This window comes from Wyeomyia smithii, chromosome 2 (genome assembly GCF_029784165.1).
Source record: "Wyeomyia smithii strain HCP4-BCI-WySm-NY-G18 chromosome 2, ASM2978416v1, whole genome shotgun sequence".
NCBI classification, from domain to species: domain Eukaryota; kingdom Metazoa; phylum Arthropoda; class Insecta; order Diptera; family Culicidae; genus Wyeomyia; species Wyeomyia smithii.
In genome coordinates, this window is record NC_073695.1 from 268117942 (window position 1) to 268238101 (window position 120160).

At 40.0% G+C, this 120160-nt stretch overlaps 4 protein-coding genes and 1 long non-coding RNA gene across 10 annotated transcripts; 2 read left to right on the top strand and 3 right to left on the bottom strand.

Moving 5' to 3' along the window:
- Nucleotides 1-1406: 1406 nt before the first annotated feature.
- LOC129721261 (dual specificity protein phosphatase Mpk3) lies at nt 1407-62113 on the bottom strand. Of its 6 annotated transcripts, none has more exons than XR_008727376.1 (7): nt 58323-59834; nt 16426-16534; nt 4865-4951; nt 4169-4361; nt 3969-4104; nt 2891-3621; nt 1407-2837 (listed from the first exon to the last, which is right to left on the bottom strand). XR_008727376.1 is itself a non-coding variant. In XM_055673616.1 (7 exons), the coding sequence occupies exons 2-7, from the start codon at nt 58711-58713 to the stop codon at nt 3077-3079; spliced, it is 1461 nt and encodes a 486-aa protein (XP_055529591.1). In that variant the 5' UTR covers nt 58714-59061; nt 61972-62113; the 3' UTR covers nt 1407-3076. The 6 variants fall into 6 exon arrangements, 5 of the variants coding, with proteins under 5 accessions (XP_055529591.1, XP_055529590.1, XP_055529592.1 ...); XM_055673616.1 differs by adding an exon at nt 61972-62113 and having other exon boundaries at nt 1407-3621; nt 58323-59061; XM_055673615.1 differs by adding an exon at nt 61972-62102 and having other exon boundaries at nt 1407-3621; nt 58323-59064.
- Nucleotides 62114-76569: 14456 nt separating this feature from the next.
- LOC129722030 (uncharacterized) lies at nt 76570-76881 on the bottom strand. The gene is made up of 2 exons (XR_008727543.1): nt 76805-76881; nt 76570-76714 (listed from the first exon to the last, which is right to left on the bottom strand). It is a non-coding gene; the product is annotated as an uncharacterized LOC129722030 (long non-coding RNA).
- Nucleotides 76882-90311: 13430 nt separating this feature from the next.
- LOC129720592 (uncharacterized) lies at nt 90312-93809 on the top strand. The gene has a single exon (XM_055672081.1). It carries the CDS (start codon nt 90312-90314, stop codon nt 93807-93809), a length of 3498 nt encoding a protein of 1165 aa, XP_055528056.1.
- Nucleotides 93810-94326: 517 nt separating this feature from the next.
- On the top strand, nt 94327-95232 carry LOC129720593 (uncharacterized). Its single transcript, XM_055672082.1, has one exon. It carries the CDS (start codon nt 94327-94329, stop codon nt 95230-95232), a length of 906 nt encoding a protein of 301 aa, XP_055528057.1.
- Nucleotides 95233-106044: 10812 nt separating this feature from the next.
- On the bottom strand, nt 106045-109940 carry LOC129724053 (uncharacterized protein DDB_G0271670-like). The gene is made up of 3 exons (XM_055678651.1): nt 109065-109940; nt 108721-109008; nt 106045-108041 (listed from the first exon to the last, which is right to left on the bottom strand). The coding sequence occupies exons 1-3, from the start codon at nt 109102-109104 to the stop codon at nt 107431-107433; spliced, it is 939 nt and encodes a 312-aa protein (XP_055534626.1). The 5' UTR covers nt 109105-109940; the 3' UTR covers nt 106045-107430.
- Between the last annotated feature and the right edge of the window lie 10220 nt (nt 109941-120160).

Consider the following 120160-nt stretch of genomic DNA (forward strand, 5'->3'; position numbering starts at 1 on the left):
CCACTCACAACCAACCCAACTGGTCTAGATTCAATCCTAGCCGACACCGGGAGATTTTCTGAGGCGAAAAATCTCTGGGATCACGCCTTCCATCGCATGAGGAAGTAAAGCCGTTGGCGCCGGTCCGTTAATAAACGGGTCGTGAGTTAGGGTCCTGGGTGTGGAGTCGCCTCCCTGGGCGTCGGTGATTGGCCACAACAGTGGCGGAACTAGACCGACGGAAAATAAACGAGAATAAAAAAAAAAGGCCGTCATAATACCTTTTAGATATAAAGTCGTGACCATGGCAGAGAATTCTCAAAGCTTTGTCACAACCAATTTTGCTTTCAAGAAGCCGTGTTGTGCAGTTGAGACACGGTCTAAAGTTGGTTCGAAAAGATGGGAGTCATTACGTCGAGAATTCTGTTGTTTTTACGTCTGCTGTTTACAAATATCCAGAACAATTGGGGGTTTTTCTTTACTCCGTTCTGCATTCCAGCAAATGTATATCTCACAGGCTTCTGTGTGCAACACCTTCAAAGTTCGAAGAAATTCTTTGTAGTCCACAACATTCGTCTGCAGTTCGATTCCGATGCATTCTTTTTAAAACTCTGCATTTTTCGTATAGAAATTGTCCCGAATCGAGCAATCCTCAGTCAAAGGTGCAAACCTTGTGAAGATGGTAAAAATAGTGAAGTAAAACGACAAGACGTTAAAACCTAGGACGGTCTTCATAATTGCTGAACGTTCAATTCCAAAATTGATAACATCAACAGAGTTGTGAAGTTCCAACATGTCGCATACTACTGATAATTACCCTCTGTAAGTTCATAAATAGGAGATGAAAATATTACTCCACGAAACATCCGTTCATGCTGCTTTCATGGACACCACATCCAATAATTCAAGGTTTAGGTGCTATTTGGACATCCTAACTCCCAATTCGCAGCGAGTTCGTAATCCATGATTGATTTGAAAAAAATCCTGCAAGAAATTTTAGTTAGATTACTAATCTCTTTACGAATGTGCTGTTCAACGTCTAAGTACGTAGTCCAAGTCCAAATTTTACGGTGCGTCAGTTAAGGTTTAAAAAAAATTCTGCTCTGCTTTTAACTCTCTACACACGTGGATGGTCACCGCTGGGCCCTTATTTTACGAATTGATGCATCTCGTGTTGAACAAAACCAATGCAACGTGAACATTGTTTTATAGCAAGGTATACTCGACATGCCGTCTTACTAGTTCAGATAGGACGCCTCTGATCAAACGCTGTCGTACGCCGCCTATTATGCGAATCCGGGAATTTTGACGGTTAAAATATAACGAACATCCTTGAATAGGGTAACACTCAGAATGTGCACCCATACGGCCAAAGCCTTTTATATGAAAATCGGATATGCACTTTATTCCACTTGAAAGTCGCATAGTTTAGTACTGACATAAATATCATGAATATATTTCTACAACGTTTTCTTTCAATATTAATTCATTTAGCGTCGATTCATGTTTTTGTTTGTTTGTTTGTTTACTGAGAAAAAAATATCGCGAATATGCTTGATCACCTGCTGCGACAAACTACAGTTACATACAGTTCTGCCAGGCAATCTGGAACGTTTCCCCGCTCTCTCTTTGTCTTTCCACTCTCTCGCTCTCTCTTTCTCTCTGTTCAAGGTTTCTGTAGTTTTTACTGTGTACTATTTTGTAGTAGGGATAGGTTTCGCTTTTCTCTGTTTAAATTGGTTAGAATGGAATTCATGAAAGTTTTGCTCTTTTGTCTTGTTACGTAAACAGTTTCTGCTTGCTTTGTGTGGGTGTGGGTTTGGTTGTTAAACTTTTATTAACCACACAACTCTGGTTGTATTAATTCATAAACACCTACGAGACTCTGCCCATCGTCAATTAATACAGTATCTAATTTGGCTTGTCCTGCCTCTGGCAGTCAGCTGGATTGATTCACATAATAGATTGATTTTTACTCTCTTTCTCTTTCTATCTTTCTTTAATTTAATAATAATAATAATTATAGTAATCAAAAGTCAACATAAATAATTGCTGCGTGTGTGTGTTTGTTTTCTCAGTTCTACGTTATCTTGGCTCTTTTGTGTACTCGCGTTCATTCATTCATTTTGAGAATGTGTTACTATATTACATCATAAGTTATTTTTTCATTTAGTTCAAATTTGTGTCTGTGTGTGTGGGTTTTAAAGTTTTATTTAATTGAAGCTTTAATTACCTCGATTTTCGCTAGTAACGTAATTAGTTGTACATTTAGCAAACAGTTCCAGGGAACACCTGGCACTTTTTCTTTCTGCTAGTTTTGCGTCACCGCGGTATGACGGTGCTAGTCATTAGTTTCCTCTACCTTCGACCACACAGGTTGGACTTTTTGCTTGGACAAATTTCTGCCTCTGAAATTCGGCCCTTTTCTGCGTTAGAAAAATCCCTACTAATGCTACAAATGTAAGTTTTTTTTTTATTTTTACTGTTCAATTTTGAGTAAGTATTCCCTGACTCAGCGCATTCGGCCGCAAGATAAGCTTTCGTCAAAATATCTCTAAAAAAATCCGAGCACAGTGTGTCTGTGTGTGCTCCTAACGATCAAAGTCACGTTCGCTTATGATTCGAGACAAACTCACGTCCAACTTTTCGAACTGTATCGTAGTGTTCTTGACAGTCGAAATGGCTTGCTGCCCCCGAATGCGGGGAAGCTTCTACTAACTGGGGTTTCATATGACAACGCGGAGAAATTTCCTCCAAGCTGCACTGCGTTCAGGTTGTGCGACCAGAACGATGTAAAGTTTCTCCCTTCAGACATGTTCTCATCTTCTTTGAGGAAATTAACAACATTTTATAATGTTCTACAATAAAATCTGCTCATTTAGCTACAACAAATTGTGGGTTTCAAACAAACCTGATTTCGTTTTTCCTGCTTCAACTGTGTATGGCTGTGTAGAGAAAAAGCTCTCCCTTTCGGATCCTGCCTGTATCAATTTTACTGCTGCTGCTGCTGGTGCTCAGAAGATGGCTGTGAAGACGATTCGGTTGTTGGCAGTTGGATCGGGTCTGGAAGAGTGAACCTTTTCTCTACGGCAAAGTCTCATTTGGGTGTGTCACTGCTGGTGGTCCACCTGTCGAACTCGATGCCGGAATCGGGCGAAATACCGCTGCTAAATGGCCCCAGCAGTTCGATAGCCGCCTGCGTACATTTGCACTCTACCTCGAAACAGGTGCAACTGTACTTGCCGAGATGCGTCCGTGGCCCAGTACTATCGGAGTGGTGAGGCTGATCGCCGGACAGATTGCGCCGTAGACCCAATCCACTGGAGGACGGAAACTCTACTCGGCTGTGCGACGATGACGAAGGCGTTGAAGCGGAAGAACAGGCACCAACAGTGGTACCTCCGGGAACCAGTTTGGCTCGGTGGTTCGAATCGATGTTTAGTTGTCGCTCGAAGGTGTGCAACTGTTCCATGAAGTGGAAGTTCGGGGAAACATCTGGTTTGCGGGCTCGGACCAGCGAGAACGCATCATTTAGGCAGAGCGTCCGCGCGAACATGATATAGGCCAGGGTCACCGTTACCGATCGCGAGACGCCCGCGAGGCAGTGTACCAGCACGCCAACACCCTTCGAGCGGGCTTCATCTGTTATTTGTGTGAGAGAAGAAAAGAATATAGATTAAACGGAGGCGATTACATATATGGAAATTTCCTCATTCTTTTGATACTTGTATTCCTGAATGTACCAATTTCTCGAGGATCTGTTTTAAGGAAATCTTGCAACGAATGATGTTAAGGGTGGTTTTAAAGAATTCTTTTACTTTGCCGGTTGATTTCATTGATTTACATTCGAGGCATGAAATCCTGACGCAGACCAAAACAAAACGAACTGTGATTCGTATTGCTCCAAAGCGAAAGCCACGGAAATTGGTACATTAGAAAAATTATGTTTCTGGAGTTTTCCGCAGTTGAATTTGGGCGCCAATACTAACCGATGAATTTTATTGCATTCGGGAAATGCCCGGCCAGATCCTGCGACCAGTGGTCGGTAATGGGAATCTGCAGATACTTTATATGTCCGTCACGTTCGAAAACATTTGGCAAATCAGGAGTCACATTTAAAATATACTGAAATGAATATAGAAAAATATTAAAACAAACAGTTTCAGGTGCGACAATACCGCCATCATACCTTAATGTTGTACTTTTTCAGCGACTTGATATCTTCGCTGTGGGAAGCGTTTCCAAGGAAGAGGCCGGTCATGATCTCCACCGGTTCAACTTTGACCGGTTCGGCGAGATAATTCGTTGTACTTTCACAGTCGGACGATTCGGTGCTGCTGCTGCAGGCCGAATCCGAGAACGGAATGGATATGCGGAGCGATCTGGAAATAGGTAGAAATTTGTTCGATTATCAATGCGTTTAGATAATGCACTGTTTTTCTCTCTCTCGTTCTAGGATAGTGCGTACACATCATGATAGTACACAGTTTCTGTATGCTTGTTACGAGTACATAACGACAGATTGATTATTCGAGTTAGTGGGAAGCTGTTAATATTAAAATCAGTTTGTGTATGCACTTCAGGGGGGTCATAAATGAAACCCAACAAACATGGGACTGTACAGCGGTTTTCCTCCACACAGCGAAGGAGAAACGTAACAACACGTGGGCATCTTTGACAGTTAAGATGAGAAAAATAACTCGAGCGTAGTAGCCTTTGACCCGCAGTTGAAAAAGTAGCCGCGTAGCCGCATGCTATGAAGCAAAATCGCAACAAAACAGAACAACTTTGCTAACAAAATAATAACACCGAAAGAAGAGCTGGTCTCTGTCAGAGCTCTAAAATCCAAACTACAGCTAGAATGGAGAATGGTCGGATTGCTTACGGATATGCGAACAGTGGCATCAGTGCTGCGCCAGCCGCTTTTCGGATCAACTGTTGGACAAGGCCGTCCGCGGAGGGGTCTCCGGTTCTTGAATTGGAAGAAAACAATTAAAAATGTTTACAATACTCGCTAGCGGTTAGTGTGGGGTAAAACTGTAAACCGAGGCACTGTCCTTCCGCTGCTGTAGACGTTTGGCAACGCTGTCAGAGCTGGCATCAAAGTTACTCCCGTACTAATGAGGGAATGTCTAGCTGTGGCGACTTGTAATCATGAGGTCAACCTATTGAAATTGCTTATAAGAAAAAGTGATTTCATCGGACTTGCGTTTATTGACCTGAGATTTTATATTTCCTCAAAAATCAATGCCGAAGGTAGTATTATAATTTTGCAGAAAAGTTTGAACAACAATACTCCGAATAATCAAAACGAAACTGATTATTATTGAATTATGAAGACATGAAAAAACTAAATTAAGTATAAAATTATAATTATGAGAATGAGATATTTCAGACATATTAGGATATTTTTCACACCTGTCGTTTTTGGCGTTCTGTCTTATTTTTGATATTGTCGACATTCCGAACATTTTTTTGATATTTATTAGGGTGGGGAATCGTTGTATGGAAAAAACGAAACTTGATAGCAGAAGGCCAGAACCAAGTTTTTTTTGTTCTTTTTGGGGCCCCTAACAATCCCAAATTTATCGGAAGTCGATTGGTTTAGTCTCCGCTTGGCGCATTGCATTTCAAATTTATATGGAGATTTGTATGGAAAAACCAACTTTTTTGCATTTTTCATTCTAAAGAGCTCAAAATGGCTTAAACCAAAGGTTTTATGACTTCAAATTGTAGGTTTTTTTTGATGCCTAACAACTTGGCCGAAGACACTAAAGAGCTAGGGTGTCCCAAAAAATACTAGAGCTGTCCAAAGTTGAGTATGCCGAAATTTATGTTGCAAATCATTTTTTCTGCCAACACTGCCAGTGTACCGGCGTTAGTCAGGTTTCCATCAGAAGTAACCTCTGAAACACGTTGCAGATTCTACCAACGCCTAGAATATTGACCTGAATTTGTTTGTTTGATCCAGCTGAGTGTATAAACTGGTTACGACAGGTTATTTCTGATGGGAATGCTACTGGCGTCGGTACATTGGTAATGTTGGCAGAAAACAAGATTTTCTGCATTTAAATCGACATACTCAACTTTGAACAGCTATAGCTCTTCTTATGGCCACCCTAGCTCTTTAGTGTCTTCGGCAAAGTTGTTAGGTATCTAAAATACTATACTTTAACATAATGTAGTGCATTATTAGAGTATTATTGAGCTCTCTAGAAAGGTAAATGCAAAAAAGTAGGTTTTCCCATATAAATTACCATACAAATTTGAAATGCAATGCGCCAAGCGGAGACAAAACCAATCGACTTCCGGTAAGTTTAGGGTTTTTCGGAGCCCCAAAAGAACCAAAAAAGCTTGGTTCTGGAAAATCGATCATTTTTCCCCACCCTAATATTTATTTATATAAACTCAACAAAAAACTTAACAAATGCCAAAAAATACACTTTTTGAAACTGAGTCACACAAAAAAATTAAAAACATTAAAAGAAAAAGGACATGCAAAAAGACCAAACATAGAGAAACAACACGAAATTTGAAGCAATATTTTTTGTAGAAATTTATTAGAAATAAATGAAAGGTGGAGTGAAGAGCAAAACCATCAATTTGTTCAAAAAAAGTAAAAAATTAGGGATTAGGGATTTATTATGAAAATAAAACAACGAAAATAAATTAATAGAAAAAAAAGAAAAAAAATGCAAACTAAAAAAAACGAAATAAACTAAAGCTGAGAACAATTACATGAATGACGATAAAACAATTCATAAATTGAAGATGGTAGGTAGTACTCAAGACTGGTTTGCATGTTCAACTCTGGACTACCGTTGCACAATGGGAAAAAACCCGAATTCCCACCTATTAATCGCCGCTGACCTGAGATATAGCATTTCAGATGTGGAATTGGCCAAGTCGTTTTTGTGATTTCCCTTTTTAAACATATACCACAAAAATCAATGTTGAGTTTTACGCTCAAAAAGGGTCTTAAAAAACAACAGCCGATCTCCATTTTCATAGGAAGTGCCCGCGTGCTTTCCGAGGAATTGAAGACCCGCAAGTTCACCATCGTAGCACTGCATCAGGTATGCTGGAAAGGGACGATGATCATACTATCGACCAAAGTTGTGGAAGCACACATGCGAGCTGGGAACTAACCGATCAGTCCGAGAATGTGCAGGTTGAGGACTAAAGGCCGTTTCTTCAACATTACTATTATTAACGTGCTGTGGGCTATGCACGTTAGTATGCTCGGAAGTACCGATGACGACAAAGACGCGGTCATTTGGAGAAAGAATACGACCGCAGCTGCCCGAAACAAGATCATTATCGGGGACTACAATGCTCAGATCGGCTATACGTAGCACCTTCTTCCAGCATAGTCTCCACCACAGAATTCCCGATCAGAAGAGCGTAACTAAAAAATTACAAAATTCTATCAACGCGAGATACAAATAACATATTTTGATAATTTTCTATTATTCCATATAACTTTTATAACAAAATTGAATCTGAATTTGTTATAATAACAAAACCTGAAATGAAGTAGTTCTGAAACAAGTCTTACTAATTTTTCGTTTTTATCAGAACCTGTTGTTTCTAACAATGTTTGTTATTATATTGTTCTATATACTATCTTATTTTGTTAGAAAGCTGATACATTAGTAACAAATTAAGATATGTGTTTGATACTAGTAGAATCATTTCTGTTATAATTTCTGTTATTTTAACACCTAACGGGATCAAATTAAAAACGCAGCCTGTAAGGTAACAAACTAACAGCTTCTGTTACTTTTTTGTTTTTTCTTTCTGATCGGGTTACCTAGAGGTCATCAAATAGAACGCTGCCAGAAGAGGGTGACCCTGAAGATGCGCGAGCAACAATGCTGCATAGAGCCACCCGTGTGGCCACGGTGGCAGCAGGTCCAACTCTTCAAGGAAAAAAAAGCGCCGCCAGGAAGAGGAGGAAATCAACGCATCCCGCAGAAACTATGTCCCACGAGCTGAAATATGTAAGGATAAGGATGGAGGTATTTTGACGGATGATCTTGAGGTGATCGAAAGGTGGAAGGAGCGATAAAGACCTGAATGGCGTGCAAGCAGGAGACTACAACAGGAGCGAAGGAGACGTGGTCGGTGTGACGAACGACGAAGATATGCCACCCTCGACAATAAGCGAAGTAAAATATGCGATCTGAAAGCTCAAGGACAACAAATCTCCCGTAAAGAACGGCATCGGAGCGGAACCCCTGGCCCTGAAAAATTGGCTCGCTGCATCGGCTGATCGTTGAGAACTGGGAAACAGAACAGCTATTCGAGGAGTGGAAAGAAGGGGTTATCTGCCCCATCTACAAGAGCGACCAATTAGACTGCGAAAACTATCGAGCGTCCCCTTTCCACACCTACAGATGGCTTGCCAAAACATCAAGGTAAAATTTCCGACCCGGGATTTGTCTGAAGTCCATTTTGACGAATGTTTCATCGTCCATGAAAATACAGCTGTTGTACTCGGCCAGGATTTGCTCGTATAGCTTTCTTGCTTGGGTTTTGGCAACCAGGTTTTGTTTCAGCGTCCTGTTGGGTTGTTTGCTGGCATGATACAACCGTAATCCTTCACGCATACGGATTCGACGAACTGTGCTATGTGCTACATTGAACCTTCTCGCGTTCCATCTTGGATAACTTTTCAACGCGTGTACCAATCCTGACGAAATTTTCACTACCAAGTAAACAAACCTCCCAGATCGAAACGCTGTCATTAGTTCCAACGCCTGTCACCATTAGCCAGCAGATTTCTAGAGAGTTACCAGGCCGGCTTCATGGAATGACGGTTTACGACTGACCAAATCTGTACATTGCGGCAGATCCTCCAAAAGGGCCACGAGTTTAGAGTCCTTACACATCATCTTTTCGTCGGTTTTAAAACTTCATACGACACAGTATGGAATATCCTTGACGAAAACTTTTATGGAAGCTGACATAAATGTTTAAAGTGAGGATTTTGGGTGGAACGTCGGACTGCTACGAGTCTCGACCGGTCGTTCTCTACGAGCATGAGACGTAAACAATGCTCGAGGAGGACTTGCGAGGGCTCGGAATTTTTGAACGTCGGGTGCTGAGAACCATCTTTGGTGGTGTGCAGGAAAACGAAGTCTGGAGGCGTAGGATGAACCACGAGCTTGCGCGTCTCTTCGGCAAACCCAATATTCAGAAAGTGGCTATTGCTGGAAAGATACGCTGGGCAGGGTATGTGGCTCTAATGCCGGATAACTACCCTGAAAAATTGGTGTTCGCTTCAAATCCGGTAGGAACAAGAAGACGAGGGGCGGAAAGAGCGAGATGGTTGGATCGGATGGAACTACGTTATGCTGGTCGTCTTAGGACGTACGACAATTTGAGCAAGCAACATATGTGATCACAATCGCTGCTGAACTGCTCAAAAGTAGACTTATCCTATGTAAAAAGTTCCAGGGAATCAAATAGTGATAATTTCATTAAGTCTTTGGCGTTGGAAATGGTATAATTTACCCCAAATCATCCTGTTTTGCGATTTCTATTTTAAATCGTATATCTCTCAACAGTTCCCGCTGAATAGTCTACTCGTGAATGGACTTTTCCGCCGCGCAAGAGTTACATTTTGCCCTAACCACTTTATTTTTATAATTTTCATATCAATTTCCATATGTATAGTTTCAGTCCGTTCATGTGTTTTTTTTTTCTTGTAGCAGCATAAGATAGATAGGGTAGGGAACATATTCTAAGCAGCTTTAGGTACCACCTGTGTATTCAGACGAAATACTCGAAACGTGCACGCAAAAGTTGAAGTCTTGTACAATCATTGTGTCCTCCCGATTCGCACAAATGTTGCACAGAAATCGCACAATAAATGTGTGAAACGCATAACGCAACAGTTGTACTGCGAATACATTGACATAGATTGAAATCAAGATATGTATCATATACCGACACTTCATTTCTCACATCGAGTGTATTAGTGACTGCTCTTTCTCTCTTGCTCGTAGATTTTCCATACGTGCGACGAGACTAGATTCTTCACATATTATTTGCAGGTTGCTCTTTCGCTTCTTTTTCCGTTTGGGATGCGACGCGCAAGACGATGTCTCGTTGCTTTACGAAATGAGCGAGACACCCGTGGTGTACATACTAGATGCCAGTGTTGTTAGTCTCACTCATACTGTCGATGCGTGCTTGCTGCTATTCAGAGGAATGCATGAAGAAGAAAAAGTATCTCTCTCGAAAACGTGTGTGCAAAAGACTTGAAAAGCGTAGCATATGTCTCGTCGTCAAGCAGAAAGGAGGAGAATGGTTTTACTTCTCGCTCGCTTTGCATGCTGCTTGATACCAGTTAAAACTGTTTAGGTGTAGTAGTTTGGAGCTGCCAAATACATTGGAGAAACGCTAGAGCATTAATTGCGTTATGCCCAACACGCAACCATTGTACTGGTTCCGAGTTACATCAACAATTGCGCTAAAAACGCACAATTTGGTGCTGGTTTCGCACCATCCAACTTTTGCGTGTGCTGGGTGAAACTCGGACAGTAGTATATCAATCTGTTCTCTATCGTTTTCTCTGTCAGAACTCGTTTTCAGATTGTAAAACTAAGTTAGCAAATGTTAACAATCATTATTAAAAGTTACCAATCGAGGGACACTATTCCAATCACCCCGAACCTATTTTAAGCAGTTTCCATGTTTTGCAGGCGTTTTTTTTCAGCGCCCGTTCATGTGTTTTTTTTTTTTTGTAGCAGCATAAGATAGATAGGGTAGGGAACATATTCTAAGCAGCTTTAGGTTCCGCCTGTGTATTCAGACGAAATACTCGAAACGTGCTGGGTGAAACTCAAACAGTAGTATATCAATCTGTTCTCTATCGTTTTCTCTGTCAAAACTCGTTTTCAGATTGTAAAACTAAGTTAGCAAATTTTAACAATCATTAATCAAAGTTACCAATCGAGGGACACTATTCCAATCACCCCGAACCTATTTTAAGCAGTTTCCATCTGTTTTGCAGGCGTTTTTTTTTCAGCACCCGAAGTGGCTCCTGAATGGCTGCAATATAGGTCGATTTGTTTCAATTGCAACTGTTCACAGATTTCTTTGTGATTAACGGTATTTCTTATATTCGTAAGACAGCTAGACAATCGAAGTTTTCGTTTCCATCATTGAAATTGTCGATATTGGTCAAAATGCAGGAGTTTGAGGCCTGTTTTCTTCAACTGATTAAAATAGGCGCTACTGCTTAATCCGTTCCCTACCCTATATATTGATCAAATGCATTCTTTTCATCCTAGGTTTGCATAAAAGATGCAAAACATCGACAATTTCCAATAATGTACAGTTGCAATTAGGCAAAGCGATTTTAATATGAAAATTACAGAAATAAGGTAAATTGGGGTCAGGTAAACCACATATGGGCATTGATTCACCGGTTTAAGTGGTTATATGAGTTTGAGTATGAAAATCACAAAAATAAGAGAAAATGGGGCAAAATATATCACTTCCATGGCTCGTAATCGAATGAAACATGCGATATTTTATATTCCGAAGCTTGGAATGCTTAAGATATTTTATTTTAGCTGTTTTAGATATTTTAGCAGAAAATTCAATGTAGCACGCAAAAGTTGGATGGTGTAAAACCAGTACAGAATTGTTCGTTTTTAGCGCAATTGTTGATGTGATTTGAAACCAGTACAATGATTGCGTGTTGGGCATAGCGCAATGAATGCTCCACGCGTTTTTTCAATGTATTTGACAGCCCCAAACTACTACACTTAAACAAATTCAACTGGTATCAAGCAGCATTGCAAAGCGAGCGAAAAGCAAAACCTTCCTCCTTCTTTCTGCTTGAGAACGAGATATATGCTACATTTCTCCAGTCTTCTGCACACACGCTTTCAAGATACTCTTTCTTCTTCATGCATTACCCTGAGTAGCAGCAAGCACGCACCGACAGCATGAGTGAGAATAACAACCAGAGTTGCCAATAAAATTTTCGATTTAACTGGAAAAAGGCTGAGGAAAAAACTGGAGAAAACTGGATTCCAAATAAATTTAAAAGAGCAAAAAAATGATTGTGAGAGTGCTTTTCTGTTATGAGGACTGTATCCAGTGACAATTTTTTATACAGCAACTAAGAGATAACTCTTCGCAAAAAAATACTCATTTTAATCAGAACTGTTTTGTTTCGGGCTTACATTTTGTTAAAATTATGGACTGAAAAATATCCTCTAACAGCAACAAAATTTAAAATTACGCAATCAATATATCTCAAAATTCAGAAAATAGAGCAACATTTTCTTCCGTTACATCAGAGAAGTTTAAATTTAAATTATTTCTGACTTCGTTATCTCTTGGTATCTAATTCTTCTAACAATTTTTAACTGCTACGCAACAGAAAATAAATAGAAATTTTTTCATGGTCTGGTAAAATCAAGGGGCTCTTGTGGCTGTCAAACTCCATACATTTTCCATCTACCACTCATTGATTCTGGTACCAGCGTTTCTGGTACCCACTTTCTGGTTGGTTTACCCTAAAACTTGTTGCGGTGAAGCTAGCGTTGATTACAAAATGTTGTGAACAGAATTTTGTTTCTTTTTTTTTGCAAATCATTCAATGGTACTTTTTAATGACCAAATCCATCGAAATGAATCGATCGAGTATTATAGCTATTTAAATCTAGTGAGTTCTAGTGAGTTGTTTGCTGCTCGCACTGCTCCATGAGTAGCAGTCACTAATACACTCGACGTGGGAAATAAAGTGTCGGTATATGATACGTATTCTGATTTCATTCTATGTCAATGTATTCGCAGTACAACTGTTGCGTTATACGTTTCTTACATTTATTGTGTGATTTCTGTGCAACATTTGTGCGAATCGGGAAGACACAATGATTGTACAAGACTTCAACTTTTGCGTGAGATAACCATTATATGGATTTTATAAAAAATCGAAGGGGTTGTGTATGAGACACGACCGCAAAGTTAACGTTAAATTACGAGAACCTGTCCTATGGCAATGTATTTCCTGTGAAAGATTTTGGAACACATTCGATTTGAGTTAATCAATTTAATGGGGTGAAGCGGCTCTTTCCGTGTTTTTTCCAATATTGTTATGTAATGGAATGTTGTTTGATTGGCTGGAAGTCATTCGAAAATAACGTCAGAGGTTGCTGGAACGCAGTTATAGGTATAGCACCACCTCACCGTTAAAAATAGACCACCTCTTCACCGTAAAAAGTAGGAGGGTGCTATCCAATAAATAACTGCGTGGTTATCGTAGGACTATGATAGTTTCATACTTTATTAGACTCCGTGCGATTTGTTTTCTCCACAATCTCGAGACGAAAGTCACAAAAATGTTCAATGATTAAATGAATAAAATTATTAGGATTAGGTTCTTATTCATATTAGTGCCTCCATTTGGTAGATGTTCGAATGAAAATAGTTTTCAATTGTAGCTTCTACTGGCAACCCAAATATTTAAGCCATCTTTTCGGTATTCTGGAGTTTGTTGCATTACTACATTGTTAAACACATGGCACTCTGCGTAGGTGAAGGAAACAACAGGTAGCAGTTTGGTAATAAACCAAATACTCCATCACAGCTTCAAGATAGACATAGTCTCTCTACAAGAAAACGGCCAATACGAATAAACTTTGAACTAGGGGCCAGCACGATTCGAGCGGTCATTAGCTGATTTTGAATTTTTTTTTTCACAACAAATTCAAATTAGGCTGGATTATCTGCAGTTCTTCGTATAATTTCTCACATTTTGAAAACGAGATTGATCAAGAATAAATCATATTATCATTATTTGCAACGTTTTGGCGAGTGGCAGACAAATACTAACTGCTTCAATTGAATAATTTTGGGGCGCTTAAAAGTGTCATTGCTGTCTTACCACCAGATATTTAATATTCCATAATAGACGTACCAATGCGATTACGCGTTCAATAAGGCGGTGAAATGGAAAGAAAATTCAACGTAGATGAATGTTATACGGATTTTATAATGTAGATTACAAGAGTTATACACATACATAAGACATACGTAACACTGGCGTTTTAACAGTAATTTTATTTAGAGGGTGGTACCATTCGAGTAGTTCATTTGTACCAACTTTTTTGGAAGATTTCTTCCTGAGTGTTACGTATGTCTTATGTATGTGGTTATACCACTGAACATGGATCAAAATAAAACCTTCATCCTTCGATTCCCTGGAACTTTTTACATAAGCTTTAGAACAGAAACCTGAGTCTCGTTTATTGTTATACAGGCTTTAGAACGAAAATCACATAAATAGGGTGAAATGCAAATACATATAGGGTAAGGGATCCATAATTCGCCCTGACCCCATAATTCGCCCACCCAATAATCAACAAATTGTTTACGGGGTTTGTTATTGAATTTTTAATGTTTAAACACGGTTCTAAGAGTTGACACTATGTTGCGAACAATAAAAAAAAAAAAATAGGTGGGCGAATTTTGGGTACTCGGATAAAGTGGGCGAATTATGGGGTCGTTACCCTACCATTTCTAGGCCCGGGAACTAAATGGAAACATCTCTATTCAGTCCCTCGGAATTTTATATGTGAGTTTGGTTAATTTTTGCGCACAAAAATTGACTGCAATCGTAGCTATCCAACAAATTATTTTGTCTATTTAAAGCTCATTGAGCTGCTATTAGGCGGATTTCGGGCCGAACTAAAGTTTAATAGGCAGTTATACAACAAAATTGTTTGTTGGGTACGACAGATAACCCAAAAGCACGCCAAAATTGGATGAAAAGGGCAAACTTGACCCTTTTCCGTACCCTGAACAGGGCGAAATTATCAACAGTCGATTTGTTGATCAATTTTATGTAAGAAATGCTATATTGCAGGAAGTTCGGGTTTCGTTATTCCCACTGTGCGTTAGTAGAATTAAGTTGGCTTTGATTGACAAGAAAAAAAAGCAGCTTTCACTTTTCTATGATTTCAAGTAAGCGGGACCAGAATTGATAATATGACACTATCACACGCGTTTGCAGACCTTTTTCTCTTCATTTTAGAATTTAATCACAGCTCCATGGCTGTGGTTTCAATATTCATAAGGAGCTTCCAAAGAACTTCCTTTACTGATCAATTTATAACCTTTAAAGGCCTAAACGTGTATTGTATTACAGGCAAAATAACTTATAGTCACAGAATAAATACCAGCAAACAATTTTGTTGAAAAATGGCTTCTTAAGCTATAATTCAACCGAAATCCGCTTAATAATAGCTCAAAAAGCTATAAATCAGAAAAAAATGTTTGTTAGGCCTCCAAAAAAAAAGCAAATGAAAGTAAGAGGGACCTATTTGAAGAAAAAAGTATTTTTTCTTCAGTTTATTAGTTTCAAACCAATCATTAAGTTGATTGCAAGGCTCATGAGAGCAGAAACTAGTCGATCTGTTGGGACATTCTGTCGATTTTTTTCGATTTTTTATACAGAAATAATGAATGTCACAGTAGGCGGTTAGTATTAATTTTTGTATGTTTGTTCACGGCATGCTGTGACTGAACGCGGAAAATTTACCTTTAAACTTCTCATCATTTCCATACTTCTACGTTTTGCTGATATTTTGTATGGTATAAATTTCGGAATATTTGCAAGAGACAAAACTAGTTAGACAAAGAGGTGTGTGAAACAGACCTCACTATAAAATATTAAAAAACATTGTATTGTTTGAAACAAACAGAGGTAGAACAAGAGAGGAATGTCTATCGAATTTATAACATCGTAGTGCTTTCTGCTAGTATAAAAGTTTAAATAAAGTGTTGCTAAGCGAACAATTTTTACTTCAGCTCGGTCGTGCCGAAAAAAAGACAAACCATAGCAAACGTTGACCTATAGGTTGCTTCGACTATTTGAGCTTGCTTTTTTCTTCTCTTTGCAAAACGTCGCGTTTCAAACTAGCAAGAAAACATCGCAACTAAGAGAACCGATGCCTTCTCATGAAAACTACCAATCAGTAATGTAAGCACTACCGGGCGCACAAAAAAAATCGACATTATTTGCTGGAACAATTTGTACCGTTTATTGAACAGCCTCCCCGTGTCGGGCGCCTCGTACGAGCGTTTCTTCCACATAATCCAGCTCAAACAATAGTGCGGCGCTTCCATCAGAACAGAACGTAACACAATCTTGCACAGCGCTGCTTTTCTACACATATTTTCCACTACATGCCCGGCGCGAAAATTGTCCCCGAGTGTGGCCAACTACTAGCGGCGGCACTGTCTGGCCTAATCGCCCTAGGCATTCGCGCAACTTGTTCCACTGTGTAAATTTTTCAGAAGGACTCGAAAAAAGTTTCTAGCGTTACGGGGACGACCGACCCGACCAGCTCGCAGCGATACGCGGAACTGCTGCTCTTCGGTTGTCCGTGGTTAAACAAGTGAAGGTTTTTCTCTTACCTCAATCCCATCAGTTGTTCGGTAGCGGCACATCCCGACTGCAGGTTAGCGTTTATGACTTCATCCTCACACCATTCCGGAAACGACTGCCGAAAGTTCGCATAGCCGCCTACGCGCGTTTTCGTTTGCCGTCGTCATCGTCGTCGTCGTCGCCGTTGTCATGGTGGTGATGGTTGTGCGACGGAAATTTTGTTTCACGTTTCACGCACGTTCCGTGACGATCCAGGGTTGGTGGTGGTGACGTGAGTAGGAACCGAGCCGCAGGGTAGGTCATGTGAAAGAGAAAGTTAACGGATGAGAAGAAAATAAACGAATGTTGTGTAAGGTGGTATTTGGTTTATTCGCGTTGAAAGAGATTTCGAAGGCTGTTCGCACCTACGTGAACTCTCGTATGTAATTGTCAAAATGTGCGTGATGACAAAAGTAAAAATAGTTCCTTCTCTCTTTTTCGATGTATCGAGCGAGCACCAAAGGAGACGCCCGGTGGTCTTCTTCTGTGCAGGTTGAAATGGTTACATTGCTGTTACATACTGGGTGGAAAAAGGATAAGCAGGGAGCAGACAGGGAGAGGGAGTCGGTTTTCTTCCAGTCGTTCCACCGACGACCGGGTGGGGGGATGAGTTTAAGAATTGAGTGGGTAGACTGCTAGCAGTCTCTGTGGAGCTTTTCATTCATTTCTTCTTGGGGTACAAGTGTGAGTCTAACAGCAAACATCGGAAAGTGGCGAGTGTGTGCGGTGCGGGGGTGCAAATAGATGGCGTCAAGCAGTGCGGAGGCTTAGCTATGCTCCGTTGCCGCTGCTGCTGCGTGTGCGTGGGTTGACACTGATGAATGAAAAGGGTCTGGAGAGGTTAGGGAGAGTGCCATTATTCTTGGTTAGATTGTGCCCAGAAATACGCAAATCAATCGAAGGTTTCGCCACGTGTATTCGGTTTCAGTGAAAGCGACGGGCGCAATTTGGTTTGCCGGTTGCTTTGGGGACTTGTTTTTCTGCAATTGTTTATGTATTGAAAGCGGATTCCGAGCCTCGGCAGTCTTCGGTTCAGACTACTTGATTATGATAATCTTGAAAGTAAGACTAGCGAATCAAATAGTATAAGGGGTTATTCCTAAATCAGGTACGGGCGAAGGGTTTGTCAAAGATCACGTAGGAAGGGATGGATGAAGAGCGATCACGTGATCCTATTTTTTCTGACGGTTACATCTTTTATTTGCCATCAAATACCATCGAAAGAATGATCGTGGGTTTGAATCTCAATGGAATCCGGCCATTTGGTGTCGAAGGATTTAACATCGGTTTTCTTCCCAAACTCATGTTTTATGCTTCTAATACCACCACGACTCTTATGTCCAGAGTACAGTAGCAGTTTTATGTACCATACGTTGAATTAACAGCTTAACGTTCGAGAGAGTAATTTCATAGTTTAAATAGTCTAAGATCTAAGTTGGAGCAGGTTGAAAATATTTTGATTAACTTTGTTTACTTTTGAAGCACTACCTTGAATATGAGTTCAACCATTTAGGATCTAGATCTATTTGAACAAATTTTTAGGGCCTTTTTTGTTATTCGAAAATAAGCAAAGGAATGTCTTGATGCTACAACCCGTATCGAAACTTGGCCTTCTGTTTATTTTACACAGACTTCGCAGCCAACTGTTTAATGTACAGGACAATTGCGAGGCTAGCGCTACGATCCCAGTGACACAAACAGTCTCTCCCGAGCCAGGACTCGAACCTACGACAACTGGCTTGTTAGGCCAGCATCGTACCTCAAGATCAGCTGGAAGGGTTATTTGAAAATACAAAGCTTTAATTAGGGATGACATCACCGTCTGTCTCGCTTTTCACAAAGAAAAAAAAAATACAATTAAACCTGAAGAAAATTCATTCGATGTTCTTATGCACAGTTGCCAGTTAGGTATGCAAGAATATGAATGAATAGTTGTTTTTTGTTCCTAGTTTCTCGTTTCAAGTACTGCAGCACGTTTGTGTGCTCATCGCGTTTCCAGTGAATGAAGTACCCCCTTCCCCCCTTCCCTTCACCCTTTCAGTACCAACAAAGCAACCGCGCAGCCTGCTGTTGAGTCATTCATGCAGTTTTTGCTCTGCTTGCTTGCCCCGGCCTACTACTGTGCGCTTGTTCGCTTGCCTGCATGATGATGATGATGGTTGTTTGTGTAGAATATGCACACAGTATACATGCATCTAATCAAGCACCTCGCGGCTGGTTCCCCATTCACTCGCTCGCAGTGGTTGCTGTGTTGAAACAAAAAGGGGGTCGCTGTAAACTAGTTTTCATTGATCGAAAACTCGACGGAACGACTACTAAGGGGTGCATGCTATTTTCATTCAAGCCGCTGACGTGAGTAGAGTGGTTGTAGGTCTATTTTGGACAAGCTAAACATTGAATCATATTTTTCGAACTCCGGCTATGTCGATGCCATCCGTTCGAGCCAAATCCCAAACCGGAACGGTAAATCGAAAGAGGCCTTTCCGTTGTTTGTCACTTCCTGAGGGCGTTTTTCTTTAATTGCAGGTGCAAAGACTTTTATGTGACAGTAACTACCTACTCGAGCTTCCAAGAAAGTGGCCACGATTTAAATATGATTTATCTGCTATTTTGCTGGTCACATCACATAACCTTAAACGCGACAAAGCGTTGGTTGTTGTAGGATTTGTAGGATTGAAACAAAAAAAAAAGACAACAGCGCACGTCATCCGAATGAAGAGTGGAGGAACACTTTTTTATGAATGAGTTCCTTCTCCACTTTGTTGGTGTAGTTTGAATCACGCGTGCTCGTAGCTCCTTCATTCAGCCTGCCGGTTTTCGCCGTCCCGTCCCATCCGGTGTTAGTGGATATGCGGCACCGGATGAGCAGGCCTGATTACCTCTTGGCGGCCTTCACGATGTCGTACGTAACGTTCGCGCAGCTTACGCTTCTCCCTACACCCTTTGCTGAAAAACCGGTTGGAATTTGGACTTAACCTCGTCGCAGCAAAAAGAGTGTACGAATATACGCTGCCGCTGCTCTGGGGGATGACATAAAGCGGAAGTAGGACAGAATGTTTCAGATATGATATGCCTTTGTTCGCTTACTAACGGTGAAGGTTCCACGCCATGTTCCTAACTTCGGCTCTGCAACGGGAATGGGCTAATGATAGTGCTGTCATCAATGTGAGTAAGGCTAATGACATACTGAGGCGTCAAATGAAGCGAAGCGTCGAGCGTTTGAGAAGCGGAATAAACAGAAGCGTTGGGTGAAGCTTCCTATGACATACTGGAGCGAGCGTCGCAAATGCGTTGTACTGTCATATTCCTAGATTTCAGTAGCGGTTTTGTTTGAAGGAAATATGAATTCGTCCAATAGAGATTATTTGCTTCTTCAAGGACGGTAAATTAGGTTTTTAGTAAACATAGAGATTTTTTTATGAAATAAAATAATATTACTGAAGTGAGTTGCGCTACAGACGTAGTAAAAAATATAAGAAATTATTCTAAATTTTAAACCCGTTGACCCCGAGCAACGTTCAACTAGTTTATAATATCTATTAGGTTTTAAAAAACCCATGTGAGCACAGCTAGCTACTCAGCGGCTTGCATTTTCGCGACCAAAGAAGTTCAGCATGCTAGATTCCTGGCCGTTCGAATCAATACTCAACAATATCAATCAAAAAAACCAGTGTTATTTTTCCGACGACCTGAAAATTTTTCCCGATAGTATTTTCTATCCTACTTTTTTTCTTTTTTAAGATTTAATACCAAAATAAAGCAAATATAAAGCACCTGGCGATATCAGATTTAGTCTGAACATGGTATTACTGCACTAACACTTTCTAAACATTTTGACATTTTCTAAACGAAAATGTATTTTATTTGCTTTCTTTCAATTACCAAACCAAAACAAAGCAAATATAATGCACCTGGCGATGAAAGATTTAGTTTAAATGTGATATTACCGCGTACGTATACGCGCGTCGAAACACTACTCGTTCTGTTTCGCCGCCTCTACTGACGCGTCTTTGCCGCTCCAGTATGACCGGTTTGAGCGTTTCATATAGACGTTCGAAGAAGTAGCTCAGACGCCTTTGCGACGCTTTTTGCTTCGCTTCATTTGACGCCTCAGTATGTCAGTAGCCTACTGGTCGGCTTGCAACGTTCGTGATCGTAGTAAGCATTACTAGCTGCAGTCTCCTTCCATCGTGTAACGATGTTTTGATACAGATGTTTAACATCGCGCGTCGGTTGTAGTTGTATCTGTCCTTGCACAAACTGTGCCTGATCGATTACAATATATTTTAAGCGCAGGTACTAAATTAAACTGGTGGCGGCGCCGTCAACAGTTCCCATGGCCAGATGCTGCTGATGTCACCCGGGGTGCACACGTTTTAGTTACGGTCATCCACCAACAACAACTGGGCAGGTTGCTACGATATCGATTTTTCTTGTTTCATTCATACTTTCAGTGCTCTCTTGCGGCGCGTGGGTTTTGCACACCAACGAAGACGCTAGGGTGAAGGCGGCAACTGTTGGAGCAGTGATTGGAGCGAAATGTTGAACTAAAAAAGTTTTTATTTTCTTAATACACGCAGTATTGTTCATTCCAAATCGCTAGAAAGTTTATTTCAAAACACAAACATTAACAGAAATATTTCTTCTGAACGAAACAATTGCAAAATTGCAACAACGTTTTAGAAATGAAAGATGGCATTCGACATTTTGTAGCGAGCTCTTTACTGACAATTACGATTTTGTATCTTAGGGGATCAGACTTGACTAGGTGAAAAAAAAAGGTTCCCAAATTTTCCCATTTCAGTTTTAAGGTTACATGTTTTCAAAATTGTTGAGATTATACATTGCTCTTTTATTCCTTTGTCGCTTTGTTTGATAGCTCGGGCACAGCACAGCGAACTATTCGAAAAACTTCAATTTTGCTAATAAATGTTAGCTTTAGGAGGTACTGAAATAATGTTAAAGATACGAAGCAACCTCCCGGTGCTACATTCCGATTAGGATTGGTTCTATGATAAATCTAGCGTTCATTGCGAAAAGAATTATGATTTCTCACGGTTGTTTTTTTTATGATAATCTGATTGATGTATACCTTTACTCCGAATATCAGAGAGCAGGGGCAAGTTGTGAGTCTTGTCTCTACTGAAACTGAAGATATTTCTATGTAACTTGTAACACGGAAAATATAAAACCAATTTCATTCACGGAAAATTACAAAATGTCATGCTTCTTTCTATTGAGATTAAACTGAGTGTTAAGTTTTGTGCGTAAATACATAAAAACCATTAAAAAATCCGAAATGAATGAAAAAGAACACTAATTGAGCGGTCATAAAAGAACGAAGGAAGCCATTTTGATTTTTATTTTCACATTATTTAATAGATATGTAGTTCGTGTAAATATGTGAATTTTTTAAACTTCTTTAATTTAAAAGGTTATCTTCGTGAAAGTGAACATAACCATAACTTCTGAATTATTCATCCAATCTTATTACTGTCAAAAATGTGTTATATTGGTCATACATCTCGATGAATCTATGCGTGTTGCTGGAGAACCACGAATAACAAAATAACAGCCGTATTTTCATGATTTATGATGATGATTTATCATGCTTTATGATTCAAAACTACTGTAAGAATTATAATATTTTGATTCAAAATTACTGTAAGAATTATATTATTCATTATTATCAATTTAATTATTTTAGAAAAAGTAAAAATTGAAATCTTTTTTTCAAATTTATTAATTTTTTTTTTCAAATTGATTTTACATTTCTCCTTTCAAAACTTTCCACCAAAAGTTTCGGAATAATGTTTCATTAATTATTAAAGTAGATCTCAGTATAAATCAGCATGCATTGCTATGAGTTTGTGGGAAAAGCACACCATGCTGATATTTTCCATGCCTATAATTTAATTTTAGAACTCTAGGAAGTGGTTTACCCTTCATTAGTTGCTCTTATTGTTTTTGAAACAAGCGCTGAGGTCAAGTTGGTAGATTTAGGTAGGTGCAAAGAGAATCGTTGATCACTGGCAACGAGAAAAGTTGCTCAATACTTGGACTGGATTGGACTTGCAATTGCTACATTCACAATACAAGCAATTGTTTTCCTGTGAGTGTTCAGACGATAGTTCAGTACTGTTGACAGTTATAGTGCCACTACAGTTGCGAATCGTCATGAATCTGGTCCGTCGGTTATCATCCGGACAAATTCTGTACTTTCTTCTACATTTCTACAAGGTTTTGCAAGCCTATTCGTCTACAATTTATAAAGGAAAATAAAATGACCCTGAAGCGTGAGCAACAGCATATAACAGATCAAATCGTATCACTAATGCCATCCGTGGTGCACCTAGCAAATAAAAATAAGGTAAGAATTCACCACCATCTCAGTATGACAATGATTGATGGAAAGAATCGCTCTGTCCTGAAGGACACATCCTCGGTGGCTAGTTGTTGTGCAACTCCATCTTTGATGGCCGTTGACAAAGTGATTCAGCGCCCAATAAACGTTTCCACTTTTAAATATGAAATATCAGTCCTTCATGCACGAATCAGATTTCTGTAGCTGTTGCTTATAAATAAAACTGGAAAAATGGAGTGCAAATGAAGACAGGAAAGAGCTGATCCAGAAATATTTGAAGAGAAAATTGGGATTAATTGTTGATATAGTCAAACCGGGAAGCGGAACTACAAACGATGGTAACACGACATGTAAATTTTTCGAAAGTTATGCCATAGTTGCCAATATTACTGGACTCAACAAAAATCTTCTGCCTCGGTATTATGTGATTCTGAATGCTCTGGGCATGTGGTTTTAAAATTCGGAAAAATTTTAAAAATTTGGGTTTATATTTTTGAGAAGCATTGAAAGCGCGCGATAAAAATGTGCGATCTTTTCGAGAACACCTGACGCGGGAAATTTCTTGCGTACTAACAATGACAGATTTACTTCATAGACTTATTCTAACAGGTATAACGTTGCTTGAAGATGTGCAAAACTTGTGGAAGTTATGAAAAGACACTAAGGTTTTTTTCCACATTTTTATGCGAATTTAGAAATTTATGCGTTTCTTACGACGATTTCCAGGAAGGTCGTTTTTTACGCAGTATGTTTTTTTTTGGTTTTTCGTTTTCAAATCGTTTATTTTGAGTGTCAGATGACTTAATCCTATTACTGAATAAATATTGACTGATTTGGCCTAACCTTTTCTTTTTCGAAAGAATTTAGCAGAAATGATTAAAAGGTTTAGCAAATGAAGTTTTTACGCGCTGCGTAAAAGAAGACTTTAGTGCATAAAAATGTAGTTCATGATACTCAATAATCAAATGATATGCAAAACTTCCCTTATGCTTATACCTATTTTGTTGGCAGGAAAAATTGATAGAAGCCTGATTATTATTAGAATCAGGTTTTCTCTAGTGTCCTACTTAGTGTCTTGGTTCTGTGGTTAGCGATGTCGGTCAGCTAGCTCTCCCACACGGTCGTGGTACCAGGGTCGATTCTCGATCAGGTCGAGGATCTGCTGGAAATTTTCTCAATTCAGCACTGGGCACTAGGGTTTGCAATATTCCCGAGAATAGATTTCCCGGGAAACGGGAATGAAAAATCTCTTTTCCCGGGAAGTCCCGGGAACCGGGAAAGGAAAAAATTCTTAGCAAAAATGAGATTTCGAATGAAGTTCATTAATAAAAAGTTTCAAACAATCGTTTACAATTTAATTATCAATTGAAGAACAAAATTTATTCAAGTTCACTTCAGAAATTCATGAACAATCGTCTATCAATCGCCTCAGTTCCGCTGACATTTTTTTGTTAGGCCCAAATAATGTAGTTCTTTTCTGTAGAACTTTGCTTAAAATCGCTGAATCACCGCTGGTGTCTGATTACTAAAATACTTCTAAATCACCGAGTCCAGCTCTTGCTACATTTTATTAGAAACTAAAGAGTCCAATACTTTTAGTTTGTTGAAGATAAAGCTGAGTGTTTGGTAGCCAGATTTTAGAGCATTTGAATGCCTTCGTAATTAATGTGAAATCGCGGCCGCGACCCAAGTTACGCTGACTGAGTTTTATTAACCCTCTAGTACCTAAATTAATTTTTAGACGGACTTCGAAAAAATCACTATAAAGCCTTATAAACATTTTTAAGTCGTTATCGAAGCTTTTTAGAGGTTTGACTGAAGACCGTCTAGAGGCGGCACTGGGCACTAGAGGGTTAATTTATTTATTTCTGGTCGATTGATTTACGGGTTTCAATTTTTTTTATTCATTTACAGATTTCAAAACTTTTCGTCAATAAACAAAGAAAAATCAAGCAAATACCCGCTAAACTCACTAGCAAAAAAGACATGAGACGATAAAAATATTTCTTAATTTATCGTTCACTGAATAAGACAGCATATATTTTTGACAAATAAATTAAGCAAATAATTCGATATTACACGGCAGGCAAATATTGATCGTCGTTTCAAGCAAATATTTGCTTCGTATAATGCACACTATGAAGCTGCTCTACACTTCTACGACGTGAGTTTCGTATTTTGATTCGATATTTAGTTTTATTGCAATATTGTATGGTGAATTTTCCGAAGAGCTCGGGAATCCCGGGAATCAATATTTCTATTCCCGGGATCCGGGAATCCCGGGAAAAGGCAATTCCCGGGAAATCGTTCCCGGGATTGCAAACCCTACCGGGCACGGTGTATCGTTGTACTTATCCTACAACATGCAAAATGTGCCAAAAACAATATCGATAAAGAATTCTCTCAAGTAACTAATCTATCTGATCGAGACCGCTATTAGCCCTCCAGGCTAGCGTACGATATTGCTGTAGGGTGATTAATCACGGATCTGTTAATGTCAAAAGAAGGGTCTTTTTTCACTTTGAAACTTTTCCGAAGACACGATTGTTTTAAAATGTAATGTTCGTGAGAAAACAACTTTTTGAACACCTTCTCTGGACCACAGTGCTCCAAACCCATAAGGTTACAGAGTTCGCTTCGATAAGCGGGTGGGTGGTAAAGGTTTCGAATCTTAGTAGAATCAGATCATTTGGTTGTCAAAAGACTTTAACATGGGTTTATTCTCAGGCTCCCCCACATACCTTTGCTTCAAGGTGAGTTTTTACAGTCTCGTGTTGATATTCGTCCTAACAAAAATATGTCCCTCTTATAATAAAACTGATCTGAGTAACGTATAAATAGTTCTCTTTAGGGAATTGTAATTAGGTGACATTGGTAGGATCGAGAGGGGCTCGGTATAGCAGAGCAGTAAACTCGAAACGGAAGGGTAAAATCACACACACAAGCATGAATGAGAAGCGTATCACTTACTTCAATAATAATACTGCCAATAATATGAAGTGCGAAGTACAGGAAACAATATCAAATATCTCAGCTAGCAATGGGCAGTCAACGCAGAGAAAAAATACTGTTCTTGAGATTGCGATCGTTGACAAAAGCTTTTGTCGATGAATACCAGGCCGGTTTTCGGGAGGGATGCTTAAAGACGAATCAAATCTTTACCCTATGACAGATCCTGGATAGGTTCCAGGAAAACAACCTGCAGACTCGCCGTTAGTTTGGGGATTGCAGACTCGCAAAAAACTAGCGCTTTATAGAACGCTGATCTTCACGGTTATCCTTTAAAGGAAGCTGATCGGCTCGGAAGCTCGGTGTTTTTAAGCGTAAGGTGCTGCGTTCGCTACTGGGCGGTAGGATAGAGTAAAAGTGTGGACTTTTCACCAAAAGTTTTGTTACACTTTCAAGTTTCTTTAGAGAACGTTATAGGAAAAACTCATCTCTTATTTTGTAGATCAAAAAGAAATTGGTGATTTTAAAAAGAAGCTTCTTCACTTATAAGTATCAAATCTTAATTAAACAATCATTTCCGATACTTTATGGTTTCAATTTAAGTAACCACGACACTTCCACTAAATTCACTCCCCCGGATAGACCAACCGAAATTACAACAGCGAACACCCATTTTCGAACGCCAACAATTCCCTACTCTACCATATCTGGTACCATGCTGAGTACCGGGAAACGAGTTACGAATAGAAATCGATTTTCACCACCTAGCCGTCGCTTGCTGCTGCCTGCTGCCGCCGCTAGTAAGAAAGTTCTTTGCCGTCTCGCCCCGCACTATACCCATGGTCATGTCATGGCCTCCTTCGCTACACGAACCAAAAATTTACGTAATTAAACGAGCGCTCGGTGCTGGTAGCAGAGTAGCGAACCTATACATTAATGTATAGGTTCGCTATAGCAGAAGGAGTGGGCTCACGAACGCATAAATTAGCACGTAAGACAGAGTAGAAAAGAAGCATAAAAGTCAAGCTTAGATAACATAAAGCATAAAGCCCGTCTTATAGCCAGATTTTTGTTTGTATTTGCAGTCATATCCATTCGGTATGCGAAAATGGAATTCAAAACACGACACAGTCTGTGTTACGTGGGCGACCAGCAGTCCGTCCGCTGCTAAAAAGGATAACCCACGAATCCTGGCGGTTCAACTGTGTGTGCTGGAAGTTTGCTCCCAGTTCTATTCGGGTGGCGTGGGTGTGTACATACGAAACTGAAAAGGCGAAGGCTTTTATACTTTTTGCGATATGCAGCCTTCGCTTATATACATACGAAAGAAGGATGTTTGGCAAAGTATTTGTCCACGAAGGTATCGGCAGCGGTAAACCTGGCACTGCTGCTACTCTCTGTTTGTTCAACCCATCGAATCCGTTGTTCGGTTGGTTACATTCGTCTGTCTAGCCGTGGGCGCTTCGAATATACGTTAACAAAGGACACTCTCGGCGGCACGGCACAGGACTACGGTACCAAATCGTAGTACATACATAATGTAATCACGGAGCACTGCGTCCACGTCTGTCCCTATATAGAGGCTCCGAGCGCCCACGCTTATTTCTGCCCGCCTACACGTGCTTGATGTTGATTTTGTACTTACTACCCTTCAGAAGCACAACATTCCCGGTCAGCCCACGCAACGATTGTGTTTCTTCTTTTAATTTTTTTTGTTCTTTCTTTTTTTGGTCCGGTCCAAGTGTGCTTGCTTTCTGTTTGGGGTTTCCTTCATCCTGGCCGCCGCCTACTACCCAGGTCGGGTCAGTCGAGGCAGACGAAGTGGCAACCCGTGGACAAGGTTCTTTCTGGGAACAACCACCTCCAACCACCCATCGAACGTGAGCAGGACGATCAAAGTCACCGCAGATTTTTGAACATCGAACTGAATGATGAAAAAAAACATCGTCAGTTAAGTTTCTGTTCTAGAGTTGTCCTTCAGTCGCTTAGGGCGTTATTTTTTTTTAAATTAAGTTTTTACCCTTACAAAAATCAAGAACCATTTGATCTGGAAAAGGAAAACATAAGAAGAAATTTAAGCGGAATTTGGGTAAAAACCACGCATCCGATCAGTTGGTGATAGAATATTGTTATGACTTTATCAGCCTCCTCGTTTATTTTGGGCTGAAGAAAACGGTTAAATATCCTAAGGCAATTCTACCATAATAGAACGAAAATAGCCTTCCGTCGACTTCAAACAATAACATATCTCGGTCTCACCAAGTGGGTTCGACAAAAAAGATCTGTTTCTGTAAAATTTTTGAATTACATCCATGAAAGTCGCAGATGTCTAACAATTTCATAGCGGTACAACCAAGCATGGAAAAGTTCACTCACTAGCAATATTTCACGAAATGTGTTCTTCGATTTATAAGTTATCGTTCAACTATTTCCACTCGCGTACAAGTTTCCCATAGAAACACTGCTGATTGTTTTTCGCTTCTAAGAGTTCCGAATACCATAGAATGAGACTGAATGATTCAAACACGATAGTATTTATTGTATCCAAGTTCACTTGCATTCAACATTATCGCGAGAAGCTTTGAGATATTATCGCCAGAGATACAAAACTATGAATCCACATGAACGTTAGATTGCGTTCAATTGTTTGCTTGCCGAAGCAAATAGGTATTATTAATGCTTACGGAAATTGTAGCATGGTGCATTAGCATCTGATACTTGAAATCACCAAGAATCATCGTGGTATATCACGGTGAAAGCACGACGTGGAGTAGCCGAATTACGCCTACAAGCAATTAACATTTGAAAGAATCATTGCGATCGCTTGAGTGCAATCGTTTACGATTCTTTCGTGAAACACTCGCTATATGTTGCTCGCTCCGCCTAAAGCAGGCAATACTGAAACAAAATCATCAAAGAAAGCTACCATATATTTCTTTGCTCTAAGTTGTCTCTTGCAAGCTTGAGAATGTGTAACTTTTAATAGCGATGGTTTGCTAGGATTGAAAGCTTATAAATAGCACGTTCAGAAATGATACCCGAATGATTGTTATGCGATACGAGTTTTTCCATCCTTGGGTACAACTGCTTTTTATGACTTCTAAGCCTTTTGGCCACAGTACTTATGCTTGATCGGTAAGAATTTAAATTTTTCCGTCATTTTTCATTATCTGAATGGTTAGTAACATATTTCGAAACAGTTTTAGTTTTATATCAGTGTCAGTGTATCCCAGAATAGTATAGTAGGTGTATGTCCTATGGAAGTTGCGGGGGTTAAATGTCTGTCACTGTCATAAGCAATGTTCAGGTTTTGAGTGCGTTTAATTCAGTAACTTTGTGACATGTTTGCAACAGTGTGACTGACAGCAATGGAACAGAAATTTATCTAAGAATTGATTTCTGTTGAAAAAAGTCAGATTATCACAATCTGTGTTAGCCTGCTCCGGTTAGAGCTGGGTCAGTTACCAATTTAGAGGTTTTACCCCCAGGGGCTGAACGGAAACCCGGTTTGAGTAAATTTAAATACTCCGTGGTGGAGTATTTTGTCATTATCATCAACAGTGGCAGCAGCAAATCTTGCGTATTTTGCGAGTTGATGTTTAAAATTTCATAAACCGCTGCTGGCGGCACGAGGCGAGTCAAGAATTTCGCCGCTTGCTCTGACGTCTTGCGTGCACTTTTCGCTATGGCAGACACGCAAGAAGTAGTAGGCAGAGGCACTTTCCACGCCTTCGCTCGGCTCGGAGGAGCTTTTATCAGCAACACAGCAACGGCGCAATATAAGAAAATGATACGCGAGCGAGCAACGCCGCAACATCCGCCGTATCCTCCCCACGCCCAACAGCAGCCCACCATCAGCACTCGGGTGGGCGTTGGTACCTTCGATTACGAGATTGACCGAATCAATTCCGTACGCATTTACAAGGCCATCAAAAGGCGGCGTCTGATGCGCTATTACTAAGGTTCAGCGCGTTTCGGAAATAAACTAAGCAGAAAACTGTTTTCCCTTTAATCGCGAAATGTCTCCGGTTTCAAGTTTTAATTTGCTAGCTATGAGTCGAATACAATCATCAGCAAACCCTACGGCACTAAAACGCTGCTAACCATAGGCACCTTCTTTTTCCGCTGAAAAATAATATAACAACAATGACGTAACGCCAACCGCAATCTAAGCAGTCTGGTTTTCGCTGGGTGTTTGTGTATGTCAGTGTATACACAATTTTTTTCTTCTCCCCATAGAAGCAATCAAGATTCATTGAGCAGAAATTGAAGGCAACAAACAGCCAAAGCCAAAGAGTTGATGAATGATTGGGAGCACGTTTTTCCGTTCGTGTTTGCTTCATACACTCGGTTCTCGCCTGCTTGCGGTGTTGTATAATAAACATATACGCGCACAGCCACCACGATTGCCAACGCTAGAAGGAAGCAATCAGAAAACTGGCGGCCCGGCAGTTGGGTGGAAAAAACCTTTATCGCTAAAGTGCTAAGTGTGAACTGACGTTTGCGATTTGGAATAGAATTGGGTGATATTAGTTTTACAACGATTTTAGATGATAAAAAACTTCAACTGTGAAGATATGAAAAAATGACGCAACTTCAAAAAAAAAAAATAAGAAAGTTAACAACAAGTTGACAAGAATATAAAATCATACTAGAAGCAAATTTCATAGTGGTAAAAAAATACGATTGATTTTTGCAAAAAGTGCCAACACTAAATGTTAAGGTGAAACGGTATTGAAGCCACAAACAGCTGACTTCGAGTTACCATTTCGAATTTTCAGTCGCACACGACTCGAAAATAGATAATGCGATCACTGTGCAAATGCTATTTTATGTTTGCTTCACCACAGCGAACATAAAATAGCGTTTTCACAAGTGATGCATTAACTGTTACCAAGTCTTGTGGTTTTGAAAATTCGAAGTGGTGGCTTAACGTCGGCCATTTGTGGATTCAATACCGTTTCACCATAAACGATAACAAATAAACAATTCCTAAAATTTCATTGAACATTGCAATCATACACGGAATTGACGAAAAATCGTCAAAAGATTGTATCACCAACAATAATTAGGGGATGAAAACCACCATACCTATGTAAGTATGGATGAAACCACACTGGCAAGGAGTTTTCGCTCACTGCCATACACCGCTTAGCTATTGAACATCATACGAGATAGTGCTGCAAAAGCCGAGGAGGCCCTTCCAAAGGCATAGTCGACGTGGCTCCCGAATGTGAGCTCGTCGTCGACCATAACCTCCAAGAGCTTCATGGATTGCTTTGAAGTAATGGCGAAGTCTCCGACTCTGACCACCGCCTATTGCTTCGATTTGCGATTATCCACAACCGTGACCTCCGTCTTATGATTAGTTTCCTGGAGTGCATCCAGTCTTCGACCTTGCGTATACAGTGCGCGATCGTTAACTCGACCTTCACAATGAGTTTCAACACACCATAATACATGAAATTAGACTACGGAACCCTTGCGGCTATTGGAACGCACTTTTGACCCTTCTCCGCATTGTAAACAAGTACTGGATTCTGGAAATAGTTTTCCAGAATCTTGTACAGCAGAACTGGTACATGAATGGTCCCGAGCGCAGTCGCCGGCGCTATTGAACGCATTCGTCACGTCGAGCCAGACCCTTTGCAACCTCAGTGTACTTCACCAATCTGTTGAGAATAATTCTCTGAATATGTTCCTCATTCGTAACTCTTGCCCTTTTCCTCGACCTCGACACGGCTGTCGTGGCTCACGGATTGGATCCCTAGGGTGGTGAGTTCTATGCACGATGGCATCACACGCAACTAATTGGTCAGCAGTCGGGCGGAGCCAACTTTCTCTCTCACGCTTTCTTCTCATTGCCTTTTCGAGTAGGTACCTCGACATCGAAATACGATGTCTTCCATCCGTTAACGACCGGAGAGTTGGCTCTCCCCCTCGCATGCCGCCTCACCTTGTAATCTACACGGTAGCAAACTGACTGGTGGTCGCTATTGGTGGAACCGTCGTCTACCCTCCAGTTCGTGATCAGTCCTGGGCCAGAGAACGTCACGTCGATGGTTCATTTGGTCCCAAAGTTGAGCTTTACCAAAGCTCCCAACAAAATCTGACCCCTCTGGTTCGTAGAGCGACTCCCCAACTCACCAGCCCAAGCGTTAGGCCCGTCAGCTCCATACATAACAGATCGATCATCTAGGTGAACCATTCGGTAGATTAACGCAGGGGAGCATAACAATTGTAGTAGAACACTCCGTTCACCTTGGCACTCGTTTACCTTCTTTTGAGGTTGACACAACCACCGGAACCGAGAAACCTGCTCGTCGTCCATATGGCCATCATACTGGACCTATCCGCAACCCAGTTACCGTTTCCGGGAAGGATGCGGTAAGGGTCCGATACGATAGCGATGTCGGACAATGGCTCAGAGGCTGCTTGATATAGTTCCAAGACCTGTATCTTCCCTCAACATGAACCTGAAGCAAACGTTCGGTTGCTGGAGTATACCCAGAGGGCATACTGAACAGCCGACCTTGAGCTTGCCTCCCTTCTGGGTCCCCACTGGACTATTTCGGAGGCGGATTGAGTCAATGGCCACCTCCACCCCGCACTTCTCATTGAGGGCTTGTGCAACGCCGCATTTCTCGGTGATTTCGGTCATGTTTTTGAGCTAAAGGGTCTCCTCCCTACCTCTCCACATCTTTGTCTAGGACCTGCTCGACTACCGCTTTGTAAAAAGCGCCCTTATTCATCGCATCTCTTCGAAGCTCAAGAATCATCTCTCCAGTGTGAAATCGACGGACTTTAGAGTACTAAGACCAGTCTGTTTTGGGTATGAGGGCGTCCTCCTGGTCGTTTTTTCGCCACCCCTTCGTAGCGCTTTCCGCCCTCCTGCCGCCCTTTTCCTACCACAGTTATCCATGGGTTTCCCGTAGTCACCGCTCCGGTCCTCTTTGGCCTTTGAGCTTGTCGATGGGCTACCATGAGGGACTAGCACGACCAACTGCTTTTTAACATTCTCGGAGGTCGCTTCGTAGAGCAGACCACTGCGAACGAGGGGGCATCGGTCTAAACCTTTTTAGACTCAGTCGCTCTCCTTGTTCTTACCGAGTTAAAAGTTTGGCATACTCTTGTTGAGCCAAGTCGATGGTGACCAGAAGCAAAAGGAGGCTCTGCCTCAAATCCCTGGCGATATTGCTCTTATTCGCCGCGAACTGCATCGAGCTGTTTGGACAGCGTTGCCACTCTTAGCCACTTGTCCCTACTCTTTTCGATTGCCTAGCAAGGGGCCGTCGACCGTTATGTTCGGTGTGAAAACTAGCGTGTTAGCCTTCCCACATTGTTGCTTGTTCGTTTGATTCATTCTTGTTCAATGTGTTCCCCTTCGAGCCGCTATCCTTGTTGGTGGAGTAGTCGCTTATGCGGCTCCATGGTGGTATATGCCGGAGCAATTATGACGCCCCGGTACGGCGTAAGTCAGGAAAGGGAATCAGGTTCTAAAACTGATTTTTTTCCCTTGTAGAAGACTGTACCACTGCAACCATTGTTTGATCTATTGTGGTATGCTTCACCTTACTCTAAGTGCGTACGAGCAGGTACATCACTATTTGGCGAGTTGATGTCCTTGCTACATTGCACATTTATCCCAGTTGGGCAACGCACTATGTGTGAAGTTTATTACCTCACCAGGAGTTTCCCTTCAAATTTCGGTAGGTTCTATGTGTCCCTTACCGAAGATACGCAATCTGCGTTGTATTAATACTCGGTATTCGCAGAGTAGATGTTCTGAAGTTTCGCTTTCGATGCCACACGGGCGACATTTATCATCATCAAGTTTGCCTATCTTCTTGAGATGATACTTAACCTGTGAATGTCCTCAAGTCTTTCTTATTTAATCTGAGCAGCACGTGGCTCTTCTCGCGATTTGGCTCTATGAATCTTTTCGATTGTCGTAATCCGCTTATGACATCCCAGTTTGCTTTGATGGTCGCTTTTTCCCATTCACCGAGTTCAGCTTTTAGAGCGCTCGGGGAGACTCCACAGAAAGGTTCTGGGCCAACAAAGTTAGTAGATGACCCTTGTCTGGTTAGTAAGTCGGCCTTCTCGTTTCCTTCGATTCCACAATGACCAGGAACCCAGTATAAGTTCACCTGGTTTTTCATAGCTAACTTTCGGAGCGACAGGATGCATTCCCACACTAGTATAGTGGCAGAAAGGAGCATTCAGGGCTTTAAGTGCTGCCTGACTATCACAGAAAATGCATATATTTGCGTGTCGATAATTTCTTTCCAGACACGTATTCATGCATTCTATTATCGCGTATATTTCCGCCTGGAATACTGTTGGCCAGTGTCCCATGGGAAAAAATTTATTAATTCCTGGTCCTGTGAATCCCGCACCCGCAGAACCATTCATTTTAGAACCGTCTGTGTAGAAGCAAAGTGAACCATCCCGAATTGTGGATCCACCTTGTTGCCAACTTTCTCGTTCTATCTCTACTGTTCCGTAAGGAATTTCGAAATTTGGTTTCCTCTCCAGCCAATCTTCCTTACTTTTTATTAGATTATTCATTTGGAAATCTTTCAGTATTCTCAGGTGTCCTGTTAGATCTCCTTCTTTTAGATTGCACTGTCGATCTAGCCTTAGAGCACTTTTTTCCACTTCTAGTTGAACCATCTGATGAAGTGGAAGAAGGTGAAGTATTGCATCTAGGGCTTTTGATGGAGTGCATCTCATAGCTCCACAAATCGATACACAGGCCAATCTTTGGATTTTACCTGGCTTAGCTTGAGTGGATGTTTCAGTGGTTTTGGGCCACCAAACTAACGAGGCGTAGGTTATTCTGGGTATGATTATTGTTTTATATATCCAGTGTATCATGCTGGGTTCGAGACCCCAACTTTTTCCAATGGCTCTGCTGCATACCCATAGGGCGTTTGTGACCTTGGTAATTTTTTGTTTTATTTGAGTGTTCCAGTTTAGTTTCTGGTCAAGTATGATTCCCAAATATTTGACTTCAGTGGAAAGCATTATATCGGTGCCTTCCAATCGCAATTTAGGAATAATGTATTTCCTTTTTCGAGTGAACAATAGTTGTTTTGGATGGATCTACACTCAGCCCCTCTCGTCTACACCATTGAGCTGTGAGATTAAGTGCAGTTTGCATTCTATCAGAAATAACGCAGTCGTGCTTCCCCCTAACTAAAATCACAACGTCGTCTGCAAAACCTATCACTTCGAAGCCGTTTTCCGATAGGCTCCGAAGAAGATCGTCTACGATTAATGACCATAACAGGGGAGATAATATCTCTCCTTGAGGGCATCCTTTCGTAGTTTTTTTTGTTAGGGACGTCCCACCGAGTTTAACTGTTATTTCGCGAGTTATTAGCATGAATCCATTTTATTGTGTTCCTGTCTATGCCATGCCTTTCGATTGCCATTTTCATTGAGTTGTGAGACGCATTGTCAAATGCTCCAGGGAAAGGGAAATTTCCTTGGCATGGATGGATTTTTCGATTTTTCCCACTAACATATGTAGCGCGTCAGTGGTTGATACGTTGTTTTTGTAAGCAAATTGAAATTTGCTTAATGGATTGGATTTCATATATACTGTTTTAATATGGTAGTCGAGTAGAATTTTTCCATAGTTTTCAAAAAGATGGAAGTTAGACTAATTGGCCTGAACGCTTTCGGAATTGTCCTATCTCTGAATTCTAAAACTGATTCACACCATCCAATCCTTCTACCTGTTTCCCGCCAGGCAATGAACGCGGAACGTACTGCAAGGCCTTCCAATCTTTATTGTAGAAGGGACTTATTTTCAAAAGGTAGTTATCGAGATTTTGTAAAATCCATTGTTGTGGAAAATGAATGAACTGTCATAAATGAACTAATGAAATAAGACAATATTATTTTTTCGGGAGCCGATTTTCTTCGCGCCGGACAATGACAATGTGTTGATACAATTTTGAGCTGAAAAGGCCTGGAAAAGGGATGAAGTAGCATTCACTCCCTAGAAAACACAGAAATGATTTAAAAAATATTACAGAGTTCCAGAGAGAAGGAAGTTTGGTGGCCTAATCCACTGGATCCTTTCCTTTGAGGCGCTATTGAATGAAATACCAGTCGAGCTCCTCACACAACTATCGCTTCGTTTAAGTCCAAAATCATGGAGGTGATGACTTGATTAGAACGCGAAATGTTGAAACGACCTTGTAGTAGTTTTCGGAAGCGAAAAACGAAAGTCGACAAGAAAACAGGCGACTTATTAAATCTTGTTTCGCCCTGTAAAATGAAACATCTTTGATAACGAAAAGTTTGATAGATTTTAGTCAAAACATTTCATATGAGCAAAAAAGACGAAGGGAATACCTGACGCAATCTACATCTGATCTCTGTGGTTTTCAGCATTGAATTTTCCAGAACCTTTGTGCAATTCGATAATTGCTGAGTATGGAAAATATAAACAACTGTGAGATTTTGCATCTTTAATGTATTACCAACTGGTATGAGAGTAATCAACCATACTTTCACTAGTTGATGTCGTTGAATAAAAAATAATAATAAGAAAAAGTAAATAAATTTACCAAATGTTCTTCTTGGTTGTACTGCATTGCTGTCCTGTTAGCGGCGTTTGGTAAGGAATTCTACATCGCTGCCTTGTTCCAAAAATAACTTCCTTCAAATTCGGCAAAATTCTTAGAAACATCCTTCTGAACCATAATAATAGAGCTTTAATTATTCCAGTACCTACAGACACATTTCGAATTTTCGTTCCCGAGAAAAAACAATACGCATTTCGCGTGAAACTAAACAAATGGTATGAGAAACGTCATTTAAAATTGGACTCCTATAGGACGTTTACTTTTCGCCTAGACGGCAAAAAAAGCCGGTCTCATTGAATTTTCATGAAGCGTTTTAATTTTATTTTGAGATACAATTAATGCCTTCGACGGTTGTTAGGTCTATTAATTTAAGCAGAAAAAAATTCATATTTATTTATAAAGAGGATGAATTTTGCTTTTGGAATCAATCACGAAGTTTTTCAGCGTTACGTTACTGCTCCACCCCCCGCAATGCGGTTTTGCAGTATTTCGAAAATCAAGACTTTTTCCTCTCAAAGAATAAACGGCTTTATTTGCACTTCGCGCACTCGATTAAAACCAATTGTGCATTATTCAGAGCGCCCTATTCTTTCTCACGGAAATGGCACTTGAAGCCGCCGTGTGTTTGAAACAAGTCTTTCACTTTTATTTTAAACAAATTGCAAACATTTCAATAGCGTGGCCGGTGGCTGCAGCAAAACTCACCAAGTACACATGCACGCAACACCAGACCCCGGTAGGCAAGGCAACAACAAGACAGGTCGGCCGGCCGGCCGGAGAGAATGAAACGGAAAGCCCACTCTTGACTGACGCCCATGCCTACTTCGATGGGTTTTGCGGTTTGTTTGTTCAATGTTTATACTCCACTTTCTGGCTGGCAGGCAGGCAGGCAAGAGCAGAATCACGCCACCGCGGCACGCATTGGCAGCCAAAAACGGACGCTCCATGCGGATGACGTCATTGCAGAGCGATTCGTCAGCTCGGGCTAGAATCGTTCTGAGAATGGCAGCGGGGTCGGGCGAGCGTGAATATGGCGAGGGAGGGCGGGAATGTTGGCAGCGATAGAGAAACGTGTTTTGTGTGGGCTTTCTTCTTCTTCATTTTTTTTCTCGACCAACCGAATTACATTTTGCGTCATCGCTTTCACTAAATCGGTTTTCGAGCGATGTAACGTCACGATGAAAATTTTTTAGTGCTTTTAGGTTCCGTTCCGTCCGCGTGTGTCGAATTATTTTGGGGTGATGAGAGTGATCGTGCGTCGCAAATATCCGTAAAGTCTGGTTCGATTTCGACAGTAAAACTGAACCCGATGAAAAATCACAAACATAAAATCGTCTAATATTCCATGTTGATCTACGAATTTGCTGTAGAATATTCTCAGCAACCTAGAAAAATACTTTACCACTAAATTTAATGTAAAATATTGCTTGGATAAAATTGGGCTACGGACAGAAAATTGTTTCGGTCAATTTAAAACTTTGATTTTTTTTTTCTACAAACCATTGCAATACCAGTTTTGGTGCATGCTTTGAATTTCCGTCTTGCTAGCATGTGTATAGTGAACTCCCCATATCGCGATAAATCCAATGGTCCATTCAAATTTTCATGCACCAACAATCTTGTATCTCGATATTTCGATATCTCGAATTTCCTTTATATCGAAAAAACATAACAAGCTTTTGCTATTTAAATTTTTTTCTCGATATCTTGAGGAGTCACATTCAGTTTTCATTGTTAAATGGAACAAGGAGTCAAACGGAGGTTAACAAAAGCTGCAAGCTTTAACTCATGATGTATAAAGACATGATGTGATGTGTGACATGATGAAAGCAGAATCGGCCATATTGAAAAAAAAATTGCCAGCAAGTAGGTTTGTTTATAAACAACTAGGGCATAAAAATTATCGCATTCATAATATATCATTTGGATGCATTTAAATCAGAAATATGGCAATGCTACATACCTTGCTAACAATATTCATCAATGTAAGAAACAATTTTCAACTAAAAACACCTGAATTTGCAGTATTCAATTGCCTAGTTAGTAAGGATGTATCAACAAACACGAAAAAGTTATTCGCTGTTGCATAGTTATGCTTCGTCTCCAACCCTCCAAAGTGAAAAAACGCTTCCTCTCCCCGCGCCTACTTTTTGGTCAAACCGTTGCACCATGTTCTACTCATCATGCTTTAACTATTGACCAACGCCTCAAAATTATTGCGACGTGTGAAACAGGATTGCGTGTTTTCGAAATCGCAAATATATTCGGTATTCCTCAAAGCACTGTGTCAACTATAATCAAAGACAAAGATACATTTTTAAAGTTCATCGAGTTTTTAATGAGTGAATTCGTTTAGACATATTTCTGCAGAAATTTGAGTGAAATCTATAGCAAAGTGAAGTTTTTCTGAAATGCAAGGACATAACAAAAAGCACTTGGGATGCAGCTAAAAGAAAACTTTTGGATTCTCCTCCAAGAATAAATCAATTTCATTAATAGGTATAATATTCTTTCTTCCATCTTTACTGTATCTGACTAAAAAAATGTACATACCGCAAAACGGGGTATCATTGAATAGTTGAAATAAAACTGCTCCGTGATTACTTTTGCTAAAATTGAGTTTAACATCTCAGTCTTGTGTCATTCGAGGTCTGAACAATATTGTATTGGTCGAAATTTGTTATTGTTTTGATGACCAAACTTTAAAATTAATTCGATCGTTATATTTCCTACTCTCAGTAAGTGCCAGAAAAAGCACTTTATACTAGTCGGATATTGAACATTTCGTATTCCTTGACATGTTTTCCGAATTCGTTATTAAATTTTCTCAATTAACCAGAAAAAATTTTAGTCAAATTTGTTACATTCAATGTTAATTAGTTTATATTTGTTAAGAAAGTCCAGTTTTATGCTTAAAATACTTCTAGCAACTTTCGCGACCAACGTTTATGTTTTTCATCATCGAAAGGTAAAATTACATATGGCATAAAAATGCCTCGCAGTACATACCGCGGCTAAATGCAAGGACAGGACTATCCTCCGCAGTAAAAGCAGTCAAGGAGAACGGGAAGCGTATCTAAACATGTTATCAAAGCATTATCTAACATTTTTAGTTCAAAAAGGTTACAAAACTTTTCAAAATTAAAACTGATCAAAGTTACCCCAAATAAGGAAAATTGAAACAACGACGAAAAATAAATGTTTTAAATGTTCAGGATTTTCGAAGGGCTTTGAAAACTAACTTCTTAAGTTCTAAGGTAGCCAGTACTGGTTTCAAAAATATGAAACCTGTAATTTCAGTTGTAAAATATATAAATACTCACGAAAAAGTGAAAAAAAAAGATCAATGTTACCCCGTTTTACGGTACTTTATTTTATGATGACAAAATAGACACCATATATAGCTGTTTTGAAAGTACTATCAAATGATCAAACTGTTGATAAAATTAAAAATAGTTTAACAGAATCACTTGGTTATTTTGATAAAACGGAAGGCAATTGCGAAAATTGTTGAAACTTGAATACAGCAGGAACATTACTTGGTACATTTTAATCGTACCAAAGTAAATTATTTGAATAATTTAGATAAATCAACGTAGGTATTCGAAACTATTCACGTGGGTGATCAAAACACTTTCGATGCTGTTCAGGCATCACCAGCTTTTCCTGTAGGTAGTTTTTCTGTTGGTAATACTTAGGGACAGTGGTAAATCGCGATTTCGCGGAAGCCGCGAATTCCGCGAAATTCAGCATCGGTCGCGAAATTTACAAAAACCCGCGAAATGCCGCGAAAATAACGAAAAATATCAACAAAAATAAATATAGATATCAACTATATGCCATAAAACATTTCGATTTGAAACCAGCAAAATTCTTGAAAACCAGCAACATGGACAAAACTGAAAATTAATGGGCTCATTCATGACAACGAGACGTCTTTTCTTACGGAACCAATAAGATGTAACAGTACTACTGATCTCTTAAAACGCAATTTTTTCAGTCTGGGTTCAATTGTCTTCGGACGGTTTGGTTAGAGGATTCCAGCAGAATAAAGATTTTAGCAACGCATGATAGAATTCCAACGTGTGCGCAGTAATAAAATCGAGGTTGCAAGATGAACTAAGCACGAACAATCATTTTTCAAAATACCCGACAGTGTTATTATAATTTTAGTAGGTAATTGGGATCGTAAACATGTTCTTGAACTTTTCCCGGAAACTCGGTAGAAAAGGAACGCAGCGTGAGCCAGTGTTCAAAGATAACTAGAACAAGATATTTTTCATGCATTTTGAACATGACCGATTACCGACCGACCGAGTGCTGCCATCTGATGATTTAAATTCTCATAAAATTGTCACTATGAGCAAAACCGATTTATCGTGCATAGTCCGTCATCGATCGTTGAGCTGATCAAGATTGTATATGAAAAAGGTGTAGCAGTTTGGTAAGCTCGACGCTTAAGATAACATGCACATTAATTATATTGTCATTTTTTGCACTTAATGCTATTGCCATATTTTTTGCACTTCAAAGTACGAAAGAAAAGTGTGAAATTGACTGTCAGAGTGGAGGTTTATATTGAGGGGTTATATTTATTTCCAGGTCCCATTCTACCAAAACTTAAAGTTTGATATGCCGCAAGCCAGGTTTCAGAACCATTGTGCATATGGTCAGATTCACTGGGGCACCCGATTTTTGCTTTAGATTTTTGAGGCAAGAGTGGGAAACTTGGCTGTAGAGCGTGCTCATAGCGGTTATCAGGAAGTTCTGATGGTACGCTTTATTTTAAATGATGCGCCGATAATTCTTGATTCTTCCGGAAAGTTTCATGTTTGAGAACTAAACATTCGTACCGTAAACTGGGGGTGACTTTGATCACCGGGGTGACTTTGATCTTTGTACCTCTTTTTTGAAAAATGTGGTAAAAAAGCGCTCGTAGTGCTTGGGACTTGTCGTAATCTTCACTGATTGCGTGGATATATGTTCGCATTGCTACTATTCATGCATTTTCTGCTACTTAAGATGAACAAATATTATAACAATACATTTTATTGTTATTTTTCCAAGTTTTTCCTCAAAGGCAATGTTGAGTCCCAATATTCTCCACAGCGTATTACATATTTCTTTTTAACAAAAACCCAAGACGTGAAGTAACATGCAAATTTGGCCAATTTTATAAGCCATATTCCTCGTGGACTAGTTTTTGATGATTTTAGACCACCTTCACTCTCAGTGGATTATCATTCATATATATTCTAAAAATTTTGTATGAATCTTGTACATTCGCCATTATAAACTGTTCACGTAGAATTTGTATGGCCCCCAAATTGCTTTTCATATTTATAAACTCGTTTAAGTCGTTTAAGGCTGTTCAATTTAGTGAAAGTAGCAAAGTGTTACACCAAATTCATCAAAAGAATGAAGTGATCAAGGTCACCCCGGAATGATGATTGGCGTAAATTTTCTAGAGCATATTTAAAAACAGCAAAATTGTTGCTAAACTTTTGAAGTAGTGACTGAATCTTTTTCAATGCATGTCAGTACTTATTTTAATAATATCGAATAATATTGTTTTCAGTATATTCTGAAAATATTTGAGATACAATCAAAAAAGTGATCAAAGTCACCCCAGTTTACGGTACACATTATTATCATTTTTCGGATGGCAGCACCGTACAGTCGTCCACATGGATACTGAAAAAATTGTTTCACCTTTCAGCAGTCATGTCTTGGGGTTGTCGTCAGTTTATGTTGACTTTAATTATATACCATATTAACAGTATATAAATTAGTTCGACTTTTGCTCACGCGCAGCGACATTCATGTCCAATGAATTCTGCAAGAGTCAGGTATATTGTTCTACTCATCTTTGCAGTATTTGAATAATACGAGTCTGCCAACAACAAAATCTGACTGAAGATAATTTGACACAATATGTACATTTAATCAGTAATGCAAAGAAATCCCATCATGAATCGCACGGTCAAATTACTGTGTATTAAATTAAAAAAAAACAGTTTTTTCTTGTTTATATCAAAGTCCTAGAGGCTAGAGTCCGACAGTTCGAGTGGGAAAAAATTATGTGTGATGGAGGCGAAGTGTATCGCTCGATAGGTTTTTTTCACCAAAATGAACCAAATTTGAACCTGCGCTTCGGATGTATGGCAATAAACCCTTTAAGATGCGAGCTTTTTATGTTCTGCACAAACTTTTTAACTTGTTGGTTACTGTTCTCGAGTGAGTAGTTTTTTCAATGTCATATAGTGTAATTTTGTCCTAATGTAAATTAATTTGTACGTGAAATGTGAAATATATTTTAGGCCCTGTTGATGGTCCAATAGAAGGACCGAAACGTTGGTGATGAGCAGATAGAAATCAACGCAATTTATTAGACTGGAAGCCGAAATATAAATCCCTTAAATAATACATCAATTCCAGTCGAAAACTTAAGTTACTATATCAAAAAAATCACTTTATTTAGTGTTTTTTGAAGAAGAAAGTTGCCGCGAAATCACCGCGAATTTTGAAAAATTTGTAATCTGCCACCCGCGAATTTTAAATTTTTTTGCCGCGAATTACCACTGTCTCTATAATACTTTATTCTCAGATAATAACAAATTGGAGATAATGATTCCTGTTCAGGCATCACGAGTTTGTGTTTAGTGCAGAGAATTTAGCTAGTTATGATTCGGGTAGTTCCGCTCCTGAGAAGATAGACTACCTGAATCAATCCACCGGCGAACGAAACAATCATTTCATTCAAGGAAGATTTACAAAAACTCACGAGATAAAACCTAAATTTGTGATCATCGGTAATTTAAATGCCCAATATCAATCGTGAATAATACTCAAAGCAATTCTAATGAAAAATATTGTTTAACTATTGCTTGGCTGGATTTTATTCAGTTTATATGTCACTTTGCTATAAATCGTGTAGGACCGCTTTACTTCTGTTGGGAATCCAACTACATTTAATTTGATACTAACAAATCAAAGCCATTCATGCAGTGATACATGAACTCATGTTGATTTTGTTTCTGATCATTTTCCTGTAAATTTTTATAACCCGTGAAACTGCTTTAAATTGCACTAGTACTTTGTTTAATTATCACAAGACTAATTGGGACAGATTTCAATTTACGATCGAAAAAAGCTTGAATTATGATATTATTTTACCAAATGGTGCTGACTTTGACAACGCATTAGATGATTCGAGCAGTTTAGTTCTCTATGCCTGGAACTTATCAGCTTCTAAGGCCCGATTAAAATTTAATACACCAATTATTGACCTTGAACTTCAACTGCAAAACCAAGGATCTTGTGATTCTGCTTTGAAAGTTATTTTTGAAGATTTACAAAAAAAGGAGATTGTATCCAAGACACGACCGCATAACTGACGTAGAGCTACGTACACTCATAACAAATGCATCATCAGAATTAGTGCTGGGACTATCCGGATTATCATGTCTGAATATCCGGCATCGGATATCCGCCAAATATCCAAAATCCGGATCAACCGAATGTCCGGATATATCCGACAGGATATCCGGATTTTCGGATAGAATTATGTTAATAATTACCTACGAGGAATTATGTTAATAGTTACTTACGGGGGGTGGATTGTGAAAAAAAGTCATTTTCGTGTTACGTTTTATTTTATCACATCCGGTTGAGAGTCCCAGCACTAATCAGAATAAGATTATATTTAAGAGGATAACTTCATGAATGTGAATTGATTTTATTTTCATTTTAAATTTGTTTTATTTTATTTTATTATTAAGTGCAGATAACGGGCGCAAAACCTTTTATTTTCCAGAACAAATTTTTGAGAGTGTCTCATTAATGAGTCATAAAGTCTACTATTGCTTACTCAAATCAACAGACTTTTCATTAAATAAACACTGGTAGTCTATTGTACGAGAAAAATACAATACTTCAAAGTAATACTGCACTACATGGAGTAAGAGACATGTGCACGTTTTGTGCCGTATTGGAGTACGAAATATACGTCTGTGAACGAGAACCTTCACGTTGTTGTGAAAAATTTGTACTTGTCACATGCTGAGCGAGCACTCTACCATCTGAGCTTCATTCACGACGATGAAAACGGTTTTGTTACTGCTGTACTAAATGTTGCCAGCTAAACAAGAATGGCAGTTTGCTGTTCGAAATCGGATATGATGCCAATAGCAACCTTCATGCTACCCGACAGTTGGGGAATAAGGCACTCTGACCATACACACTGTAAAAGCTGTTTTCACACTTAAATTGGTAAATTAAACGGCCGCGGTAGATTTTGATTGCCAGAATCCATCACAAAATGCTTGCTTGTGTTGTTGCCAAAACTAAGGTAAAGTCTCATCGCGGAAAAAGGCCGAAGCCCTCAACCGTTTGGAACCGCGCTGCTGCTGAGATGTGTGACCAACCGGCAAGGGATTCGTTTAAGGCGGAAACAAATTCGGAAAGCCAGGTGCTACTGGCCAGAAACATGCGTTTACAGTCGAAGAGAGCCGCCTTTTTGTCAAGTTTAACATTCTCTCATCTCTACTAGACGAAAGATTCATTAAATCTCATTTTATTTTTGTAACCAGCGGAAAAAGACTGATGGTGCTCTTACACACGCAACAAAATAACCCGTATCGTGTTGCGGCTTGGAACGGCAAGCGATCTCTTTTGCTCGTTGTTGCGTGTTGCATCATATTGCAACTGTGCGACAAGGGAACAAAATTTTGTTCACGTTAATTGAATCGGATTCAACTTAAAGTCAAAATAATCGCCTTTGTTCAGACGTTCTAACATTTTAAATGAAGTGTAATATTTTCGAATTTTCGTGCAAACGAGCTGTTTGAGCGGTTTTTAGTTCGCACATAAAAATGCGATATCACTGACTGAACAGAATAAGAAAGCGTTCACTTCCAAAATTCAGCACTTGAGAATTTTCGGAAAAATGATCAATCTTCAATTACTAGTTTAGTTGCCCTGAAAAGGGTAGTTTGCTGTTCAAAATTTGATATGATACTGATCGCAACCTTTGTGTTACCCCAAAAGTGGGAATCGGAACTCGTGCTGCTGTTGAGATATGTGACCAATTCTGCTACTGCCGTCCGTCCCGTCCTTCCAACCATCTACCAAAACAATGTAATTATTTTGACCAGAGCTTTTGACCTTTTATAGCCTACATGTGTTCCTGGCTAACTAGGTACGCTATTCTAACAACCTTTTAGGGAAAAGCCAGCAAACAACCAATCAGAGGATGTAATTTTCGTTTCTACTAGGCTTGATAATTTTCAATAGTACAATAATAGTTCGCATAATCAAACAACAAGTTTCTGCATTTGGGCGATTTTGCAATCGATTGCTGAAAGTATGAAGGAAATCGATTTAAAACAAACCGACTTAAAAGCATTTAAAAAGGGACAAATTACGTCCTCTTTCCGTTAATAGATTTCCAATTTACACCCATATGTTGTAGGCTATAAAAAACGTAGCTCTACGTCAAAAAATTAAACATAGATTCACTCTCTTGTGAAACGAAAATTTCATGAGAGATGTTGAACAACTAGAATAAATATTTAAAATTCTTCTGGAAGCTCTGGAATGTTCTTGAAAAGCCTTCAAAGCCCATTCCAGTCCTCAAAGATGGTAATCGTATTTTTCTTACGAATGAGCTTGAGCCAGCAAAGTTAGAGAGTGTTCATAGTTTCAAATCGAACGTAGTAAGTCTTATTGAAAATGATGTAGGTATCACAAAAGTACGATCAAATCAACACTCAAGAATTTCTTTCTGAAAAGGTACTAGGACCAAACTTGAATTACCTACGTTCTATTATCTAAGCTTCAAGCACATGATAGGATTTTATATGTCCTTATCAAAAGACTTCCCGAAAGCTCTTCATGGTTTATGATGAGAATTTTCTACAGATGCTTTGAGTTAGCATATTTTCCTACAAATACAATAAAATGCCTTGACTGACCGCATTTGTTCCTCATAAGAGTTTCATTTCTTAAACCCACCAATTATCACGCTGTTAAGATGAACGGTACGATCTTAAATTGATCTGATCAAGTTAAATATTAAGGACTAACTTCACTTTCAAGGAGCACATTTACAACACCCAAACAAAGTGCAATTAATATATAATATCCTCTTATCAACAGAAATTTGTCTCAAAAATGAACTGTCAAATAACAAACAAGTATTTGATCAGCAATGTTATATTTATTCCCCATCAGCTATTGTGCAACCAGAAGAAAAAGGTTTCGTCCTTGGTTTAGCACGTATGAAAACCACATACTAATGTATAAACATTAGAAAATACGTCAATTCAAATTATCAACAAACTCCAACAAAAATCATTGCGAACCTCAGTTAAAACAATTAGCTTACTTTATAGTTCGTAAGATAATTGAAAATTTCCAATTTTCCTACAGTGACATACACAGGGCCGGATTTACGATCAAAAATTTGTTAAATTTTTTTCTTACGCGTTGTTTTGCAGAAAACTTATTAATTAAATAATCAACATTCAACTCCTTCAGTATACTCGTACTCGAAACTTAATAATGCTAAGACTGCCTTTCATTCTCCACAGTCGTACGCAACCTATTTTTAATTAGTTTCATCATCGATTTTTTTTTTCTTGACACCTGAAAAAAAAACCTAATTTAAAAAAATTGCGATCCACAGGCAAAAATTTGCACACAATTTGAGAAAGACTGCGCAAATATAAGACGACTCAGACAATAATCTACAGAAACTAGGAAAAAACTACACACATCTGCAGGTCAATAAAATCTGCACACGAACTCAGAAAATCTGCATTTTGCAAAGCACATCTGGTGTTCCTGATTCGGACAAGTTAGCAAAAGCAATGCATTAAAAAAACTTGTGGGTTATTTTCTTTCTCTGCTTTATCTCCCATGCGCGCTGGTTCGATTCAAATGGTGTGTTAATTGTGTCATTCCAAGAGAATCCAAGGCAGGGATGCCACATATACAGATTTTTCTGTATTTTACAGAGTTTTGAACTAAAAAAGCAATACAGAATCTGTATTACAGAATTACAGAATATTGTCAAAAATACAGATTTTACAGAATCTTTCGCTATTCGAAATGAAATCAATTTTTTGGAAGGTTAAATTCAATTCAACGACTTTCAAACTTTTGTGAAAAAACCTGATGCTATTTATGTTAGTATCGTTGCAGAAGAAGAGGGATGAGGCTAGGACGAAGGCGGAAAATAACGTTTCGAAATATTTGACGGGATTTCCATTTAAAATTTGTGAAACAAATTGCAAAACTGTTCGATTTTATCGATTCTGTTGTAAAAACGGTAGCTTTATTCAATTCTAAACATTCGTGAAATTGGAAAATTTAAATGATTTGATTTCCAAAATTCGTAACAGTAACTGATCGACAAGACATGAATAACGAGTTTTACTCGCTAAGAACAAACTTTTTGACCGGAAGATTCGATGAAACAGATGACTTAACTTGGTCTGAGTAGTTGGACGCCACAATGCCAATGGTAAATTCATGTTTCCGTTACTGAGATCATTTGTGCGAATTTTTTCAATAATTCCACATTCTTCGGCTTTTGTAGAACGCATATTTTCAATAAATAATTGCAGCAAGTCTAAAGCCAGAAATCCCATGGCCCCTAAGCTTATGAGCTCAATTTAAAAAGCTAAAAGCTACGTTGCTAACCAAGCAGGAGCTACTAAAATTAAATTAACAAAAACATGCATGAACATCACGTAAAGATAAATAAGCAATATCGTGTTCAGTTACTACATTTGATTAACTCGCCTAATTATAAGTTTGGAACCAATAAAAAATTAGGCCAAAGCAAAAAATGGTGATTTGTTTCAATATATTCTTTAAGGAAGAAGATTTTCATGCAACATTTCTAGTTTGCTGGATACAGATTTTTTATATAGATTTTTTAGCCCGTAAAACAGATAATACAGACATTTTCGAGCAAAAATACAGAAATAAATGTGGCAACCCTGATCCAAGGTGAGCTCTTATGGATGTAGTTGTGATATTGGCGCTAGCGAAAAAATAACACTGAAAGAAAGTGTCAGATTAGAATGGTCTGATCAAATTTTCTTACTGTAAATCGAACTTTTGATTAAATCTCATTTTTTAAAGAGAAAATATCTTTTTCTCAATTTGTGGGGGCCCCAAAAATGTGGGGGCCCGGGGCCTGTGCCCCCCCATAAATCCGGCTCTGGACATACATTATTTACTCAACTTTTTAAGCAATTAAAATCTATTCTAGCTAAACATTTCAAAAGATCCTATCTGCTTTTATCGTTTTTTCGGAGCGTCTCATCTTTTTGGTAATGGTGCAGCTTTAGTAACTCTCCCAAGCGTAGTTTTCGTTCAGAAGGCTAGAGTGATTCCTCCGCTATCAACCTGTGCAAATAACGTGTCATAAAAGGTGTTTAATAGGTTGTGGTGATTGAATGAAAGTGATCGATCAAAAAATCGATCAAAGCAGATAGGACCTTTTGAAATGTTTCTCTAGTATTAATATTATAAAATGTAAAATACTATCTGTCACTGTCTTAAAACAATCCAAGCACCCAGCGCTCGAATAACCCAAAAGATTGAGGACCCGTCTGTTTCGACCAAAGCTCGAACGTGAATCGTTTATCATCCACAGCGGAAGACGATCAATTCAATTTATTAATTTCGTGTTTTACTTACACACTCCACAGTCACAGAGCCGCGTCAACACGATGAAACGATGTTTATCCACTGTTGTTTTTTCTTCCCTCCTGTCCTGTTCCGTCCTGCCAGGCAGCACTACCACAACAGTTTGCAACGCTTGCTTTGCTGCTGTGTGGGAACGCGGTAAACTAGTGTGCTGCTCCGCTGCTGCTACTCCTTGCTATACAATGCTAGGTTAGGTTAGGTAAGCTAAAGGTCTCGCAGTGGAATGAATGTGACGAATTTCATTCATGGTTTTTCTGCTACTTATCCTCAAACCACCCTACGGCTGCTGCTGATGCTGCTCTGCTGCTGTAATCGTCGTGCAGAATCCAATTCGTTTGACAGGGCTTTTTTTCGTACAGAGCAGCAAGGCAAACTTGGACGGAATCGAAATGCGAGCCCCATGCGAACTTGGCTGCTGGTGACAGCGGAAATTTTCCATTGCTCGTGCGCCTACGAACTGCGGCGCCACTGCTCTTGAGGTTTGAAATTTAGAATTTTTACAACTCGCATTGCTAAGAACGTGACAGTGATATGAAAATTTAGTCTACATAATCCAATCGTTGACGGGCTAATCATCATTATCTGCATTATCGGTAGCATCCGTTATTGTACGCATCCGGTGAAAATAACACCCAGTCTCTTATCGGGTGAGCTGCCGCTGCTGATATCGGCCATAACTGGTGCCTCAATGTTTCTTTTTTGCTTTCTCATCCTGTGCAGACTCACGGTGTTACTCTGATCGCTGTTTTGAAAAGAGGTAGTTTGTATTGCTATTCTACTGCTTAAAAAACGTATTATTTTAAGTTTTAAGAGCGGATGTCTTTTATAAATAAAATTCTACATCAGTAGGCCTTTGAAACTCGAGTGTATCGAACTAAGAAGGACGCTTCAAAATTATTTTCAAAATTTCATTCTGAATTCTTTAAAGTGGTTTCCTTCCTTCTTTGTTGGTCTGAAAATTTGTTTGTAAATCTAAAGTTTGTTTTTGGGACAAAGTATAGAAATTCTCTTAGTGAGAGTATATAAAAATTGCACACTTTCAATACACTTTACTTGCGTAGTTTCAAAGAGTAGATTTAAGGTGAGTGTTTTATCGTGAATTAACATCAAGTACTTAACCTAGTCTTGTCAGATTAATTTCAAGTAACCCCATACATCTTGATAACTTAATTAATAATCGATTTGGACATTTTTTGTCATACCATAACACTCAGAGACACACCGTAGGTTTTTTGATTGGCTATTGGTTCAAGTCATAGCAAGCTTGCACTCATTTGTTGTGTCAATTTTGCACCCAATACAGTGTCGATTTGTGTATACAGCAAGCCAAGTTCCAGCGGAAGTTGCCTCCTATCTAATCATCATCGGCGCAGCTGGTGTTGATCGATGCCAGACTTATCACTGTGCAAACCTTTCTCCATTCACCCGCTAGAACAGTGGTTCTCAACCTTTTTTTGACCGCGTACCCCTTGGCAACACTTTCCAAATCAATTGTACCCTCTGGCTTGGTTTGTTTTCGCAGAGAGGGTGAGAGTAGTGGTAGATCGCGTTATGTAGTCTAGTTCAGGGTTTAAATTAAACTATGGTTTGTTTAATTGCAAAAGCCATGTTTAAGAAGTAAGATTGAAAAACAAATTAAATATTATAGCGAAAAATTGCTTCGTCCGCCATTACTGATTTTTATTTGGCGTACCCCCTAAAGACTGTCGCGTACCCCTAGGGGTACGCGTACCCCAGGTTGAGAACCGCTGCGCTAGAACAAATCAGTAGCTAAGTGTGTGGATCACATTCCTCGCGGCTAATGGTGTCACAGCTAGTGGCGAATGCTTACGCTAGTAGGATCGTGTTGGCGAAAGGAAATGGCGCAATTGAACGCTCTGTCACCGCGCTCCGCTTCAACAGCACGGGGGCGATCGGTCGGTCGATCGGCTGTTCAACCATCATCCATGGAGGAAAGTTTTGCAGCAACCGGCACCGGATCGTGGGCTACTTCGATGCCGGCCTACTCTACTCGTACTCTCGACATACAGCACAACTTTTGCGGTGTTTACTTCGGAAGAGGCATTAGCCAGTGCTGCTGGTGCGTAGGTTTTCTATTGCTGCAGTAAAAAAATGATTGTCGGTCGCCCCGATTATCGGCTGGTAAGTGAATTATTATGCAAAATACGTTAAGTCATGGTAAGATAAAGGTTTTGATCAATTTGATTGGTGCGATTATGACACCAACAAAAGGTTGCATGTGTTTATCGCTTTCCGGTTGCTGAATAATACAGCATACACACACTGCCAAACTTGAAGAGTAGTGATAACCGCTGACCGCGCATCAGGAAGCCGATTGACTTTGTCGTCGTAAAATGTCACCGTCGCCGGTCGCAGAAAGCCTCTCGTTTCGCCTACTTCAATTCCAATATTTTATGAATGAGTCCCCACGGAGCGAATACCACAAAAAGTAGAAGTGCGGCATCGGTGGGAGAAGCGACTTACGAAGGGAACTATCGTCCCAGCCAGGTAGTGTGTGAACAGCGACATAGCTGCAGCGGTGAAAAAAAACAACACACAAACTTCAACTGACTGAATGAGTTGCAAAGTGGCGACAGCGACGACCACACGAATGAATGAGCGGAAATCGCGTCGTCCTGCGTGCGTGCCTTCCCTCTCCTCCAGGCCGTCTGCTGCTGGTGAGCGGACGTACGACCCAGCAGCGACCTCGCGCATTGATCCACGTACACGTAGTATACAGCTTAGTAGGCACTGAATCCGCTTACGCTTACTGCGCGCCTGACGCCTCGTGCGTTCGTTCTCCTGGTGCTTCAAGTTCCGGTGGCGAGGCTTACTGTGATCAACGTCAGCACTTTCTGAAGTGTGCTTCTTCTAGCGCGAGCCGTGGGATACTTGAGGCACATTTTTTTCTTATTGTGATTGAGTTAATAATATTCCAAACATTCTATGGATAAATTTTATATGTTGTGTTCACATTTCTGACTTATATTTGCATTTTAGATGCTTTTTGCTGCATTCTGACGACAGTGAATGCATTTCCGGGGAGATAATGTCAACATGCTCATATTAAGCTGTTTTAAAACTAGTTTTAATTAGGGATTCGCGATGTATAATACCAAAGGTCCATTGAAATTTGGAGCAAGGAATGTGTAGCTTTGGCACTCAGACACAAAATAGTTGTCAAAGAATTATGACTTAAAAACTGCAAGTGCAGTTAAAATGACTTCGAAAAAATGGTTTCAATCAATTGGATGTTTTGCACGTTTTCAACGCAATGTCATGAATTTGATTGGCAAATAGGTAAATTATAAATTTTCTTTTTCAAGAAAAAGATTAGATATGGAAATACATACATCAGTTAACTGCCATATTCTTCCAGCGGTATTGTCAACTGATCAGATTAGGAAAGTAAGACAAAACTCTTCATGTAAAAACAAAGCTACAGCAATCGACACTGCATTACTTAAATTGCCACTTCCAGTAGGAGGCGGCTTCCCCAAAGGTGCAATATTGGTGTAATACTATCAGAAATGTTCACCATTTTCACAGCACAAAGCTGCCTTACTATCTGCGGTTCAGTAGAAAACAAGCACCTTAATTAATTACTTCCCACCGAAAAACCCGTCGCACCAGTATCCGTTATCGAAAATGTTCCCAGCAGAAGCGCCCGATAACGGTAGGAAAATAACGTTGAACCTCGAACTGACCGTCGCATTGCAACAGCCAAAAAAACCCAGAGCCCCATCCTACGCTGCACACCAGGTGCACGAGGGCTGAGGTGCTGTCTTTGGGTGTGCATCTCAGGCGTAGCGCAGTCGAAAAAAACCGGCCTGGAAACCAGTTCGAGGATACAATTCAATCGATAGTCGTAGTAAGAGTCTAAGCAAGCCAGCCAAGACCGCCAGCATCATCATCATCATCATCTTCACCATCATCATCAGCAGCAGTGGTCATACCGCCAAGGCCGACTATGGTTGCTTTACTTGCATGAAATGCAGACACCCGCATAGCGTTTATAGCCTCGAAAAGCAATGAATGAAAATCATCGTGTTAGTGAGCATGAAAATCGCATGTTTGCTTCACCCGTTTCCTGCTTCCTCTCGCTCTCTTCCTGTGTGCCATCTTTCAACGATGCACACTAGAGGCAGAGATGCCAGATCAGAGGAATTAAATGATTTTTACGGACATACTCAATATTTGCAATATTTGTACATGCTGTTTGTTTCTCGAAAAACGAGCAAATTATGAAGCAAAAATGTAGCACTTTTTTCCTGGTGAAAACTAGTCTTTTAAGCCTGATGAAAAATTTAGAATGGACTAGCACAAAACTGTATTTTTTATTGTCTTAACATCAATTGCATTTTAAGGGAGGATGCCACCTTAAACGGCTATTTGTGAGAGGTTTTTCAGGATTTTTTTCGACAAAAGGTGTCATTTGATGATGTCACAGACAGACTTTCATGTAATAACAATATTGGTCGAACATTTTGTGTAATTTGCGTAAACAGATAAACGTTATAAACTAATTGCGTAGTAGCGCCACATGTTTGACTTTACCCAAATATGTCATGAAAAAAGTTGTACGAAAGTATTAAAGCTATTATTCGCATGAATGACGTGACTCATATGTCAGTATGTGTATTTAAAATCGTACAGACAGGACTGGTAGCAGTCAACGATGTCAAAAATAGTGATTTTCGTGACTGAGTTGATGGAAAAAGTGACCAAATAGTGACTGAAGGTTGGTAGAAAAGAATTAAAGCCGTTCTTAATCCACGTGGTCATATTTTGATCAACTGTTATACCCCTACCAGCCGTGCTCTTTTGGTCAAGCCCCCGTCCTCTTCAGTTTCAATCACGTGGTCTTTTCATATCGCCAAAAAATTTTTTTTTCACTATAACACGTACAGAGAACTATTTTGTTATTATACGTTCAGTATACTCTACATTTCGATGAAAAGAAATCTGTTCAGAATTACTATTGTAATTTCTGATCAAACATAGTAAATACATGTTTTAAGAAAAGTCAAGTTGATCAATAGTTTAAGTAAAGAAGACAAAATATTAGTGATAAAATTAATGCGAGTGAAACTCTGCTGGCTGATTTTTTATTGATTATGATTTTATGCCTGAACGCACCCATTCTCAACATGGTTTGTGTTGTAGTAGAAATATGAGTGCGGGAGAAAATTGAAGATAGAGAATAGGAGAAAAGAGTGTAGAAAATTGAGTGTTTTCCTGCTATTATACCGCTTACCGTGTACCACACGGGCTGTTCTAATAAATCAATGGTCAATGCGAGAACAATATTCGAATTGTGTTTAACCGCAAAAAAAATCTCCATGCAAAATTTCAGCTTATTCGTGCAGCTGCCTCTTTCCCCGTCTTGTATAGTCACAAAATTCCATTCTCGTAGACAGACAGACATTCGATGCATAGTCCGAAATAATTTTCCCGACATTCCTTCGCTCGAATAAAGTGCTGATATTATACACCATGTTTCTCATGGGGAACAACGACGGCAGTGATTAAGTAGAATTCGTTTTATAAAATCAATCTAGCAACGGCGGTTTTGTCATGGCAAATTGGGTATGGCAAATAACTTGTCTAAAAAAACTAGAGGCAGGGTAAATTTTCGCTACGAAAAAAGTAATTGTTTTTTTTTTTCAAATAGCAGCTTAGAGTAATGATAAAAAATCGATCAAGTGTTGTAAGCATGGCAACGAATACAACTGAATTATCTGTTCTGAAGCGTTGTAATTTTTAAGATCTCAAGAAACTTCTTTATACAATTTCGTTTAATGGCATAATTTTGTTAACTCCATCCTCATAAATTTTATCGGTTCAATACCCTTAGCGTCACTGTTAACATTAGCTAACCACAGGCAAAATGTAAAACCTTGAAGCGGTTTTAAATTTTTGATAATCCGATCTAATCGACCTTGAGTACATTATTTTTCTGTAACAACAAAACAATTAAAACCCGGATTTGCAGCAGTTGGCAACACGCCCGAGACATTTGACGCAACCCTACAAATTAATAGCGAATTTCTTTATTTCACCAGCTCACCCCGTTTTGACCTGGAAGCGCACTAACTACTGTCAAAACCCTTCTTTATTCGCTCGATTTTGACCTGCCGTGCTGCCCGAAGCGCACTGTAGAATTTGTCAGCTTCAACCCACCACCGCACGTGCTAAGTTCGTAAACAATTATCTAGCATCGCTTTCTTACTTGCGTCTCAAATGGCGATGATGTTTCAATATTCCTCGGCAGTTTTGCCCGCACACAGTGGAATAAAGAAATTCGCTATAAGCAATTCGCCTTGCATGCGAAAAAGAAGGAAGGAAATATTTTCGCTTTTGTCATCCCGCACATTTTGACAATTGCGTATGGAGTTCGTTTCTATCCTAATTGCATTGCTCGTGTTGTCTTGTTTTTACTTTGACCATTTTTTTGTTTTCTTCTCTTTTCAATTACCAAAACAAATGTCAAACCATATCATCTCACTGTAGTGTGAACCCACGAGGTGATATCCGATATCATCTGGCGATATCAGGTGATATGCGGAGTGGTCTGAAGAAGGCGTATGTTGCGATTGCAACGGAAGAAAAGGACGGTTTTCCAATTTCATAACGTGTATTTACGGTCGGCCAGCGTTAAATCCTGAATTAACGGTTATCATTTTTTTATGCTTTGACATGTGGGTTTTAATGTGTAATAGGTTATATAGAAAATCTAGGTTAGATGACTCACGTTCAATGTCTAAATCTTTCTTATGTTAATCTGTTCGTTTTCATCAATCCTTTTTATTAATCCTTCTTAACTATTTCCTGTAGCTTTTCTTTTTCGTAGCTGTGTAAGAGCTGTGTAGTAGCTGTGTTCGTTTAGTAATTACTTGTGATTAGAACTAAGAACGTTTTATTTTTTGATACTGAAGATGGTTAAAGTAAAAATAAGATTAACTTTAGTGAAGATTGAAGATCCGCGTGTTTAAACTTATTCTCTCTTTTCTGACTTGCATACATATGACGTTGACAACGCACAGGGCTGTGTGACACTTTGACCGCTGCGTATCGCATTCAAAGGGTTGAACCGAGGTGCGTAGCGATGAAAGATCGTGACAGCATAATTGGAAAACTACAATCAATATTATGTTACAAACTGTTGATTTTCGATCATATTTCGATTATTTTACCAATTATTCATCATCTTGAAATAGGTATAACAATTGAACCTGAATTTTTTGTCAGTAAAAAAAAACCAAATTATCATGATCACACGAGTGATGATTATTGAAAACCTCTTTTCGTGTTTATGACAACGAAGGATCGGATGAAAGTATCATATAATTGAAAAGCTCTTTATTGCTATAAGCTTTTGAAGTTTTTCTCGTATGATTTAACCTGTTTTCTCTTATCAATCTATGTGTAGTTTCCATGGCCGATCATTGAGAAGCTTCACTGACATAGACAACCAATCAGAGTTCTGTTTTACTAAAGGGGTGAACATGGCTAAATAGATTTGAAGTGATCATCAATGGTCTTGTACAGAGTTTGATATGTCGCAACCCGTGCTTCGGAACCATTGTGAATACGGCCAGATTCTCCAGAGTAGCTGACTCCCGGAATTCGATCAGGAAGTGCCAATAGAGGTCCAAGTGGTCAAATACTAATCGCCAACAATGTTGTTTTTGTCGCAAGCAGGGATGGAATGTCAAAAACCCCATGTAGTTTTCTACGTAGAATATTTTCGGTAGAATAGCTAACCAACCAAAAAAAAAATATTCTACATGAACTTATCGAAAAGCTCCAGAAAATTCTCGTGATGACAGGGCTGGTAGCAGGACTCTTTCTAGAGACTTGAGCTTTATTTTAAAGCTAGTCTTTAAAAAGTCTCTTTTCTTGAGGAGGGTCTCATAAGTTTTTTTTTTCACCTGGAAGTATTTTTTTACATTTCTTGTTTAAAATATCGTTTGCAATTTTGATAAATAAAACATTCACACAATTTGGGTATACAGGAGTAATCGAACTGCAAAAATTATACACTAAGATCTTTTTTACGCGGGTGATGCGTTCCGAATTTGTAGGGGTCCGCAATGTGATCGGTGATGGCTTCATTCAGAACAAAGACGTAGTCCTGCCCCAAATCAATCTGGCATCTCTGGTTTAAGGTACAACATAAAAATTCGTATTGACATGGGACCAATCTAGTGTGACAGAGCGCACAACGTCTGGCTGGATCTCGACCAAGGCAAAACCGAGTCAGGTCCCAGATGTATTACTGCTTTTCTCTCAGGTACTATTGTTTTTTTTCGCTTTTTTTTCAATGGGTGGGAAAGAAAGTAGCTATATTGTAAAGGTACGACACGGGTTGAATGACAGCAGTGGCAATAGGGCAGGGCAGCCGCAGCAGCGGTTGTAGTGTATATAGTTGTTCTCACCGCCTGCTACGGTATGCCTCTCGTCTGTGTATTATAGTGAATACTTGTTCAATTGTTCCAATAAACGTGTAGGTTGCTTTGTGGTATGATAAAACTGAATGAAATCATGCCTGTAGGCGAGACACATGGGCGGAGGAGGGACACGGGGAGGAGTGCACCGGACGTTGGACGGGAGACATACTGGGATGGATGGATAAAATACTTACATTATTGGGTGTGTGTGGAGAGCGATTCGTGGAAAGAAGATCAGGAGTAGGGTAAGGGCGTGTGGAGTAATCGACTGTAAATATATAAACAATGCGCAGGCGCGTTTTATAGCTGCTGGACTCAATTCGCTTCGGATGGAGAGGAACATAGCGACACAACCTGTGTGTAATTTCATTCGATTGCGTGTGCGAATGTGTATGTGTCACAGATTTTTACAATGAATTTGACAGTTTGGAGCGCAGTTGGCGTTGTGTTATTGTTGCGTGTATAGGAATGGAAGTCTCATTGATATAATCTTGGGTCTTTTTCATGTGTGCGCGCTAGTGATGTTGGTGTAAACCACCACTACTTGACAGAACCTGGTAAACTATGAATAATAATTGCTGCTCTAAACACAGCACAGCAAATGTTATTTCCTTTTAAATCAATTAATGATGAATGGTGATGACTAAGATCTGGATTACACCACTATGGAAATGGCTTTAAATGGGCCCCAGCTGCTGCTGGGGTGGGATGGACTGATGTTAGTTTGGGTGGAATGAACGGAAACTAGTTAGCGATAGCAGAGGGGCTAAACAATGTTGTATATATATATTAACCTTCAAGACACACCACACGGCAGCCATCTTGCTTGAGTTTTCTGTGCAACACGTTGATGGTAGTGTCATTCGTCGTCTGATTATTGTAGCCCGGATCGTTGATCACCACATCGTTGCTATTGTTGTACAACACGAAGGTACTCTCCTTGTAACAGGACAGAATCCGTTCCTTCAAATCGCGACACTTGATCGTCGAGGTGATGTCGATCTTGCCAGCGGCGAACCGCCGCAGCATTATGCTTGGAATGCTAAAATTGACCGCCGTACGGATGTGGCTTTCCGCGAACTCGTTCGAGCTGCGGCAATCGAGGATGATAAAATTTTTGTGCGATTTTCGCAGCTCCCCGTGCAGCTGCTCGCTCGTAATTATCTCTATGTCGTGGTCAGGCATTTTGCGCTAAGAACACTTGCCGAAAACAACACACAAATTTGCCAGGGCACTACTTTTTCGCCACCGCCTACTAACAAAGCAAAATCAGATGCTTTCACGGCCACCGAAAAAAAAAAACAGAACAATAACTATTTCACTTCTCCGATAAGATAAAACCGAAAAACTATCCCTACACCGTGCGTTCCGTGTCACAATTGTCACTTAGATTACGGCGTCATGTTTTTTGGTCTTTCCTCACGACGGATCCGGTGCGGAGCGAATTGCACAAATTATACGATTTCCGTCCCGAGACAACAAACACACACTATTTTTTCCAATGATAATTGCACCGCCTGCTGCGTCGCGCTTCTGCTGATGACAATGGAAATAAAATTTTTACAAAACTGCAGTCTCCGATTTGCGATTACACACGAACGCAGCAAGCAACTTAGCGGAAAAATTAAGATTTTGTATACACCAATCAATGTTTTCAAGCGTATTAGAGACCCGAACGAAGCGGGCTGCGAACAACAGGGCAGAAAGAAGTCGAATACGACGACGACGATGTCTACGACGAGCTTCACAGCGGAGACACACCACAGAACGGATCCGCACTAGCGTAGCGTTTGAAACGACTCGCCCCAGTCCAGAGCTGGTGGAGCCACATTTTACTGAACGAACGAACCTTCCAATATCGAATAATGAATTAAAATCGCCCGTCCTGTGCGCCTGCTGTGGCTGTGTGCGTGCATTCGCTTGTTAAATCACTGACAATTCGCTGTATACAACACCAATACTAAATCACCCTGCACGGCGAACGGAACATTGCGTATATATGTTGCGCCCTGTCCTCGCACTGCGACGGTAGTGGAGTTTATTCAATGAATTCTGACAGTTGCCTAACCGAGGGAATGGTCGCTAGCAAATCACGGCGATGATCGAAATGGTTGATTTTTGTTTTCGAAACAGTAGGGGTTATGAGGCATGTTACGTTCGAATGTTTTATTACTGAAACAGGCCACCAAATTTTTCAAGTTTTCCTGTGCATCCACTTTGTTTATCATTTTACAACACTGATAAAACTTTTGCAACATGTTTTTACTAACCAATTTAATCCCACCTTAGGTTTCATTGAAAAAAAGGGCGAAGATATTGTTTTTTCTCCGCGAATAAATTTTAAGAAACTTTTATTATATTTTTCTCCGAATTCCTTAGAATATTTGGCAGAAAATTCTAATACAGCGATTCTATGCAAAAAAAATTCTATCCGATAACTATTTTTATCATGCTCAAAATCGCTATAGTTGTAATGTATGTATCAAAAAAAGTAAATAAAAAACAAAAGTCAAAAATTTATAATATTTAAGCCGTTTTACTGATTTTATATTTGTTGGCCTTTCAAGGGAAGATTTCATTCTGTACTTCAAATAACAATTACTATGCGTGAACCTTGATTCAAACCGTACTTGGTCGTTTGGAGAGTTCAATGCCTAAAAGACTCTGTCGTTTGATATTATCTTTGGATTCCTCAGATAGTTTCAGATAAAATATCAAATTTTGAAGAAGACATATTTTTTGAATTCCAGTTAGGCTGATACAAATTTCGAATTCTTTTTATGTCCAAGGTTATCAAAGTTAGCAGAGGGGGTGGCAAAAAATAAATAACACCGAGACGAAAAAAAGGAATATCTTTGATCAAAGTTTGTGTGCAAGTTATGACGTTTGTAACTTGCACTCAAATAAATGTTGAAAAATAACACTTTATTATTATTATTATTTATTTCGCTTGCCTTTCGACGACACTCTCGCTGTCACCTGACTTGTTTTTTGCTAAATTAAGCATTTATGCTGTCGGAAAACCAATGAAATGAACAAAACGGTTTGAGTTTATTTTTCTTCCCCTTCCAATATTCAAGATTTTTGAAAGGGGGGGGGGTGACATAATATGGAAGTAAAATTTGTAACGGCCTTATATATTTTTCCAAGCTTTAATATCACTAAATATAGATAAGCAATCGTCAATGAACCACCATGCGTCTCCATTAAAAGAAAAGTAACTGCTTTACAACGATAGGGTCTTTTAACGCAAAATACGATTTGAATCATGATTTTCGCATAGTTATTTTTTCTTAAAGTAGAGTTTGGTTTTGTTCGTACTTAGTTTAACAAATCTTCAAACAGCCCATTTTGACATCCAAACATGTAACTCTTGTTGAGCAAATGTTTGTTTAATTGTTATCCAGATAAAAATCAATGCATAACGTTTTATTGTTCATCAACAAATTTGTTAAGTACAGGCCAGACTCGATTATCCGGAGACTCGATTATCCGGAAACTCGATTATCCGGAATTTTAGACTCGATTCTCCGGAATTTTATTTTTTTGGTGTCCGTTTTTAATTTTTATTCCGAAATTTTGTCTTTACCATCCCTTCTGGCATATTTGTTACCATTTAAGTCACGTTCAGCATGTTTGGGACAAGTTCAAATTGAGTGAAAATAATCAATGTCCAATTAATTTTTTTCGCTTCTTAAGATTTTACTCCCTTTCGCCTCAGAAGTAACTTTTGGTTACGCCACTGCATCATGTAAGTAAAATAAAGAAAAGAAATATTTATTTTATGTTCGTTAATCGCAAAATTTAAGAATTTTTTGTGTGATTCGATTATCCGGAAAACTCCATTATCCGGAATGAAAAATTTTTTGATGTTCCGGATAATCGAGTCCGACCTGTACTAGATCGAAAAACATTATTTGATAAGCTAATGCAGCAACGTCTATAAACTGAATTCGTTTTTTTATCTTCTAAGTTCCATCGTGAGAATAAGAACTGAAACAAAAGCTTTCTATTTGTATCAAAAATGAGAAACCAATAAATTATTTTAACATAGATATATGATAATCTAGTGAAAATGACATGTTAGAACAACAGAAAGATTACTGTGTGGTGGAGAGGACCTACAAGATCACAGACAAACAGAGACCGATTCACAATGGCCGCACAGATGGCCGCTCAAGTTCGCGATTGTTTAAAATTTACTCTTTATTTTAAACAACCTGCCGCTTGATTTCCTTCCTAAGCTTGAGCACACACACGTGTGTGTAAGGTCACAAAAAAATAAAACAAATGCACTCGGTTCGACACATGCGCATCCGGGAAGCTCGATTATGCAACGTAGAAACAATCACTGACAGAAGCGATGTAGCTAGCTGTGATGCACGCTTCCTCCTAGTTGAATATCGAATCACCACAAATCACGGAATGTGACCGCGAAATTACAATTAATTCCATCTTGCGCAAGGGCTCAGCTCAGATCAGCAGTATTTGGCTTGTTTCATTTGTTTTCGCTACGTCCACACAGTTTGCAAATGCACACCGGACAAACGGACGCGGCAGCATTTTGCTGCACTGGAAGGATCGTCACAGCCAACTGCTCTACCTCAGCCTGTTCGTTGCAATCGCTCCTGAATGTATGCAACAGTTTGCCCCTTATGCAGTCTACGGTAAATAGGAATGCACTAGACTAGACTATGGCTGCTCTCGAGGTATTGGTGAGAAGCGGATTCCTATACGAATTTGAAGGACGAATCTATGTACAACCTGCTCGCATTACTTCTTGGGCAGCATGGCAAGGGAAACTGGATGCAGGAATGCACCCATCAAGCAAGCGTTGCATTTAGGATAAGTTCAGTTATCTAGTGCGCTAGTGTGAAATGCACACATGCATGTCCATGCCTAGCGGCGGCTGCTGCTGTGAACTGCCCGATAAAATTAAATTACATGCAATTAATGTTTCAAGATGAATGCCCTTTTTCTTAAATTTAATTGGGAAATTTATTTCTATCAATATTAAGTAATTTGGTATTTCGGTTTCTACTTGAAGCCTTCCTCAGTGCTCAGAGAAACTGGTTTATTTGTCAACAGTCAACTTGCCTTAACCTTTTTAGTTTTCAAAAAACCGGAATTTTTTTTATTATATTATCTTCAAATACAACATCTTGAGAACATTTCCACAAATTTTCATAAAGATCTGAGCAATAGGAAGAAAGTTAGAGCGATTTGCAACGCGCCTCGCCACGGCCGCATAAGCTAAACTTGAAACTTTACACGCGATTATCTCGGAATAGTTTTTTTCCGGAAAATGACTTTGCCGTGATCCTGATTGCGGGAAAATTACTGAACCGATTTCCTTCATTTTTTTTTAATTTTCGTTATAAAATTCGCCGGTCCTTGAACGATCGCTTTTTGAAACATACAGTTACATTTTGCCGCAAAAAAAAATTTATTTGCAATTTTTTGCGCTCAAACCGTCTTTTTTTGGGAAAAAAACGTTCCCGTTTGCACTGAAAACAAAATACTCATAAAAGTGATCGTTCAAGGACCCGGCACACTTCTAAACTAATGAAATAATATTAATTTTTTTCACTTCGGTTGATCCGCTGAGTCTCTATCAGAATCACCGCAAGCCTCTGCAAAAAAATAGCGTTTCGGGGAAACGGCCATTACTACGGCCAATAATAGGTATATCTCAAAATCAAACGTATTTTCTTGTTGTTGATAAACTGTACTTTCAGAAAAATACCACTTTGATGCAATGAAAATGATGCTATGCACTTAAAAATAAATTCAAACTTTCCTCATTTTTCTCGACCAAAAAGGTATATAATCCCTTAACTTGAATAGTAACCGGAAACACGTTTCTGTTTACGCATGTGCAATGTCGAAAGAGATGTGAAACTTCAAAAATATATTTTCTTTTAACTCTGAAAACCATAATTAAATTACTTAGCGGTAAAACGTACCTTTGTTCTACTATCACATTACCCCATTTTTCAGTTAATGCCAAGCATGTCTGCCCCACTATATTTTATTTATCATACATTTTGCAAAATAGGATCAATTTATTATTTATAGATAAAGAGAACTTTTCAACTCAAACATTATTAAGTACTCATGTTTAAAGTAAATCTATCTTGAAAATGCACCAATATAATTTTCTTAAAATCATAATACCGTCTTGAAAAAAAGCATCTAAAATAACACCATCCCCCACAATGGACGCCGCTAGATGGAAAAAGTTGAAAAAAAAATGCATCATTTAAGGTGGAAGTGTGTTGAACCCATAAATGGCCGACTACGAGCCACCACGTGTCGACTTCGAATTTTGAAATGCTTACCACTCAGTAATAGTTAATACATCACTTGTGAAAACATATCATCATGTTTGTTATGGTGACGAAAACATAAGAAAGTGTTTTCGTAGATAACGCATTGACTAACTATTACCGAGTCTAGTGGCACTGAAAATTCGTAGCCGACCACGTGGTGGCTTCTACACACTACCACCTTAAGCGGAAATTCAAAAAATAACGCGAACGCCATGCCATAAATAAATAATAATAATAAAACTGTGCTACAAAAAAAAACTTCTGAAGTGACCTACACTCAAAATATTTCTCACGTTATAGTTACCGGATAAGTTATGTGAATATTTTCACGGTCATTTTCAAGTGAATTCTACAAGATTTTCATTTGAGTTCATCATGGCCTGGTTAGATGAATTATCCTGTGAATTTTGCATTTTATATGAGTTTTACGTAGAGTTTACCTACCGGTAAAGTGTAAGGCATATGAGTATCTGATAACTATAACGTTTTATACAACGTATATTTTTTCTAATTTTTAAGATACAGGAGATGGTTTTCGGAAATTATCAAAATATTGTTTTGTTGAGTGTAACACTAGCTCAAAAATTTTCCAAACACATTTAAAATTTTGAGTTATGGTCAAAATATCGTTTTTGTACCTCATCTAGGGCAGTCCCATTCAAAAGCTTGGACAAAACCTCATTTTTTTCTGGAATTAGATGAGTTATCGATATTTTGCAGAAACTAGATTGCCAACAGACGAAAAGTTAAGCATAGGTTGTAAGGAATTCGCATGTTGTAGCACGTCGTGAGGTAGGGGATGTTGAGGTTTAACATTTGATAAAATAAAAAAAAATATTTCGATCACCTTTACCACTTTACAAAATGCGTTTTTTTTTTTCAAATAATAATAATAATACAATTAATGAAATCTTTTCAATATGATATAACTCATAAGAAAAAAAACTTAGATAGATAAGTATATCTCACCATGCAACGATTGAGCACAACGTCTCACACACATACCTTACCTTACCAAACAGTCCCAAGCCGTGGTGTGGCCTTTGCTGTACGTAAGAGTCGTCTCCATTCCACTCGGTCCATGGCTGCAGTTCGCCAGCTCTGCAGTCTGCGTAGGGCCCGCAGGTCGTCTTCCACCTGATCGATCCAACTTGCCCGCTGTGCACCTCTCCGTCTCGTCCCTGACGGATTGGTTTCAAGAACCATCTTTACTGGGCTGTCGTCTGACATCCTTACAACATGCCCAGCCCACCGCAACCTGCCTATCTTAGCGGTGTGAACGATAGATGGCTCCCCAAGCAGCTCCTGCAGTTCGTGGTTCATTCGCCTTCTCCACACTCCGTTTTCCATCTGCAGTCCACCGAAGATGGTACGCAACACCTTCCGCTCGAAGACCACAAGGGCGCGTTGGTCCTCCACAGGCATAGTTCATGTCTCATGCCCGTAGAGGACTACCGGTCTGATCAGCGTCTTGTAGATGGTTAACTTGGTGCGGCGACGAATTCTACTCGATCGGAGCGTCCTCCGGAGACCAAAGTATGCACGATTTCCTGCCATAATGCGCCGTTGAATTTCTCTGCTGGTATCGTTGTCGGCAGTTACCAGTGAGCCCAGATACACGAACTCATCAACCACCTCGATTTCATCACCACCAATTTTAACTCGAGGTGGGAGGTTAGCACTGTCCTCTCGAGAACCCCTTCCCTTCATGTACTTCGTCTTCGATGCATTGATGACCAGTCCAATCCGTTTGGCTTCAGCCTTTAGTCCGATGTACGTATCCGCCATCTTCACAAAGATCCGAGCCACAATGTCAATATCGTCGGCGAAACCAAACAGTTGAACCGACTTTTGAAATATCGCGCCACTCGTGTTAATCCCCGCTCTTCTAATGACACCTTCCAGGGCAATGTTAAACAGTAGGCACGAGAGACCATCACCTTGCCTTAGACCTCTTCGGGTTTCGAAGGGGCTCGAGAGTGCCCCCGAAACTCGAACTACACACATCACTCGATCCATCGTCGCTTTGACCAACCGCGTCAGTTTGTCCGGAAATCCGTAGTCGTGCATAATTTGCCATAGCTTGTCCCGATCGATTGTGTCGTACGCCGCTTTAAAATCGATGAACAAATGATGTGTGGGCACGTTATATTCGCGGCATTTCTGCATAACCTGCCGAACCGCGAATATCTGATCCGTGGTGGCGCGGGCACCCATAAATCCCGCCTGGTAGTGCCCCACGAACTGCTTCGCAAATGGTGATAGTCGACGGCAAGTATTTGGGAGAGTACCTTGTAGGCGGCGTTCAACAGAGTGATTGCCCGGTAATTGCAGCACTCCAGTTTGTCGCCCTTTTTGTAGATGGGACACACAATACCCTCCATCCACTCCTCCGGTACTCGTTCTCCCTCCCAAACCTTGACAATGACCCAGTGCACGGCTCTAGCCAGTGTTTCTCCACCGTATTTCAATAGCTCGCTGGGAAGTTGGTCCACTCTAGCAGCTTTATTGTTTTTCAGCCGACCAATCTCCTCCTCCACCTCCAGAAGATCGGGGGCTGGAATTCTGATGTCTTCTGCTCGTGCACCAAGATCAATTGCCATACCGTCCTCGCGCTCTACTGCATCGCCGTTTAGATGCTCGTCGAAGTGCTGCCTCCACCTTTCGATCACCTCACACTCGTCTGTTAGGAGGTTGCCGTCCAAGCTCCTGCACATATCGGCTTGCGGCACAAAGCCTTTGCGGGAGCTGTTCAGCTCTTGTTCCGTGCCTGTCGGTATCGTTCCACGTTCGCTCTCGTACGGTGTTGCAGCATTCTCGCCCGTGCTGCATTCTTCTCCTCGACTAACCGTTTGCATTCGCCGTCAAACCAGTCATTTCTATGATTCGGGGCCCTTGTACCTAGTAGCGCTACTGCAGTGTTACCTATGGCGGATCGGATGCTTTTCCAGCCATCTTCAAGGGTAGCTGCGCCAAGCTGCTCTTCCGTAGGTAGCACTGCCTCCAGCTGCTGCGCGTATTCCTGTGCAGCCTCGGCGTCCGGCAGTTGCTCAATATTTGGTCGCGGCGTTCGACTTCGGCGGGTGTTATACACCGTCGATAGTTTTGAGCGCATGCACACAGCTACTAGGTAGTGGTCCGAATCTATATTCGCAGTGCGGTAGGTGCGAACGTTGATGATGTCGGAGAAAAACCTGCCGTCGATTAAAACGTGGTCGATTTGGTTCTCTGTCTGTTGGTCGGGTGATCTCCAGGTGGATTTGTGGATACCTTTGCGGGGGAAGAAGGTACTTCGGACTACCATACCACGGGAGGCCGCAAAGTTTACGCACCGATGGCCGTTATCATTAGACACGGCATGCAGGCTATCTGGTCCGATTACCGGTCTGTACATTGCCTCCCGTCCTACCTTAGCATTCAAGTCCCCAATAACGATCTTCACGTCCCGTCGCGGGCAGCTATCGTAGACCTGCTCCAGCTGCGCGTAGAACGCTTCCTTCTCGTCGTCGGGTCTTCCTTCATGTGGGCAGTGCACGTTGATGATGCTGTAGTTGAAGAACCGGCCCTTTATCCTCAACTTGCACATCCTTGCGTTGATCGGCTGCCACCCTATCACGCGTTGGCGCATCTTACCGAATACTATGAAGCCGGGTTCCAGCTCGCTGGTGGTACCACAACTCTGGTAGAAAGTAGCCGCCCGGTGCCCGCTTTTCCATACCTTCTGTCCTGTCCAACAAAGTTCCTGCAGCGCTACGACTTCGAAGTTTCGTGGATGTAGCTCGTCATAAATTATCCTGTCGCATCCTGGAAAGCAGAGCGATTTGCAGTTTCCAATCGTAGTCCTTATTTCGTTGCCTAGGTCCATGCCGATTTTTCCGATCCGTATTATCTCTTACGTTGTTTGTAACATGTTGTTTTCCGGGCGGCTCGTTGGGCCTTCCCCAACCCCCTGTCTCGCCGGGGGACCATCGTGTCAGCTCTGTTTAGAGTCCCACGCTCCCACCAGGACGTTGATCAGCCGCTCCTTACATGGAGATCAGACGCTGTTTTGAGCCGCACCATCTTGGTGAACAGACGCTCGGGTTGGCGAAGCATTTCCTCCACCGCCGGAATATGGTTAACGCGCCAATGATCGCGTCGCACCTTCTCACTTAGCTATTGTCGGATGACAACATTGCCCAGGCAACACCAACCAGTTGTATCCATGTTTCAACCGGCAGTCTAGTGTAATCATATGACTCGTGGAGGTGTGAGATAGGAACTTGTGAGGGCCGAAGCTGTGTTTGACGCTCCTTCCAGGTTGTCAACTCACCATTTGATGCCGTCTCACACACATAAAACCCCAATTTTTCACTAATTGCAAACATTTGAAAAAGTGATTTACCAACGAGTACCATCTCTATATTCTTCACAAACTTTAAGATTTCAGTCTCAGGCATTCAAAAAACCCAACTTTAGCTGCCGCTTTGAAAGTTATTTGATTTTTGGGTACAGCATGTTTTCACGCACCTATAAATCATGTGTTTCGCGGCAGCTTTCTATGACGACATCACATTTTCACAAATTCGTGAAGCACACAGCCAAAAGTCCAGCAGAATTGAAATCATACAAGATGTATTGTACGGTATGTTGGTCATATCTGACTCCTTTTTGTACAGTTTAAAAACAAACTTTGACTTAATTGACACTCGCAAAACAAAAAAAATCTGTCATGAAACTTATGACGATGAACCACGATCCAAACAATTAAACAATCCTAACAACTGATCTAACCACACCTAATCGCTCAGACTTGAACTTAAGTAGCAAAAAGAATTTCACTTCAAAAATTGAGCAATCTAGTTCAAATAGCAATCTAGAGCAATACATATTGTATATAAACGTACAAGGAATCCTGCCAGAAATTCTTCCTAAGAACACCAAACCCCCTTGACTAGAATTTAGGAATATATAAAATATATTCCATTAAAATAAAAATTTCTAGATAAAAAAAGTGCTCTAGAACTAAAACATAATGTGCAAAATGGTAAATCGTATGGAGTTGATCAACTTCGCGTGACACTTAAGACTCCTATAACATGAACTTAAAAATCATTCCGAGTCGAACAACCAAGCGCATCGGTTGTGTTTATCGGTCGTCTCGATATATTCGCAAAAAGTAATCGAACAAAAGGCATCGCTTGTCCGGTCCCGGTCTAACGAGTGCTGTGCAGTGCCAATAATTCCGCTTAGAAGGTCATCCGCTATTGTTTGCTTTGTTGCTGCGTAGCTGAACCGCCGCTGCTGAACCGATCGTTTCGGTGTTTAGCTGTGTTGAAGACAACCAGAGCTACAAACAAAGAAGAAAGTGTAAATCCGCACAGCTGCCGGCTGCCGGCTGCTGCACCCAACGATTACGTGACCACATTGTCGAAGACAACTTGAGCATCGCTCGAAATCAAGAAAAGGTACGTGTTTCTTGTCGGTGTTAGGGCGCTAGCCTTAGCACAATGGAAGTCGATCCTCCGACACCGAACCCTCCTGACCCTGTCCCTCCTGCTCCTTCCCCCGCTGTTCACTCTTGAGTTCCCCCTCGTGCCAGGCTCTACCTTGACGAAACAGCAGGTTCACGTTTCGTTGTATATTTCCGGCCAAAAGCAGGACCTAAGTCGAAATCCCTGAACATATTACAAATTTCGAAAGACCTGACGTCACGCTTCAAGGCCGTGACTGAAATAATCAAGGTCAGACCAAACAAGCTCCGTGTTGTGGTCAATGACCTGAAACAGGCCAACGATATAGCTTGTTTCGAGCTCTTTACTCGGAAGTATCGCGTATACATACCGGCCCGAGACGTGGAGATAGACGGCGTCGTGACCGATCCGAGTTTGTCCGTCGAGTGCCTCTTGAAGGATGCTGTAGGCTGTTTTAAAAACAGCAGCCTTCCTGAGGTTAAGGTATTAGAGGTTAAACAACTGCGATCTGTGTCGCTCGTCGGCGACAAAAAAGTATACACTCCGTCTGCATTGCCGAGCCACGTCTTGATCCACCGGGTTCGTCTTCCTGTGCGCTTATTTGTGCCCCGTTTAATGAACTGCACCAATTGCAAGCAGTTAGGTCACACAGCCGCCTACTGTTGCAATAAGGCACGGTGCGGTAAGTGTGGAGAAAACCATGCCGACGATTCCTGTAGTGCGAATGCTGAAAAATGTATCCACTGCGGGGAGAATCAGCATGAGCTCTCCACATGCGCGGTGTACATGCAGCGCAAGGATAAATTGAAAAGAGCGTTCAAAGCGTTCTTACGCTGATATGCTCAAGAAGACCACGACCACTTCTACCATAACAGCGAACCCCTTTGATCTGTTGTATTCAGATGAAACCGACTCTGACGAACCACTAGAGGGAACTTCTTTTGCCAATCTTGGGGAGTCTAGAAAGAGGAAAAATCTTTCCTCCCCTAAGCTTCCCAGAAAAGGTCCTAAGATTTCCCAAAGTGGAAAGAACAGTACAACCAAAACTAAAGGTGCTACGGAAAAACCGAAGCAAACCCCTCCTGGGCTTGGTAATTCAAAGTCTCAGAAGGAGTTCCCAGCACTTCCAGGAACATCTAAAACCCCAGTTGCTCCTTTTGCACATCCAGTTGACAAAACAAATGCTGGATTGGTGAATTTTTCTAATATTGTGGACTGGATTTTCGAAAATTTCAATATACCTGATCCAATTAAAAACTTTCTTACAGCGCTCCTCCCAACAGTTAGATCATTTTTGAAGCAGTTGACTGCCCAATGGCCCCTCCTTGCAGCGATTGTATCCTTCGATGCCTAATTCAACTGCGTATATGAAGGATTCTATCTCTGTCTTACAGAGGAATTGTAGAAGTATTCTACCAAAAATTGATTCGTTTAAAGTTTTGATAAATAAAAACAAATGCGATGCATTTTCCCTTTGTGAAACTTGGCTTACTTCAAATATTGATCTCAACTTCCATGATTTTAATATTATTCGCCTTGATCGAGACACCCCATATGGAGGAGTACTTTTAGGGATTAAAAAGTGCTATTCTTTCTATCGTATTAACCTCCCCTCGATTCCAGGCATCGAAGTTGTCGCATGTCAAATGACAATACAAGGTAAAGAGCTTGGTATTGCCTCAATATATATTCCTCCCAGAGCACAGGTTGGGCAACGGCTGCTCTTTGATTAAATAGAATTTCTTCCCTCACCACGTTTGATTTTGGGAGACTTCAACTCTCATGGCGTGGCGTGGGGTTCCCCTTACAATGATAACCGCTCCTCTTTAATCTATAACCTTTGCGATGACTTCGACATGACTATTTTAAACAACGGTGAAATGACACGTATCCCGAAACCTCCAGCGCGCCCAATCGCTTTGGATCTATCCTTATGTTCGACGTCGCTACGGTTGGATTGCACATGGAAGGTAATCCTCGATCCTCACGGTAGCGACCATCTGCCTATTCTTATTTCAATTACTAACGGTTCAACTCGCATGCGACCAGTTGACATTCCGTATGACCTCACACGGAATGTCGATTGGAAGTTATACGAGGAAATGATTTTAAAAGCGGTCGAGTCGATTCAACATCATCCACCACTTGAAGAATACAACCTCCTCGCGGGTTTGATTCTCGACGCCGCGTTGCAAGCCCAAACGAAGAAATATCCCGGCGTAGCGATCAAAGAACGGCCTCCCACTCCGTGGTGGGACCAAGAGTGCTCCGATGTCTACACGCAAAGATCCGACGCGTTTTTGGCCTACCAGAAGGGAGGTATACCCGACGACTATATACGGTATTCGGAGCTTAATACCAAGCTTAAAAGCCTGGCTAAAGCAAAGAAACGCGGATATTGGCGTCGGTTCATGAACGAGACGTCGAGGGAGACATCGATGAGCACTCTTTGGAACACAGCCCGAAGAATGCGGAATCGTGTAACGGTCAACGAAAGCGAGGAGTCTTCAAGTCGGTGGATATTTGATTTTGCCAGGAAAGTATGTCCGGACTCTGTTCCTGAGCAAAATATTGTTCGCGATGCGTCTCCGGGCCACGACGCGATAGAATCACCTTTTACGATGGCAGAATTTTCAGTTGCCCTCCTGTCCTGTAACAATAACGCGCCTGGGTTAGATAGAATCAAATTCAACTTGTTGAAGAATCTACCCGGCAATGCCAAGAGGCACTTGTTGAACTTGTTCAATAAGTTCCTGGAGCAAAACATTGTACCGCAGGATTGGAGGCAAGTGAAGGTGATCGCCATCCAAAAACCAGGGAAACCAGCTTCTGATCACAACTCTTATAGGCCGATTGCAATGCTATCCTGTATCCGGAAATTGATGGAAAAAATGATACTCCGTCGTTTAGACCATTGGGTCGAATCAAATGGTCTACTATCAGATACTCAATTTGGCTTCCGCCGCGCCAAAGGGACGAATGATTGTCTTGCGTTGCTTTCAACAGATATTCAGCTGGCGTATGCTCGCAAAGAACAAATGGCGTCTGCGTTCTTGGACATTAAGGGGGCTTTTGATTCCGTTTCTATTGACATTCTTTCGGGTAAACTTCACCGACAAGGATTTTCTCCAATTTTGAACAATTTTTTGCACAATTTGTTGTCCGAAAAGCACATGCATTTTACGCATGGCGATTTGGCAACTTTTCGCATTAGCTACATGGGTCTTCCCCAGGGCTCATGTTTAAGCCCCCTTCTTTACAACTTTTATGTAAATGACATCGACGAATGTCTGGCAAATTCCTGCACGATAAGACAACTTGCAGACGACAGTGTAATCTCTGTTACAGGAGCCAAAGCTGCCGATTTGCAAGGACCATTGCAAGATACCTTGGACAATTTGTCTGCTTGGGCTTTACAGCTAGGTATCGAATTCTCTCCGGAGAAGACTGAGATAGTAGTTTTTTCTAGGAAGCATGAACCTGCTCAGCTTCAAACACAGTTAATGGGTAAAACGATTTCTCAGGTTTTAGTACACAAATATCTTGGTGTCTGGTTCGACTCTAAAGGCACCTGGGGTTGTCACGTGAGGTATCTGATGAAAAAATGTCAACAAAGAGTGAATTTTCTTCGTACAATAACCGGACAATGGTGGGGAGCCCAACCAGGAGACCTTATAAGGCTTTACCAAACAACGATATTGTCTGTTAATGAATACGGGTGTTTCTGCTTCCGCTTCGCAGCAAACACACATTTGATCAAACTGGAGCGAATACAATATCGTTGTTTGCGTATCGCTTTAGGATGCATGCAGTCGACCCATACGATGAGTCTGGAGGTCTTAGCTGGAGTTCTACCATTGAAAAACCGCTTTTGGAGCCTCTCTTCTCGTATTCTTATTAAATGTGAGGTCTTGAACCGTCCTGTGATTGATAATTTTGAAAGGTTAATCGAACTCAATTCTCAAACCCGTTTTATGACATTGTATTTCAATCACATGTCTTAGAATATTAACCCTTCTCCGAACATTCCAAATCGTGTCAACTTATTAAATACCTCTGATTCTACTGTGTTCTTTGATACATCCATGATAGAAGAAATTCGTGGAATCCCGGATCATTTACGCGTGCAGCAGATCCCTAAAATTTTTTCCAATAATTATCGAAACATCAACTGCGACAATATGTTCTACACTGACGGATCACTTCTGGATGGGTCCACTGGCTTCGGTATCTTCAATAATCATTTAGCCGTCTCCTATAAGCTCGATAATCCTGCTTCTGTTTACGTCGCAGAATTAGCTGCAATTCAGTACACCCTAGAGATTATCGAAAAAATGCCCACGGACCATTATTTCATCTTTACGGACAGTCTCAGTTCTATCGAGGCTCTCCGATCGATGAAAGATGTTAAGCACTCTCCGTATTTCCTGGGGAAAATACGGGAACATTTGAGTGCTTTATCCGAAAAATCGTTTCAGATTACCTTAGCGTGGGTCCCTTCTCACTGCTCGATACCGGGCAATGAGAAAGCGGACTCTTTGGCTAAGGTGGGTGCAATAAACGGCGATATTTATGAAAGACCAATTGCTTCCAATGAATTTTTCGCATTTGTACGTCAGAATACGATCATCAGTTGGCAAAATTCATGGACTAAAGGGGAACTGGGAAGGTGGTTACATTCCATAATTCCTAAGGTATCGACGAACCCGTGGTTCAAGGGGTTGGATGTAGGTCGAGATTTCATTTGCGTGATGTCTCGGCTTATGTCCAACCACTATAGATTTGACGCGCATCTCCGTCGTATTGGGCTCGAAGAAAGCGGTATCTGTGCCTGTGGTGAAGGTTATCACGACATAGAGCACGTTGTTTGGTCATGCCCTGTTCACCGTGACGCCAGGTATAAACTTGTAGCTTCCCTTCAGGCCGGAGGTAGACGGCCAGCTGTTCCTGTTCGTGATGTCTTGGCGAGCCGTGACCTACCCTACATGACCCTTATATACGTTTTCCTTAAATCCATCCATGCCCCAGTCTAGTCCCGTTCCCCTCCGTCTACACCCAACAAAACGACAAGAACACGTTTGAACCTTAAGCACAAAACCAGCAACCAGACCCCGCACAATAGAACCAGGACCCAAGGACTACGAGCCTCTGTCCCAACTCACGACATCGTGGCTCAGCAGTACGAATCCATACATGCCATTCGACGATTATCAGACGACCATTGAACAACAAAACACAGATTGGAAATTCCATGCTAGTTTTAAGTTAGACTTGATTTCAGCTCGTAGTCGGCAGCGAGGATAAAAAATTTGCTTTAGTTTTTAAGTCATCAGATATAATTGGCGCCGTTAAACATTAAATTGTATTTGTGCCGTGTCAAATAAATGTTATGTGAAGAAAAAAAAAATGAACTTAAAAAGTTATTGGACATTTTTTTCCGAAACAACGTGATTCAGATCAGTATAAACTGCTCTAGAACAAACATCAAAGATGCCGAAGATACCAATAATCTATGACTTGATCTCGAGAAGTTATGGGGCGTTGTTCATCAATATTTATGATTTGCCACAGTATGCGCCGGTCCGTTAATCAAAGGGTCTTACGTAAAGGCTTAAATACACACACGGCGTGACAACGCCTTTTTTGCAAAAATTGTCAGTACCTTCTTGAAACCTTTCAATGCGCCTTCTGGCATCTGCCGCCTTTTACCTATCTACACAGAAGGCGCAATCGCGCCGTCTCGAGCTTTGCCGTGTGCTCACCTTCTTGTCGTTATGCCACCCAATTTATGTTTATTTATGTTTGTTGGAGAAAAAATAAGGCAGAACGCTTCTCGAATCACCAGCAAGCGGAAAATGATACAACACGGCGTTGCCAGCCCCTGCGCCGAAAGAAGGCGATACGAGACCGTGTGAAAGGCACAATGCGTCTACACGAAAGGCAATTGAGCGCGCAGTAGAAGGCGGCGAACAACCGCCTTCTTTGCTAGAAGGCGAAGCTAGAAGGTTTTGACTGAAAGGCGTCCCAACCAAAGGCGCGGTTACGCCTTCTAATTTGCATGGAGAAGGCGTCATTACGCCGTGTGTGTATTCGGGCCTTAAGGTGAAACCTCATTGAATCCAAAAATGGCCGACTTCGAGTCACCACTTCGAATTTTCAAAAGCACAAGACTCGGAAATAGTTATTGCGTTCCCTATGAAAATTCTATTTTATGTTTGCTTCACCACAGCAAACATAAAACAGCGAAGTCGGCCATTTTTGGATTCAATGAGGTTTCAACTTAAGGGTCCTGGGTGGAGTCGCTTCCCCTGACGTCAGAGATTGGCACAACAAAAACAAAACAAATTGTTGATAATTCGTTTCATGACGACTCGGAACTATCAATATATCTGGAGTGAAGATATCTGCTTTTCGGCGGATGCATAGATGATTTTCCAATCAATTACTGTAAGAATGAAGAAAATCGGTTGGAAAATGAATGAGTTTTAAACAGGGTGGCGAAAAAATTTACAAAATCAAATTCCTGATAATTTCCTGATATTTTCTAGCACATAAAAGTGCAACGTAGATGAACGCAACTCTGAAATCTCAGTGGAAAAAGTGTTCAATCACATATGAAACCAAACGGTCCCGACTTAGCCTTTAATGCTGAAAAAAAAGTTTTCGCGCTAAAAAGCCGTTTAAAAAAGGATCACGTATCGGTTAATAAAATTTCCCCGGTTATTTTTCAGTTTTCCCTGATTTCCGTGATCGAAATATGAAATTCGTGGCACTCTCTGATTCCCCATGTTTTTCTAGGTTTTCGCCAACCTGTTTGAAGATTCGAAAGTAAACCATTTTCGTGACGCTCTCGATGTTTTCGGTTTTTGAATTTGTACCCCGATATATGTTGCCATAAGACGTAATTTTACATCAAAAATACAAGAACTTCTGATGTGACCTAGTGTACACACTAAGATATTATCACCGAGTACGATAAAATAGATTAGCGAGATTTCAACAGCTGAGATCTCGGCGAAAATCTCGGTAACACATCAAAATACCGAGATTCTGTAAAAGCAACAATTGAAAACTTGTCAAACTTCAACGAGATTCTCGGTAATATTTTACCGGGATACTCATTATTTATTGCCGAAACTCGTTTTAATTTACTGAACACTCGGAAATTTCAACTGTCAAATTATTACGAAAACTTCGGTAAAATTTACTGAAGTACGTATTTTAAGATTTTTCAGATAAATCCATAAAATGATAAAAACAATTGATTATCCGTATAATTTCATTAATTATTAAGTTAAATGATTCAACTAATTGGTAGGAACGGGAGAGTTGTGTTGCTTCCTGGGAATAAAACAACATCCATCACTCTGCAACCTTCATCCTGCGAAGCAAGTCGGTAACCTACAAAATTGAGTTAAGAAGGAATTAATCGTTTTAGTATTATTTGCAATAAACACAAACAAGATCTGAGATAAAATAGTGTCTACTCACTCAATATTTCTGATTAATCTGAATATCACAGATTTCTCCATAATGATAATTAACTGCGACACCTGCTCCTTTAACAGCTGAAGCGAAACACGAGCAAAACTGATAGTGAAGCTTTCGTTATTTTGACAGTTCTATTTTTCGGAATCTCGATAAGGGGCCATCCACATACCACGTGGACAGATTTTTAACGATTTTGACCCCCCCTCCCCTCCGTGGACAACTGTCCATATAAATTCTAGAAAAATTGTATGGACCGTGGACATTAGCCAACCCCCCTCCCCCCCCAAAGCTGTCCACGTGGTATGTGGATGTCCCCTCAGAGTTTTTTTGGTTCGACGAGATCTCGGTTAAATGATGTCAGGCTTCCGAGATTTGGTATTTTAGTTTACTGAACTCGGAAATTTGCTATTTTACGGATTTTTTCGGCAAACAAATTTGCGGTATTCCGGTAAACACATGCGGTTTCCGATTTCTCAGTAAATTTTTCACGGAACAATGGAAGACGAAATGTTTTCAAGTAGTTCGAGAACAGACGAATCATTTTTTTTAAATCGACTCTTTGGGACTTACAAACTTTCAAGTTGCGGCCAATGGAACGTATGGAAGAAAATTGACATTCGAATTTCGTTTAGCGGTAGGGCTCAAAAGTTTCGTTTTCTCGAAAAACGTCATCATACAAAATTTCAACTCAGCCGGGCGTAGGGAAGTTGTGCTTCAAAGGTCACTTTTTCGACTGTCGACGGAAGGCACAGGTAATTGTGGATATCAAAATTTGTTTTTTTTTATGCCAAATGTCTTAGGAATGCATAAAACGTCGAGATCTGGTGTTATCTAAAATAAGTCGGAAAAACCGACTTTCTGGGACTTAAGGCCCAAACACAATGGATACGTTTGCGTTGCGTTGACGTTATTTTGACAGACAATGTATAGGTTAACTGTCAAATTGTCGCAAACGCAGCCGCAACCTTCTCCATTGTGTTTAGGCCTTTAGACATTTTTGTGCTGCGAAACTCATTTCATTTGTCCTATTCTCGTTTTCACTTCACTGTCAATCGTAGAATAGGTCTCACAAAGTGAAGTGAGCGGGAAATATATTTCACCGTGAAGTGATTCCCGTAATAAGTACCATTATGACCTATGAAATGGACGTATTTACGTTTGGCTGGAGCAAAACGTGGTATACTTTATTTGCCAAACACTTATTTATTCTTAAACATATTTAGAATCTTCAACGCAGTAATGTAGAACATCAGCTAGAAGCAGTGATGGAAACGAAACGAATATGATGCAATCATCGTTTATTCATCATAGGTACACTTCACGAAGTGTACAGGCCGCGACTAAATTCGAATCCTCTCAACCCATAATGAAATGATGATAGGGTGCATAGGTTTCTGGGAGAAAACAAACACATGACTAGACTACATCAGCTCTGAGAAGAGATTCGATCGTTGCGTTTGTCTCTCCATAGGCCGGTAGTTACGGGAAGAAAGGATAGCAACAGGAGAAAATCATGTCGCCTGAACAGCAGCAGAGGTGTGGTGCGGTGAGAGGGAATGTGTGGGGGAAGGAGCTACTTCGGCAGCGGTTGAGTTTAAGCGAGAGCAGAAGAGCATACACTGTCATTTTCTGTCTTTTTCTGACAAAAAATCATATTCATGAGTCAAAAGAATAAGGATATAACAAGTTCTGATCGCTCTCTGTAACAGAGACGAATAACTTCAAATACCGAGTTGTGCACATTGAGAACCACGTATTGTGGTGTACACTAATGAATAGAAATATATCGTAAAGAGGAAAGCAAAAAGAGTGCACCGATACTTTGTTTTTCGCATGCTGACGACGATGTCAACGCATCCTAGGCTTGTTTTATATGTATTCATTAAGCGCTAGAGGTGATTTTTTCCTTCGCTGGCTAGAAGTACTGTTTAGAAGTATCTATTTAAATAAATTTTGTTTCGTTTTTAAATAGGATTCAAAATGTTGAGTGGAAACTTTCAAAGTTGATTTTCTCAGTTCGGTGCAAATGTTAAGCCTGTAGTCTTTGTCTAATGGTCAAATATTTGACCTTCTGACAAAATGGTCAAATTTATTTGACATCATGGTTGTTGTATTTTCGATGTTTTGTGCAACGTAAGAACCGACGATCACATTATGCGACGCGACGCGAGACCAGACAAACAACACTTATTGTTCTTACAACATATGTTGTAAGAACAATAAGTGTTGTTTGTCTGGTCTCGCGTCGCGTCGCATAATGTGATCATGGTTGTTGCTTGCCCGTGTTTGCCCAATGTTAAAATTGGAGAGTGACAAATAATTATCTTTGACCAAATTTTTATCTGTCAAAAAGTGACAAATATTTGACGCTCGGTCAAAGAGTGTACTACTGGCTTTAGATTGGTCGAATTGAAAAATTACGCGAAAAATGTCTCTGTTCGCAGTGATGAGTCCACACAGAGAAAAAAAATCACAAGAAGGTTGTATGCAAAGCCACGACCGCAAGGTTGAAGTAGAATACTTTTACAAGAAAGATAACCCGGCTGCTTGCGTGTCAGTCACACACGCAACGGTTTTAACCCGTATCTTATTGCGGTTTGTAACATCAAGCGATTTCGTTTGCTCGCTGTTGCGTGTTGCATCATGTTGGAACTTGGCAGCTGGGAGACGACGAAATTCTGTTTATACTGATTGATTGAATCGACTTCATATTAGCTCTGCATAGTCGAACTAACTGCTTTTGTGAATGCGTACTAACAGGGCAGTTATTTTCGGTGTCGGTTATGCTGATCGCGCCTTTGCGCTGCCCCTACAGTGGGGGGTTTACTAAATAAAGTGAAAATTAGACAACTACAACAGAATTTGATTGCATCCCGCACAGAATGTCTGCTTGTGTTGGTGCCAGAAAATTATTACCCTTCAATTATTTTTTTATTTGCCTTGAAAAAAGCATGTTGCGGTTCAAAATCGGTTGCTTATTACAACCTTTGAGCTGCCCTAACATTGGTGGAATTAAGATACACGGACAACATGCACTGTGGAAGCTATTTCACATTCAGTAAATTAGACGGGTGCGACAAATTTGAATTGCTAGGATGCAACACAGAATGCTTGCTTGCGTTGACAAAAATTATTAACTTTCAATGACTTGTTTATTTGCCTTAAAAAAGGCATTTTGATTTCCGAAATTTGATTTCCTGATGGCAATTATCATGCTGCCCCAACACGGGGGGAATAATGGCTGTCTGGCGATACACGCTGAGAAAAATCGCGCTGCTCCTGAGTCGTGGTGACCAACCACAGGGCTAGTGCTGCTGCTAAGGAAGAACGACTGCTGTTGTCGCTGTCTAGAACTATTATGAGCGGCTCCGGCTGAAACAGGCTCTTATGTAGGCCAAATAGCATGTTTTCAATTGCAAGGTATATGATCCTGTCGACCGTGCTTGGGAAACAAGCATATAACGACCAATCAGAGGTCGAATTTTTCGTCTTGACAAGGCTTGACTATTTTCAATAGTACAATAGTGTGAATAATAAAATTACAATTATCCTATTTTGGGAAGAATCTTAGAAGATTTTCCAATCTATTGCTGCAAGAACGAAGGAAATCCATCGAATACTAACCGATTTATTAGCATTTGAAATTGGACATATTTTTCACTTTTTTCGGTTTTAGATTTTCATTTCACATCCCTATGTAGCCGAACTTCCTGAGAGAAGTATTCTACTTCAAAAACCTGACTCATTCTGTACGATACTCAGCGTTTGTTGAAATTTGATGAGTTCATTGTCATTCACTGTTACTCGGTATAGAGATGCCAATGGCTCGAGTGAGAATGATGACAAGCGTGTAGTTGGGGCCTTCAATCGGAAACTGAACGCATCCGATCGAGATGTGGCAAAAGAACTGCATATAAGCAAGACTTCTGTTCCGGATGCCTTAACTCGTGCTGGATTGCGTACGTTCAATTTTTTTTAATTAAACGTTTTTTTTGGAAAGCCGTTTAAAACCGTTATGTGCTCGACAAAAAAGTACCTTTACGCGTCCAACGGAGTACCCGGGTACTCACAAATTAAAATTTTCATAAGTTTTGCTGTTTTCCTCCTGTGTCGATAGTTTTAGCACCAAAAGATTCAGAAGGTCATCTATATATTTTCAAATAAGCGTTAGTGGTGCCCCGTAAGAATTTTCTTATTTCCGAAAATCTGGTTTTCCGGGTATATATTCCGAAAAAAAACAAGCTACGAATGTGCGTATCGTTGAAAAAGCAGGGATAAAAACTTTATAATTTCTGCCCTACAGTGACGAACCCGCTATTCGACCAATTCAATATTCATTAAATAAATGATCAAACCAGCAAGAGAAGCAATGCAAGGACGAGTGATGGAATACAACGATTCTATGACACTAAACCAGAGGCGTCTCGTCTATCTGTTCAACCTGTTCATAGGACAGGTAGACAATCTCAGAAAAAAGTGATTTTTTCACATTTGTAGAGTGGATGAAAAATCATCGAATTTATTTATTCGTAATTTCAATGTTATCCCGAACATCCTTATTTTATTTTCTACATAGTGGAAATTTATGCACCGTGAAGAATGTAACCTGATGGGCAAAACTTCAGACTACGGCCATACAACTCACACGCAACGCAACCCACACGGCCACACGCAATAATGACTACTGTTTGTTCAGACCTTTCACCTGAACTAACCGTCGCACATTTTTTTTTATCTCTGTATGCCTGAAGGGCACTGGGTACTGAAATGCCACTGCGACATTCTTGCTGATTGTCTTTTGTGGCGGGCCCCGATTGCTGTGCACAGGTTACGGATTGTTCGTACTCATTGATGGAGTAGAACTGTTTTGTTGTAAACCTGTACCCCAATTAGGTACAACATAGTTGATGAAACTAATGACCTGCTTGGGATTGGAGCTCCATGCTTGGTATGGAGTTAAAAGGTAACTTCCTAAGAAGTTGTACCTAGAGGAAGCAAGAGCTTCGCAAGAGCAAAGCAAATGCTCTGGTTCAGATTTCCAGAATCGGCAGGTGTCGTTCAACACTACGCCGATTTTCTTTAAATGATAAAAAGCGGGACAGTGTCCGGTGAGGAGTCCCGTGATTATCCGTAGGTCACTACGATTTAGACTAAGTAGCTTTCTGGCGGTTCCAGGGTTCGGATAGATAAACTGTTTAGCTTGTCTACAACCCTGTGCCTGTTGCCATTGGGATACTATTTCTAGCCTTTCCCAAGTTAGTAGTTCGCTTTTGATAGCGGAAATGAACGTACCCAGAAACGGCTCGGGGCCAATAAACCGCTGAGCTGATCCCTGTCTTGCTAGGTAGTCAGCGTGTTCATTACCCTCGACTCCGCAGTGTCCGGGCACCCAAAACAGAAAAACTGAATTCTGTCGGGAAAGTTCCCGTAGAGTTTCAATGCATTCCCAAACAAGTTTGGAAGCGCATTTGACGGACTTAAGTGCTAGTAGTGCTGCTTGACTGTCCGAGAATATACCGATTTTCGCATGTCTGTAGTTGCGTTGCAGACATATTTTTGCGCAGATATATATGGCATAGACCTCTGCTTGAAAAACAGAGGGCCATTTTCCCAGGGAAGACGTTTCCCTGATACCGGGTCCGTATATACCAGATCCCGTTAGGGATCCCATTTTCGAGCCGTCCGTATAAAAACTGACGATGCCAGGTGGAAGATTAGGCCCTCCATTGTTCCACATAGAGCGGTTTGTTTCAATCACTCTATATGGAATATCCATGTTGGTCCTAACGTCCATCCAGTCGGAGACTGTGGTTAATAGCGGAGTTAGTTTGAACTCCCTAAGTATGCGAAGGTTGGTCCCCTTCAAGTATGGTTTTCCTCCTTTGCAACCTTAGAGCGCCAAGCTCTGCTTCCTTTTTCACATGAAGATGTAGAGGTAGTAGGCAAAGCATAGCTTCCATGGCTGCAGTTGCAGTTGTTCGCATAGCGTTGGTAATCGAAAGACATGCAAGTCTTTGAACTTTTTTGAGTTTGGCTTGCACAGTCACTTCGTTCACCTTAGGCCACCACACTAGGGCAGCATAGGTGATTCTTGGTCGGGCAATGGTCTTGTAAGACCAGAGTGCCAAGTCTGGTTTCAGTCCCCAGGTCTTACCGAACAGAGTTCTGCAGGCCCAGATCGCTGAGATCACTTTCTTAGCGGCATGATCCAGTTGTGCAGACCAGTTCAGTTTCTTGTCCAGAATAATTCCGAGATATTTGACTTCATTGCTGAAGCCCAGTCTAACTCCATTCAGTATTGGAGGAGTGATGGAGATCGTCCTTCGTCTGCCGAATGGAATTAGGACTGTTTTTAAGGGGTTTATGTTTAGACCCTCCTGTAAACACCATGACATGGTGGTATTCAGAGCCGTTTGCATTCGGCTCGACAGAGTTGCGTCATCTTTACCTCTGACGATGAGGACGATGTCATCGGCGTAACCAATGACCTTGTAACCAAGCTGTGAAAGCTTGTTAATAAGCGCGTCGACAGCTAGTGACCAAAACAAGGGCGAGAGAACTCCTCCTTGCGGGCATCCCTTGATCACTGACATTGTTACAGACGAATCTCCCAAGGTTGCTGTGATCACTCTGCTAGAGAGCATTGCGTGTATCCAGTTACTTGAAGTTTGGTCGATTCCCTTATGAGAAAGAGCCGTATCAATTGATGCAAAGGACGTGTCATCGAAGGCCCCTTCAATATCAAGAAAGGCACATAGCGCCGTCTCCTGATAACTCAGGGACTTTTCAATCAACGTCACTAAGCTGTGAAGAGCAGTTTCTGTTGACTTGCCGCTTTGATAGGCATGTTGGTTCCTGTTCAGCGGGGAGTCTTTAAGAAACTCATCACGGATATATTTATCCATTATTTTCTCCATCAACTTGAGAAGCGATGAAGTCAGACTTATGGGTCTGAAAGTTTTAGGTAGGGTTTTGTCCTTTCTTCCATCTTTGGGGATAAACACTACCTTCACCTTCAGCCAGTTATCCGGAATATGACCCAGGATAAAGCTGGCTCTGAAGAGGTTGATGAGTTCGGACATGATAACTGCGGCCGAATTTTTTTAGAAAGATGGGTAGTATGCCGTCTGGACCTGGAGACTTCATAGGGTCGAATGAGCTTAGAGCTCAGCCTATTGAAGTTTCTGTGAACAGTCGACGGGCCAGCAGGATGGACTCCCGAGACGCCATATGTCTCGAATTGTCCTGCCGCGACCCATCACTATTCAGTTCTTCGGTCTCTGTCGATCCAGGAAAGTGGGTGTTTATAAGAACCTCCAGCGTTTCCTTGGTAGTGACAGTGAGGCATCCATCCTCTTTCCTCACCTGTCCTAAACCGTTAGTATCGTCTTTGGACATCGCCTTTTGGAGCCGCGTAGCTTCCGGCAGAGTTTGGATTCTTTCACAGAAACTAACTCTGGATTTCCGTTTAGCCTTGCGTAGCTCGGCGTTGTACTTAGTGAGGGACGCCCTGTAGTCGTCCCAGTTAGACGTGACTTTTGCCCTGTTGAACAACCGCCTAGTTTCCCGACGAAGGTCACTAAGTTGATCATTCCACCAGGGTACGTCACGGCATACTGACCGCTGTGTTAGTGGACAGTTAGCGTCGAAAGCATCCATGATTCTGTTTTGTAGATCATTTGCTGCCGAATTCAGGTCAACTGAATTTCGAATGTTGCTGTAACTGAAAGTTCGTGAATCGATCAGGTGTTCCTTAAAGGATTCCCAATCTGTATTCTTAGGATTTCTGAACAGCTCTCTTTTCAGAGGGTTAGCCTCTATATTAAAAACGATGTGTCTGTGGCCCGACAAACTAGTTTCATCGGAGACATGCCAATTTTTAATCCTTTCAGAAATAGAGGCGCTACACAGAGTGAGATCAAGGACCTCCTGTCTGATAGCGTTGATAAACGTGGGGTTATTCCCTACATTACATACATTGACATCGTTAGAAGTAAGGTATTCAAGCAGGTACTCACCCCTGGTGTTGGTGTCCGAGCTGCCCCAGATCGTGTGGTGAGCGTTGGCATCGCAGCCGATCAGAAACGGCTTGTTGATGGCCTTGCAGTACCGCACGAGCGCAGCAACTTCGGGTGGCGGTATATCACCTGGGTCGCCCGGAAGTAGGCCGACGCGACAACCATTTCCTGCTTTCCTCTGGTTGTCGGTACTTCAACCGTGACGGCAACGACGTCGCGTTGGATAAATTCTGTAATAGGTAAAAATTTTAGTTCTCTATTTAGCAGAATTGCAGTCCTTGGTTTGGACTGCGTGTCACAGTAGATTAACCTACCGTTAGGAGCGTTAAGTCCGAGAACTTTGGATTCGTTGATCCACGGCTCCTGGATGAATGCAGCCGCTAGCTGCTCTTTGGCGAATCTCCTGCAAAGAACACCCGAGGCGCCTTTTGCGTGATCGGCTTCGGTTGCAGCAGTCGATTGGCAACAGAAGGTCGTCGCGCACACTGTGGCGGTTTTTGACTCCGGGGGGTGCGACTTTTCGGTGGTTGATGCTTCACACTCTTGCAAGTCTTCGGCGGAACCGTCCGAGCAGCCGCGGGGTTGCGTTGTTTGGGTGGTGACAGGGCACTCACGAGGGAGCATCCTGCGCGTACCTTCCCAACCGCAGGGTTGCGGTTGGGTGGTTGTGGGGCACTCCCGCACATAGGAGTATTTGAACCAAAAAGCTGGCCAAAAGTCCAATTCGCTTTATATTGGTAGTAATTGGATCTATTTACATCAAAAACGTGTTATTTTCGTGAAAACCAATAAAACTAGAGAAAATACAAAACAAGGTGACATTCATTAAGTACGTCACGCAAATTTTGATCAAAATTCATTTTCACGTTTGGCACACACTAAAGACCCCTACCAGGAGAAGTACGTCACATCATGACACACCTCCAATATAAAATCCAATGATATGACAATTACTTAAAATTCGCTTACTGCATTTTTAGTGTCTTTTTACACATGATCTATGACAAAGTTTCAACAAATTTCCTATTAATCTTCATTTATCAAAATGTTAATAAAATTAAAAAGAGGAACCAGGAGGAAGTTTTTTCTTTCCGTATATATTAAGTAGGCTTTGACCTTTCTGTTAATAAATAAAGTTTTGACGGGACTTGCCCGGAAGGTTACTAAATCATAAAATTAATTTTACAACATTATGGATTTTTCGCGGTCGGCTTTCACTATCCCTTTTTTCGTAAACAATCTGGGATTATTTTATGCATTTAACGTTTTAAATATTGCAAAATATTCTCTTTATGTTGTACATTATGTCCCGTGAGAGAAAAAAAAAACTATTTGATAAAATTTTTCAATTTCACATGCCACCCGAACAATAGCATGTATTTTTCAAACTGATCAATTACCTGTGGAATAACTCTGGAATATAACCGTTTGATGTATGTGATTAGGCACCCATGGGTTCTGGGATAGCATGAGGGTATGTTTCAACTGAAATCAACACTAAATAATGGAAATCATGTATTTTGTATGTCGGACTTTTGGCCAGCTTTTTGAGTCAAATACTCCTATGTGCGTCGTTCAACACTTCTCTGCACCTTCAAGTGCGGCAGGATAGACGCAGTCATTTATGCTCACCACTACTAATGCGACGCCTCGAGTAAAAATGACATTTTTGGTTCAAACTTTCTGCTGAACAAAACCGATGTCAGCGAGAGAAAATATTCATTACACACCACCTCTCTTTAGTGTCTGGTAATCTGTTTCGTTGTGCCTTTCTGTTTCTTCTCTCGACGTCATTGAAATTTGAGAGAGACCACGTGGCCGCGAGAGTTCGCAGATCCATCTTCAGAGCTTTCGTAGTGCAAATGAAAAACGAGCAAATTCATTCATTATTTCTGTCAATGTGGTGGAATTCTTCCGTCGATGTATCGTTTCAAACCTCTACACCCATTTTGTTCATTTGAAAACTTGAACCTCGCATAGTCCGCATAGTATACGTTTGTCTTCTTACGCGGTGCTTTCTTTTTAGTTTAAAATTTTAACATCGTCAAAGGAAACGCTTTAGCATTGAACTAAGATTTGATAAACAAAGATAGGGTTTTAACTTATGCGAAAAGTTTAGAGGCAAAAAGATCATAAACATAATTTTAATTATCGTTGGAGAAAACTTGAATGATACTGACATTGCATATCACAACGCCATCCGTCGAGCGAACTTTTCTAGTTCTTCGACGGATCAAGAGTTATTTACGACTAAAACTGATCATTGAGAATCATGATGTGATAAATGTGGATAAACATTTTCTCTATGAAATGATGCAGATATCATTATTCTACGAGAAAATTATCGGAAAACTCGCGGTCATAATAGACCGTAGAATTTCTTTGCCATGTAGATAAATGTAGAGAGATAAAAGTTTTTGAAACTGTTATCACGATACTGTTGTTTCAGTGTGGCAAATGTTGATTGAACAGGTAGCCCACTTGGTCACGCGTCGCCTCTGCACTAAACAAAAACAAAACAAACAAACAAAAAAAAAACAGAAGAGAGTTCTAAAAAGTTATAATCTGAAACAATAAATGCATTGAAGGAATTACAGCGTTAGAAACTCATCTTCGAGGGTCGCCTTATTCGAAATCGACGATACTGAGAGATTCTATTCCGTTAGCCCAAATTCTAAATTTGACGATTCGCATTGTTTGATCAATGTTTATGTCCGGTTTTATTTTGGACCGAACTGTAACATAGTTGTCCGGGCTAGGTAACGGACTGGGTTATGCTTCCGAGGTGTGAAAAAGTCCGGCCAAAATAAATTGAACTGAACATAAACATGAATCACAAGGAGCACACTGCAGAAAGTTTAGATACTATCTGAATATTAAATATTTGAAAAAACTAGTCTTGTGTGTCATTTTTTGCCCACGATTTGTTCAATCCAAGAAATCAAAAACTGGACAATAAAAACTTCTAGAAAAATTGGTCAAATTTTGCAGCAAAACTTGTTTTGCATTGTTCTTATATAATCAAACATATAAAACTGTGATTGGTTCTCTCATTAAAATGACCATTTAAAAAAACTGACATTTCCGGACATCCGAAACGGAAACACGCGGATCGTCAGTTTCAACTTCGCCGCGAATCAAGCGGGCTCACAGATTGAGTAATTTAACCTTTTTGTCATATGAGTTCGACCGTTTTGATTGTTCGGATTTGAACATGGTTCTTTTGAGATTTAATGAACTATACTACTGGAGACTATTCAATAATGCTTATTGGTCATACTACAGATTTTTCATTTGATTTTTTTTATCTAGTATCAATCAAATATATGAGAAAATTGCGTGATGGGGCTAAGACTCCCCTAGCCCCCCCGTTAGCTACGGGCCTGCATCTTACCATTCAAAATGGTGTCTGAGGTCAATTTTTAGCTCCTTGTATTTTTCTGGTTCCGGTGATACTCATATTGGTGATACACATATATATTTTTCAGAAACCGGAAGTCGTCATCTTGGATTTTATAATGGCATTTGGAGAGAATTTCTGGCCCCTGAGCGTCATTCTGGTTTGGGGAACACCCATATTGGGTGTTAATTGGTCATTTTCGGCTGTTTTCCAGAAATCGGAAGTCACAATCTTAGAATTCAAAATCGTATCTGTGGTCGATTCTAGCTCCTGTGTATCATTCTGGTACCGAAGATACTTATATTGTATCGGAATCGGCCATTTTTGGCTATTTTTCAGAAACCGAAAGTTGCCATCTTACTATTAATAATGGTGTCAGAGGTCAATTTTCAGCTCCTTGCATCATTCTGGTTGCGGAGATACTTATATTGGATGGAAATCGGCCATTTTTGGCTGTTTTCCAGAATCCGGAAGTTGCCATCTTACAATTCAAAATGTGGTCTAAGGTCGATTTGTGACCTCAGTGCATTATTACGATTCCTGGGAATACCCATATTGGGTGGTACTTGGTCAGTTTCCGCTGTTCTTCATAAACCGGAAGTCACCATGCTGGATTCAAAAATGGCATTTAAAGACAATTTCTGGCCTCTGAGCGTCATTCTGGTTAAAGAAACACTCATATTGGCTCGTATTTCGTCATTTTCGGTTGTTTTCCAGACATCGGAAGTCGCCATCTTACAATTCAAAATGTGGTCTAAGGTCGATTTGAGGCTTCAGTGCATTATAACACTTCCGGAAATACACATATTGGGTGGTATTCGGTCATTTGCCGCTGTATTTCAGAAACCGGAAGTCGCTATCTTGGCTTTCAAAATGGTATTTGGAGACATTTTACGGATAGAACCGGAAGTTTCCATTTTAAATTTTTTAAATAATGGCATCTGGAGTCGAGTTTTGGCTTCTGTGCATCGACCCGATCATTTTAGGCTGTTTTACGGAAAACATGATTGAAATATCTGTTTAGTATGCGTAAGAGACCTCTCTCCCCTTCTGGGAGAGTGCAAAACCACCATAGAAATTTGTGTTAGATTTGCTCTCCCATCAAGAAGTGGGGGGTGTCGATCCACAATGAAAATATTTTTTGCTCTCAAAAACCTCTACATGTCAAATTTGGTTCCTGTTAGATTCCATATTATTTCTAAGATTATTAATAGTTAAAATCACCCAAACTAGAATCCATCTCCCTTTTACGCATTTTTTAAATGCACCCTAAATGATTGCGATCGAATCGCAGCTTTCTACAGCTTCCGACTGGGGCTTGTACTTCTGTTCAGCTCAGTTAGTTGTTCTCTTTGATTATGACCCTCGATCAGACCGGTCACTATACCCGCGTGTGCAAATAAATCCCGTTGAAAAATATATACTGAATAGTTAATAAAAGTTATAGTTTGATTACACAATACAAGTGATTTGATTTGGTGATAACCCAACGCTACAACACCTGTGATCTATCCCAGACGATTCATTGGTGCCGTGACCAGGATCACAGGTGTGGATTCCTGGAAATTTAATCACGAAATTTTCAACTCTAACCTCTCTAGGAGAGAGAAGTTCCCGAAGGATTGCAGAGTTATAATTTATACAATGCCTATTTATTGATAGGTACATGTGAGTACCTGTCCAACTACCATACATTTCGCGAGCGGTACTTTTTTGGTTGTCTTTTGATTCTCCCATAAAGGTAAAGCCGTCGTAAATCACGGTCGCCCGACACGTGTTATTTGCCCCTACTGGAAATTATCCCTAAGTGCCCCACGGGACGCGAATGAACCTAATACCCACCCAAGTGCAACAATAACCCGGAATTCAGTTATATCACCGAAGTAACGATCGGTTCCCGCTACACCTTTTACAAATCTCACCCGCAGCAAATAGTTGTCCTCTTGAGAGTTCCTGCTAACAAAATAAAAACAAGGCCTGCTTACTGACAGGCACAGGTGAGTGTCTGTCCAAATATTCTATCCCAACAAATCGGTGCTTCCTGGGCCTTCTCGCTCATTGCAGCCTATTGTACACACAATTTACCACCATGGCGGAGAAGAAATTCAAGCAAAAGGAATTGAAACGTCGGAATATCATCGATTCCGTCTCACGCATCGAGGATTATCTACAAAACTACAATCACGATCGAGACCAACACGAATTAGCGATACGGTCAGAAAAACTGGATAGTTTGATGGAAGATTTCGAGACAGTACAAGGTGAATATGAGATTTTGGATGATAGTGAAGCATTTATCGCATCGAATACGCAATTGAGGGCTCAAATGGAGGAGAAGTTTTTTCGGATTAAAGGTGGCTTGATTTCTAAACGTCCTCCCCCTGTCGCAAACCCTGTGCAACCACAGAATTTAGCTCCGGTCATACCCCACATCTCTAATGTGAAACTTCCTACTATCGCATTACCTGTATTTGACGGTGATCTTAATGAGTGGCTTACCTTCCATGACTCGTTTGCCTCTCTTATCCACACATCGGCTGAAGTCCCTAGCATTCAAAAATTTCAATACCTTCGTTCTTCATTAAAAGGCGAAGCGTTAAAACTAATCGAGTCATTAACCATAACCGCAGATAATTATGCTGTTGCTTGGCAAGCACTGCTTGATAGGTACTCCAATGAATATTTACTGAAGAAAAAGCACTTACAATCTTTGCTATTCGGTGTTAAGGTCTGCAATAAATCGCCTCTAGCACTACGTACCATAATTGAAGAGTTCGAACGACATGTTAAAATACTTTCCCAGTTAGGCGAACCCACACGACACTGGAGTAGTTTGTTGGTACAGTTGCTTTGTTCGCGATTAGATGATCGTACCCTTAAAGACTGGGAGGAATATATATCTAATGATGGTGAACCTACCTACGCTAATCTCATCAGTTTCTTAACAAAAAAATCTAGAGCATTGGAATCGCTATCCATGGGCTCAGAATCAACAGTACCGTCCCACAATAAAATAACTCACGCACCAAAACAGTCGAAGCTACCATATATTCCCCCCGCCAATCGTATTAATGCTTACACTGCATCAGATATTCCCCCGCCTCGTTGTTTAGCATGCAATCAGTATCATCTTTTGGTAAAGTGCCCCGTCTTCAAGGGAATGCCACTGAAAGATCGTTTGCAACTAGTAAATACAAAAAGGATTTGCAGTAACTGTTTCAGAAGCGATCATTTTGCTAGAAATTGTAATTCATCCTACTCTTGTCGCATTTGCCAAAAACGGCATCACTCGCTATTGCACCCCGGCTTTGAAACCACTGGAACTAACAACGAGATACCAAATCGAAACTTCGGACAACCAAATTTCCGCCAACAACCCGTCAGCTCTAACTTGATCAATATTATGGAGAAAAACACATCAAAACCCGACTCACTGATGATGTATAACGCTGCAATAGGATCCAGATCGGTGAATGTTTTGCTCTCGACTGCCGTTTTAGTTATTATTGATGGCTTTGGAAGGGGACATTTGGCTCGCGCACTATTAGACTCGGGATCGCAATGTAATGTGATGAGCGAGCGTCTTTGTCAGCAGCTTCGTCTACCCAGACATCGTATTAACCAATCCGTCTTTGGTGTTGGTGAATCAAAAACCCGAGTGACTGCTTCAGTAGCAACTGAGATCCAATCGAGATTCGGTGATTTCTCATGTACAATAAATTGTCTGGTATTACGCAAATTAACATCCTATTTGCCTTCAACCAGTTTTGCCGCAAATAGATGGACCATCCCTAGTGAGTTACCTCTTGCAGACCCAGAATTCAATGTATCCCAAAAAGTGGATCTCATCATAGGTGCGGAACATTTTTATACACTGTTAAAGGGTGGCCGGATGGAAATAGGCAACCCATCACCAACTCTTGTTGAGAGTGTGTTTGGCTGGCTCGTCTCTGGTAGGGTTGATATGGAGACTGATTCCCGACCACTGGTGTGCTGTTTATCTACTTTAGATACGCTAGAGTCAATTGATCGCAATTTAGAACGCTTTTGGAAGATAGAAGAGGTTAATATCTCGACAGCAACCCCTACTGAACAGTATTGTGAGGAGTTTTACAAACAGACTGTGGATAGAGACGCTACGGGTCGATATGTGGTCAAATACCCAAAAAAAGACGGTTTTTCTTATATGCTAGGGCAATCTTATGATAACGCCCTTCGTCGCTTACAAAGTTTGGAGCGAAAACTAGAGAAAAATGAGGATTTGAAGAAAACTTACCATGCCTTTATTGAGGAATTTTTGTCGTTAGGACATATGCGCGAGATATCCGCTGATGAATGTGAACCCGCCACAGTATTTTATCTCCCACATCATGCTGTCATAAAAGACACTAGTACGACAACCAAGGTTCGAAGTGTTTTCGACGCATCAGCAAAATCGAGCACTGGCTATTCCTTGAATGATACACTTTTCGTTGGTCCGGTCATCCAAGAAGATTTACTAACCCTGGTTATCCGTTTTCGCAAGTATAAAGTTGCACTACTGGCGGACATTGAAAAAATGTACCGCCAAGTTTCGATACACCCTGATGATCAACCTCTCCAACGCATATTGTGGAGATTCAGTCAAAACGACCCTGTTAAAAAATATCAGCTAACTACAGTTACCTACGGTTTAGCACCATCGTCATTTCTAGCCACCAGGACGTTAAAGCAGCTAGCAGACGATGAAGGAGAATCGTTTCCACTAGCCGCAGAAGAATTAAAACACAGTTTTTATATGGATGATTTTATTAGTGGAGCGTCGGACGTTAAAACTGCATCCCAACTTTGTACACAAATGGTCGAGTTGCTTAGTTTGGGCGGTTTCCGTTTGAGAAAATGGTGCTGCAATTTTCCCGAAGTTCTGGCTGACTTACCATCCGAATATATTAACACACAATCTGCCAGATCATTCGACGCGGAGGAGGCTGTAAAGACACTGGGAATCAGTTGGGAACCCACATCTGATGTACTCCGATTTGATTTAGGCACGCATACAATTGTAGAGCCGATTACAAAACGAAGCATTTTATCCGTGATAGCTCGTTTATACGATCCACTTGGATTGATAGCCCCGATCGTGGTTCGAGCGAAGGTGCTGATGCAGCATTTGTGGACGTTAGCTATAGACTGGGATGAAGAGGTTCCATTTGAGGTGAAAACGAGGTGGAAGAAATTTGTTTCGGAATTGGCCGATTTATCATGTTTTCGTATTAATCGATACACATTTGGCGAGGGGGAAATACAAGTGCACTGCTTTGCAGATGCATCTGAGATAGCGTATGGTGCTGTTGTATACATTAGAACCATCGGTGCCTCTGGAGAAATTAAGATCGAACTGTTGACATCGAAATCTCGTGTAAGCCCACTTAAAAGGTGCAGTATTCCTAGATTAGAGCTTTGCGCTGCAAAAACCGCAGCCCATCTTTTTCGCAAAGTGCAATTGGCTTTAGACGTCCAGTTTTCATCAGTATTGGTCGGATTCGATGGTGGTACTTCATTGGCTGCGTATGTCACCGCACACTTGCAAGACCTTTGTAGCAAATAGAATAGCAGAAATTCAGGAGTTAACCCATAATGCGAAATGGTTGCATGTGCCTGGGAAAAATAACCCAGCGGATTTAGTATCCCGTGGTTTGTCGGTAGGAGAATTAGTGAACAGCAAACTTTGGAAATATGGACCTGAATGGTTGCATGAGGGGGAGGGACATTGGCCCAAGCAAGAATTGGAAGCCTTCACCACACCATCAGATGAAATTCTTGAACGAAAAGCCGCTATCTTTGTTATTCAAACAGTAGTTTCAAGCGACACATTGATAAACCGTTTTTCCTCCTTTCATCGTATGATACGAGTCATTGCATATTGCTTACGCTTTGTCCGCACGTGCAAAGGTGAAAATTTAGCAGACTCCGTTGTACTTTCCGTTGATGAACTTAATGTTGCCAAAACCACCTTGATAAAATTAGTACAAAGAGAAGCCTTTGGGGATGAAATCAAGCAATTGGCAGCAGGTAAACAATTGTTTAAAAGGTCCAGCCTCAGACTTCTAAACCCATTTTTGGATATGGCTGGTGTGATACGAGTTGGTGGCCGGCTCAGACTTTCGGATGAAGGATACGATTTCAAGCACCCAATACTACTACCTGGATTTCATTACTTTACTCGTTTACTGTTGATGTCAAACCATTTGAAAACCTTACATGGGGGAGTTTCGCTCACACTTGCAGTCACTCGTAATGAATTTTGGCCTACTAATGGTAGGCGAGCAGTGCGTAACACGATTCATAAATGCTATCGCTGCATTCGTGCGAATCCTCAACCGATAAAACAACCTATAGGGCAATTGCCACATGCCCGTGTCAGTCCTAGTCGCCCATTTTCCATCACTGGAATCGATTATTGCGGACCAGTTTTTGTTAAAACTCCGGGTCGGAAAGCATCCCCGATTAAAGCTTATATAGCAATATTCGTGTGTTTTAGCACCAAGGCTGTGCATATCGAGTTAGTGGGCGATTTAAGCACAGCATCCTTCATGTCCGCACTTAGACGCTTCATTGCCAGACGTGGCTGTCCGCAACAGATTTTTTCGGACAATGGTACAAATTTCGCCGGTGCTAAAAATGAACTGCATGGCCTGTATCAAATGCTCAAGAACCGTACCGAAAATAACCGTATCGCAAATAGTCTCGCAACAGAGGGAATCACTTGGCATACTATACCACCACGTGCGCCAAACTTTGGCGGCCTATGGGAGGCTGCTGTGAAGGTGGCGAAAACGCATCTCCGTCGTCAACTGGGAAACACAACACTGTACTATGAGGATTTGGTGACGATATTAACCCAAATTGAGGGCTGTATGAACTCTCGGCCACTAGCCCCTTTGTCTGAAGATCCCAAAGACATGGAAGTTATTACACCGAGTCACTTTCTTATCGGTTCATCTTTGCAAGCTATACCCGATTCAGATTGAAAAAATGTGCCGATCAATAGACTAAACCGCTTTCAGTTCGTGCAACAAAGAGTGCAACAATTTTGGTGCCGCTGGAGAAGCGAATACCTGAAGGAGCTTCAGCGACAATCCCACATAAATCCGGAAAAGGTTAACCTCAAGGTTGGTCAACTGGTAATTCTGAAGGATCAACTTTTGCCACCCACTCAATGGCCATTGGCGCGTATTGAAGCGCTTTATCCTGGGCGAGATAATATTTCTCGAGTTGTACTGCTGAGAACATCATCTGGAATATTTAAAAGACCATCGTGCAAGGTGTGTCCGTTACCTTGTGCATTCGACGAGTATGACGAAACCAGCGCGACCCCCAACCATGCTGGAGACGTCGCGGATTTTTCGGAGCAAGCAGTTTATAGTTAGAAATTAAGTACAATTGTGAAATAATTCATTTCAGGTGGCCGGTCATGTTAGATTCCATATTATTTCTAAGATTATTAATAGTTAAAATCACCCAAACTAGAATCCATCTCCCTTTTACGCATTTTTTAAATGCACCCTAAATGATTGCGATCGAATCGCAGCTTTCTACAGCTTCCGACTGGGGCTTGTACTTCTGTTCAGCTCAGTTAGTTGTTCTCTTTGATTATGACCCTCGATCAGACCGGTCACTATACCCGCGTGTGCAAATAAATCCCGTTGAAAAATATATACTGAATAGTTAATAAAAGTTATAGTTTGATTACACAATACAAGTGATTTGATTTGGTGATAACCCAACGCTACAACACCTGTGATCTATCCCAGACGATTCAGTTCCATTTACAGTCGTCGTTTGATAACTGTTTCACTTGACACATGTCAAAATTTAGAGGGGGTCCGTCACTACCATTTTTGTTTTCAATGATGTCGATGTTTTTTTTTATGGAATAGTGGCAAAAAATAGCAGAAAACTAAAATAGGCAAGCTTTCGATTAATCAATTTGATATTTATATTTCCGCATTTACATTTACATTTATTGCGTTTTAGTTACTATTTTAAATAACCAATATGTAGGCGAAGATCAAGTTCATCACCACAATAGACCGTTTTACGAGAGGTTTCTGAAGTCCATTCATGAATGAAATTTTGACAGAAAGCTCGGAACCGCTGACATAACGCAAATAAAAGCAAAGCAATGTCAGCAGGATCTGTGACACCTGTCGTAAAATGGTCTATTTAACGCTAGGTCACCAAATATTGTTTTTTTTTTTTTTTTTTTTTTTTTTTAAGGGGGGATTTGTTAGTAGCTTAAGTATTTATGATAAATATTAGTAAATAATGAGTATGTGTGTCCAATCACAAATGGTGACTTCTCAACACTGTTAGAAATTTGTAATTTTAATTGTTAGGATTTGTTTGCTTTCGCAATTAGGACTTATCATTCGTAGGGATTTAAACCTACTTGTCAGAAAAGGGGAAGTAAACTTACAACTAACTTAATTGCTAACTTATTGGCTATAAAGAGAGCTTATCGTAGCAATTGAGGATTGCAACGATTTTTGTCGAAAATTGTTAATAATTTTATTTGACATAGCTTCTAATGGTTCAACACCAGTAAGTCTATGTAATTCGAGTGTACCAAACCAAGGAGGACGCTTCAAAATCATTTTCAGAATTTTATTCTGAATCCTTTGGAGCGTTTTCTTCCTTGTTGAACAGCAACTTGACCAGATCGGTACAGCATAAAGCATTGCTGGTCTAAAAATTTGTTTGTAAATCAAAAGTTTGTTCTTTAAACAAAGTTTAGAATTCCTGTTAATGAGAGGATATAAACATCTCGTATATTTGATGCACTTGGCTTGTATACTCTCAATGTGCTCTTTGAAAATAAGTTTTTTATCATAAATTAGTCCCAAGTACTTAACCTTGTCGGACCAACTTAAAATAACCCCATTCGTTTTGACAACGTGATTATTGTTTGGCTTGAGGAAAGAAGCCCTAGGCTTATGCGGAAAAATTATCATTTGAGTTTTAGAAGCATTGGGAGAGATTTTCCACTTTTGCAAGTAGAAGGAAAAAATATCTAAACTTTTCTGCAATCGACTGCATAAGACACGAAGACTTTTTCCTTTTACGGAAATGCTTGTGTCATCGCAGAACAATGACTTTGTGCATCCTGGAGGCAAATCAGGAAGATCTGAAGTGAATATGTTGTACAGGACTGGACCCAAGACTGAACCTTGAGGTACACCTGCTCTGACAGGAAATCTATCAGATTTTGAATTCTGATAGACAACCTGCAGAGTTCGATCAGTAAGATAATTTTTTAAAATTTTGATTAGGAAAATTGGAAAATTGAAAGTTTGCAATTTCGCAATCAAAACTTCATGCCAAACACTGTCGAATGCTTTTTCTATGTCTAAAAGAGCAGCTCCAGTGGAATAACCTTAAGATTTGTTAGCTCGTATCATATTAGTAACTCTGAGCAATTGATGAGTTGTGGAATGCCCATGGCGAAATCCAAACTGTTCATTTGCAAAAATTGAATTTTCAGTTTACTTATTGAAGAAAGCAAACTGATTGGTCGATAACTTGAAACTTCAGCTGGGTTCTTATCCGGTTTTAAAATGGGAGTAATTTTTGCATTTTTCCATAATTTGGGAAAATATGCAATTTTGAAGCAGCAATTGAAAATTTTCACTAAAAATTCCATTGTGCTCTCAGGGAGATGTTTGATTGGTATATTAAAGATTCCATCGTCACCAGGTGCTTTCATATTTTTGAAATTTTTAATAATTGATTTAATCTCATTCAAGTTAGTTTCAATTATTTCTGCAGGTAAAAAATTCTGGGAAGAAATTAAATCAAATTGACGTGTGACTTCATTTTCAATTGGACTCACAAAATTCAAATTTAAGTTATGAACACTCTCAAACTGCTGAGCAAGTCTTTGAGCCTTTTGTTCATTGGATACAAGAAAACGTTCACCATCTTTTAAAACTGGAATAGGCTTTGAAGGTTTCTTAAGAATCTTCGACAGCTTCCAAAATGGTTTTGAATATGGTTTCAATTTTTCAACTTTAGTCTCAAAATTTTGATTTCTCAGAAGAGTAAATCTATGTTTAATCTCTTTCTGTAAATCTTTATAAATAGTTTTAAAAACAGGGTCACGAGAACGTTGATATTGACGTCTGCGGACATTTTTCAAACGAATTATAAGTTGAAGATTTTCGTCAATTATTGATGAATCAAATTTCACTTGAGCCTTTGGAACAGAATAATTCCTGGCATCAACAATTGCACATTTTAATGCTTCTAAAGCGGAATCAATATTCACTTCGTTTTGCAAATCAAGCTCATTATTGAAATTTCTCTCAATATGAGTTTTGTATCTTTCCCAATTAGCCTTGTTATAATTAAAAACAGGACTCATAGGGTTTAAAACTGATTCATGTGATAAAGAAAAAGTTATTGGAAGATGGTCAGAATCAAAGTCAGCATGTGTGATCAAATCACTACATACATGACTTTGATCTGTTAGCACCAAATCAATTGTTGAAGGGTTTCTTACAGAAGAAAAACATGTAGGACTATTCGGAGACAAAATAGAATAGTATCCTGAAGAACAATCATTGAATAAAATTTTGCCATTGGAATTACTTTGAGAATTATTCCATGAACGATGTTTAGCGTTAAAATCGCCGATTATGAAAAATTTCGAACGATTTCTGGTGAGTTTTTGTTAATAACCTTTAAAATAATTTTTGAGCTCGCGTGTGCATTGAAATGGTAAATATGCTGCGGCAATAAATAAAATCCCTAGTTCAGTTTGAACTTCAATTCCCAAAGTTTCAATAACTTTCGTCTCAAGATGGGGAAGAGCACGATGTTTGATTCGGCGATGAATAACAATTGCAACTCCACCGCCGGAACCCTGAATCCTATCATATCTATGAACCACGTAATTGGGATCATATTTTAATTTTATGTTAGGTTTCAAAAATGTTTCAGTAATAATTGCAATATGCACATTATTTACCGTTAAAAAATTAAAAAGCTCATTCTCATTGGCCTTCAATGAGCGAGCATTCCAATTTAATATTTTAATTGTTTTATTTAAAATCATTGCTAAATTTTAAATTAGGAACAATTTTAATAGTAAAACTTGTGCCTATTTGAATGGCTTCAAACATTGATTTTGCCTGCAACATGGCGTTCATAAGATCGAACATTGCCTGTTGCAAAAAAGAAAGTTTACCTGCCGTAATAGGCCCCAGGCAGTTGACATTAGAAAAAATATTTTCGGCAGCAATATTAGCTGGAGTAATAGGTGTACAATTATTTTCTAGCGTGTTTTGCTTACCCATATTAACGGTCATTTTCGAACTACCAACACTAGGCGGTATAATGTTCGAACTACCTGTAACCTGTGCATATGTTAAACGGGTATGCAAAGGAGTAGGTAAACTATGCGTCACTGGTACGCTTGGAGAATTTTGTTTTGAAGTTGGTTTTAATTGAGAAATTGAATTTTGTTTACCTTGCCTTGCCTTAACAATTGCTAAACGGACTGGGCATTGATAAAAATTTGACATATGGTTGCCGTTACAATTCGCACAGCGAAAATTTTTACTCTCTTTCACAGGACATGTGTCCTTTTTGTGAGAAGAGTCTCCACAATTAAGACATTTTTGGTCCATGTTACAGAATTTGGAACCATGGAAATAACGTTGGCAAGTACGGCATTGGGTGATATGCTTTTCACCTCCGCCATACTTCCTATAAATTTCCCACTTTACACGCACATTATACAAAGCATGTGCTTTTTCAAAAAATTTTAAGTTGTTAACCTCATTGCGGTTAAAATGAATTAAATAATTAACAAGGGAAATTCCAGTTCTCTGACTGTTTTCGCCTCGTGATTTTTGTTTCATTAGAATTACTTGGGTAGGGGCTATGCCAAGTAATTCTGTTAAAGTAAGTTTGATCTCATCAACGGTTTGATCGTTGGTGAGACCTTTAAAGACAACCTTGAACGGCTTGGCGTTCTTGGTGTCATATGTAAAAAATTTGTACATCTTGTCAGTTAAATACTGAACAAGACGATCACGACCCTTTACTGAGTCGGCAAATAAGCGGCATTCACCTCTACGGCCAATTTGATAGGTAACTTTAACGTCAGAAACAAACGTTGAAAGTTACTTTTTGAATATATTAAATTCAGAAGAAATAGTTACCACAATAGGTGGAACTTTCTCCTTTTTTAAAGATTTTATATTTTGTATAGTTTCATTATTGGTAACTTCCATTTCACCAGCTTCTTGCTCAGGCAAAATATCAAAAGGATTGTCACTACAGACACTCGAAGCCATTTCAGGTGATACGAAAAAAATTAAAACAAATGTTAAATTCAAAAGTAGGTAGTCTTGAGAAAGACTGATGGGAAATAACTTTCAGGTGGTCTTTAAAAGACACACTGACAAAACACAAACTTTGAAGCTATAGGCAGTTAAAGACCAGTCCACAAGCAACCGAAAAAACGTCTGATCTGTAGGACAGTTCAAGACGCACTGACCAAATATTGTTTGTGATCTACTATGCACTGCCTCGCTGAGCAGTGAAAGCTAGCCAAACAATGCACAATGGATATTTTTGACGTAGAGCTACGTTTTTCTTTAGCCTACCACATAGGGATGTAAATAGGAAAACTATTAACGAATAGGGGACGAAAATTGTCCCTTTTTAAATGCTTATAAATCGGTTTGTTTTCAACCGATTTCCTTCATTCTTGCAGCAATTGATTGGAAAATTATATACGCATCCACCCAAATGTAGAAAAGTGTTGATTGATTATGCGAACCATTGTACTATTGAAAATTGTCAAGCCTTGTTGAAACGAAAATTATGTCCTCTGATTGGTCGCTTGCTGCCTTTCCCTAAAAAGGTCGACAGAATAGTATAACTAGTTAGCCGCAGCGTAGCGAATTGCGGAAGTAGCAGTAGCGGGTTGCGCCAGTACACAAATCACATCACATATCTAAGCAGCAGCGAGGTAGCACCAAACGTCTCGATTTGCCAGTTAAGGGCTTCAGCCTGTGCTGAATCCAAGAAAACACAATCTCTCGCGGTCGTCTTATTCACTGAATGCGAGAACAGCTTTTACAGAGTTTGAATAGCAAAATGCCTTTTTCAAGGCAAATAATCAAGTAATTGAAGGTTAATAATTTTTGGCAATAACTCAATCATTCTGTGCTGGATCCTAGCAATCAAATTCTGTCGCGGTCACAAATTTACTTTATTTATTTATCTAATCCTCCCCACTGACTGTTGGGGCAGCACAAAGGCTGCGATCAGCATAACCGATTTCGAGCAACAAACTGCCCTGTTCTGTTAGAACGCCTCAACAAAGGTGATTAATTCGACTTTACAGGAATAAATTGAAGTCGTTTAAATCAATCAGCATGAACAGAATTACGTCGTCTCCCAGCTGCTCAGTTGCAACATGATGCAACACGCAACAGCGAGCAAACGAAATCGCTTGATGTTACAAACCGCAACACGATACGGGTTAAAATCGTTGCGTGTGTGAGAGCACCATCGGTGTTTATTCGCTGGATACAAAAATCAAATGCGAATGGTGGAATAATTCGTCTAAAGAATATTAGAGAATTAGAAAACTGAACAGAAAGGCGTGGCCTATTTCGTAGCAACCTTCGGCTATAAAAGAGTGTTTCTGGTAAAATCAGTTACATTTTTTAGTCGAAAGGTGAACTGGACGGACCGTCCATAACGTTGACAGTAGCAGGAGCGGATTGCAGCAGTAACAGCGGGTTGCTTTGTAGCTGATTTAAGATTAAACAAATTACCTGCCCGGGTGTTGGTCACATGTCTCAATAGCAGCGCGGTTCTTCTCGGCGTGTGTCGTCAGAGTGCCGTTATTCCCCCTTTGTTGGGGCAGCACAAAGGTTGCCATCAGCATATGCGATTTTGAACAGCAAAATGCCTTTTGAAGGCACAGTGACTAGTAATTGAAGGGTAATAATTTTTTGACAACACAAGCAAGTAATCTGTGCTGGATCCTAACAATCAAATTCTGTCGCGTCTAATTTTCTGAATATGGAAACAGCTTCCTCAGTGCGTTTTGTCAGAGCGCCTTTATTCCCCTACAGATTTTGAACAGCAAACTGCCTTTTTTAAGGCAAAAAAAAGTGATTGAAGATGAATCGTATTTTAGAAAGAGCGCCAGACTTCAACAGCAATTTCTGTCTGTTCGTTCATTGATATCGTATTTTTTATATGCGAATTAGAAGCCTATAGTACTGTAATTGCAGAGAAAAATCAAATATGAAGCATCACTGTATGTTTATTATTTTTATTCGCTGTTATTCTCATTCATGTTAAACTAGCAACATTCAATACAGTAGTAAAAAACCTTTTCTAACCTCATGGCTGTTGTAGTTCAAAGTAAAGCTTAGCATGTGAAAAGTACGGGGATATTGCTCTGTTGAAATGGGTCGATAGAAGTGGAATTTTCTCAACCATATGGAAGTTCCAGATCACATAGCCATATATTTTGTACTCCAGCACGGCACAAAACGTGTTTCCAGAGTATATTAAATGAAAAGTTTCTCGAGCAAGCAAAAGTAGATTTTAAGTTGGTTAGTAGTTATGAAAAAATGCAAACTATACATTTGTTAAGGGGGGACCCTACTCTGAAAGTTTGGAAAATAAAAAAATCCGTTACTTTTTTCGGATGTTTAGAGTAGATTGATGTGTTTGGGTATTTTGCTTATTGATTGAGGTATATTTGGAGATATAATTTGCATGTGTTGGATACAAATATAGTGAGTATTACGCTGCTGGCAGCGTTACTCTCAAAACCATGTTTTTCAACTGGTGGTACGTTTTTCTCAGCATCTAGTGTGCCGATTAAAATAAATGAATTTTTTTTACAGCTGCTTGTAAAACTCTAAACAAATCGGTTTGTAGACGTGAGAAAAACTTACCATCAGTTGAAAAACATGGTTTCGAGAAAAACACTGTCAAATAGCGGAATACTCACTATATTTGTACCCACGGTACACACAATACATCTTCAAATATACCTTAATCAATAGCCGAAATGCCCGAACACTTCACCCTTCTCTAAACATCCAATTTTTCAATTATCACGAAAATTCATTATTTTTCAACTTTCCAGAGTAAGGGTCCTTCCTTAATACTGTGCGTAGTTCTACGTCGGTTATGCGGTCGTGTCTGGGATACAACCTCCTACTTTTTTCTCTAATAATAATTAAGGAACATAACATAGTGATTTTGCTTCATTGATTAACAGTGGAGATCTATAAATTCTCATCTATAATGAACAAAGTTGCCGCAGTTATCGGTCTTGCAGTTAGATAGCGTTGCAATTAAAAGTCTTGCAGTTATCGAATGGCGACTGTACTTGATTAGATCTTAAGTTGTGAATAAATTTGAGTTTCATTTGTATGAATCCTTTCTTCCAGAAGAGAGAGGGGTGCCGAACCACCATGAAATTTTTTCTTGCTCTTAAAAACCTTAACTTATCAAATTTGGTTTCATTTAATTGATTATTTTTAGAGATGTGCAGAAATTTGCGTTTCATTTGTGTGGAACCCCTCCCTGCCAGAAGAAGGAGGGGTGTCGAGCTATCTTAGTCTCCTTTCTCGGCCCCTTAAACCCTCTATACAAAATTTCACGCCGATCGGTTCAGTTGTTTCCAAGCCTATGTTTAGATGAAAACTGGATGACAATCGGTTAAATACCTGAATTTTGTGAACTAATTGTTCGCGGATTTTAACCCTAATACCCTTGAATCTCCCAGATGGTCTCGAGGTATTTTTTTTTTTTTTTTTTTTAAAGGTGGCGGGGAAATCTGCAAACAGACACCTGAGAAGAGAACTCAGGTTGTGGGGATGAGACTAGGGGAGAGATGCTGAGGTAGTTACACTCGCCCAGACACCTACTGATCCCTGTCCCGACCCACTAAAACCCCTCCAGTCTCAAGCCCTGGTCTTCCCGGAACGACGGTTAAGTATTTCGTCGGGGAGTGGCTTTTGTGCGTGATGCACCCTCTTTACTCTTATAACCTCCTAGCTAACTACTAACTACTGGCGTGTTGGTGGTTGACCCGCCACACACGTTGCAGCTCCAGAACAATCTGAGAGGCGGCCGCACAGACCGCGTTCCAGATGTCCGGGTCGTCGCACATCCTCCGGACTAGATTGTCCGGATGGTCTCGAGGTATGATGCTGGCCTAACAAGCCAGTCGTCGTAGGTTTGAGTCTCGGCTCGGGAGAGACTGTTAGTGTCAGTAGGGTAGTAGCGCTAGCCCCGCAATTGTCCTGTACACTAAATAGTCGGCTGCGAAGTCTGTGTATAAATAAACAGAAGGTCAAGTTCCGAATCGGAATGTAGCACCAAGGCTTTGCTTTGCTTTACCCTTGAACACAGAGGGAAGCTTGCGACTCCTAAAGACAGTTCATAGCATTTCAAGAATCCTTCAAGACTGTGGAAAACTCTGGCGTTTCAGAATCACTGAGAGGTCCATTGCCTGGATCGGCTACCGACGTGCCGTCTAAGTTGCGACCTCTCGCAAATGACTGGACTGTTCATTTGATCAAATTACTCACTAGACGTCCAATCTGTTGGCCTTCAGTACTTCCGGTGCATTTTCATTATTCGATAGTAATGTTTTAGAATATCTTAATGATAACAATAAGTCATTGCTTGTAATTTAAGTTCTTCTTTTGCAAAGTTACGCGCGTTGCGTAAAAGCAATGAAATTTAAAACTCTTCTGGTGTAAAGTTCATCAGCAGAAGATCTTTGATTTAAATTCTTTACGTCATAAGCATTACGAATCTGTCTTTTGGCTCCAGCTAAACAGCATAAAACCGGTAGCAGTAGCGCTTAGACTGCGCACACTGGCCTTCGGAAACGAGCTGCCCTATTGTTTCTGGTCGTAACAAAGCCGTTCGGTTCAAAATGTTACACCACGAAGCGTGTCCGGTCTGAGTCTGATCTGCACCCATCAGTCAGCAATCCCTGGGCTGGGATCGGAAGGTGACGCGACTGCGCGGACAGAATCCTCTCACTCAGGCATAGGCGAAGGCTGTTACAAAATGTAACCACTCTGGCATGAAGTGGTCGGTATCGGGTTCTCTGTTACATGGCGATGTGAACCCATCACTGCAACCTACTCCCTCACTGCTTGCTTCCTTTTGTCCGACCGGTTTGCATCAACAGAGTGAGAAAGACGGAGTGGATGGAAACCCTACCGGCATCGCACAGAATCCACCGATCTGCGTGCTTGCTTTTCGCACAACCTGAGGAGCCTGAGTCAAACTGGTGCGCCTTGCGCGCCGAGAATACGAAATAAAAAAAAAACGGGCACGATTGACGAAACCAGGCAAAGAGGAAAACCGCCTCAAATGGGTAATTCAATCCGATTTTATTATTTCTTCATAATTCTGCCTCTCGTTCAGTACACACAGTCAGTCACTTACACTCACACACACAAAGGGACGAAACAAACCGGCAGACGAACGACATTGAGGTGATTCCTCCGCAGGTATTACGGTTACCGCCGACGGGACCAGCATGCCGGGGGTAGGAGGGTGGGGCACCCCCTACTACCGTGTGTGTATCGGATGTCTTTTTGTTCTAGATTTGTCACCTGTAACATCTAAGTTTCATTTAAACCGACCTTTTTGCGTCGAGCTTACCGCAGTCGCTGGCTGGCGGTGGCCAGATCTACTACTACAACCCGTTCCGAAGCGATATCGCATCGATCGTTCGTGCAAGTGATAAGAAGAAAAAAAACCTGTGCAGCCTATTTTTTTTTTGTGTTGTTGTTGTTGCTGTTATCTTAAGGGAAGTTTCTATCACAAAAAATATTTTATTACTGTTTTCATCGAGAACTCTACACTTAGATAGCATTGTTACATTGTTTTGCTTGCCTTTCTTGCCGTGAAATGGTACACTTTTTCGCCGTAGTTTGCGCGGGTGATTTTTTTTTTTGATTTTAACTCACTTTTAGTTTTGTTTTAAAACTTATCACTAAATATTATTCGATGATAATAGCAATAAAAATAATAAATGAAGAAAAAACTAAAATATGGAAAAGATTAAAACAAGCCTTCCTCTGTTTCGAATTTTCAACTGAAGTGAAGAAACGATAGACAAAAAAAAACGGAAGAAGAAGAAGAAGCTTCGATTGCAAATTGGATTTTTGATTATGGGAGCTCAAGGGTTAACGCTTGTTGAACATTTATTTTTTGTTGGGAACTGGGAACAATCTTCACAAGTACTGGCTTCCAAAGGTGAGTAGATTGCGTTCGATAGCCTCTAGCACCATTCGAAATCAGTACTGGGGTGAAGGATTAAACCAACGGCGGGCAACGACGGGGAGATCTACAGTACCCGCAACGCGACCTTTTCCGATAGGTTTTTTTTCTCGCTATTCTCAACTCAATTGCACTTGCCGTGGTGGTTAGTTCAGGTTACTTACGCTCAAGTGCGTTCGACTGTGTGCAATTCGCGTCAGCAGGATTTGAAATCTATCTGTACTGTTTCGTAATTTTTCCAACAACATCAACGCGAACGAAGATTTCAGCGCATTGGCAGTCTACTAAAAGGGGGAGGGAGAAGGATTGGAGCAGTGAGTGAAGGCACCATAGGAGGAGACACAGGAAGCGGTTGGAGAACAAATCTATAGGAACAAAAATATATCATGTTACAACAAACAACAAGGAATTAGTAAATGCGCTCGTTTCGAACAAGTGACCGTCTAAGAGAATATGTATACGTAAAAAAGAGAAGCGTTCCTAACACAGACATCAGCAATAGTCGATATATAGTACGAGTAATTAAGAGTAAAAAAAATGGTATAAATGTGTTAACAATTGACCACAATTCTAGCCGAAACGACGCCTTTCGCCGGTTCTCTCGAAAGTGTTCCTAGTCTTGGACTCTGCAGTCGCAGCGTTCGTTAATTTTTTTTCTACAGATTTTTTCTTTTCGTCAGGCACACACCAAGTGGATTAACACAGTGGGATGTTGCTGGTGCTGCGCCGGCCACGAGACGTATGATTGTGGTTCAGCTTTTTTTTCTGGTTGCTTTCTTAACCTAAAACGCAAACCTTGTTCAAAAAGAGTTCCGTTTCCCTTTTGCGCGAGGACAACGATTGCGGGTTCCGTCGGCTGCGTACGGGAGGACTCACAAATTCATTTTTTTCTCCTGTATCATCTTCCAGGTGTCGTTTCCCAGCGCTTTAGCGAAGTGATCGTCTACCTCTTCCTCCGAGTCGGGGCGGACATGCTGCACAGTTCCTGGCTCTTTTTTAAGCGCCTTCAACTCGGCCCGGGCGTGTTGAAGCAACTGTTGCTGCGGCTGCTGCTGTTGCGGCTGTGGTTGGATTAAGGCAGCTTCCGCTTTAACTTTCAGTATCGGAGTGACTTCTAGCGGTGCAATCGTTTGAGCTGATCTGACAACAGGATTGGGAGCGGTGACCTGCTGCAGTTGGCTAGCGATGCTGAAATTCGCCAAGCTGCTGCTGCTGATTCCGCTCGAACTGTTCAAACTGCTGCTGGTGCTGAGTGCGCTGCTGGAACTACTGCTGCTAATACTGCTACTACTGCTAGTACTGCTGTTTCTGGTATCACTGCCACTGCTCTTCTGCTGAGTGGTATTGTTGTTGTTGTTGCTGTTAGGTCCATAGATGGATGCGTAAGTATTGCCTAAAGATCTCCGGAAATGTTCCTCGATGAAGACGTCACAGTTTGCCGGAGAAAGATTATCACCCGCAGTATTTTTTATCACGATTTCACCTTTAAAGTAATTGAAAATCTTTTAATTTCGCAACAACATTAAACCCGTCAGAAGTTATACACGTATGCACTCAAAAAAGTTTCTCGTGATTTTTAGCGGTTGTGCAAAATTTTTTTATAAAATAAACCAATTACAGGCTCTAAAATCTTAATTTGTTTCTAATTTATCAAACTTGACGAAGTTTTTAAAAAAATCATCTTACAAATATGCACTTCACATGTAAGCAATAGCATTTTTGACGTAGGCCCAAGTCTTACTTCAGGCCAAGCATCAAAGTCTTGATCGAAAGTAGAAATGTTCTCTAAACTTGTGATTTGTAATAATTGGCGTATTCTTCGAATAATTGGCATATTCTTGAAATAACGCAAATATGTTTGGCAAAAATATCGGTGGTGCAGCAAAGAACTAACATGCCTATTTAGCGAGTAACGGAACACCATTGTAGCCCAGCCAAGCAGTGTGATCCGTACAATCGTGTATTGTCTACATAGTAAATTTCATTCATTACCATGATTGTTGAAATTATGAATTCTATATAACTCATAGCCAAAACAATTTGTTATACCATCCGAAGTTGTACGTCAAACCTGCTTTTGTGCACTTAGGTACAAGCCATTCTACTTTCTTTTAACTTTTCGGTTACCGCATACGTGTTCAACCACTTAAATAAATCCTTACCATTGCTATGCATGCTACTAATACGCTTTTTGATCGGTGGAGGGGGTGCCTTCGTTATCACACTCGGGCGCGTGTTCAGATTGATCGGCGCATCCGTGCTGTTCCGATTGGAACAGTTTGTCGTCTCCACGCCCGGAGAGGTATCTTCCTGTCGGTCGCACTCCTTCCGGCGTACAGTCATATCGAGCGGACTTTCGGGATCCACCTGCATTGGTACCGGGGCCGCGGCTATCGGTGGCCGGTGAATGTCATAAACGACCCGCTCATACCTGCTCGCTGGATGTGGTTCTACGATCGAAAAGTTTCATCAAGAAGCTAAATCGCAAATTTGACAGTGTACTCACCTGGATTCTCACTCGGACCGGCGCCCGGATCTTGGATCATATTGAGACGGGTTTGCACTAGCTTCTTCAGGGTTGCAGCTTTTTAAAACCCGGGTTAGAAGAGAAATAAACAGGGGCTTTTCCCCACCCTTCCGAAGCACTGATTTTATTGCAGCTGTTAGCAAACGATCACAGTCACGGTTTTGACCGTAACAGCGAATTTCTAGTTCAGTTCCTCCTTGTTCTCAAGGAACTGCACCTTGGCAATCTGTAATCCTGGCTAGGGTAAAACCCTTCAATCACAGCAACCAATGTTAACGCAGCATGCGTCGAAGCCTTTGAAACGAATCTAAGATAAATCAAAATGTCAAAAAAGAAAACTTCCTTCGAACGTTTTTTTTTCTTTTCTTTCTTCCTCCGTCTAACACTTCATTCGACCAACCAACCGATCGCGATCCTCTCTCTTTCGGGCTTCTGCGTCCGATTTGACTTGCTTTGTGTCTCGCTCACTTTGTCGTTTCTTTTGTGTGTGCAGAGGAAAATTTCTTTTTCTCCTGCCTTTCACCTAAACGATCGAGGCGACTTGATTCAATCGAAAACCGGAGGAAAAAACGGAAAATATTAAACGATAAACCGATTCGAGATTGTTTCGAAAACCTCCATTCGGTGCTGCAATCACTGTCCGATGAAACACCCGACGGAACGACGGAAAACAATAATCCTACCCGACGGTGTGAAAATTTCCGCTCCTGAACCTGGCTCAACTGTTGAAAACTAAGCGCAGACAACGAACCTCTTGAATAAGGAGACTGTACAAAATTGAACTTGATTGTTTTGTTTTCTCTCTCTTCGTCTTGCTGTGTTGCGCTTTACGGTGGTCGTTTTGTCAATGACGCGAAAGCCATCGGTGAGGTGAGGTGGTGATCAACCTGTATTGCTGTACCCTTCGCTCCTGTGGAAAACTGACGGGATAGAATGGGAAAGCGCCTCGTGTATGTAGCATCACCTTGAGGCTTGGCATGAATCAACTTTGGTGAGGAGAAAGAGAAACGCAATCATGCTGAAACGCCAAAAGTAAACGCAAAGATTGGTTCAAGCCCAAGACCTTATACTAAAAGGTGGTTACAATTTAGCCTTTTAAAATATGAAATCGGGTATTTGTTCTATTATTCATCGCATTAAGCCGATGTTCACGAAGAATACACGGATTAAACACCAAATTTTCACGAAATCATTGAACAAATAAACAAAATACGCTTACGTGCTCTTATAGAATCGCCCATCATTAGGCTGACCAGATTTTCTCGGGATAAAAACGGGACAAAGGGGTTCAAAAAACGGGACGCATGATAAAATTGATTTTTGAAAAAAATTTACCAACCAAAGCATGCAAACAATTATTAATACGATGCTTAGCGTTTGATGAGATTTAGCGTAGAAGAGTGTAAAAGAGTTTCGATTTTTGCAATGAGTTTCTCAAATTTGTCACATGGATGATTGATCTCAATTTGACTAACAATTATCATATAGTCTCAACTTTCCATCGCGACTTTATCAGTTCACGCTAGATGTCCTTTTCAGTGGTGCGGTACAGTCAAGAAGGCACAAAACGTATTCAGTAATATTAGAAAAATCCTGGCTGCTTGGAAACTTATTTTCCATTTAGGAGAATTTCGATGCAAAGTCTTATTTAAGAATTTTTAAAGGAGTCCCCGAAAACGGTACAAAATGGCAAAAAGACGGGACGGTTGAAAATAGTCTAAAAAACGGTACTGTCCCGTTCAAAACAGTACGTCTGGTCAGTCTACCCATCATTGTATATTTAGTAAACTTTGCTAGATTTATCCTGAATTTTGTTAAACAAAACATTTCTCACAACGCTTCCATATCCATCTCAACACTTAAATTACTGCTCAATTATTCATCTCACGACGCACCTATATTCATCACCCTTGTAAACATGAAATAGTCACACTTTCATGAATGAACATAGTCGCAAACCATCGTAGTAGGTTACCTAGGTGTCTGCTGCAGTTGTTTACGTGCAAAATTGGTAACCTAAGTAACCACTGCAGTGCTGTCGATTAATGTCAATTATGTCGGAATAGTTCAACATTTTCAGTATGATTTTTTCGTATTAACAGAAACTGATTTGGCAACTTTTGATTATCTTCAACGAAGTGAAAACAGATGGAAATACATGAAATTGAGGATTTGTAAAAAGCCATTTCATATATTTCTGCTAATTCAAGCTTGTTTTTGGAAATTTGAGGTGAACATTTTAAAAGATTAAAGTATTCTTAGTGTAGCGAGTGTTTAGTGATTAAAATAGAAAAAAAAATTTGGTTGGCTGCTGAACGAGTCCCGTTGTAGCCGTATAGAGCAATGCGCGGAATTTGTTTTCTGAGTTAGGTGTTTGAAATGAATGAGTTTTCGAGTGCAGATGCCCGACTATAATACCAAATTAGGAGTTTTTAAGTGAATTTTAGAGATTTCTACTATATGAAAAATCTAAAGTGAACTTAGGAGAATCCATTCCATGGTTTAGTTGATTGGTTTAGTTAGAAAATATTTCTTCCTGAGTGTTACGTATGTCTTATGTATGTGGTGCTAATATTTGTTTGGGTTTTGCATGGGAAAACTCATTACTGTTTGTTTTCGACTTTATATTTCATGAAAGGATTACGTAATCATGTCGATGCATGTAAGCATGTAAGATTTCCTTTCAAGTGATCTTAATGCGAAGTTTTGCACTAGTGTTTTTCTGATTTGAAAAAAAAAAACACGTCCTCAAATTTCATCCAGTGCACCAAGAATCCCTGTCTCAAGTCCTCGAGACCAAAAGGACATGAATAGTGTCGATTTTCAAAACTCTTTCTTCCACGAAACCCCAGTTTCTATGGTAGAATCGATTGATAGATTGTTAATTACTACTGAAATTAGATGCGATTTTACATTGCCTTAAGCAAAACTACAATCAGGCTTCGTTGACTCGATTTATTGTAAGGCGTACACAATTGAGAAGATCGAACAGTTTCTCTACGATAAACAAATCCCATTTAACGATAGAGCTGATGAACGATTTATGCATACCGGATTTCAAGTCTGACGTGCGTAAAGACATGTTGTTTATTTGGCCGCACGACCTGGCTGCACGATCCCCGAGGCTGTTGAAAGCGTTGTTAAAAATATTATGAAAATATGATTTTTGTAGATTGCGAGTAAACTACGGACCACGAGGATCAAAGTTCCACCAAAGAATTAAAAAAAGTAAAATGTTCGAGTTACTAAAGATGTTACTCATTTTATACTCACAATAGATACTTTACGTCTTATTATGACTAACACTGTTGCTAGAGACATAATAGAAGACGAACTACGATACTACAAACATTCATTTTATTCTAGCATTTCCAAATGCATTCCGAATATCTCTGATTATTGATGAAGGAGAATATATTAATCCACTTCGCGCAAAGGAAGAAATAAATTGACTAATATTTGCTTTAAGGTTCAAAACTTTGTTAGTAAAATCAAGCGGACTTACATGCTAGATTGTAAGGAGATTTTTTCCCGCACATAACAAAACGAAGCGTGAACAATGCAGTCGCTGTAATTCAGAACCAGGAAATAACACGCTTATCATATGGGTTTATAGTTCAGTGCGCTTTTCACGAACTGCCATACTTTCATTGGGCAAACAATAATTGTTTTGGCCCGATGCCTGATTTGCTGGATGGTATTTTTCCTATGGCTTTGAAAAAAATCCTGCTTCAAACCGTACAGTTTAAAACATTGACAATTTATGAGATTAACCAGATGGTCGGTTGCATTGTTTATGGATCAACAGCCAACAGCAAATTTCACAATTCAAAGTTTGAAGACTAGAACTAACAGCATCAGTCAATCTGCATCACAGTGTTGGCTACTATTACGTTCGTTCCCTTTTATGTTTGATTATAATTTGATTGAAGATAAATAAAAAAATTTAAAAGATCTTTGCTGCGATGCATTATTTCATTTTCGAAGTCTCTGTCGTGCGAAATGATCATCGACCTGAACAAACTAAGCATAGTAGCTTCCGGGTTTTGTTGAAAAAAAAAGGCTTTTGACTCATCAGTTAACTTTTTCGGTTTGCCAACAACGCTCAAAGTTTTAAGAAATTTCAAAATTCATGGTTTTCATTTTTGTTTTGGGTTCGATGTAAAATACAGAAAAATTTTGAAAATTTTTACAGGATTCTTCTCGTATCCGTTCGGTCTATCATCCATTTGCTTTGCTTACAAAGTTATTGTATCGCAGGACGTCATAAGAGTAAATTTAGTTATTTAGCTGGTGACTAGAAAAGTCTATACTCTAGGGAGAATTGAAGATTGTGATGAATACTTTTATAAATATAAGCTCGAAATACAAAGTCGATTAGTAAAAAATATCCAAAATGTCCAGAGATATCAGTGAACAAGCTCATTCATTCTCACTTCATGAATTAATAAATCACTACCATACTAACCCTCTGGAAATCTGGTGTGTCAGTCATTCCCCAGCCCGCACGCCATACTGGTCTACAGTCAGGGTTTTTAATGCGGGGGATACATGCATCGTGAAAAAACGCGTTAAAGTGTAAAGTAAACCACCAATAAGGGGTTAAAAAAGCCTGAACGCTCTACGAACAGCCTTCAAAATTCTCGTTGTTGGCGGTCGTTTTGGATCTTTCGGAGGGCGGAAGGTTTTATTTTTGACTACACGCAAAAGTTGGAGTGTGCGTAACCAGATCATTTATGAGCGAAATAAGCGCATTTAATTATTAAAATTGGAACCAGTACAACGCATTTGATGCTCTAGCGTATTTTGAATGTATTGCGCAGCTCCAAACCACTACACTTATAAAGCATCAGCCGATGTTCAGAAGGTTGGCATCGTTGAAACAGTGCAACCAGCAATCAATACTGATAAGTTGGGTACTGACTCCATTAAAGAAATTATTGTCTGATCGATTCACTTTCATGAATCAAGTCATTTGAAAACATCATTCAATCATTAACAATAAACAAAAACATGAAATTAGTCCAAAACATTTTGCATTTAATTATGACTCTGGTTTCATTCACATGCGTTTGGTTCTGCGTTACTGGCACCAGCGTCAATAACTAACTAGTTAGGTAAGTTTTTTACTCAATAAACATATGGACGTTTTTAGTTCCCAACCCGCGTTAGTTCGAAAATCCGCGGATTTTTTTTTTGAATCACGTAAAAACCGCATAATTCAAAAATTCACGTAAAAAACGCGATAATTCAAGCTCTTCGAAATTGTAGAAGCAAAAAGGAAATTAATATTAAAAAAAAACAGTTCGCCGAAGTCCCTTGTTACGCAGAGGATACGTAACGCAGAAAAACGTTTAAAAAACCTTGTATATTCTGCAATGTGCGTAAAAAAACAGCGTAAATACCGAAATTCGCGCAGAAGAAAAAAAGTGCCTATTCCGCAATCCGCGTAAACTAATCCATCAAAAATTACTTTAGTATGGGTATCAGTACTTTATGATTCAAAGCAAATTTTCCTTTCTATAACGTAAGACGTCATGTGCGCCGCCGACGTCGATGATTTTGAGTCGGTGCACCGCTAGATATTTTTTGCACGCAGAGAACGATTTTGATTTTGAATGCTGTTTTTTATTCGTGTTGGTTTTCCTGTTCGTTTGCAAAAATTACCGAGTGCAAATTGATAATAATGAGTATATTCGTATGGCAGGTTGTATGAAAGACATTGCAGAATGGTTTCCTTAGAGTTAAATTGCTCTGAGCATAGCAATGCATTCAGAACATGAAAAAAAAACAGGGAAGCGGGAGCCGATTTTAGAAGAAAAATACCCAGCAAACCAGAAGTCGTATAAGGATGTTAATTTTAAGTCGGTCAAATGTGCATGTCAGGTTTGAAATTACATAAAATGCAAAATTAAATTTGTTTATATCGTATAAAACTTAAATCCTATAAAACGCAATATCAGGTTATATATGAAGCCATTTAACGTGTCTTACAAAATTGTAAAATGCGTCAATCCTCTAAGTCGTATAGAATGCAATTTTAAGTTTCAAATGGGGCCATTTAAGAGAGCATGCGAAGTTATAAAAAATCGTAACCAATTTTTTCTTACAATGTACGTATATGGCCTCCAGATTTGTACACATAGGCGTATTTCATGCATCTTATATGGTCATTTTTTACCAAATAAGGGTTCACTAAACAGAGTTGAGCGCGAGTTATATGAACCAATTTGTTTGCTGGGTACACACTTTCTTAAGGGAGAATTTAGTTTAAAATCGTAAACTGGAGACAGAGTGATGAAAGGCGATAACTAAAATCACAAAAGTCGAGAAGAGAAGTATAACATCGGAAATTATTGCACTTGTAAACACTAGTTTTGCCTTAAGCGGTTACATACCTTTTCGGTCGAGAAAAATGAGGGAAGTTTGAATTTATTTTTAGGTGCATAGCACCATTTTCATTGCATCAAAGTGGTATTTTTCTGAAAGTACAGTTTATTAACAACAAGAAAATACGTTTGATTTTGAGATATACCAATTATTACTGAAGTAATGGCCGTTTCCCCGAAACGCTATTTTTTTGCAGAGGCTTGCGGTGATCCTGATAGAGACTCAGCGGATCAACCGAAATCAAAAAACTCATATTATTTCATTAGTTTAGAAGTGTGCCGGGTCCTTGAACGATCGCTTTTATGAGAATTTTGTTTTCAGTGCAAACGGGAACGTTTTTCCCAAAAAATGCACGTTTTGAGCGCAAAAAATTGCATTAAAAACTTTTTTGCGACAAAATGTAACTGTATGTTTCATAAAGCGATCGTTTAAGGACCGGCGAATTTTATAACGAAAATTAAAAAAAAGATAAAGGAAATCGGTTCAGTAGTTTTCACGCAATCAGGAATTAGTTTTCCCGCAAAGTCATTTTCCGGAAAAAACTATTCCGAGATAATTGTGAGTAAAGTTTCAAGTTTAGCTTATGCGGCTGTGGTGCCCCTAGCAGAGATAACTTTTTCAGAGCCCTAAATGAGTTTTCCAGTGAGCAAAGGTAGAAGCGAAGAACCCGGCGAGATACAAGCAAACTTCGATAAAAGGTACATTTCGATTTTAAGTTGTACTTTATATAGAATTGTACCTTATATCGAATCATGAAACATTCTCAACAATAGGGCTTCAAATACTTCATTTTGTTGTCATTTGTCTACGTATAGTTTATTTTGGAAATAGAATCCAACTATAAGTGTTAATCAACTTGTTTTAGATACAATTTGAAACACATAGTTTTTTTGGCTTTTTAGGAGACCTTTAGCCGCGTATGATAGTTTATTTTTGAAAAGTACCTATGTCATCTAGAAAAAAAGAAAAAAAACATTATTATCACTAATTTTTTTTTCAACATTTATTTACATTCATACAGACTTTTTATTGATACATTTTCTTCATTGCATTTAAAATTGACCGTTTCAACTTACTTTCTTTACAAATGAGGGTGGCCTAAAGTTGCACTTTGCACATTGGTTTAAAACGTGAAGAACGTGATTGTCAACCTTTAGAGTGTGAAAATGCTATTTAAATGCTATAGTGTATTCGACAAAGTTTCTGTTTATTTTGAGGGGAAACTTTTGATGCAAATAGATTTTTGATTAATCTGCCTAAAAGTGCAATGAATTTATTTTTTTTATATAACTTATCAAATCAAAGTTAAGTCTTTAGCAAAGTTGTAGTTAACATTATGCAGAAAAAATTTGCTGAAGACGCTTTGATTCTATCTCTTGAATATTGATCACATACAGGTAGTTTTATACACACATGCCTTGAATGCTTGAAAATCAAAAAATACCAATCAACTTTTTTGGGTGTGTTTTCAGAGGCCTACTATGTTCTAAATATTTTTACATATTTGAGAAATACATCATTCTGCCGAACATACCTTAAGCATATTTCCAACTTTTTCATAGATTTTATGATGTTTTTGATAAAAAAATGCACATTTTTGATAGAAAAATGCATATTTTTTAAACATTTCTAGCAATCCGAGTTTTAATAAAATTTTGCCTTTAAAATTTCAAACAAATTTTCCAGGAATCAAACTTTGCGTTTTTTTATCAGCTCCTCTGTTCCCATCCATGTTGAACCACGCTATATCATGTTTTTTCGGCAACATTAAACTTTTCGGACGGGTTTTCAAGCTTCCGATGAGTGTGGAGTATTTTATGAACACTCCCCAAATGATCAATAGTAACCAGAGACGTTGACAAGATAACCAATATATTGTTTATAGAAGTTTCCATACCAATTTCGGAGTTATTTGTAACATAATAAAAATATATACCTTATATCGAGGTAACATGTACCTTTTATCGAGTGACGCTATATCGAAGGTATTTTATAACGAGGGTACCTTATATAGAAGTTCGCCTGTATTACTCTGCGGCGTTTTGACGTATTTCTCCATTTCATAGGGGCACCAAAATTCACCGGAATAGTTAAGGAACTATATTTTTACAGGAACATGATTCCACAAAGCTTTCGTAGTCAACGTTCATAAGCTCTGTATCTCAATGACTATTTTAGTCGAGATTCGAGCATACATACATATCTTCGAATTTGAAATTTCGCAATGGGCATTTAGAAAGCCATGTGGATCGATTTTTTTTCGAATTAGCATCAAGAAGTATGAAATACAGAGTTGTTTTAAATGAGCAAACGGCTTGAATAAATTAGGGTAGGTGTGCCCCCAGAAACCAGAAGCCGTATAAGGATGTTAATTTTAAGTCGCTCAAATGCGCATGTCGCATGTGTGCGCATGTTTGAAATTACATAAAATGCAAAATTAAATTTGTTTATATCGTATAAAACTTAAATCCTATAAAACGCAATATCAGGTTATGTATGAAACCATTTAACGTGTCATACAAAATTGTAAAATGCGTCAATCCTCTAAGTCGTATAGAATGCAATTTAAAATTTCGAATGAGGCCATTTAAGAGAGCATGCGAAGTTATAGAAAATCGTAACCAATTTTTTCTTTCAATGTACGTATATGGCCTCCAGATTTGTACACATAGGCGCATTTCATGCATCTTATATGGTCATTTTTTACCAAATAAGGGTTCAATTAACAGAGTTGAGCGCGAGTTATATGAACCAATTTGTTTGCTGGGCCAGTTATAGATTTATCACATACGTAGACATACGTAACACTGGCGATTTTTTTTGGTACTCTTTGCCCCACATCACCCGGTACCAACACCAGTATGAACTGCTCGACGAAAATGAACGGAATAAATTCTCTTCATAGCGGCTCTACTCGAGCCCTCAACAAAATCCCTTACGAAACTGTCAAAAAGTTGTTTACAAAATCAATGCTGCATTTTTCGAGTGGGAACGAGACAAATGCAGGGCTGCGCAGGTACACAACCTCCATAAACTACTCAAACAGAGGTTTTTTTTACAGAGGTTGGTACTTTCGAGTAAATCATTCTGTACCAACTTTTTTGGAAGTTTTCTTCCTGAGTGTTACGTATGTCTTATGTATGTGGATTTATCGCATAAGCGCAATGGTACCAGTTATGGCAATACTCCATTTAAACTCCATAGGCCATAACTGGTTCATGTCCATTATTTAGGCATTGCCATAACTGGTAAGAAATGGTAGCACGAGAAATCTAATTTTGTGTATGCTAAATAAGTTATAGAGACATGGAACGTCGAGATCTGGTGTCAATAAAAATATTTTAGGGAAAAATCGACGAAACCCTCCCTCCGCTGCGCCCTGGCTACACCTATATTTTGATCGAGTGAAGAAGATTACCTCGAATTGCTGAAAATTGAAAAAGTTTATAGTGAAACGGGAATCCAAGCATTATTTTATCATTGTTATCAGTACATGGTTACCAAATTCTCAATATTTTTGATGCCATAAAGCTAAAGTTTTAAAGAAACTGACAGAATATAAACGCGCTGAATTGTCAAGTTTCCGCTATAGTTTCTTTTTTCCACTAATGTGTGCGTGCGTGAAAAAATTAAGCCCAACTGAAAAAGATGTGATCCACAACCTTCGATTTCGATAGGTCGAACTTGCTTACAGTTCTCAGCAAAGTCAAATTTTGACACTTTGTGCAATTCAGGAAAAAATCAACATTTTGAATTAGATTTTCACTTCGCTTGAAACTTTAAACAGAGTTTAACTTGAAAATAATTTCTTGGAAATAACATTCAACTTTATTACGGTGTTGCAAAAAATCACAGGAGGGTTGTGTGCAAAGCCACGACCGCAAGCTTGAAGTAGAATACTTTTACAAGAAAGATAACCCGGCTGCTTGCTCAGTCATTTTGAAATCGGCTTTGTTTCGTATATACCGCTTGTTGAGCACAGTATCAACAAATCGTAATAAACATCACATTGCTGTGCATTTGCAGCAACATCAAACCTCAGTTGCAGTTTATTAATAACCATTCATTATGCTCTTCCAAAAACATTTAGTAGCCTTGAAAAAGGCCGATTGCTGTAATTGCAATTTTCATTCAATTATTGCATAAATGCTTCATGATCAGATATACCCGCTGCAACTGCTACGCTATCCGTATCCATGCCACAGTTGTGGCCGCTATATGCTACCAAAGGTATCCGCTGCCCCTGCATCAGCTGGCCCAGCAGCTATAGATGCTGAGATCCGCTGCAACTAGCTGCTACTAAGGGATGACTGCTGTTGTCGCTGTTTAGAACTATAATGAGCGGCTTCGGCTGAAACAGGCTCTTATATAGCATATTTTAAATTGCAAGGTATATGATTCTGTCGACCGTGCTTGGGAAGCAATCATATAACGACCAATCAGAGGTCGAATTTTTAGTTTTGACAAGGCTTGACTATTTTCAATAGTACAATAGTTTGAACAATAAAATTACAATTATCTTTATTTGGGAAGAATCTTAGAAGATTTTCCAATCTATTGCTGCAAGAACGAAGGAAATCCATCGAATACTAACCGATTTATTAGCATTTGAAATTGGACACATTCTTCACTTTTTTCGGTTTTAGATTTTCATTTCACATCCCTATGTAGCCGAACTTCCTGAG

Coding starts and splice junctions, on each gene's coding strand:
- LOC129721261 (XM_055673616.1), bottom strand. CDS start 58,713: ATGCCTGACCACGACATAGAGATAATTACGAGCGAGCAGCTGCACGGG. Junction 4,952..16,425: donor GAACAACTGATGGGATTGAG/GTAAGAGAAAAA, acceptor TTCCAATTCAAG/AACCGGAGACCCCTCCGCGG. Junction 3,622..3,968: donor GAATGCAATAAAATTCATCG/GTTAGTATTGGC, acceptor CACAAATAACAG/ATGAAGCCCGCTCGAAGGGT.
- LOC129720593 (XM_055672082.1), top strand. CDS start 94,327: ATGGCTGGTGTGATACGAGTTGGTGGCCGGCTCAGACTTTCGGATGAA.
- LOC129720592 (XM_055672081.1), top strand. CDS start 90,312: ATGGCGGAGAAGAAATTCAAGCAAAAGGAATTGAAACGTCGGAATATC.
- LOC129724053 (XM_055678651.1), bottom strand. CDS start 109,104: ATGATCCAAGATCCGGGCGCCGGTCCGAGTGAGAATCCAG. Junction 109,009..109,064: donor CGGTCCGAGTGAGAATCCAG/GTGAGTACACTG, acceptor TTTCGATCGTAG/AACCACATCCAGCGAGCAGG. Junction 108,042..108,720: donor TAGTAGCATGCATAGCAATG/GTAAGGATTTAT, acceptor ATTACTTTAAAG/GTGAAATCGTGATAAAAAAT.